Genomic DNA, 144,179 nt, shown 5'->3' on the forward strand with positions numbered 1-144,179 from the left:
GTGTCCCATACCACCAAAAAATATCCCACATAAATCTAGAGATAAGTATGCATCAAGATCTTTCACACAAGATTAATATTTATGTGTAATAAATTCTAGTGTCCCATACCACCAGAAAATATCCCACATAAATCTAGAGATAAGTATGCATCAAGATCTTTCACACAGGATTAATATTTATGTCCCATATCACGAAGACTAATACATAGTGAAAATTCATAAAGTAGAGTTCAAGATGAAAGGGCTAGTTCCTTGAATACAGCATCACTTCAAATCGTAGCTTTATACAATTTTATTTTATTATTTTAAAAGGACAAGATACACATTTATTAACATTAATATTTAAGAGAGAAAAAAACTATTCTTTAAAAGATAACCAAGCTAACCTGGCCACTATTTCCTTGAGGAGCTTGTAATGGGAGGGTTGGGGCTGCATTAGGAGCATCTTCTCTAATCTCATTGTTGCGTGCTCCTCTCGAGGCAATATTCTGGCGTTTCTGGGATGGGGTCATCTTGGATGTCGCCTTTTGTAGGGCTTGCTATCACGGTTGAAATGCTCCAGCCGCCGCCAGATCTCAATTCCAAGATCATTTGCTCACTGTATGAGCAAAAGACTACGATGCATGAACCCTCTCTAAGGCCAAGAAGTTATACTTTGATGCATAAAAACTCTTGAATGAAATTTATTATAAAATTGTTAAAAGAAATGTGTATGTTACATTAGGAGTCGAAATATTCGTCGTAGGTAGTCAGAGTATTCTTCTTTATCGTCATCAATCATATTTATCCCAATTGAAATATTCTTTGACTTTCATGAATAATTCAAGGCAATATGTCCAATCTCGTTGCACCTAGAACACTTCTTTGAATCATCTTTATTAGGTTGTTAAGAATCATCAACCTTGTATCGACACGTCGTATTTTCATTGAGGGGTTTATCAAATGATTTTTGAATTAGGCTTCAGAAACTTTGATATCGAGGTTTGAGGTGTCATTACTTTCTTTGGGATTCTTTCGCAATTTATGGCTAAGGAAATGGCCAAGCTAAGAGAGTACGATCGAAACATGTTCACTTTTGATGAAACTGTGGATTTTAAACCTGCTATAAACTTCCTTCTTTGATCCTTGCCTGCGAACTTTCTCAATTACCTGTATTTATTAACAAGGTCTGCCAAAATCTATCCACATAAGTGGATATATTTTCCTTCTCAAGATATCTGAAGATGACCCATCATTGTCTAGCCCTAGCTTTGCATTATGAGGGTAAGAAATCCTCCTTGATGAGCTTCTATTAACCTATGATGGACATTGAGACGTACTATGTTTTACGTCATTAATTTAAATATTTTGAGTCATGGGCCGGGCTTGTCGGTACCATATGTTAAGGATAAAGGGATTGGGTGATCGCCGATAAGAGGCACACCTTGAATATCAGTAGGGTAAGGGTTAGGATCGGCCGGCCATGTATGGGCGCCCATGTGTGAACGGCCAAGTCACCTATAAGAGTCAAATGTAACCCTGAAACCCTCATTCTCATGTGTTGTGAATACAAGAGTGCTCTTGCCTTATGTCCTTGGTTTCCTTCTCCTGTGTGTGTGTGTGTGTGTGTGAGAGAGAGAGAGAGAGAGAGCACTGTGTAGCGGCACGACGGCGGAGAGGCGATAGAGCGGCGATGGCGGCTCCTTCTTCACTGCGACGCAGGAATCCTTCAAGGCGACGGTTGAGCGGTGAGTGACACACCTTTTGCATTCTGTTTGAGCTTGCTTTCCTAGTTGTATGCTTGCAGCTATTCGTGGCTCGCATATGGTGTTCGGCAAGTCCCCAGCTACGACCTGTGCGGCAACGGTGCACATTTTTGGCGTCGCTGTCGGAGAGTTGCCCTGCACCAAGCTCTAGTTTGCAGCTTGGGCTGCTGCGTGAAGTGAAATTTACACTGTAGGAAAGGCGTCTGTGTGTTTGTTGTTGAGGTGTTTCTGTGTTTTGCAATCTGTTTCTACAATTTGTCTTCTACATTTCTATTTCTTTTGTTATTTTTCCGCTCCGCGTGTGGGCGCACGTTCTGTTATCTGATTTTCTGCGTGCGAGGGGGGATTTTTGAATCCCCAAGCCTGCGCTGTGTGCGAACTGTGCCGCGGCAAATTCTGAACCCTAGAAAGAAACCCTAGAAAACTTATCCCAAGCAAAAAAAAATAAAAATTAATTAATTAATTTTGGAAAAAAAATATAAAAATAAAAGAAAAAACCCCAATTGACCCCGGCGGCCCCGGCCCCGGCCCTTGGTCTCGATCTCGGTCTTTTGATATATATATATATAGGAGAGTGAGCCTCCATAGCTTTCTTTCAAGTGAGAGCTTACGGGAAGTTGTGCCCTATATGTAGCCCACTCCCCAAGGAGTGAAGTGAGTATGTGGGATAAAGCCTTCGCCCTTCACCAACAAGCAAATAGGTCTTCACCCTTTCCCCCCCACAGGGAAACAGACTGTTTTGAGGACCACAGGAGCTCTGGATAGGCGAACAGGGTGCTGTAAAGCACGCTAGGACCCTTTAAACGATACGCTCGTTTCGAGCTATCACGCGCCTTAGTTCAGGTTCTCGACCATAAGTAAGGGGATTAAAAACAGATTAAAAATAATATAAAAACAAGTAAAAACGAGGCGCAAAACACCTAAGAAACCACTTGTGTGGGCTTTAAGGATAGTTACCAACGCACGTAGGGTACCCACGTCACATGCATCTACGTTCTAGTCGGGTGCTAGAGCCTGAGCCACTAGAAAGCGTTTCAGTTTATGTAGGCTCACACCATCCCTCCACGTTAGCATCTTGGCCTTCGGTTGGAACCCAAGGGAGTGCAACCCAAGATCCACGAATAGTGGATAGTGACTCGTCCTCTAACTCAGAAGCCATGGAAGGGCACCCTACCAAGAACCCTGAGGAGACAAGCCAAAACATGCCAGTTTGGGCCCCACAACCCGGATCTAGCATGTTTAGTCGTCTAATAGAGACCTTTAGTAGAGCTACACGCTCTGAACATGCGACAAGCGAAGTAAATGAGGAAGGAGGGGTAGTAGATTCATCATTCACATCTTATGTAGACCCTACCCTCCCAAAGAGTGTCCATGTGGATATTCTACCTACTTCGTTTAATGAGGGCCCTACTGAGCTACCACCACCTTCCTATGCTCTTCCTAAAGTAGAGGTCCCTAGAAGCCAATCCATAAGAAGGGACATTGCGTCCACTTCAAGAGAACCGTTTGGCACACCAAGTCTGGATGGGATATTTCTCAATGAAAATTGGCAATATGATCTACACACAGAGACTCTAACTGACCTATACACGGGTTACACACACATATCATGTAGGTTGGTTAGAAGTCCTACGATCTACATCTAGCGCCACTAATCTAGAGGAACAACAATAAATGATATGTGAGGTTATTCATAGAATTATCCAAATTGAGAGGCAAAATAGGGGAGTGAACTTAGTTTCCACTGGCCCTATGAGATTTTTGGATACGGGCAAGGCCAAACAACCAACCCTATCACAATTGGAGACTCCCTCGGTGAGTCCCATAGACCCTTCGTATGTTGTTTCGCCTGGAGTCTCAATGCAGGTTGAGCCCACGAGCAGTAACTTTAGCTTTCCAACCTTGGCTCAACTTTCCATTAAGGAATCCACAATGCCTACCCCAATGATGAGCATGACAGAAAGCGTACATGTTACCACTGTAGTTAGTACGACACCACTACCTAGTGGAACAGTACCTATAACAGTGCATGCCAGTGCCTATCGACCCTATGTACCTATCGCTACTCATGCTCATGTAGCTCCTACGCCTCTTAGTATGCCAATGGCGTATGCTCCACGACCGCCTTATCACAACCCTTATCCAAGAGGAGCTAGGCCTAGCCACATATCATATCCTACGTCATTTGCCAACATACCTAGACCAACGCCAACTCCTATCAGCCGAGCTATCCCAGAAGTGCCTCCACCAGCTATGCCTGCTCACCTAGGTGATCTCGCAGCGTTTGCTCAGACGATTGGATGATCTATTGTGGAAAACATGCGGGGTATGCCTGAGAGAGAACCTAGAAGCAAGGCAGTACAAGTGGCTAAGCTCACTCAAAACTTCAGTGGTAAACGAGGATGTTAGGAAGCACATTGAAGTCTTTGAACACGTGTGTGATTCCTTGGAAGAGCACAATGAGCTGCATAAGTGTAAAGCCTTAGGCTTAACCTTGAGTGGGAAGGCTGGAGATTGGTATCGAACCTTAAGGGTTGAAGAGCGCACTCACTACCCCACTCTCAAGAGATTGTTTTTGAAAGAATACATACGTGAGGGTGTGCTTTGGGGAGTAGCATCTCAACTCCAAAAAGCTCAACGCGAGGAAGGGGAGTCAGTGAGAGACTTTATAAGTCGATTGAAGCATCTAAATTCTCGCTGCACTCCCGATGAGCGCTTCAATAATAACCAACTGCTCGATAGATTCATCCGAGGATTGCACCACAAGGACATATACAATGGCCTAGTCATTAGACGTCTTACAACGTAGGAAGCAGTCACTGCCAATACAATCCAGTTAGAAGACAACTTGATGATTGCAGGTAAAAAGGTGTCTTCGGAGACAAAATCCGTTAGTTCGCAAGTATCTGGGCACGAGCCAATGACGATAAAACCTATTGCCAAGGAGCCCAAGATATGCGAAATGTCTGTGATGACCGACCTTACTAAGGCTCTCCAAGAATACTTTAGGGGTAATCGAGCTCCTCAAAATAGCCATATGTACCCAAGAAGAGAGCAACAATGGTGTTCGGTTTGCTTAGGACCACATAGCACGAGTGAATGTCCCACATTCAGAGTCAAATTCAATGGGAATTGCAATGCATGTGGTAAGTATGGCCATCAATCTAAAGATTGCCTAGTACTTAAGCGAATGTTGGCAAATCAAGCACCACTAGCCTGGTCAAACACACCTCAAGTACCCGCGCTAATGCCTACACAACCTGTCGAGCAACCGTTCACAGCACATAGTTCCAAGAACAAGCTGAGCTTAAAAAGATACAAGTGAGAGTCAAAGCCAAAGAACGTCAACAGGGTGCTAGGCGACAACGAGAAGCCAACTTGGGAATTAAGCAAGTATTTTTCGAGGAAGCAGAGGAGGATGCACTGGAATTTGACCCACCTCTAAGATACCCAATTGAGTTACAGAGTTCTTACAGGGAGGTGTTGTATAATGCATTATTGGATACAGGAGCTCAACACAATTTGCTATCATATGGCGTGTGGTGTCAACTTGGAAAACCACCTTTATCCAAGAGTGCTATCCAAATTAAAGGTATCAACAAGAAGAAAACCCCTGTCTCAGGAATTCTGCACACTCTGGTGGCCTATGACAAGGGGACCATAATTCAAAGCTTTTTGGTTATGCCTGCTGGTACCATGGAAGGGACTGTAAACTTAGGGCACAAATGGATGATGGCCACCAAGTGCAATATCGATTGGGCAACCAGACGAGTCACAATGCAAGAACTAACACTAGGTCTGACCGCTCAAAATCCCGCACCTAAGTCATCCACTCAAATATTAGATAATGAAAAATCACAAAGTCCAGTGGCAAAACCATCTTTGATTGTTTGCCATCCCTCTAATGCTTCAACGCCAAGAGTGGAAACAGGCAAGGTAGTCTCTAAGGTTCTGCTTTTACTATGCCAAAGAGTATATACAAATGGGTCCCAAAAGCTTCGTTAACAGCTACTTTCCCTGCTCAATCTCGTTCAGACAAGAAGCCTCGTAGGAGGAAAGCAGCTACCCACCCGAGAAAGGGCAATGTAACATCGCGATGGATCCCTAAAAAACTATTAGTAGCCCAAGGGTACTACGAGAGGAATGACCAGATTTGGGTCCCTAAACATAAGCTGAATCTCTCTACATCACCTGTAAAACCTTGCAAACCAATTGTTGCCACCCCAATGACAATTCAAGACCATGGTAAGGGAAAGGTAACAGAGTGCTCCGCACCACTTCTTCCAGAGTTAGTTTGGATTCCCAAACGATATCGATCATTACCACCTAGCTCAGGAAGGGGGGAGCCACATGAAGCTTCTAGCTCCTCATGCCAGGCACACACTCATATAGAAGTTTCTACATGCTCCTCATGCCAGGCACACACTCATATAGAAGTTTCTGCATGCTCTACACCTACTCTTGTCAACACCCAACAAAAAACCGATGAGTCTACGTCTCCCCTTGTAATAGTATCGTCGGAAACTATTTCCTCCATTCGTCAATGGGAGCGTACACTACCATCTCTGCAATTGGATGTGGCCACAAGGGTCATAAAAAGCTATCTGCCCACATCACGACCTATGACCCGCTGGACAAATTGGTTCCAAGAGGCTGCAACATCATTGCAAATAATATGATCTACCCAAGGAAAGGGGGAGCATGTACTCACGCTCGACATTCTAATGCTTCCTCCTTAACCTTCTCCCCTCACCATGTAATTGCCAAATTCAAGGGGATGTATATATATAGCTTCATACATTTAAAAAAAAACAAAGAAAAGAAAAACAAAAAATAGTAAAAAGAGCAAGAGCACAAAAAGAGGATAAATATCCGTATACAATCAAGAACTAGATTGACTTGTCATAAACCTACTGATGCTATATCTGTGTTTGCAGATATGGCAGATGCACGATCATCATACACTTCATCCACTCCCACCTTTGGTGAGAGGTATCATATGTACCTTTCTCAGATATTTCACATGTGCTATCCTGTAATTGAAACTGAATGGGATCGTATAGATGTACTAGCCAGACAGGAAAATGTTGAGGAATTAGAATGGCTAATTCGCCTATTGACCATGACTGACCCCTACTTCGTAGAGGAAATATCCCCGATAGCCCAATGCTTTCCTTTTCCACAAGATGACTATCCTCGCATGGTTACATTCTTGATGAGTTTATGCGGATGGGAAAATGAAAAGGAAATATCTGACAATGATGAATGGACGGATGAAACTCATGGCACTACTGAGGTTGAATTTATTTATTTGGATGATGTGGATAGAGGCTTAGCCTTAGGGCCAGGACTCTACAACATCCTCTTACCGTATCCTCAGTAGTAGTGTGGTGACTGGTAGGTAGGTTAGTGTTTTCAAGTTTTTTCTAGCTTGGATTCCTTAAGCGAGTCTTTAATTTTTCACACTGATGTGCCTCTCGAGGTATAGTGCTTGTTAGTTGATTGTATAGGTTGAAAAGTTTGAGGTGGGTTCGCTTTCAAGTCCTGAGATAGCCGCAACGCTCATACATAAATATCTCATCAAATTGCGGGCATTTCTCTCATCGAATCAAGGAGATCTCCAAAATACAGGTGTAATTCTTCCATACCCACTCTCTTTTGTTTTTTCTGTTCAATTAATTGCATGAACTATAATGCATGACCACATGGAAATTGTCAATGTAATACTTAGTTTTTGAAGTTGCTTGACGTGCTAGTGTAAATCATTAATGAGCTTAACCTTATTGGATATATTCTTGAGAATGCATGACGTCTTTAGTTAACCTTGGAATACGATTGTCTTAGGTCTAGGGTCAAACCATCTTAATGTTTGACACCTGGCCATGTGTGTGTTGACCTCTAGGACATAGCTTTTACCCCTTTGTCGAAAGGATGCAAGACAAATTATAGTTCAGGAGTGAAGATCAAAAGAAATTATTTAAAAAAAAAGAGCCTACAATAAATGGCAACACAAGTCTATGATGTGCTTTAATGTTGGCCTATCGCCTTATTGATACTTGTTGGTAGGCGAGGAGTATTCTACTCCACACCGATGCCTTGGTTGGTAGGGGGTAGCCTTGCCTAAAGTGAGCTAATAGATTCCTGGATAATGCCTTGTGTTAAACATGGTACCAGGATCGATGTTAGTTTTGCCTTAGGAAGGTCGCCATTGTGTATAAAAACTGTCACATGCATAAAAAAATAAAGGCAAAAGGCTCCTGTAACTCTGACTTAAGCCAGTTATAAACCTTGATTAACCTTTGACACCTTGCTAACTCTTAATTTACTTTCAATAATTTTATACTCTTGTTAATTTGCTACACTAGCTCATTCATGTGACCCTTAAACTAAGTTCTCATAGCAACATCCATTGTGGTCTAACATGCTTGAATTTATACACATTATATCTTTTGAATTCCAGCATACTTTAACTCTACTTCCCTGTTTTGTAGACGGTCCACCACAACAACCCTATCGAGCTTACCATACCATAGCTTTTGAGGACGGAATCTACATCAGGAAGGGGGGCATGTTAACCCATGACGGACATTGAGACGTACTATGTTTTACGTCATTAATTTAAATATTCTGAGTCATGGGCCGGGCTTGTCGGCACCATATGTTAAGGATAAAGGGATTGGGTGATCGCCGATGAGAGGCGCACCTTGAATATCAGCAAGGTAAGGGTTAGGATCGGCCGGCCATGTATGGGCACCCATGTGTGAACGGCCAAGTCACCTATAAGAGTCAAATGTAATCCTAAAACCCTCATTCTCATGTGTTGTGAATACAAGAGTGCTCTTGCCTTATCTCCTTGGTTTCCTTATCCCGCGTGAGAGAGAGAGAGAGAGAGAGCAATCGAGCACTGTGTAGCGGCACGGCGATGGAGAGGCGGTAGAGCGGCGACGGCGGCTCCTTCTTCACTGCGACGCGGGAATCCTTCAAGGCCACGGTTGAGCGGTGAGTGACACACCTTTTGCATTCTGGTTGAGCTTGCTTTCCTGGTTGTATGCTTGTAGCCATTCGTGGCTCGCATACGGTGTTCGGCAAGTCCCCAGCTACGACCTGTGCGGCAACAGTGCACAGCTTCTAAAATTCCTTCCAAGATTCAGGTTTACACCTACTAGTTCTAGTCACGTTCCACCATAAAGCTGTATTGTCCCAAGGTAGCACACTTGATTTTATCTTTCTCATAGAATTTTCCCTCGAAAAGTAATCATCAAGTTGACTAAGCCATGCAAGTATTGTGCGAGCATCTTTCTTGCCATCAAAATTTTGAAAGGTAAAAGCTTTACGGCTATTTTTCTTTTCCTTTCTAGACTCCTGAGCTCTAAGAGTAGCTTGCCCGATTCTCTAAATTTGGTCACGATCAAAGTCTAAAGATTCACCATTACTGCCTCTTTTTGTGGAATGACCTCTCCTCTAGATCCCTTCTCAACTCCTCAACTAAAATATGGTTTTGGAGTGCTTGAATTTTCTCTTGAATGGTTGGAGGTAGAGGATTCATGATGAAAAGAGAGATGTAGATAGATAAAATGTGTAAATTTTAAATGTAGAAATAAACAAAAATGAAAATTGTTGAAATAATGATAATACTTAACTTTCACCTGTAATTTGTAAGACGTCGAAAGCTTGTTCAACTCGTGCTGTGAGAAGAAACACCCACAAGTTCCAAGAGACCGTCAAGTAGTATCAAAGTGGGCCTGTACTCGCCGCCGTAGAAAACGCAAAAGACTTTGCCTTTAAATTAGCCTTGCTATTTTTAATCGAGTAAGAATCAACCTTGCCTTAAACCCTTGATGAAATCCCCACAAGTGACCCTTGAAATTGTAATTTTTCTCTTGCGTGTAATGCGTGTAATGCAATTTGCTAGAGTCCTTTCACTTTGGTTGTGAGTTTTGATGATGAAGCCCTTGGTAAAAGAAAAGTGTTGCGAACCTGTGAAGAGTAGAGCTTGGAAAGTAAAAGAGTTTGAATTGAAAGGCTTTTTGGTTTAAGAGTAGCTTTTAATGTTAAGATTTGAAAGCTTAATAATAAAGCTAAAAAGAGCTAAAGGGGTTTATTGTGTGAGCCGCCTTGACTAGAGCTAAGGCCTAGCTTATAAGCTAGCCAACCAATAGTTAAAATAGCTTTAGCTATTAATTATAAATAATAGCTTTAACTATTATTATAAGCTATAAAGCAAAAGCTACCAAGAAAAGGTGACCATGATGAGCACGAAAGGGGGTCTTCCCAGCAGTCGCGTAATTCGTGAAGAGAGAAAAAATAAAAATAAAATAAAATAAAAGTTAGTGGGCCATTAGAAGCCATCGAAGAGAGAGAAGGAAGGAGGCAATTTGAAATAGAAGGACTTAGCACACATTTTAAAAAAAATGGAAGGCAAAGAGGAGTTTTTTTTTAAGTATTAAAAATTAGTGGGAATTTTTCTTCACCCTCCAATATGGATTCCTAGTTCAAAAAATCTGATACTAGGGGATGAAACTGGTGAAGGAATCAAAAGGTTGTTTTCTCGAACGAAGGGTCATTTTCTTGCACAGAGGTGGTTTTGTGGAAAAAGGTTCTGTGAAAAAGGCGACTTAAAACCCTTGCCCCTAATCAAATTCTTCATCCAATCATCCACAAAATTTCCATAAACCATTCAACCTTTGTCCAAAAGTCCTTGATCTTTTGCCTTCTTTATCCTCTGGATTTTTGTGAGCTTCTCCCTTTTCTTCAAGTACAAGTAACCATAGCTCTGATACCTTTTCTTTAAGTACAAGTACCCATAGCTCTGATACCACTCCCACATGATCTCATGTACCTCTTCAAGAATTAATCAAGCTCACATACAAATTGAAAGAATAAAGCATAGACTTGAATCAAATTGACAAGATTAAGGCATAACATAAAAACATAATATAGATTAAACATCACCATCCACACACTATTGGGTGCAATCTCCTCCTTCATGGATGCAGCTCCACTTTCATGACATGAATATTCTGAAAATTATATTCAAAATATAGACCAAGAAGCTAATAATAGTTATACAAAATAGGGCTTTTCTTTTTGACTTTTACAAAAATAACTCAAGCACTAAAGCTTGTTCACACACTAAGTGTAAAATAACCAAAATTCCTCTAGCACACGTGCTAGTAAAATAGCAACGCCACATACAAGCACGTATAAATAGCAACGCCACATACAACGCCACATACAAGCACGTATAAATAGTATGTACAATCATTTGGCACATGTACAAAAAGATAACCCATATGAAATAATAATCCAAAATGATTTCGAAGCTAGTGTGTGATTGGGATGTCTTGGAACAAAGGTAAAATAGTGTCAAGGACTACACACACAAATTTTTGAAGTTCATGCTACATATTGATGGGTTTAGTGAGAACTTCAAGATTGTTAAGTACATCAAAGGGCTGAGAATGTCCATTGGGGCTAATGTGAAAGCACAAAGGCAAACTACTCTCAAAGAAGCCATGTTATTGGTTGGCAAAAATATATGAGAACATGTATGCACACACATGGTCAAACAGAGGTAGTTACGCAATGGATTTTCCCTCTAGCACATATGGAAAGGCTATAAAGGATGCATATTCTACTTCTACTATACCTAGGTTTCCCTCAGTCTATGGTAATGGCGGAAAGACAAATTATAGATTTAGCAATGTTTCTCAAAAACCTTCTTATGGTGATGCGAGTGGTGCTAACAAGAGTAAGTTTGTGAAAGAGGATCGCACAAATGAGTTGCATAGCAAAGGTTTATGCTACAAGTGCAATAAAAAGTGGCATAAAGATCATGCTAAATCTTGTAAACTACAAAATGTAACTCTTACCATGGTGCTTTCTGAGGTCATTGAAGAGGACAATGAGAAGGATGAAGAATTGTTTGATGATCGCCAACACTTTTTGGATGATGATCATGATCATGAGTTGAATGGGGAGTTTTCTTTTGACCCCGACAGTGGTGATTTATATAAGACATAGGTGTGGGTAAGCCATCATCCTAATCACATGATCCATGCATGAAGATCACTTTATGTACTTTATCTCATGATTCATATGCTGGTTGCAAAGGGTGCATATACTTTGAGAATGAAGGCATGTATTAATGGTTTTGGTTTGATAGTGGGAGTACACATAGCTTTGTCAATACGAAGTCCATGTGTAGTCTTAAATTACAGCCCAAACCTACGTGAAGTTCAAGTGCTAAATGGAGCTACAATGGATTACTCAATGGTGCATTGTGATGTGGATTTGGAGCTCTCATAAGGTTACATATGCAAATTCTAGTACTTGACATGGCTCCTATTGACATCATTTTGGGATGTGATTGGCTCTTGAAGCTTGATGCTATTACCATGAATTTGTAGCAAGGTTACATGGATTTTATGTAGAGTAACAAAAGTGTTACATTACGAGGAAATCAAGTGTCCAAGTTAAGCTTGATTAATAGCATTCAACTCAAGAGAGAGCCTAATAAAATGGGGCATATATATGTATTACAACTTTGTAAAGGTGAGAATAATAAACAAACAAATGAATGGATGGTTCAATTATTGAAGGAGTATGAGGATGTATTTCAAATGCCTAAGTGTTTGCCACCTAAGTTTGCCACCTAAGTAGGATATTGATCAAGGGATAGAACTTGAACCTAATGCTAGGCTTGTCAATAAGCCTCCATATAGATTGTCAAAAGTGAAGAAGAATGAAGTGACAAAGCTTGTCCAAGAATTGATGGACATCTCCCATACTCTTGGTAAAGAAGAAAGATGGTACTTTTCATATGTGCATTGATTATAGAGACTTGAATAAGATGTCTAACAAGAATTGTTATCCCATCCCAAGGATAGATGATCTTTTGGATGAGTTGAAAGGTGCAAGATTTTTCACCAAGATTGAATTAAGATTGGGCTAGCACTAAATTAGGATGAAGAGTGGTAATGAGTAGAAGACCACATTTAGGACTGAGAGGGGTCTCTATCACTTTATGGTTATGTCGTTTGGGTTATGTAATGCACCTACATTTTATCAAGCTTTGATGTGAACAAGGTGCTTGGTCTTCTTCGACGATATATTGGTGCATAGCAAGAGTGGAGGAGCACTTGGCTCATGTCTGCATGGTGTGGATGCATTAAGAGCCAACTAATTATATGCTAAGGAGAGTAAATGCACATTCATGGCAAGTGAAGTGGAGTACCTTGGTCATATTGTGGGCAAAGATAGTATAAGGGTGGATCCCAATAAGGTGGAATGTGTGAAGAATTGGCTAACTCCTACCAATATCACACAATTGAGGGGTTTATTATGCTTATCTTTCTATAAGAGGTTTATGGAGACGTATGCTCAGATTGCAGCTCCATTGTTACGGCTCCATTGACAGATAACCTTAAGAGAGAAGCTTTCATAAGAGCTTTGAAGAGCTAAAAAGTATGCTTATCTCACTGTCCCTTTTTTTGTATGCCCGAACTTTTTCAAGCCTTTTACTATAAGGGAGGATGCATGTAAAAGAGACATTGGTGTCATGTTATATCAAGATCATAGTGTGATTGCATTTGAGAGTCGCAAACTTGATGACAAAGAGATAGAGATGCAAGTGTATGTTCAAGAAATGATTTCTATCTTGCATGCAATCAAGATATGGCACCATTGTCTCTATGGAAGCAAGTTTTACATGAGAAGTGATCATAAGCTCCTCAAGTACTTATCTCAACCCAATCTCTCTCCCAAACAAAGAAGATGGTTGGCAGACTTCAAAATTATGACTTTGAGATCACTTACAAGAAAGGACAATGTGGGGCCGATTCACTTTCAAGGATGTGGGCATGTTCATTGGCAACAGCCATCACATGCTATCCAAGAGGAGTACATGCTAGATGAAGAGGCATCACGTATGGTATAGAAATTACATTATGGTATATGTGATGATTTACCTCATTTTCGATTGCATCTTGTACCTCACTTAGCATTCAAGCAAAACATTTTGGTGGAGATGCATTCTTCACCAATGGCAGGACACTTAGACCTCTTTAAGACCTATCATGTAATAAGAAAGAGATTTCATTGAAAAGGCTTATAGAGAGATGTATGTGAGTTTGCCTCCAAGTGTATGTCTTGTCAACTCAACAAGGATCCCACACAAAAACCCGATGGTTTACTTTAGCCCTTACTTATTCTAGAAGGTAAGTGGACTCGTATTGCAATGGACTTCATTACTAGCCTTCCTCTTACTAAGAGGGGATGGAATAGTTTATGTGGTGAGTTGATCACTAAGCTTCCCACTTTGTGCCTACATATGTGAGATATTCAACATTCGTGGTTGCACACCAATTTATGGAGTATGTGTTCAAGTTGCATGGAATGCAGTAACAAATAGTGAGTGATGGAGATGTCAAATTCATGGGCACTTTTTGGCGTATACTATTTGAGAGCATGCGTACTTAATTGACTACTAGTATTGACCGATGATCAAATGGAACGAGTTAACAAGTGACTTGAGACTTGTTTGAAGCGCTATTCCTATGAGATGCACCATGCATGGGATGAGTGGTTGCATTTAGCGAAATTTGCTTACAATAGCAATCAACATGTGAGCATTGGGATGTCGCCTTTTGAGGCTATGTATGGCTGCAAGGAGCATGTACCTATTGTTGTTTTCAAGCAAGAAATGTAAATCCTCATGCTAAGGATCAAGTGGAAAGGAGGATGCAAACCCTCTTGCAAACATGCAAATATAACATCAAAAAGTCTCAAAAGAAGATGAAGCATTATGAAGATACACATAGAAAGCCATTGGAATTTAAAGAGGGGGACTTTATATTCTTTGGGATACCCAAGACAAGTCAAGGGTAACACCAAAATTAAACTTACTCAGCATTACAAGATGTTGAGGCAAGTTGGAGAAGTGGCATATCAATTGTTCCCTTACCACAAGGATACATAATGTCTTTCATATATCTCACTTAAAAGAATATGTAGGGTTGGAAGTGCAAGTTTTGGATGACTTACCTCGTATAAATGAGGATGGTATGGTTGAATATGTTTCAAAGAAAGTGTTGGGCATGAGAGAGGATTCTTCGCAACCATACTTTGCAAGAATACCTTATTAAATGGAAAGGTTGACCTCAAGATGAAGCAATTTGGAAGATTGCTTTCATGTTGGAAGGTTTTGAAGGCCTTTTGTATGCATTCGATAGGATTACATGAGTTGAATAACGAATATACTTGTTATAATTTCCTATGATTTACTATTATGAGGCCTTGTAGATGCCAATTATGGGTGTATTTGGAATACACTTCATGAAAGCCATATGCTATCATGTGATATGATTTGTGGGATTGGATTGAGGGCATTACATGTGGAATTGTGGCTATAAAGTATACTCTCTTGAACGAAAATTCAAGATTTGAGTCCCTACACATGATTCGAGTTGAATCGACCATGAAATGGATCCTTGATGGAGACCTCACTCGTCGAATCGGATTTGACATTTACTTTGGTTTTCACCATAAAACCATTTTGACTGGGGATGGTTTGTAATGGAGCCGATTCACATGCTTTGTAAAGGTAGTCAAGCCTTGTAATTAATGGGCCATGGGCATGGCCAAACATAGGGGTCAAGGAAAAAAGTGAGTGTGAAAAGGGGCAAGAAGTGTAAGCCCTAATCATAATTAACTCAGAATCACTAATCATTTTGATAATCACTTGCTTGCTCAAACAAGCTTCCATGGTGACCTCCCTCATGAGAGGGTGCACATGTGTCCTCCATGCTATAAGTGCAACCTCTCCTTCCTCTCTCTCTAGCATGGACACATATGACACGCAGAGAGAGAGAGAGAGAGAGAGAGAGAGAGAGAGAGAGTTTTGTAATGTCTACTAAAGACCCAATGGGTCTACGAGACCAGAAGTGTTACCATGTGTAAACTAGCCATTAAAAAATAGGCCTATGTGCTTCACGAGTTCTATGAATACAAAGAGTAATGACACTAGTAAAACTAGTGGGACTGATCATGTGTCCTCCTTGATACACCATCATGCAAGAAGTCAATGTCCTACCTAGGATATGGCACTAGACTATATCCCAAATCAAGAGCTAATAAGAGGATGGATTGATCTCGAGGATTGGGCACATTTGGATCTCTAGAGCGATTGTGCACAATCCCTAGTGACTGCATGTAGACAAGGAGCTACCAAGTTTCAATGACAAGATGAAGTATCCCTTCGAGGGACTCTCTGATGTCACGTGGCATGCGTATTTGTCACAATTACCTAGGGATCTCAAAATTTATATAAAGCGGATATCTATATATTGTCCCGCCTCTTGGATTGCTACCTTAGTAGTCTATCATCTCTTGCTTTATGGATGGAGACAATGGTGTAGTCCATGAAGGGAAGGCGACCACACGCAAGGATAGAAGCCAAGATTGTGGATCCATGTAGGAAATGCACCATGCGAAGATCCTCATGCCCATATCTAGGATAAGTCACATGGGAGCTAGTTGAGATTTCATATATAGGACAGACGCAAGTCTCCCAAACAAGGTATGTGATGGGTGTGGTGTCTTCTTTTCTTCTAAGGTGTGCCATGCATTTAAGTTGTTTACACTCCACAAGAGGTGGTACAATTCAAGTTCTCCTTTAGCCAAGAAGGCTTGCTTCTTGTGGATGAGGTGATTGAAGGCTCTTTGCATTTTGTGTGCACACATCCTTCCAACCTCCTTATGTCAAAGGAGGTGAAGCAACACACACACACACTCACACAACAGTAGAGTTTTATGCAAAAAAATAACTCACAGGGATCCTATCAACAAACTTCAAGTCCATACACTAGAAAACATTGAAAGCTAAGTAGGTGTGGATATGGCTTGTTCACAGTTGATTCCAAAAGTTGAAATAACTACCTAAAGGCTTCCATTTATGAACTGAAAATTTGGTCGTCGTCACTCCCCTAAAAAATGTGAGGACAGTATGTATCGTGGAAAAAGCTAGGGATTCCAATAGTATACTTCTATGTAGCTTCTTGGGTTCCAAGCAAACATACCTTGCAAGTGCTCAACATCGCCTCGTCACAAAAAAATGATTAAACAAAAACGATCACAGCCTAGTCCAATTAGCAACCAATGCATGACACTCCATTTGAAATGTGAAGGACACTATACCCATTAGGTTAGTGTTTCTAATGTCCTAAACAACCCACAAAGCACAATCAACAAGTTGTCCATATACTAATAGGAAAATGAAAACTTCAAATACCACTGAATAAGTACTTGTGGATTTGCATTCCAAGTGAACATAACGTGTCGGTGTTGCTTGTCATTGCCTCGTTACAAAGAAATGGTCAGAGCCTACATTTATTTCATCATACCACCCCTGATGGCAGCCATTTCATGGCACTCTTTTATTTAGAATGTAAGGACTCTATAGCCATTAAATTAGTGTTTCTAACGTACTATACAACCCAAGACCCAATCAACAAGAGTAACTCCATAAACTAACAAAAATTTAAAGCTTTAAATACTACTGAATAAGTAAATGTATTCCTGTAGGCACTCAAGTTCTTAAAGGGAACTTATTGATAAGCATTGCTTTGTTTGTTGGAAACAATCTAATGTGTTATAGAAAGGTTGTAAGTGGTTGATTGTGGCAATTATCTTCCTATACAAGGGAAATTTCACCAAGTGTGTTGGCACATTACGTGGCATCTTCCCTGCTGTATAAATCTGTCTGCCATCAAGATTTCAAAATTTTGTTGGAATGTACATCTACCTACTGTTATTCTGTAACTTTTCTTAGCTTGAGAATCCTCATATTATCCCACATCTCCTTAAAGCAAGACACAGGGGTCTTTCCTCTACATCATGTCATGTTGTGTCAACAGAATTTTGAAGTCAGATTAATTCCTGGCAATTATCTGTACTTCACGATGTCAACAAGTCTCTCAAGTCTCCAGCCAGATCTTGATTGGCCTCCATCTATGTGTACAATAACCGTGTGGTACCTAAACATCCACATAAACAATTATTTACAAGGTAGTCACACACAAGATCCTAAAAAAGGAGAATCTTACCTTGAATACCAAGAAGGTATACATGCAGCCATCATACAGTCTTAAGCAGACAAAAGCATAGTCTCAGGCTGTTACTTGAAAACAGCTCTAAATGCATTTATCTTGCATGAGACCTATCTTAATGACTTTACTTGAAAACAACTCGTAACGAGTTTATCTTAACCCCTGAGTCAGCCAGAAAAACTGAATTTCTTCTATAAAAAACTTGTGTAGGTCATTGTCAATTCCTGCACCTTCAGCACACTTGCTATAAGCTTGGCTGTCTGATGGAGCTAAATGTTTAAGAGGTCGATGTCTACCAGGCGCACAGGGATGAGTGGCCATGATATGCAAAGGCGGCTATAAGGGGTGAGCATGGGGCGAGCAGTTGTGCAAAAAGCATGGGGGCGAGCATGGAGACAAGAAAAGCAGGGAGGTACACAAAGCAGGGGGGGCGAGCAGGGAGGCAAGGATGGGCAAGAAAAAGTGTTACGCAAAACAGGCAAGCAGGGAGGCAAGTAGGTAATATGCAAAGAGCATGGAGGCGAGCATGGGCGAGCAAGTGTTATGCAAAAAGCATGGGGCCAAGCATGGAGGAGAGTAAATCAGGGAAGCAAGAAAAGCATGGGGGTGAGCACGTGTTACGACCCTGTGTTAGAAAGCAGGTGGGCACGGGCATGGGATGGACAGTGTGAAAGGCATCAGCTTGGAATCAAGAAAAGAAACCCATGTGTGGCTAGCCCACGTGTGAAGGGGACAAAAGGTTTTAAAGAAAGGGACAAAGGGATTTTGAGTTTAGAAGGTTTTATAACCTTTTGACTTAAAATAATATTATTTTTGGAAGCATGCGTTTTGCTATTTGCTTTTAGTTTTTTTTTGGAGAAAAGCGAATCGCATCCTTGTGATAAGGGAAGGGTGGCAGAATTTGGGGGTCGTGGTGTCGTGTGATATGGCGCATCACCATGGCGATCACAGGCTGACTCTATCTCTCTCTCTCTCGTTCTCAGGCGAACAGGCACTACATGCTGAGCAGGCTTGCGCAGGTCTGCAGGACAGGAGGACAGCAATGAGCTGGCGGCTGCAAGTTTCTCTCTCGGCACTGCCATGTGGGCTGGACTGCGCTTGCTCTCTCTTTGTCTCTCACTTGGGAGGAGGCGTAGGATTACAGCCTGTTGCAGACACGTGGGCTGAGCAGGTGGTGTACAGGTCGGCAGGACAAGAAGCGCGCGTGACGGCTGCGTGTGTGGAAGCAGCCAGGTGGGCGACCCTCTGCAGCGTGGAGCAGTCCACATGCTGGTGGCGGCTGCGTGTGTGGAAGCAGCCAGGCGGGCGACCCTCTGCAGCATGGAGCAGTCCACATGCTGGTGGCAGCTGCGTGTGTGGAAGCAACCAGGCGGGCGACCCTCTGCAGCGTGGAGCAGTCCACATGCTGGTGGCGGCTGCGTGTGTGGAAGCAGCCAGGCGGGCGACCCTCTGCAGAGAGCTATGGTGCAGGTTCTTACCGAGTTTCTGCAGAGAGCTATGGTGCAGAGAGCTCAGTCGAAGGACCGGGGGTGCTCTACAAAGGAACCGGGGTCCATGATCAAGGCCTGGTTGATGGCATGTCTGGAGTTGTGGCCGGTGGCATCTCCAGTACCGTCACCTCACAAGCTGTGGCGAGATTTGGATACAAAAGATCAAGCTAAGATGCAATGTTCATGGAAGAGAGGTGTTCCTCTTCATCTTGAACTCATGTGTGTTCAGGGGATTGCTTGATACGTCTTCTATCTTTCTCTCCGGGTTATGGAAAAGCTCTATCTTTCTCTCCGGGTTATGGAAAAGCGCAAGGTATTGCTATGAAAAACAACCCTGATTTTAGCACCGTTATTGGATGGTGTATCTATGGGTTTCTCAAGGAAACAGAACATTGGTTTTCGAGAGGAAACATGACTTTGGTATGGAGGAAACAGGCCTATGGTTTATGGGATACAGGTCTTTGGTTTATCGGATACAGGTCTTTGGTTGCATGTGGAAAACATGTCTTTGGATTCATGTGAACAGGTTGTAGGTTTTCTCGAGGTTACATGCAAGCTGTGGCTATAGGGAAGGACATATGGTTTGGTACAGCCCTACTGCTGTTTGGGACAGGGTTTGAGGGATCCATGGTAGAGATGGAGAAAGCAGGGAGGTGTTGTACAGGTGTGCCTCCTCTATGGTATGCTGTGCTGTAATAACGAGAGTTCTCTTTTGGAAGTCCTGGGAGAAACTACAAGGGATCCTATTGGTGGAGGATTCTACAAGTTGTACTTTGTACTCAAATTTGATCAAGTAGAGAAATACCGCGAGGGGCACCACTGCATTTTGGGGCCAATTGGTGTCCGTGTAATGTTTGCAGGAGCACTCTAGCTCCCCCTGTATGTTTTCCTTTTTCGTCCTTAAGGGTATTGAAGTGTTTTGTGTGCGAGTGTTTGTCACACCGCCCTTTGGTTCTCTCTGAAGGCTCGAGGCCGGTTTACATGGTTCCATTGCCGGGATATCATCTACTTTCTCAAGGAGGCGAGCCCGTGGTTGTCACATCAAAAGCTTCAACTTATGGAAAGTGAAAAGGAAGTGCAGGAGACAGTGCAGGATTGTGTGTCTTTCCCTATATGAGGTGAAGAGCAAAAGCTAAAGATGAAGCTCAGGAGAAAAGACACCAAGGACAGGTAGTCAGCCACGAACAAGAAGCAATTGAAGTGTTATGGTGCAAGAGATGGGTTGAAGGCTATGGCTTTCGACACTTTGTCACCACTGGTATCTTCACGAAGACTTCATGGGTTCGGAAGGCAGCTTCTTTCTATGTTTAGCAGTGGTGATCTACTATGCTTCATTGGGGACTTGTGCTAACCACTTGGGTGGAGTGCAAGAAGGTTTTTAGTGCATGTGGATGTATCAGATGAGGCTCAGATGGAAGCGGAGGAACTTGATGAGGTTCTTATTCCCGAGCACATACTGGCACACAAGGAAAGAAAGGTACGAGGTAAAGTTTCCCGTCGCTATCTTGTGAAGTTCAAGAACTATTCACCGATGGATGCGAAGTGGATGGAGGAGGGTGACTTCGCAGATTCACCTAAGGTATTGCAGCTTTATCTTGATGCCTTTGGGTTGGAGCCGACTCTTGCGACGCCTCATTCAGGTTCAGCAGAACTGGGGTTTGGAGCATTGCCTGATGCTCAAGAGGGGGGGTAGCACCTCCACTCCCTTGTTACAGACAGGCTCAGTTTTCATCTAGGAGTCGCTTGGTGACATCTTTGTATTCACCCGAAGGTACTGGAGGCTGACAGTACATCTGCTTATGGGACTTCTATGATATTGTGTACTAGTCACATGAGATGGTAAAGTTGGGTATGGTTCATAGTCGGCCACACCATGAACTATAACTACAACTATGGATGGTTTTTGTCTTTGGAACTAATGTATGACTGCGAAAGATTGGGATGTTGATCTTTGTCATATAATTCTGGCTGTTCTTGACCCCAGTGTTGGTCAATTGGATATTGAGATGATGCTATTTGTGGAGTTGGTCTCCTTTGGAATGGCATGGTTTGGTTGAGCTCAAAGTCTGCGGCAACTTGAGCTAACACTTCGAGACTCTATGAAGGGCATAAGTCTTGCGAGCAGTCCTAGAGTTGGTTTGGTTCATGGATATATGGATCGAGCTTTATTTGTGCATGTATGCATATACTTTCTGAGGTATTATTGTATTTTGGTGCCATTGGATCTTGGTACCCTTGAGAATACATTGGGAATACTCCGGATTGTGTTATGTGATGCATGTATGTTGGTATGATACATCAAGTACTTTATTATGTTCATGGATGCACAACTGAGTGTGACCCCTGCGGGATGGCCATAAACAGAGTGGGTAAAGCATCAAGAGGGACATATGTGGAAAGTACTTAGTGGATGTATAGTTTAGATGCATTGAGTGCTTTCATATGCTCATGTTGTACCATCAGTCGTGGGTCCTACGGGATGCCCATGGGTGTAAGGCTTGTGAGTAGCCTTGAGACTGCATCTTGAGGAGCATATTGTTTGCGAATGCATATATGTGTCATGCATATGTGTGTCATATATGTGTCATGCATATGTGTGTCATATGTAGAATGATGCATGGTTTTGTTTTTGGCTAACACAGGTTACATGTTTGCACTTGGTTTTAGACTTTTGCTGCAAGTTCTGAAGGAACAAGCAAGAGTTGTTTCACTCTGATGTGATAGTGTGGCTATTTTGTCCAGGATGATTGTTTCATCACCCAGATGCACTAGAGGGGCATTGCTTTTGTCATATGGGAAATCTTTGCTTACTGTGTTATTGAGTGCAGTCAAGGACGCTTGCTATTTCTCAAGAGGGGGGTATGTTACGACCCTGTGTTTTTCTCTGAATAGAAAGCAGGTGGGCATGGGCATGGGATGGACAGTGTGAAAGGCATCAGCTTGGAATCAAGAAAAGAAACCCATGTGTGGCTAGACCAAGTGTAAAGGGGACAAAAGGTTTTAAAGAAAGGAACAAAATGATTTTGAGTTCATAAGGTTTTATAACCTTTTGTGACTTGAAATAATATTATTTTTGGAAGCATGCATTTTGCTATTTGCTTTTAGTTTTTTTTTTGGAGAAAAGCGAATCACATCCTTGTTATAAGGGAAGGGTGGCAGAATTCAGGGGTCGTGGTGTCGTGCGATATGGCGCATCACCATGGCGATCACAGGCTGACTCTCTCGCTCTCTCTCTCGTTCTTAGGCGAATAGGCGCTACATGCTGAGCAGGCTTGCGAAGGTCTATAGGATAGGAGGACAGCAACGAGCTGGCGGTTGCAAGTTTCTCTCTCGGCACTGCCACGTGGGCTGGACTGCGCTTGCTCTCTCTTTATCTCTCACTTGGGAGGAGGCGTAGGATTACAGCCTGTTGCAGACACGTGGGCGGAGCAGGTGGTGTACAGGTCAGCAGAACAAGAAGCGCACGTGGCGGCTGCGTGTGTGGAGGCAGCCAGGCGGGCGACCCTCTACAGCGTGGAGCAGTCCACATGTTGGTGGCGTTTGCGTGTGTGGACGCAGCTAGGCGGGCGACCCTTTGCAGAGAGCTGTGGTGCAGGTTATTACCGAGTTTCTGCAGAGAGCTCAGTCGAAGGACCAGGGGGTGCTCTACAAAGAAATCGGGGTCCATGATCAGGGCCTGGTTGATGGCATGTTTGGAGCTGTGGCCAGTGGCATCTCCAACACCGTCACCTCACAAGCTGTGGCGGGACTTGGATATAGAAGATCAAGCTAAGATGCACTGGAGAATGTTCATGGAAGAGATGTGTTGTTCCTCTTCATCTTGAACTTATGTGTGTTCAGGAGATTGCTTGACACGTCTTCTATCTTTCTCCCTGGGTTATGGAAAAGCGCAAGGTATTTGCTTTGTTGAGAGGTCGGATATCCACGCTACAACACTAGAGCGGATAGCAGCTTAGAACAGAGTCTCATACAATCATCTAGAGACGTTGGCTGTAAAGCTCATAAAGAAGATGCATCACTGTTTCCTTTATGCAACGACAAGAAGGGCATTTCGCAACAGCTATGTGTCTTTTTTCAAGAAATTCTCCAACTGGGAGAACTTCCAACAAGCATCGCCATAAAAATAATCTAGATTTGAGCGGCAATTTACTACGCCAGATTTTCTTGAGGTTCTTTTTCCACCAATGAGCTGTCTTTGTAAGGAGCCAAATCTTATTAATCGATTGACAAACCAAGGTGCAGGAATAATCAAACTGTAGATCGAAACCTAAGAGAGAGAAACTAGGATAAGGTCCGGGATCTTCCCTATGGAAAATCCAATCCTCTGTCCTTTCACCATCCAGAACAACCGTAAGAGGAGTAAAAGGCTGCAATTGTTCCTGTAACATGCACCATAAAGGTCTGTAGTGCATACCCAAATGCCAACAGCTTTGAGCTCGAGGAAAGAGGACAACATTTACTTCAGCATCAACATCTCAACAAACCTGAATGCCTTTTGTAGAAAGTGAAACCGGCCTCTGGTAGAAACCAAAGTGCGGTGGACTAGCAGTCACCCTTCCACTTGTAGTCTAGATATGAAAACAAAAATGAATTGGAGCTAGAGTGCCCCAAATCTGAAAATAAAGCAACACCTGTTGGCCCCAAATCTTGGCGCCCCTTGCGGTATTTCTTTATTCAATTTCAAAAATATGTAAGGCTGAGTACACCAAAATCAGCCAAGAGAATACACCTGTATGTCCAATCTAACAGCCCACAATACCTCTTAGCACAGAGGATTCACGCACACAGATCTGTGTCTCAAAGCAACACACTGTGCCTCCTTCTGATCAGCCAAGACCATTTAGCAGGGCAGCCATGAGCATACATCTGGCATATCTCATGCACATGATTCAACATCTCAGCACAAACATACATTCACTGTTCAATCTCTGTCTCCACCCTTTTCAATCTGCCATACCCCTCCTCTCACAAGGGGCCAGATAGCTCAAATCTGCAACAGACATAAGGCAATAGAAAGAGAGATAGATGAACAAATTCAGAGCTTACCAAAATCAGCTCGTGGATCTGCATCGGAGGAAATAGTGGTACCAGTCTGTACTTGCACACTTGTTTCAACAACTCTGCTTCACACGTGTGGGTGTACCTATCTGTACCTTCCTCTCTGCATCCACCTCAGTGTTGTATCTGACTGTATAGACCTGAAAAACTGCACTGTACCAGTCCGTACTTGCCATGTGTCACTGTACTTGCATGCGCCGCCTGCAGCCAGTCCCTGTACCCGATGGTACCTGCTCAGCCAGTTCAGTGCCGCCTGTACCAGATCTGTCCAGCGCCGCCAGCACTTGTACTGTCCAGCGCCGCCAGCTTCTATTCTGTCCGTACAGCTGTACCTGCAACACAACTTGCAGCAGCAATTCTGTACCTGTGCGCAGCCTGTACCAGCAGATGTACCCGCAGCAACACCTGTGCGCAGTCTGTATTAGAAGGTGTACATGCAGCAGCCTGTCCGTACAGAGCTGTACGGCTGGTTTGCACAGAAAATCAGCAGCCCAATATTCTGCAGCAGCCGACTAGTTCCCTCCTGCTTTTCCACGCTTCCCACCAGCACGTATGCTACACGCTTTTCCAAAAAGAAGAGAGAATGAAGAGAGAGAGGCATGCACTCCAAAAGTGGAGTTGCCCCCTCCCCATATTAATCCTAGGGCCCCAACTTTAATAGTTATTAAAGTTCCCTACGGGCCACTAAGGCCTAGGGGCAACCTTCAATAAAACATTAAAATATTAATGTTCTAGTTCCCCCCTTCACACCTAGGGATGTCCACACATCTCTGTCGGGGCACCCCACATGTGAATCATTCAATATTTTGACTCAGCAACCACCATGCCCACACTTGTGCTGTTCCATTTTCACAGGGCCGTGACATACCCCCCTCTTGAAAAATGGCAAGCGACCTCGATTGCATTCTGGTGATACAGCAAAATATCCAAAGTGAAATATACAGTATGGCAAGATCAGCGTCCCAATCTCTCTAAGCCATGCACATGTAACATCATTCACTGCAAACCAATGGCGTAGTAGTAGTCCAAGTTGTATACCACTGTGAACCATACACAACCACAAAATCCCATGTGACTAGTACACATATATCATAGAAGTCCCATAAACAGATGTACTGTCAGCCATCAGTACCTTCGGGTGAGACAAAACTGCACCTAGCGACCTCTAGATGTCATCTGAGCCTATCTGTAACAAGGGAGTGGAGGTGCTACCCCCCTCTTGAGCATCAGGTAATGCTCCAGACCCATGCTCTGCTGAACCTGAATGAGCCACAACAAGAGTCGGCTCTAACTCAAAGGCATCGAGATAAAGCTGCAAAACCTGAGGTGAATCTGTTAAGTCACCTTCCTCCATCCACTTCGCATCCATCGGTGAATAGTTCTTGAACTTCACAAGATAGCGACGGGAAACTTTACCTCGTACCTTTCTTTCCTTATGTGCCAGTATCTGCTCTGGAATCAGAACCTCATCAAGTTCCTCAACTTCCGGCTGAGCCTCATCTGATACATCCTCAGGCACATCCCCACGGAAAGGTCTAAGGAGACTCACGTGAAAAGCATTGTGAATCCTCCAGTGATCTGGTAGCTTCAAGCGATAGGCTACCTCACCAATCTTTTCCAATATCTGAAAAGGCCCATAATAACGCATGCTCAACTTAGGGAATAAGCGCTCTTTACCCTTCATCTTCTTGAGTCTAGCCTTTTCAAAGCGCAAAAGAACCCAATCACCCAATGCAAACTCTAAAGCACATCTGTGACGGTCTGCGGCTTTCTTTTGCTTCTGCTGAGTTTTCTGGAGTGCCAACTTAACTCTCCGATAAGCTTCATCCATGCTCTCCACATACTGATCAGCCTCAAAGATCTTATCCTTTGTGTGCAAAATGGGTGGTACCTTCTTCCCTCCTTCCACAATCTCAAAAGACGCCTTGCCTGTCGAGGTATGAACAGTGTTGTTATATGCAAACTCCACCAAAGGAAGATATTTTTCCCATTGTTGCTTGTGCTCTACTTAAGAAGATCCAACACTGTAGAGTTAGCCTCTTCTGACTGACCATCTGTTTGTGGATGAAATGACGATGAAAACTTGAGAGTTATACCCATGTTGTCAAACAACCCTCTCCAGAACAAACTCGTCATCCGTGGATCACGGTCACTAATGATAGACGTAGGCAATCCATGATACTTGAAGATGTTCGCCATGAACAACTTTGATCGTCCTACGCACGGGAATAAAATGAGCCTGCTTACTGAACCTGCATATGATAGTCCAAATGCCATCGTTGCCCGTTTGTGTCCGTAGAAGATCAAATATAAAATCCATGGCAATGCTCTCCCAAGGTCTATCTGGAATAGGTAAAGGCTGTAATAACCCTGGTGTCTTCTGACGGTCAAACTTTACCTTCTGACATACGATGCATTGCCTCACAAAGACATCAACATCTCTTCTCAAGGTTGGCCAATAAAAGAAAGTCTCCACTGCTTTTACCGTGGCGTCAATACCTCTATGACCTGCATACGGTGGAGCATGACTTTCAATCATAACCTTGAGTCGCAATGGCCTGGTAACACACAGTCTGCCATGCATCAATAAAAATCCATCTCTGAGAGTGTAGTGCTCATGCCGCTGACCCTCAGACATCTGATCATACAACTTTTCAAAGTCCTCATCATGGGCATACTGCTCTTTCATTTCATCAAGCTCATGATGATAAGCAAGTGAAACTGCAGAGACCTGTGGCTTGCATGACAAAGCATCTGCCACAACATTCTTTTTGCCTTCCACATGCACAATCTGGAAGTGAAACATAGACAAAAAGTTTGCCCATCGCATATGCTTCTCTGAAAGCTTAGTCTGCGTGAGGAAATATCGCAAGGTCTGATGATCTGTCTGCACAGTGAAATCAGCCCCAAGCAAGTAGTGTTTCCATGTAGAAAGAGCGTGAATTACAGCCAACATCTCTTTCTCATAAACCTGTAAATGCTTCTCGGCATCTTGCAATATTCTACTCTCATAAGCTATCACATGTCCCTCTTGCATGAGAACTGCACCAATGCTACTTCCGCATGCATCACACTGGACAACAAAAGCCTTTCGGAGGTCCGGTAACACCAATACTGGATCCGAAGTAAGCTTTTCTTTGAGCTTTTTGAATACTGTAATTTCCCGATCAGCCCATCTAAACGGAGTTGCCTTCTTTGTCAAGGCATGAAGAGGCGAAGCAATTTCAGCAAAGTACCGTACGTACGGACTCCATGCTTAGACACAATATGCCCCAAGAAATGTATCTCTTGCAAGAAAAACTCACTCTTCTTGCCATTAACAACCAGCCTATGGTTTCTGAGTTCTGCAAACACAATGGCCAAATGCCTTCTATCATTCTGTTAAATGTGGCAGGTGCATTTGTCAAACCAAAGAGCATAAGCAAGAACTCATACAATCCAAACGTGGTTCGGAATGCTGTCTTATGCACATCCTTGGGTCTAATTCGTATCTGATGATACCCGCTTTTCAAGTCAATACGACTAAAGACTGTGGAGCCCTGTAAGCGATCCAAAATGTCATCGATCCTCGGTATGGAGAATCGATTCTTGATGGTATTCTTATTCAACGCCCTGTAATCAATACACATGCGCCAAGAACCATCCTTCTTTTGCACTAAGAGTACAGGTGAGCAAAAGGGTGATGAGCTAGGCTGTATCAACCCTTTATTCAAAAGCTCCTGCACCTGACTCATAATCTCTTCATGTTGGGCTGCACTAACACGGTACGGCGGTCTATTCGGTGGAGTACTACCAGGAATTAGATCAATGGCATGATCTTCTGGCCTCTCAGGAGGAAGTTCTCCTGGCAATGACTCGGAAAAACAATCTTGAAACCCACATAAGAAATCAGTCTTGTCCTTATCTAACATAGACAAATTAAACTTAGACTCATCATCTTGTGCATCCTTTACATAAATCAAGTACGCGAAAAGATGCTTTTTCATTATTGATGAAATCGCCGAAGCGGATATAATAGGAACAGATTCCCCTTTGAGTTTTACATCCAGTACATGTTCTTTCCCTCTATGAGTCAGAGTGATTTTCCTATTGTATGTATCCACCACCGCATGTACTCTGTGGCACCATGGCATACCCAACAAAACATCACAGCCATCAAGTGGCATGATGAAGAACTCTTCGCTGTCCACATAACCCTGCAAATGAAGCCTGAGCTTCCCAATGATAGGAGTAACGGGTTCTGCATACCCTAGACAAGCCAGATTAGCCTCATGTAACGGCCCCATCTCCTCTGCATGAATCCCCAATCGGCCAGCCAAATCTGGTGAAATGAAGTTGGCTCTAGCACCTGTGTCAAAGAATATCAAGGCATTCTGATCTCTCACTTTGCCCCATGCCCTGCACAACTCTATCTCTTCACCACCTGGCTGTTCCACCACAAGATCAAGAACTAACCCTGCAGAAGGCTTTGGTTTCTTTGACTTGGGCTCTCCTTTATTGTCAGAGTCCTTTTGGAACTTTCTCTTGGGACAATTAAATGACATATGTCCCTCTTCTGTACAGTAAAAACATTTCCGAGCATCTCTCAAAGCCTGTCTTTCCTCAGAAGTCCTCTTGGGCATTGGCAACTTTTTATACTTTGTCTCTGAAGACCCTTTAGCATCACGAGAAGCATGCCCAGATTTTTCAGCCTTCTTGCTCGAGTTCTTACTTCCTTTAAACCCAGATGATCCTCCAGTGAGTAACGCATTAGCTGTCATAGCATTTTCAATCATCTGAGACATGTTCGTTACTCGAGTCTTGATACAATAATCACGCACCTCTTTGGGCAGCCCACAACAATACTTCTCTACCTGCTCAGACAATGGCACTGCACGGTAAGAAGTCACTGGGAGTAAAGCTTCCCAAAACTTCTTGTTATAATCTTCCAAATTTTCACATTTTGAAGCATCTAACTTGTGCCATGCGGTCATAACATCCACCTCAAATGTAGATGTGAGCCATACGGAAGAGAAAACCTGTTTAAATTGTACCCAAGTAGTGGGTGCTATTCCCTGCAAAAGAAGAGTAGACCACCACTGCAAAGCATTGCCCTTGAGAAAAGTGGCAGCTTTCCTCACCTTAGAGGACTCTGTGTAATTCCCACCAAAAAAAGCAGCATCAAACTGCTGTAAAAAGGTGAGTGCTTTAAGTTTATCTTTGGCCCCACTGAATGTATCAAACTTCACTGCAGCTCCCCCTTGTAATCCTTCGCCTTTCCCATAGGCGTTAGATTATCATATGGAAGTGGCTTTGCAAGATTGCTACCCCCAACATTCATGCCCATCATTGGGTCAACATTACCCATTCCCACACCTGGCATACCATACATTCCAGCCATGTTTCCAAACATTCCATTATGCATACCTGGCTGCATGCCACCATACATATTGCCTTGCATTCCAGGTTGCATGCCTCCAAACATATTTCCTTGCATACCGGACTGCATACCACCATACATATTCCCCTCCATACCATACCAGGCTGAAAATTAGCTCCAAAAGGCCCCTGCATACCCATGCCTCCCTGAGGATAACCCCCAGTCATAGATTGGAACACCGAGCCACCACCAAAATAACCTGGATGCATATTCTGCAGAGGAATTGATGGCTGTCCAAAGAAGGAACTCTGTGAGTTTGCTCCATAAGCATGCTGCATGTTCGGAAACTGGCCAAAAGATGGATCCTGTGGGATGGCACCACTATGACCCTGAGGAAGGTTCTTAGAATGAACCTTCTTCTTCTTCTTCTCGGGCTCTGTACGGGATCTCATAAATTCAGCAAACCTCTCACTCTGAGTGAGTTGCATAAATTCATCCATAACACTAGCCAAACGATCTTTAAACCGAGCATCATCATCCTCTTTACCAAGTACATCTTCTGGCTGTGTTACATCCTCATATTGCTCAACATCTGCAGCCTGTTCTCCTACATGAATATCCTCAGATACATCTCTCTTAGGAGAGGTCTCTAGCTCTTCCTCTTCATGATAGAAGTACTCATCCTCTGTATCAGACATGTTTGCTGAATTTTTCAGAGATGACTTTTCTCGAGGCAACCACGAGCTCACCCCCTTCAGAAAGTTGATGATTGGTCCCGGCAACGGAACCTTGAAACCGACCTCTGGTAGAAACCAAAGTGCGGTGGACTAGCAGTCACCCTTCCACTTGTAGTCTAGATATGAAAACAAAAATGAATTGGAGCTAGAGTGCCCCAAATCTGAAAATAAAGCGACACATGTTGGCCCCAAATCTTGGCGCCCCTTTATTCAATTTCTTTATATGTAAGGCTGAGTACACCAAAATCAGCCAAAAGAATACACCTGTATGTCCAATCTGACAGCCCACAATACCTCTTAGCACAGAGGATTCACGCACACAGATCTGTGTCTCAAAGCAACACACTGTGCCTCCTTCTGATCAGCCAAGACCATTTAGCAGGGCAGCCATGAGCATACATCTGGCATATCTCATGCACATGATTCAACATCTCAGCACAAACATACATTCACTGTTCAATCTCTGTCTCCACCCTTTTCAATCTGCCATACCCCTCCTCTCACAAGGGGCCAGATAGCTCAAATCTGCAACAGACATAAGGCAATAGAAAGACAGATAGATCAACAAATTCAGAGCTTACCAAAATCAGCTCGTGGATCTGCACCGGAGGAAATAGTGGTACCAGTCTGTACTTGCACACTTGTTTCAACTCTGCTTCACACGTGTGGGTGTACCTGTCTGTACCTTCCTCTCTGCATCCACCTCAGTTTTGTATCTGACTGTACAGACCTGAAAAACTGCATTGTACCAGTCCGTACTTGCCACGTGTCACTGTACTTGCATGCACCGCCTGCAGCAAGTCCCTGTACCCGATTGTACCTGCTCAGCAAGTTCAATGCCGCCTGTACCAGATCTGTCCAGCGCCGCCAACACCTGTACTGTCCAGCGCCGCCAGCTTCTATTCTGTCCATACAGCTGTACCTGCAACAGAACCTGCAGCAACAGTTATGTACCTGTGCGCAGCCTGTACCAGCAGATGTACCCGTAGCAACACCTGTGCGCAACCTGTACCAGAAGGTGTACATGCAGCAGCCTGTCCGTACAGAGCTATACGGCTGGTTTGCACAGAAAATCAGCAGCCCAATATTCTGCAGCAGCCGACTAGTTCCCTCCTGCTTTTCCACGCTTCCCACCAGCACGTATACTACACGCTTTTCCAAAAAGAAGAGAGAGAATGAAGAGAGAGGCATGCACTCCAAAAGTGGAGTTGCCCCCTCCCCATATTAATCCTAGGGCCCCAACTTTAATAGTTATTAAAGTTCCCTAGGGGCCACTAAGGCCTAGGAGCAACCTTCAATAAAACATTAAAATATTAATGTTCTAGTTCCCCCCTTCACACCTAGGGATGTCCACACATCATTATCTCTGTCCGGGCACCCCACATGTGAATCATTCAATATTTTGACTCAGCAACCACCATGCCCACACTTGTGCTGTTCCATTTTCACAGGGCCATGACAGAAAGAAAGTAAGCTCATTGTGGGGAACGGAGTGCCAAAGGAGTAGGGAATGCACGGCTCCAAAAGACACTTTCTTATTTCAAGGTATTGCCAGTCTTAGGAGGTCTACCCGACCACTAAATATATTGCAGAACAAGCTTCCAGTCTACGAGGAGACGAGAGACATAAGGGCATCCAAAAATCTTACCCTCCACATATCCAAATAAAAGTTCCCAAAGAGTTAGCTGCCATTTGCCAAATGCATTTATGTTCACATTAAAGCAGAGAGCTGCAATCATAAGTGTCTAGGGTTGTTCCTGTGCAAGAAAAGTCGGAAGCAGAGTGGCTTTCGTGCCAAAACATGATAATGCATTGGCACCCAAAGCCAGAGTATTATTATTTGTTAATCCTTCATCAAGTACAATGCTTTTATAGGCATGTAGCCTTATCTTTTGACCCATAGGAATCACACATACACACTAGATAAGTGAAACATGGCACACTTATCCTATCCACTCATAAGAGAGTGTGCACACACTACTAGCACACTAACCCTTTTAGGGGTTATTCACACACACGAGACTTCTAATCCCAACAAAGCCCCCTTCCATAGTTGCAAACAAACACGTATGCAGGCTGAAGCAAACACGTTTGTTATACACGTTTCATACTTGCCTTTTTTTTGGTTTAAAAATTTGGGTTTTTTTGTTGCAAAAACCTGACGAAAATGGATGTGCGTAGGGTTTGAAGTACATTGGCTCCATTTTCTATTTACATGTGCTACGTGGTTGGAGATTTGTGTTTGATGATAAGGAGTACTTGCAAGTTGCTTCTACACGTCCGCCCCTTCACGCTCCAGGTACATACTACCGTCTACGTACTACCGTCTACATATTGCGCAAGGCTCTACTTTCAAACCTCAACCACGCTGTTTTTTGTGCTAATTGGTAGCCTGCACATTGTTCACTGTTAGGTTTTAACAGCACACTTCAAAGTTCACACCTTGGCATCATGTGCAATGTGCATTGTGAGCATTGGGCACTTAGAAGAACTTGGGGCTAAAATCTAGCCTGAAATCTGTCCATAATTGAACAGTTTTTTCCAATTTCATAAAAAAACTCCAAATTTTTGATACATTTGTATCCAATTTAGAGCGTTTAGCTCAAAAATTGTTAGCAAAATAAAAAGGCCCAAATTTGACAACTCATCTCGGCCCAATTTGGGGCTTCTTTTAAAAGAATCATAAAAATTGTTAGTGCACACTATTACATTAAGGCATCTAACCAGAAATTGATAGCCAAAAAAAAGGCCCAAATTTGACAAAGCTTTGTCAAATTTGGGGCTTTTATTGCTATCAATTTCTGAGGTAAAAGCTCTAAATTTGATACAAATGTATCAAGAATTTGGGGATTTTCATAAAAATGAAACAAATTTGTTCAATTATAGCTTTATTTTATTAGTATTAATTGATAGCCAAAAAAGCCCCAAATTTGACAAAGTGAGCTTTGTCAAATTTGGGGCTTTTTTTTTGCTATCAATTTTTGAGGTAAAGGCTCTAAATTTGATACAAATGTATCAAGAATTTGGGGGTTTTCATGAAATTGAAACAAATTTGTTCAATTATAGCCTTAATTTAAGGCTATACACTATCAATTTTAAATCTATTAATTTGTTTATGACTATTTTAAGAAAAAACCTAAATTTGACCTCTATCAAATCTGGGGCTTTTTCCAAATCATAAACAAAATTGATGTGTCAACTTTCAAATTGAAAGATTAGAAGAAGCCCCAAATTTTGTTAGTTTATTAATGACATGAATTGATATTTTTCTTATCCAGATTGAAATGGGAAGACCCAAAGGACTTGAATGGGAGCATGTCACCATTATGCGCGAATTAAGAAGGGGGATGTTTACTGTCAAATGCAAATATTGCGGAATATTGTGGCCATCAATGGAATGGGAGGCCTCTACGCATTCGAGCTCATATCTTATGCATTGCAGGTCATGGAGTTGGCAAATGTACAAATGCTCCAAAGAATGCAAAAGATGTATGTAGAAGATTGCACGTGGGTGCAGTCCCAATGGATGCAGGTGAAGACATTGATGCTCATGTGAATGATTTGGGAGAAGCAGTGGCTTCCTCCAATGCAAGAAATGTTGCAGGTCCATTGTAACCGGCCTTCAGAGAAAACCAAAGGGCAGTGTGAAACAAACACTCGCACACAAAACACTTCAACACTTTTGAGGACCTGGAAAAGGAAAACAAACAGGGGGAGCTAGAGTCTCCCGCAAATAGTACACGGACATCGATTGGCCCTAAAACGCAGTGGCCCAACAGGATCCCTTATAGTTTCACCCACGTCTTCCACATGAGTGCTTAGCAAGCCTTACCCCATGTCTTCTTGAAAAAAGAGCCATTCGCAAAGCCTTAACCCTTGATCTTTGTCTTCAAAAAGCCTTCAAGCTAAGTGTTCGAGGACCTCGTACACACTCAAGGCTCAAGACTCGCTAGCCGGCACCTCTCATGGCGCCCTTGCTCTCTTGTAAGTCTACCTTAGATGTGTCCCATGATCCAAGTCCTTCCACTTGCTAGCCAAGGCACTTTTCATAGCACCCTTGCTCTCTTCGTTAGGAGAGCCTGACAGCTTTCACTTCGCATAAGCCATACTCAATAGAGACCATGACTTTGGAGGGATTGGCGATCTCACGGCTCGTGCCGGGTGCCTTCAGTTGAGGCACAGCAAGCGGTAGTGTCCTCAGAGGCGGTCTGCACGCATCCGAGGACAAACGAGCAGACAACACGTATGATGTTCCAACCCTTCCACCTCAGCCTCTGCCCAACGTCGCGCACCCTCCACTTGCCCAGCTCCGTGAGCGGGGGATTCCACGGGCGTGGTGACGTGAGCACCCATATACAATCCGCAATGTCCATGCGGTCTGATGTCCCTTAACAAAAAGGTGCTGCATGCGAGGGGGCACCCGGTGAGCTTGTCCATAGGCCCGCTCCCATCCTGTTGGTCCAAGGGCCCAAGCCTGTCCGGTCTGGCCTGGGAGATGCCCCAACGATGCGGTCTGCTCCATGCTGCAGAAAGCCGCCCGCCTCGCTGCTTCCACACACACAGCCGCCACCAGCATGTGGCCTGCTCCACGTCCACCAGCACCCGTTGGCTCGATGCCGTGTGCCAATGACCACTGTTCCAAGGAGATGCGCCACACCCACGTCGACTCTACCACCTTCTTTAATAAAGAGGCACTTCAGCTCGCTTTTCTCCAAAAAGCCAAAAACTAAAAGCAATAGCCCAAAAACGCAGCCTCCCAAAAATATTATTTTTAAAATCATCTAAGGTTATAAAACCTTATAAACTTAAAATCCTTTTGTCCCCTTCACACTTGGGCTGGCCACACATGGGTTTCCAAAACGATGCCATTCACACTGTCCACCATGTCCCCGTGCCCTTCTACATACTGTCCAGAGAAAAACACAGGGTCGTAACATCCATCCAACACTGAGAAGTTGGTGTACATACACACCAATCTTCGACTCATATCGAAGATCAAGGCTACAGGATATGACAAGATGGAGGTGACTTTGGAGATGGTCAACAAGGAGAAAGATGATGAGAGGTTGATTGCCTTACAAGAAACACAAGAGATTGTGGAAGATATGGGTATAGAGAATAACCATGTAGGATGCTCTGTTCACAAAGGTCAGGGTGGTAATGAGCATGATTGCGAGGTAAATGAGCATTAAGACTATCAACTTTGTGTTTGCACTTCTATCATATGCATTATTAATGTCTCTTTTTAATCATCTATGCAAGTCTCACTATTGCAAGCTGTGATATGTAACTCTTTGGTCTCTACAGTGTACCCAGTTTGAATTTTTGAAGTGAAGGTCTAGGGATTGATTCATACTTTTTGCGACGTATCATACTCAGTGATGATGAATGGCGTATACTCCGTATGTTTGCAACTATGCCCCCTTCCGAGAGCAAAGGTGGAGATGTTTGAGAAACCTTCAACAGTCATAGTGGTTTGGAATCTAGACTGCACCGCATGCTCAAATGAGACGCAATGGCACCAACACCTAAACTCGCATGTCAGGCCTAGTATAAGAGTTTGACCACTTATGACAGCCTACATCAGTCTACTCAAAACTACACCCCCCCCCCCTTGCTGTAAGCAAGGGAATGATGGAGACTTTTATAACAAGGCATTACAAAATGAAAAACACACACATGGATTATTTAATTCACTTTTTAGGAGACGTCCCGGGCAGAGAACCCTTGGCTCACACACATAGGCAAGCTAGAAGGCCCAGTCAAAATCTTCTGCTTCAAGAGAAAGATCTGTCATCAATATGAGGGCCTCGTCTTTTGTTGACATAGATGTTTCTGCTGCTGCTTCATTTTCACCTCCTCCTACCAGATTTGCATGTATATGTGCTTCATCTCTGGCCAAATTTTTTGAAGCACCGTTCTTCCTTATGTCTCAAGATTTTTGCAAAATCACTACACTGGATACTCTGGCTTTCTTTCTTCCCCTTCCAGTTCCTCGCCCTACAGTATGTCAGGATGCAGTTAGCCCGCAGAATTGGCGAGTGGTCGGGATCTTTCAGAGAGCAGGTGACGGAGGCTCTTACCCCTGATTGTTTTGTTCTTGTTGCTTGGAGATGGTCTGCCAAACGCTTCTTTCTACTGCTAGTGAGTGAGGACACTCTCCTCATTTTGGGACTTTTGGTCCAGCTTCAGACTTCCAACCCCTCTTCAGCTGGGCCATTGGATCATCTGTAGTGGTGGTAAAGTGTATGGAGCTTCCGTCGCTCTCGAACATGTGACGTGCGTTTTCGAGTTGGGATACCAGCTCCTAGAACTCCAGCAAGGTGGTGGTCAGCTCTCCCGGATCCTTTGCTGAGTGGTGGACCGGGGCAAGGCCTGCATCACCCATTGGCAAACCATGAAATCAATGGGGTAGGCAGTAAGAGGGCCACAAACACCGGTCCCTGTATCAACAGCTCCGGAACCACTAGGGTAGGAGGCATTGTTGGGCACCCTGTGTGGGCGTATCACACTGCTTTCAAGGCCACCACACAACACAGCCCCTTCCACATGGCGTATGGCCTGGAGGTAGTCATGACCTTTGAGTTTAACATTGGCTCCTTCCAAGTGGGTACCCACCATCCACATGATGCAGCTTCACACAATGCCTCAGTACTCCGCTTGACCATCCTGGATGAAACCAACCAGGGCCTAGAAGCTGAGCAAGAAAGATGCAAAGCTTGGCATGACCGTCTTTGGGATTGCCCAAAGGCCCAACTGGTCTGGCAGAGGATCATACGCATTTTCACTATGGATCGGGCTCTTGCCCATATTGTTATGTGGGGCACTATTGCTTGGGTCAATGAGGCCACAATCAGCATGCCGTATGAGGAGGAAGGTGGGGGACTAGCCCTCCAGGTCTCTCACCTTCGTATTTCCACGCTATGAGTTCCAACTCTGCCCAACTGGTCATTGGAGCCCAAGTTCCTCCCAAAGATGGGAGATTTGCAGTAGCATAGCCGCGTGGCATATTTAGAGAGCTCGATGCAGCGAAGCCATCGAAGGGAACCTCACCCCGCCAATGCAGTATATCCTCCGTGGTCACTGGGGCCGCTTCAGGGCGGCTCATACCGGATGAGGAAGAGCCCTCCAGGTCTCTCACCTTCGTATTTCCACGCCCTAGTTCCAAATTTGCCCACTAGTCGTTGGACCCCAAGTTCCTGCTAGAGATGGGAGATTTGCAGTAGCATAGCCATGTGGCATATTTGGAGAGCTCGATGCAGCAAAGCCATCAAAGGCACCCTCACCCCCCCAACGGAGTCTACCTAGAGCATCTAGCTCGATATCATTCATACCCTCCATGGTTAGTGGGGGCACCTTCATGGCGGCTCAAATCACATGAGGAAGCGTCGGGAGGCCTTCCTTAGGATCTGGCGGCACAGTCCCTTTCTTACAGATAGTGGTGGCGAGCCCACTTGGCATTACAGACCACCTGTGTGGTTATTTTCCCCTCCCTCCATTGTATTGTTGGAATCAAGGTATTGCCTATGTGCATGTATATGTGCCCCAACTCACAATTGAGGGGGGTGTTGGAATATGTGCATTGTGTGTTTGTGTATCCATATGTGTGTGTGTGAACATCCATAAAAAGGGTGTACACACTCATTTATATGGTTGTGTTTATGTGTGTGTGAACCACCTCTTATGGGTGGATAAGTGTGCATTTAATAAGGGTCAAAGGGTTTGGTATACAGACAAAGGCTTACTTCATATTATGCATCAATCAAACAATCCATTTTAGTCGTGTACTTCTTCTTAGCCTTGCGTTTCCTCTCTCCTCTCTCTATCTCATTGTCAAATCCAACACCATAGCCATGTTTCTCTTCCAACCTCCTTAGGCTATGTGAACCCTAACCCTAAAATACCAACATGTATGAGATAGCCTTCTCTTCCTAGAGAGGAGAACTACATCCTCCCCTTTGTTCATCTTGACTAGCGTTTCCTTTTGGAGATGGATTTGTACTTAGCCATTTTATAAACCTAGATGAATTCAAGAACATGCCCAAATTCACCTTATAAGAAAGTGCAACTTATAACTTCATGGTAGTCACCCACAAGACAATAAACCATCAACTCCATCATGCATAGTATGGACTAGATACTACGACATCCCCATTAACGTCATCAATGCCCAAAAGTGGGTGTAGAACTTGGTATCAATATATGCTCCCACACACCCCCCCCACGCACACACACTCACAGGTTTTCCCATGCTGGAACTAGTTCTTTTCCCATTTCAAGTAACAGGCGTTGATACACCAAGACCAAATCACCAATGTGATACTGGGATTTGTGCAGGTGGCAGTTATGCCGAACCTTTTTTTTTTCCTAGGAGAAAGATCCTTATATTACTTATCAAGAAAAACAACCAAAACAGCTTAGTGGTGCATATGCCCTATCAACTACCTTTTTGTTGTAATAATTCTTTCTATTTGTTATGATCCTTAGTGCTAGGCTTCATTATGGTTGAGTCTGCCCTGTATCTCCGGAGCTCTGACAGAAACTCAGTACACAGACCTTTGTATGAATGTATGCTCTTATGTGTAGTAGGTTGGGCTGCCTGGCACACTAACAATGGATGGTTCTCCGGACAATATGTCCAGGAGTAACAAGGGGATCACACAGATTAACACACATTGAATCTCTCTCACATTGAACAATAAAAACAAGAGTTGACAAGATAGTGGAGTGCACAATACTCGAAACTCATTCCATTTCTAGCTATTGTTTATGCACTAAAGATTTCAAGACACTAGTTATATGGTGCCGCATTTGCGGTATGGACGGATGGGATCACCATTCGCTGAAGTATGTTTATGATCAGCCTCACGTGTGGGGGCCAGAAGGCCAAATGAGTTGAACTCATGGAGGAGTTGTATTTGGAGATCCGTTACCGAAAGGGAGTAACCAATCAGGTTGTCGATGCCCTTAGTAGGATTCTCTATGTCAATGATGTCACCTTTATGGGGATATCGACCGACTTTTATCTGTCTCTCAAAGGACATTGCCAAGATGGTTTGTACTTCCATAGAATCTAATGGCAATTGGTCCAAGTTGGCAGCAGCCCACAAGATCTAAATGTTCTGGATGGTCAGATGAGTGCTACACAGAGAAAGATATTGACGAAGTAGTCCATTCGAGGTGGATTATTGTTTAACAATGGTGATGTTTGTGTGCCCAATGATATGGACGTGCAAACTGAAATATTGTATGAGTGCCATGATGCACCTAGTGTGGGGCACCCGCGCATATAGAGAACCTTGGCATTGGTTGGTCAACAATTCTAATGGTCACATATGAAATCTTGTGTAGAGGATTATGTGCGGAAGTGTCCCCAGTGCCACCTGCTAGGGATATGTTGCATCTGCTCTGAATTCCTTCGAACAAATGGAAAAGTATCTCGATAGATTTTTTAGTAGGCTTTACATGAAATTGGAAGGGGCTCAATCTAGGTCATTGTAGACCGATTGATAAAGATGGCTAGCTTTATCATTGGCATCTAAATGGGGAGGTCATCAGTATTTACGAGGCATGGACTATTTATGGCTCCTGGTTTATAGGAGTCCTATATAAGTGACTTGGACTCAGCTTGAGAGGGAGCTCCTCAGAGCTAGACTTGAGGCGCATGAGACTACTCTGTGCATACACCAGAGGGGTGTGTCCTACTGGTAACCTTCATGCTTGAGGGTGAACTTGATTGGCTCTATGGTTGGGCCATGAGCTAGATGCCAATGTCTTTATATTTCCTCTACTACAGGTGTATACTAGACAAGGGTATTATAGGGGGTCTTCTCCTCAAGGCGTTGAAGAGAGGCAAGGTTGCGGCGGCAGAGACCTTTCTCCTACTCACGAAAGGCCTGGAGTGGTGACAACCTGGAGAATCTGGCTAACCCTTGTCCAAGTCAAGGGAAGCAACCCTAGGGCCAAAAGAATAAGCATCCCATGCCTCATCAATGCTCTGACAAATCTCTAGGTCTTGGATGAGGTAATCCGGGATGCAAGCGGTCTATTGGTGGTTCTAACTCCACGGTTTGCCCATGTGGAGGATGACAGGGGCCTGGAGAGAGAAGGTGGTGCCTATTAAATTGTCACTTGTGCCGCCGCAATTGCAGGCCCACTAATCAACATAAAATCAGTCCAACTTGGTCAAGCTGGGCCTAGGGCCCTGGCAATCCGATCTAGAAAGAAAGAAAGATATATTAACGTCTGCGAAAGGCCAAAGTGGCCTATGAGACCAAAACATAGTACACAGCTGATGGTGTCTCATCAAAAGGAAGACAAAAAGGACTAAAAAAGTCCTAAAATAGTCCTAAACAGCTATGTAAGGAAAATACTTCTACTAAGGTACAACAAAAGTGTATAATATCTACAACTAGCATAAGACTAGTGTAATCTGCTCATCTTAGTATCTCTCTCATGGGGTGTTGTAAGATAGAGAAACTAAAGTGGCGGGGCAGTCGTCTCTGCAGCAGGTGATGATGGCTCTAATCCACCGGTGATGAAGTGGCCATGGACGAGGTCCTGGTAAGCGTGGACGTCTTGCTCGACAAAGTGCTATGGCTCTATCAAGGGTGACTCCTCCTGAAGGACATCTGGCTCGTCGAGGAGATAGTGGAAGTCCTGGTTGTATTTGCCGGGGCGGTCCTGGCCCTGAAAAAAAATGTCATGGCTGGCTAGCGGGGTGGATCCTGGTGTGCTGCCCTGGCTCGTAGGAGAGCCTCTCGATGGCGTTTGAGCTCCAATAAGGAAATCCCTAAACACCTCTGATCCTCAAACTCCATCACATGTCGTAATGGTCCAAAACCCTCTCGGAAGAGACACCAGTATCTCCCTCGTATCTCATAGTACACAATACATCGGCATATGTAGTGCTCCTCTGACTCCGCTTCCTGGTAACATAGCTGACAAATGCGGTCTTCTGGCTTCATCCCCTCGTATCTTTTTTTTTTTTTCCGAGAAAAGATCCTTTCATTAGTTATGTAAAAAAAACGCCCGTAGGGCTACAAAAGAGATCTCTCCTGCTCCTAACAGAGAGAAGAGCAGTGAATACATCATGGCAGCCCGGGAGACTCTCCCTAGGTGCTGCAAAATACAAACATCAGTCTAAAGGACTGAACGGCTAAATCATACAATGGGGGGGGGGAAGAGCCAAACAGGTGGCCTGTAGTGCCAACGGGGGGATCCCGTGTGTAGGGTGTAGAACGGGCCGCAGCGCCAAGTGGTATGAAAGGCCTGGCGCCGTAAGATCGCCTCATCCGAGTCTCCCCGGATGCGGTCGTACTGTCCTCGCAGGGTGTGGATCAACTCCTGCCAAATCCCTCGAACAGTCTCTGCTGGTGGCTCCAATCTCCCCTCAAAGGCCGTGAAGCACCGGGCCCTCCAGGTGAACCAGATGGTGAGGCTGCTTAGGAGCTCCCATCGTAAATCCCTCTCCTGTGTCCAGCTGGCGGACGAGTAATCCGGTGCCGGAACCAGGCGAGGCTGGCCCCTAATAAAGCTGATGGCCTGACTGCCCTGCTCCATCTCATAGCCCATAGCAGGCCCTGACGAAGTCGACCAAGCAGCGGCACCCCACGTAAACATACCCTCTGGAGAGAGGGGGGCCAGAATACGCAGCATCCGCAGCCAAATCTGCTGAGCCTGAGGGCAGTCCCAAAGGCAATGTCTCTGTGTCTCCATAGGGTGGCCGCATCGGACGCAGGCCGCCGGAAGACCGCTGTAAACAAGCCAAGTGCCAACTGCTGAGCCCCTGTGGGCGACCAGCCACTGAAAAGCCGAGATCCTGCGGGCCTGTCGACTAGCCCAGAGCCGAGCCCAGAAATCCTCCAGGAACTCCTGTGATAGTCCCTGCAATCGCCAATGCCCCGATGCCGCTGGAGAAACCGTCCTCCTCGCCGTCAAGATATGCCGTCCCAGCCGAACAGTATACTGGAAAAATGTGATCTCTGTGGCCTCAAGGGATGCATAAGGATCATGCCACTCGTACTCTCCGGGGTCCCACTGCAGCCGGGCCAAGGGGCGCGCTGCATATGCCCATATGCGCCAATCCGGGAGCACGTCAGCAGGGTCGGGGTCAATATGCCACTTCCGAGAAGCGGCAGCCACTACCCGAATCCTCTGAAAGGTGCACTCTGCAACCAAAGGCGACTCCACCTCCACTCTCTGGAGTCGGCCCTCATCCTGAATCTCATAATAGAGGCATCTGCCATCCTCAGTGCTAGCTCTGACAGCAATCAGGATCTCCAACTGTGTGAAGGCACCCATCCACCGTGGGGCCACTGGCTCGAGAGGTGTGAACCACTCCTCTGTAAGTGCCTCCCGAATATCATCCCTCATAATCAACCCCCCTCTGAAGTGACTCAGCCTCTCCACCTGGGTCTCCTCTGGTAGACTGCAGAAAGCCTGCCAGTCTCCAAAACTACGAGCTGGGCCTGCCGCTAAAGGTCCCCAGGCTAGACGAGGCCGAGAACCCAGCATATGACCCTGCTCTGTACGAACCGCTGGGCTCCAGATGAGCGGCTGCCTGGCCCGCTCCTCAACACAAGACGGAGGCCGCTGAGAGAGCCCCGGTCTCAGTAGCTCCCAAGCTCGCAGGATACTCAAAGCAAATCTGTCCTCCCATCCTCTACTGAGGCCTGTCCTCCTCATCTCTATGAATATCCAGCGAATCTCTGGTGCCCAAGTACCCCCTGCAGGAGGCGCCCGGGCCTGCAGTCGCTGCAAGAGGAGCTCTTTCCAAGGCTCAGCGCCTGGAAGCAACCCCCGAACAATAAGCTTCCCCAATAAGGCTCTACTCTGATCGACTGGATCTATAATGCCCAAACCGCCCTGAGCCAGCGGAAGTGTAATAACTGCCCATGCAACCTTTGCCCGGGCTGGCTGACCGTCCCGCCCAGACCACAGAAAGTTCCTGATCAGCCTCTGTACCTGGCTGATGCAAGAGCTCGAGAAAATCCAGCAAGACGTAATGTACCACATAGTCGCTAACAGCACCTGATTTGCCACCACCACCCTCCCAGCCAAGGATAGTCGAGCTGTACTCCAATACAATAGCTTCTTCCGAATGCTCAGAAGAAGCGGGGCAATCTGCTGCTCAGGTGACAAATCGAGGCCAATCTGGCATCCCAAATACCGCACTGCTGTGCCGGAGGGAATCCATCTAAAACCGGGGTCCGGACTCCATGCCGGAGTGGGAGCACTACTGATCCAAAAGGCCACTGTCTTGCGCCAATTGATCAATGCTCCCGAAGCTGCACTAAAAACCTGGAGCGACTGCTCTGCCCGAATAAGATTGGCCTCTTGGCCATGCAAAAATAAGCCCGTGTCGTCTGCAAACTCTGCATCAAGCAAATCCTCCCCCCGGACTGGGAGCTGAAGTCCTCTCAAACCAACCTCCTCTGCCGTCAAATACATACTCATAGCCTCCGCAAAGAAGAGAAAAAGGAAAGGGGCGAGAGGACACCCCTGACGGACTGATCTGGTCAGCTCAAAACTCGGCCCCCGACCTCCTGCAATCAGCACCTGGCTGCGAGCTGTGGAATACAAAGCTGCCACCCCTCTGATCCATCCTGGCTCAAAGCCCAGGCGCAGCATAGTGCCCTCTAAGAATCCCCAATCAACTCTATCGTATGCCTTCTCAAAATCGAGAAGCATCACGACCAAGTCCTCGCCAAGAAACCTAGCTCGGGCCGTCGCCTCCCAAAAAGTAAAGATGTTGTCAAGGATACTGCGCTCCTTGACAAATCCTGTCTGAGTAGCATGAATCAACTCCCCCAGGAAGGGCTGGATCCTCAAACTCAAGGCCTTTGCCAAGACCTTGTATACAGTATTGAGGATCGTAATAGGCCTCCAATGCCGAATGTCATCCGATACTCCCTCCCCCTTGGGGATAAGATAGATCAAGCCCTCTGAAAAGCTCTGCGGCATCACCCCAGTGTCCAAAACATGCTGAAAGCCCCTGCGGAGGCCTGGCCCCAAAAGGTCCCAATAGCGCATAAAAAAGGCCGGCGTCAGTCCGTCCTCCCCTGGGCAACTATGTCGCGGCAGGACCCTCAAGGCCTCGGCAAGCTCAATCTCTGACAGAGGCGCACCTAGAACTGTGCGCATATGGTCTGTGACCCTCCTCTGCACATGGGCCCACACTGTCTGTCTGCATACATCTCGATCCTCAGTGGCTGGCTCTGCTGAAAGCAAGTCACGATAAAAAGCAGTGGCAATGGCTCTGATCTCCCCGAGCTCAGTAGCTATCGATCCATCCGGTCTACCAAGCTGGCGAACCCCTGCTCGCGCATGACGGGGTCCAGTGATCTCAAAAAACTCCCCAGTCACTCTATCACCAAGTTGTGTCCACTGAGAGGCCTGTCGACGATAGTAAAACTCATGTCTCTGCTCCTCTGCCTCTCTAACCTCCTGGCGTGCCTGGCTCAGCTGGGACGCCACCCACTCACATGCAGGCTGCTGCTCCTGAAGGCGCTGTAGCGAAGCAAGGCTGCGTCTCAGCCGTTGCTCCCGCTCGCGAATCTCTCCCAGTCGTGTCAAAGCTGCAGCGTGTAGAAAAGAGCTAAGATCAATGAGTCCCTGGGCACACTGGCCCGCTGCATCCTGGTCAGAACACTGACTATCATGCCAGATCCTCTCAATGTCCTCAGCGAGACTGGGGTCTGCAAGTACCCTCTCTGGGATCCTCAACTGCAAGCTGGGCTCCCGTGTCCCCTCCTCCAAAGTCAGTATAACTGGCGCATGATCTGAAAATGAGGTGCCAGCAAGAATGCCGACGGAGCCCCCTCGCTCCCCCAACCAATCGCCCACATAAAAGCGATCAATCCGAGATAGATTAGTCCCTCCCTGCCGGCGATCCGACCGAGAGAAACTAAGACTGTCCTGAGACCGGGAGAAAGCCCCATGCTGCCATGCATCCGTGATCCTCAATGTCATACAAAACCGGTCCCAAGCTGCAAGCTCCGTGCCGTGCACTGTTACATGACTGCCTCCCACCCTATCTGCCGGGTCCTCAAGCATGTTGAAGTCTCCCCCAACACACCAATGTGCGGCCTCTGGCAATGCATCTGTAACCTGAGTCCAGAACTCTGCTCTGGCACTAGCATGATTGGGCGCATAGATGTTGAGCACACCCAATAGCTCATCATGCATCCTCAGAATGACATACTGTGCTCTACCAGGCACAATGATCCCTCGATCCACAATGGCCTGCCGCCATGCATCTGCAATAACCATGCATACTCCTCCCTGTCCTCCCAAAGGACCAAACCCTGCAGACCAGAAAGTATCCCATCTACCAGGCATCACCGAACCATATCTCCGGATCCTGCTCTCACCCAAGTGATGCTCCTGCATCATCAGAATGTCAATGCTGCCACCAACCAGGCATCTCTGTAGCTCCTGCCTCAAGCAGCCTCGATAGCGTATAAAGTGTGCTCCGCCAAGGCCCTGTACATTCCATGAGATGATCCTCATGGATGTCCTACTGAGGTGGAGGCTGTCTCAGCCGTGCGGCGGGCCTTCGCAAGCGGCTTGGATGGAGAGTAGTCCCCATCCGAACGGCTGCGAGTCTGCCCACCCGGTGTACTGCAAGTATCCCGGATCAGGCGCCAGTGGCTGTGACCCATGACGACTGCCTCCTGCTCGGACATAGTAACCTCGTGAATACTCACATATCCTGGGTCGCGTGCCAAATCTGCAACAATGCGCACGACCAAATGCCGAACCCCGGATGTATCCACTCCCTCGGGATCCAAGACAAAATGAGCCAACTCCCAAAGTCGGCCTAGCACATCTGTAACCTCCAAGTCGCTCATGTGATGAGAAAACTCAACTGCCTGAGTCTTCAACGTGCTGAGAGCGAGCTCTAGAGTCCACTCCCGATCACAAGGTCCACATAGAGGGAACGAGAAGGCCACCGCTGAGTCTAGTGCCTCCTCCCCGCGGGCCGGGGGTATCACTACATGCACTCGGATGGGTGCTGGCTCATGGGGGCCCTCTGCTCCAAAAAGCCGTGTGAAGGTATAATCAAACGCCGCCGAGCGCTGTCGAATGCCGAGACGACTCAGCCGACTGCGGATAGATGAAATCCGTGAAGCCCTAATCGGCATAGGTCTCCTCTGTGATGCTCGAGCGAGGTCAGTGCTCAGCGCCCTCCGGACTGCAGGTGAGCGCCAGGGAGCTGCCAGAACCTCCCGGGAAGGCGAGGCGGGCGGAGGGGGAGGAGGGGGAGGCGAGGGAGGAGGAGCGGGAGCCGCTGCCGAGGCCGGAGCGGGGACGGGAGGAGGCGAAGGTGGAAGCGAGGCGGAGGGAGGGGATGGGTGTGGGGGAGGTGAAGGAGGGGGAGCTGGCATCTCCTGGTCCTCGGTCGCTGCAGGGGTCTCCTCCTGAAGGGGAGCAAATCTGTTCCTCACGGGAACCCAGTGAGGCTGAGACTGTTGCTGCTGCTGCAGCGGTACCTGGGCGTGCTGCTGTGGCTGTCTCCCTCGACGGCGCCCCTGTCCAGGCTGCCACTCCGAGGTCTCTGTGGCCTGAGCAGGTGTCCCTGAGGCAGCCTGCCGAGCCGAATCTGTGGGCGGGCCATCCGTGGCCTGCTGCTGTGGTGAGGGCCGAGGTCTCCTGCGGGGGCAGGCCTTGGCCAAATGACCGACCTGCCTGCAAATGAAGCACTGGTTCGGGAGCCCCGAGAACTCCACTCTCTGATCTATCCACCCCCCCCCTATCCTAGGTAGCTGAATGACCTTAGGAAGGGAGGAGATGTCAGATACCAACACTCTGACCGAAGGTAGCCCAGCTGCTCTGGCCACCACTGAAGCTGCTGAGGGGCCCGTCTCAAGAACCGAGCCCACCAATGCTCCGAGCCTGGAGAGGAGCGGAAGATACTCCCGGCGGAGACCAGGGAAACAAACTGTAATATGGAAGAGGCGCTCTCCCTGCTCCGCCGCAGCTGGGTCAAATCCATGCTGCCAAGGCCTGAAGAAAGCCCGAGCACCCCTGATATCCAGAGGACTCATGGCAAGGACCTTGGCAACGCTCTGGGCGGCCTCGAACTCGATCTGATAATGTCCCCGGCCCAAGAGCTGTACATCAAGGATCTTGCCCACATCTGCAAGAAGGCGAGCCTGAAGTAGATCCCTGATCTCCCCTCTGCTGGGGCGAGTGCCGACTATACGGCAGATGGTGGAGTGAGCCTGAAGGCGTTCCACCTCTGCGGTGAGGCTCGCTTCCTCTTCCGGCGAAAGAGAAAGCCTGATGGGGATGACCTCGGGGGCGGGCGAGGGGGCTGCGGAAGAGTCCCTCTGAGGCGAGGCGGGAGGAGTCTCCATCAGAGTCTGAAGCTCAAGCGAAGGCGAGGCGAAAGCGAAAAACCCCAGCAAGAAGCGGGCTGCACACCAAGAGGCGGAAGACGGAAAACCCCCAAGGGGGGGAAGGCAGCGCGACAGAGGAGGGAAGGGGGGGGGCGGCGAACGCGAGAAGGAGAGGGGGGGGGGCGCTGCTGAATGGAGGCGGCGAGATGAGAGCGAGGCGGCGGGGGGGCCAGCAGGCGGAAGCGGGGGGGGGATGGCGAGCAGGTGGAAGCGGGGGTGAAGGCGAAAAGGCGGCAGCGGGGGGGGGAACAGGCGGAAGCGGGGGGGGGATGGCGAGCAGGCAGCAGCGGGGGGGGCAGGCGCAATGGCGCAGAGGGGAGGGGGCGAAACAGGCGAAAAGGGGGGGGCGGCGCAGCAGCGAGGCAGGAGAGGGGGGGCGCAGCGGCAAAAAGGGGGGGGGAGCGAAGGTGCGCAGAGCTGGGGGGGGGGGCGGGAGCTTCAGCGAGCGGGTAACCGTGACATCCCCTCGTATCTGACAATCTCTAACCTCAGCTGATGTGATGAAGTGCGGATCTGTCCAATGGCACTGCGAATGCCATGTGAGAGATGGGTGTCCATGTATGTAGACTGTGTCACAAAGCCATTTGAGGAAAGATGTAGAAAATGGTCCCGATACTGAGCCATCTTCGTGCCTAGTGGTAAAGGGGGAGCTGGACCATGTCCTTTGTGCATCTAGCCTCACGATGTCCATCCTGATCACCCTATTCTGCTCAGAGTAACTAAGGTCCAAGAAGGGGCAGTCCAGGCTGTAATCAAATGGAGGGAGTGCATCAATCGTCATGCCATGTAATCTCAGCCAGGTACACATCTGGGTGTACCAACATCGTGTATCGCCGTCTGCTGCTAACTGCCTGGAAGAGATAAGTGCTAGGTGTGGGTATCTCTGTCGGGGGAGCTCCCATACCCTCTGCAAAAATGTCACTGACTGGAACAGGGCTTCGGTATGGACAGCAGCGGATATGGCCCACTATGAGATGACGCTCCTGAATGAATAAAATGTCAATGACGCCACCAACCAAGGCACGCTAGAGCTCCTCGTGAATAATCATCTTCTGCCTGCAGCAGCACTGGGTGGCCCCAAGGCCACACGAATGTTATATGATGCTATCCACATGACTGTGAGGTGAGGCTGTGGACTCAGCTCATGAGGCTTTCGAAAGGGCGAGTAATCACAGTCCCAAGACGCTCCATGTCAGCACTGAGCACAGATCCATCCATCAAGAAAGCCCCACTCCACCTGGGTGTGGCCAAGAGCGGATTGGTGGCGAACCTCCTCGCAGTGTAGGTACATGTAATCCTTGGTGACGTGACATGAAGGAAGACGAAGAGGTGTGCCTCAATGCCATCCACCTCAAAGGATTTCTCCTCCCTCCTACAACCAAAGCTGTCAGCTACATTCTCGCCATGGCTAGCACTGGCTAATGGTGTCAATTAGGCAAGGGTCACCAAAATGCTCTGCATCAGGATCCTAAGATAAATGCAAATACCGGTTCTCCCTGGGAAGAACCGTACTTTGAGGCCCACATCGAAGCCTGAGTGGGTGCCGCTAGCACCGCTGTCTGTGTGGCTGGCGAGCAGGCTGCTGCCACTGCTGCCCAGAGGACGGCTGCTGCTGCAAACCTGCTCACGAGAAGGTCTCTCATCCGCAGTTGGAGAGAGCACCATCCTCAAGACCCAAGGGGCGGGCCGAGGACCTGGGCGCAGCGGCCCTCACTGGGGTGCTGGTGTGAACAGGTCCGCGCAAGCTGTTTCATAACAAAATACTGTCGGGGGAGTCCAGTGTACTCAACTCGCCGCTGAAAATGAGTGTCCTCGAGGCGACGAATCGAGAGGAACTCGAGAAGGTTCTTCGACGAGGTTAAGAGCATCCTGATGGACGAGAGACCCGCTGCAACCGTCGAAGCTGTCATCTTGGGGGTTCAATGACCTGCCCGAGGGTATTACCCGACCGCATGGAGAAGGTTGTGATACTCTTTGGGGGTCCCCAAGACGCAAACTATAACTAGGAACCTAACAGGGATGCCAGGGGATCAGAGTCGGGTGAGAAGCCGTGGTGCCTTCGAGCAAAGTACACATGAGCACTGTGTAACACCATGGGGCTCTGGAGCAGCAGGACCCAGTCTGCCATGGCAGCAGAGTCGAACTCCACCTGGATGTAACCATTCCCTAGGAACAGGATATCACAGATCCATCCCTGCTTGCCGATCAAAGCAGCTTGCAGAAGGTCCCGAATCAAGCCCCTGGCCGGACGGTTACCAAACGAGTTTGCATATCAATGTAGAGGCTTTCAAAGAGACCACAGCAGTTACCAAAAGCTGAACATCTGCTTCAGATAGTTGGCAATGCAGGATGGTCTCGGTAGGGGAAGGTGGAGTGGATGGAGTCCTCCAAGGGGATAGAACCAAAGACCAACAAACAAAACCGTACCCTGTATGCTGAACCAAGCCGAAGAAGAAGAGGCGGGCAGAATTTTTCTTGATTTTGTTGATTACTTTGAAGAGGTCGGCTCTATATAGACTGGCAAAGACCATGGTTTCCATCCTTCCTATGAAGATGATACAGTACTGCTAACACACTCTCAAATATGCCAATTAGATGCCTTCCAAAAATTTCTAGAGACCCAAATACAGTTGATCAAAACATGAAATATTCCTGCTGCGACAAGAAGTTACTTCTTTAAAGCTGGTCGGTGTGCGATAGACAGCATTGTGATACCACTCATGTGCAGCTGTTTGTAGAGACTTTCCTCCCCGTCTGCACTAACAGCTGATGTGCACTCATCTAGTACAGCAAACCTTCAGAGGAAAAACGGAGTCATGAGCATATAGAAGGCAGCAAGTTCAACATCCTTTCCATCGATTAGAAGGGTAAGCATGAATAGCATACTTTGGATTGTTGTATAGCAAACGGGACACAGCAAGGCGCTGCTTCTCCCCTCCTGACAGAGTTTCTTCCCAGTTCTGCATTACATAGTGCATTCCAAAATCAGCATATAGTGGATTAAAATAGTCCTTTTATGTGTGGCTTTTACTAGATCAGGTTCATGATTTAATGAAGGCTGTGTTCTAAAGAAGCAGCAACCTGAAATTGATCAAGACCATCACCGCGCTGTAGCAAGTATCCCAGCTCTGTTGCATGGAGAGATTCCATAATGCGAGCATCATCACAAGCCTCAATTTGAATGACAGAATCTGAAGATCGTTGGCTTTCCCTCCTGCATTTGGACAAGTTTGCAGGTATCGCTGGATAACGAACCTGATCTCTCAAAGTGCCTTGTACAACATAAGGTCTCTGCAAACATGAAAGCGTAAGGCTGGAGCAAATCTTGCTCCTAATAATAGTGCTGTGAAAACATATCACAAACCTGGGAAAGATAAAACATGTCTTGCCGTGGTGGTGTTTTGATGATTCCACTTTGTAAAGGCCATAGTTCAGCTAGAACTCGGAACAGGGAGGACTTACCACTGCCAAAATCAGAAACATGTAACATTCGTAATGACCTAATAGGGGTAGCAGTATGCAATTGAACAGAAGTTCTTATGCACCTCTAATTTAAATTGATATCATAAAGTTAAAACACGAGGTGGCAAGGCACACCTTTTGCAACCAGCAGAAATGCAGACTCCTCCCAGCAAAGATTGATACAAATGCATATACATCTACATGTATGCCAACAGATTTATATCTAGGCATGCGTGCACGGATATATGTGTGATGTGCAATGCATACCCATGTGTTTTACGCATGTAGCTTGCCAAGATCATGAGATGGAAAAGCGCAGATGATGATGATGATATGCAGCGTTAACCACTAGGCAAGCACTCCAGACATGCAGAGACATGTATGAACACATAATAATCCATAGGAGTGTGTGGCTATTCAGTGTATGAGTAAGTGCACAATTACTAATGCATGGGTTTTCAAAAAGGTAATAGATAAAAAAAGGCCTTTAATTGCCACAAATCTATGTCCTCGAGACTCCGTTTATCTTCTTTTTTTTTGAGAGAGATGGTTGTTTCCATATATTCATAAAGAAACCGGTTACGACTTAGGGCCTTGCAGCTAAAAACATGTGATGTTAGCAGAGATGAGAAATGCATCCACAAATATGGGTTTGAAAATGGCTGTCAATTGTCACAAATCTGCGTACATGATACTCCGTTTATCATTTTCAGGTTGTTTCCATATATTCATAAAGGAACGGGTTACAAATTAGGGCTTTGCGTCTAAAAACACGTGATGTTAGCAGAGATGAGAAATGCATCCACCAAAAGATGAAAAAAAAACTAATGGGCCGAAAGAGTTGCAGAAGGCAATAGGAAAAAATTAGTAGCTCCAATCACCTTCCATTGGGACCCATGATGATGACCGACTGACCTGGTACAACCTCAAAACTGAGTTCTCGTACTAACAACATTCCATCTGGCGTATGTAGCGTTACGCTTTGAAACCTGTGGATCCAATGGGAGTGAATCGAGCAGCACAATTTCTCAACATTTGTATGGACCACGTGCATTTTAGGACCAAGAACACCTACTCTATTGTGTCGCCAAGGATAATCTTTGGTGGTGTATATACAAAATCAGTCTTGTCAGAAGCTACAAGCTGAGGCTTTTCAAAAGAGCTTGCTTTGTTCCAGCTGTATCCTGTGCTGAGTTGCTTCACCTGATGAGTGACACAAAATTTGTTGGAATACCCCACTTTTTTTACCATACGTAACATATCTTGGCACCACTGCATAGTCTGGGTTTGTGTGTGTGCTTGTGCGTGCAGTGTCAGTGATTATCAAAGTCTATAAAACATGACAGAATGTAGCCGTGAAGCATAATCAAACAAAGTTCATTGACAGAAGTGTAAAAAGAACTCACGGATTCCAGTAATTCCGATACCCGGGATGTAAAAGCAGCTAGTGAAGTTACTCTTTTGTAGATCAAGACAAGCTGACCGATTGCTTTGGAGGCGTTCTGGAGCCAAAAATCCTGTCCATTGTTAAGACAAGATTTGTAACAAAGACAATAATCCCTACTTTGTATTAGCCTCACCCAAATAATCAACCTTACCATCATCAAACGCATAGCACGGATGTACTCGCCGGTGGATAACAAACTGTCTCTCTGTACATTTCGGAAACAATGTAGAACAAGCTGAGTACTTACAACCTATCAATGCTTAGTATTGAAACCCACACACACATCCCACCCCCCCCCCCAAAAAAAAAAAAAAACACACACACACACACACAAACACACATACAGAAATGCCTATATATAAGGCAAGCAGTCAAAAGTCTAGGAGATTTAATATTTTAGTTTGAATAATAAAGTTTTGAGCTTGATTTTTACAATTGCATAACCAAATCCATAGGTGGTATCGTGAAAACAAAAACAAAACAAACAAACAAAGAAAATGCAATCAGCCTTAATTGTCTCCCAAATGATTTCTGTGATTGTAGGTGGATACGATCCTCGTACCTTCCTACTGAAGTAAAATGGAGCTGCAAACACACAAAGTCCCACTATAGAAGCTGTATATTTCACAAGGTATCCATCCGCAACCTGCAAGGAGAGAAATAGGGGTTTTTTTTTTTTTGGGGGGGGGGGGGGGGGCGGCGTTGTGTATTTAAAATATTTATCACATTATTTTTTGCACCATAAGTTTGCCTCTACCTTTTTTTTTAAAAAAAAACACTTTCATTTAGAAAGGAGGGGGAAACACGAGGGAGAAATGAAATGAAATGAAATGATATATTAACGTCTTCAAAAGGCCAAAATGACCTATAAGACCAAAAAGGTTACAACAAGTGGTGGATCTGATACAATGTCTGTGTAAGGAAAGCTAAAAACAACTAAACAACTAACTGAAACTGAAACAACTATGAGGAAAAGTACGGTACCAGGAGCTCCTAATGGATAACATCTGGGAGGAAAACTCCAGCAACAAAGGTAAGCATCATACACATCACTATCCAAAGATGTCTCTCATCGGTCGATGGCGGATATCCTCAATGTCCTCCATGGTGAGTACTCTGACTGGAGAGAGAGAGAGAGAGAGAGAGAGAGAGAGAGAGAGAGAGAGAGAGAAACTTTTATTAACATCTTCAAAAGACCACTAGGGTCTATGAGACAAAAAAGGTGTTGCAAAGTATCCAAGTGTTACATTGATCCTGGTAAAACAGAAAAATAACACACTAGAAAAAGACTACTAGCTACAAATACAAGTAGCATCCTCAGGAATACAATAGCACAATGACCCAAGGTCCAAGGAACATCAAGCTAGGGTGGCTAATGGAGAGGTCTCATCATCATCCTCAGGAACTGTGAAAGGGCATCAATGTCCACATGTCCTGTGTTGGCATCTCTGTATCGCTGAAGCATCTCCTGGACTTGGAGCTGATGCGAGCGGAGCACCTATGCGGCCCAGTAGGTCTTGGGTGCCTCAGTTGCTGCATCTGAACCGCCTGGTCTACGATAACCCCAGGGAAACGGAGAGGCTCTTGTGTGCACTGTCTCACTCATCTGAGAGGTGGGGAGTCCTGGGTGGGTTCCTCTCTCAAGCAACGGGCGAGTAGCTTCCTGGATGTGGGAGAAAAAGCTCATGATCCGAGGCTGTAAGGTATCTATGCCCAAACACTGACGGTGTGATCCAAGCAACTGGTCCCTGTGTCTACGCAACTCCAAAAGGTAGAGCCCAAGACAACGTTGATCCAGATAGTCGATGACTCTGGATAGTGGCCCAGAGTGGAATCTCGCACGTATCTCATAATACATCAGGCATCTTCAAACATAGTGCTCCTCAATCTCCACCTCCAGGGAACAAAGTGTGCATATGCTGTCCACTCTATCAATACCCTTGGCTCTCCACTCTAAAGAGACTCGGATCTGCCCAATAGCTATCCTCATGGCATGTGACATATGTAGGAATAGGTACCCACGCTTCTGAATGAAGTCATCAGTTGTGAGCCATAGGAAAACCTCTCTCTAGAGTTGCATCTTGGTCCCAAGATGCTCGGGTGCCTGCCATGTGATATGGGTCTCCAGTCATGAGAGGTCAACTTGTATGAGGTGGTTAGTCTCCTAACACGTGTGTGTGTGTGTGTGTGTGTGTGTGTGTGAGAGAGAGAGAGAGAGAGAGAGAGAGAGAGAGATGAAATGAAATGAAATGTTATATTAACGTCTTCAAAAGGCCAAAGTGACCTATGAGACCAAAGTTACAACCATGTGACATTTGATACACTGTCTGAAAAAGAAAAGAAAGAACTGAAGGTAAGCCCTACAATACATCAGTATAGGGAGAGAGAGAGAGAGAGAAATGAAATGAAATGAAATGTTATATTAACGTCTTCAAAAGGCCAAAGTGACCTATGAGACCAAAGTTACAACCATGTGTCATCTGATACACTGTCTGGAAAAGAAAAGAAAGAACTGAAGGTAAGTATCTAGCCCTACAATACATTAGTAGGGAGAGAGAGAGAGAGAGAGAGAGAGAGAGAGAGAGAGAGAGTTACATTAACGTCTTCAAAAGACCTAAAGGGTCTGTCACCGTCTATGAGACCAAAATGATGTATACATAGTGTCCATGATATCTCGTCATGGATGCAAAAAGAAAAAGCAACCATAAACTAAAACTGAAGAGAGAAAGAAAGAAAGAAAAGAAAAGAAAACTATATTAACGTCCTTTAGAGGCCACATCTGACCTATCGGACTAATCAGATACATCCATGTGATTACATTCCACTTCGGGGGCAACAAAATGAAAATAGAGATAAAACTAAAATTAGTTCAAATTCCCTACATGACCGTAGGAGAATCCTAGATAACATGAAGGATTTCTCTAGCAGCAAAATCCAAAGACAGGTGCTGATTTAGGGTTTGCAGCTACTGATTTAGGGTTTGCAGGTGCTGAATTAGGGTTTTCAGGTGCTGAATTAGGGTTTGAGAGAACGGGTTTTCTTTGCTTTTGTACATGGATTTGGATGACCCGGCTGCTGCTGTGTTGGTGGCATGGCTGCCAATAGCCTTAACATGGATCTTATTGAGGAGATGATCGAGAAGGATGTGGGTTATGCATGATCATAAGCTCGTGCTCGCGCTGAAGCTCCCGCCCCTCCCTGCTCGCGCTACCTGCACACCTGCGCCCCCCCGCCTACCTGCCTGCTGCGCCCACCTCATCCTTCGCGCCTCCCCTTGCCCCCCCCGCCTGCCTTCGCTATTGCGCCGCCCGCCCCCCTCCCTCGCTGCACTGCCCGCCGCCCCTCCTCGCCTTTGCGCTCCCCCCCCCCTTCTCGCGCACCTCCCCTCTGCAACGCCCCGCCCCCTCTTCTCGCACACCTCCCCTCTGCAGCGCCCCGCCCGCCCCCCCCCCCCTCCGCCAGCTCTTTCTCCCCCCCACCCCTCTTGCGCGCAGCCCCCCCCCCCCCCAAGGGCTACTCCTTCGCCGTTTCGCCCCCCACCCCCCCCCCTTTCTTGTCGATTTCCGCCCCCGGGGGGTTTTTTCCTTTTTTCTCCGGCTTTCGTCTTTTGCCTCTCTATGTGCAGCTCGGTTCTTGCAGGATCTCCGCTTTCGCCTCGCCTTCGCCATAGCTTCAGACTCTGATGGAGGCTCCTCCCGCCCTGCCTCAGAGGGACTCCCCCACAACCCCCTCGCCCGCCCCCGAGGACCACCCCATCAGGCTCTCTCTTTCACCGGAAGAGGAAGCGACCCTCACCGCAGAGGTGGAACGCCTCCAGGCTCATTCCACCATCTGCCGTATAGTCGGCACTCGCCCCAGCAGAGGGGAGATCCGGAATCTTCTCCAACCCGCCTTCTTGCAGATGTGGGCAAGATCCTGGACGTACAGCTACTGGGCCGTGGACATTTCTCTTCCTCACTCTTGCCTGATCAATCATACATCTCAAAGTGAATACATGGTCAGTGGTAGAGAAAGCTCTCCTGAAGCCTCCCTGCCTGCCCTGATGAGCGTAAACCTGCTCGCTCAGCATATAAGCTAAGCTCTTGCTCCAACACTGCACCATAGTGTTTGGCCAGCACATGGCCAACCATAACCGTCCTGTAGTTGCTCGGATCGAGCATATCCCCTGTTTTGTGAATCGGCACAATGGTGTGCATCGTCCACTCCGCAGGCAAACCCTCTGCTAGTGCCCTGTTAAACATGTCTGCAAGAAAAGGAGCCAAAGAATCTACTGCATATATGAGATGCTCACCCTGTAGGCCCATATGGTCGGCGGCCCATCCATGTTGTAGGCGGCGGATAGCTTCCTGTACCATCGAGTGGGTAAAGAAGCTAGCTGTGGTAGGTCAAGGCTCCTGTGGCTGAGGTATACCGTATAGGTGGCTGCTGTGGGGCGTGGTATAGGCCCTCTGCATATGTGTGCCATGTCTGTGGGTCTGCAATAGGTGTCGGTGTCCGGGGCTCTCTGAAGTGCCGCCATGAGACAGGGCTATCTCTACTCATGAAGAAATGAAAGATCTCTAGCTCCTGTATCTCTGCGAAGGCCCACCTTTTGCGGCGAGTAAGTCTCATCTCACTCCTCGACTCCTGCTCTGTGATGGCTCCCAAGGCTCTCTATATGCAGAGCCATGAGTATAGGGCTCTGCACTAGTCATCATACCATCTGTTCTGGGGCATAGTCCCAGATCTCGCAGGCTCTCCTGAGTGCACGATGTGGGAAGCTCTGTAATGCAACCGTGTGTAGGAGTGATGCCAACTGGGCTGTAATGGTATCCATAGGTGCCAGGGGATCCATGAGTAGGAGCCCATCCTCTACTCTGCCAGTGTATGTCTGCCATGTCATGTGTGAAGTAGATGGTAGTGTGTGGTGTCGGTATGTGGGGGGCTGGTGATACTGGTGATCCGGCTAGTGAAAATGCCAAGTATGTATGATCTGCCCCAATAGGACGAGGTGGAATGGAGAATGAGGTGACAAGCTGTGATGCCTCCAAAGACCCCATAATGTAGTCTACCACCGTGCCTCCGGTCCGTGTATGACCCCCATGTGGGAAGCATGTCAGCCCTCCTGATCCCGGCCACTGTAGCATCCCGTTATAAATAACGAGACGATGCCTGGCTCCCAACTCTAGTAAGTGGTCTCCATATTGTCCTCTATCTGGTCCAGTGTCCTCTAATGCCCGACTAGCCCCTATCTCCTCTGGATCCACAGGGTGGAGGATCTCCATGTCATCATAGTCACACCTCACACTGTCTGCTCTGTGTGTGGGCATTGAAGTCACCCGTAAGAAATACTTCCCCTAGTGTAGAATAATGCATAATCTCCTCTGACAGACAAGTGTACGGCGAGACTCCTGTCTCCTCCTCCTGTGGCATGTCCTCTGTAATGACATAGGAGGATCCTGATGGAGAAAAGTAACATAGGGCTATGTATATAACCCTGTCTTGTGAGAGCTGTAAGCTGATCCACATATATCTGGCCTCTGAATCCTGTGCTACCACTCTCAGTCTCCCCTGTAGCTCCCGTCTGAATAGAACTGCTACTCCCCCCGACCCTCTCGAGGTACCCTGGCGTGTGGTCCTCCTGTATGCTAACTCCCACTCGAATCCCTCTACTCGACGTAGCCCTCTCTCCAGGCTCTGATGTGTCTATCAGAAGTATGATGTCTCTCCCCACCATAACATGCTCCAGTCGTCCAGGCTGCACCCATAGTGAACCATTACAGTTCCATACTGCCATGTGTATCTCTGTCAGTGGCCTGGTCTGTGTCCCATAGGCCCCAAACCGCTAATCCATGGGCCGGCCATCAATGATGACCCGACCATCTCGATAGAAGGCCTTCTTGCCTTCTATCCTCGCGTGTAAGACTCGTGGCATGCAAGTTCTCCTATGCTCAAGCTGCATCCTCGTGAGATCATCATCCAAGAAAATAGGAGCTCCCTCTAAACCCCGTAGTATGACCCTCTTCCTCACGAAGGTGACCCTCTCCGTCTCTCCTGCAAACTGTAGGATGAGGGCTCGCTTGCGTGTTGAGTCTTTCCCAGCTCTCCATGCTTTGGTGAAGGGGAGAGGGTGCTTTTCCTTGTAGCCAAGCTTCATGCATAGAAGCTGTCCATCTTTCTCGGGAGTGGAGTCGGGTTTCTCGGCTATACCTGTGACTCGAATGTTGAGGCGGCGGACATGCCTCATCTTCTCCTCAATGGTGGTGTGAATGATTTGGTGTTCTTCCCTTTGAGTCTCCTCCCTCACTTCTTTACGGATGTTCTTCTTCACCACCTCAACCCATCCGGACTGCTTGGCTTCGAGCTTTCCCTCCATGTCCTTTGTGATCTCCTTGGAGATCTCTTCTTTGATGGCCATGAGAGTGTTGTCATTGATCTCCCCTTCTTCCTTCTCAGTATTCTTGATGGCTACCATTTCCACTTTCAATGCACTCACCTCCTCCTTGAGTGCCGTGTTCTCTTGTTCGAGGTTCGTGACCTGTGCTTCGAGAGCCATGATGTGCCGGTGTAGTTTGTTCTCCACCTCATTGAGGTTGGAATCGGATGTCTTCTTGTTCTCCTTGATTAGTGCCTTCATTGCCGTCTCGAGAGCCTCGAGTTTCTCTTGGAGACTCGTGGCCATTCCTCCAGATCACTCTGCAGTCCTTCCCACAAGCAAGGAGGAGAGAGAGTGTGTGTGAGTCTTGAGAGCTTAGAGGGGCCCTTATAGCCCCCGTCTAGAGACTCAAACGGACGAAAACGCGCAGAAACGAGCAAATCCCAAACGGTAAGAAACGGGCAGAATCCAGAAACGGTCAAAAAAAAAAATCAACTATGCCTAGATGCCTCAAACGAAGTCTAGAACGCCTCGAAAGGCTCATACGCCTCGAACGCCTCTAACGGTTAGAGGCGCGCCTCATAACAACTATGGTGCCAGTATAGGGCACAATAAGTGATGGGATATGGATAATGGGAGAGCTAAATAAAACAATCAATCAACAACGTATGTTGGAGGGCCCACCAAGATGTCCATCATGGATGATACAAGAAGGCTAGAGATGTCGATAGTCTGCTGTGAGGATGAGGCTACTCGATGGCAAGCCAGGATCTCCTGAATTTGGCTAATGAGCTAGGGGTGGCCTAGGTCTGACGGGAGAAGGGCGTCTAGCTCTCTGCAGCGATCTGATGTTACTCCCATGGGCTTGCTACGAGGGGGCATTGTGGTATAGGCTTCCGTATCCACTGTGATGGGCTCTCGTGCCTCCCTAATCACCCCTCTACGCTAGAAAAAACTAGTGATGGTAAGCTGAGAGGAGGGCTGTTGGAGGCAAGGATCTCTAAGTACTCTCTCCATGTCGGCTGAGCTCCAGTAGTAGGAAGAGTCCAACGCACCTATGATATAGGTACTCCGTGATCTGGGATAAGGGCCAAAGCCCTTTCTCACTAGACAGTGAAATTTCCCTCTGATCTCATACTAGATTGGGCACTAGCAAACATAGTGCTTCTCCGACTCAACCCCCATCTAACAAAGTCTACACGTCCTGTCCTCGCTATGTATCTGCTCCACTCTACCAGTCTCTATCCTCAGTCTATGGGATGATACCCTAAGTTGGACAATGGCTATCCTCATAGCATGGGACATGAAGGCATCGAGATAACTTGTTGGTCTCTATATGAAACCACCTGCTGTGAATCTCAAGAAATGATCTCTGTAGTACTGCATCTTGGTAGGCAACGGGCCTACCGGTGTGATCCATGTGTTACATGTGTATAGCCCCACTAGATCGTATCGGATCACCCGGTTTCTATCCTCATGTAAGCCTACTATATAGGGAATCTCAACCACGGAATCTGTACTGAAATGGTGGGATCTGCGGCATTGGCACACCTCCTCCCCGACTTCTCCGTCCCGCCACCCCGCTTTAAAGTTGACCATGCCTACCTCTCTTTCACTCTTACTTGCACACCACCCATCCCCATGCCACCACCCCCCATCCCACATTACACCCATGTCCATTTTGATCACAAGCTTGACCCTATTTACTCCGACCACATCTACCGCCAACTCCACGATGTGGATGTGAGGGCAAAAGAGACCAAAGGACCGAATATACGAGAGATCAGAGCAAATCACACAGCATGCAATGGGTGTATGTATATATATGATATAATCTAGTATAGGAGCTCTATGTGAGACTCTGAAGGAGCAGAGAGGGCTGTTGTCCCAAAAACGCAGATAACAGTGATGAAGTAAGCCTGACGTAAGCGTCGATATACGCCTGATGTAAGGCTGATGTGAGCTCAGATGATAAACGCTGAGGTAAACCTGATGGTGTGCTGAAGTAAACGCTGATGTGTACACCTGATGATGAAACACTGAGGTCAGCCCTGATGTAGGCGATGGAAACTGCTGAAGACAGCCCTGGTGTAGGCGGCCAATCCAGCAGGAGAAAAACGCTGAAGGTACACCTGATGTAGGCGCCCAGTCCAGTAGTAGAGAACACAGAGTTTGCACTTGACATAGGCGACCTGCACCAGCAGCAGCAACCCGAGATGTAAACGCTGATGGAAGCCCTGATGTAGGCGACCAGCAGAAGAGGTTCTTGTAATTGTGTGTGAGCTGAATAATGATGGGCTTCATATATATATAGGTAGAGTGGGTGCTGGTTTGTCAAGAGAGGCTGTCGGCCAGCAAATAAAGTTGAAATAAGATGTCAAAATAGCCTTTTGGGCTGGATAAAATACCCTTTTGGGTATATTTTCACACACCCCCTCTAAGACCAAAAGGGGATCATCAGAGAAGATGAGGGGGAAAAAAACTTTGGTTGTCGAAGATGATGATCATGTGCTTTGAGACCAGAGTAGAGGCGTTTGAGTTTGGGAGGTACTGGAACTATGCCACAATGCAAGAGGTTTTCACATGCATGAACTCCCATTTTTGGGTTTTCATTCACACAAGCGCCCCAAACACAAAAAACAGAATGCTAAGCATAGGGAATGCAAGATGGAAAAAATGCAATGCAGTGGGTTTTCACATGAGCCGTGCCCTCATGGGATTTTCACTGACTCATGTGCCTCGATACAAAAATGATTTAAAAAATGTGAAAGGAAAGGAAGATCCCCCTCTCAATATGCCGAGGGTGATGGTGGAGGACCAATGCTGATCCGGTTGCAAAGATGCTCGAGGATGGGCCGGTTGACGGACTTTGTAAGGAAAATGAGGCACGAGGAGCAAGCCCGGTGGACTGACGAGGACCATCCAAAGGGGTATCATGGGGAAGCATGCCGGAATGGTCTGTTAATACTAGCGAGGTAAAGGGTCCCTAAGTGGCTGTCGGGAGGAGGAAGCCTCCTCAAGAGGCGAAGTTGTAGGTGATTGGTGGCACAATATGAGATTCTTGTTCGATTGGTATGGGCAGCGGAAGGCGAAGTAAATCTTGCTCATCAAAGACAATGTCTCGATGAACGAAGACTTTGTTTGATCTTGGATCAAAAACTTTGTAAGCCTTTGATTCACAAGAATAGCCCACAAAAATGAGCAACTCACTCCTTGGCTCAAGCTTGCCCCTTGTGTCATTTGGAGTGTGAGTGTATGCACGACACCCAAAGACACGAAAATGGAAAACGGTTGTTTTTTCACCAAAAAATGCCTCAAACGGGGGAACAAGACCATGGGGCAACGGTTCAAAAGGTACATGCAATGCTGACCGATTCTGACCAAAGGCGTTCAGGCAGCTCAGCTGCAAAAAGCATGGAGCATGCCATATCCATCACAGTTCGGTTCTTACACTCGACCACTCCATTTTGTGAGGGAGAGTTGGTGGAGGTGAGTTGGCGTTGAATGCCTTGGACTTGCAAGAACTCAATAAATTGATGGGAGATAAACTCACCACCATTGTCATTGCGAGCAATCCCAATTGCCCATTTGATTAGTGACTAACCAAACCCACGTGGAAAAGTATTGGAAGGCGTCGGATTTATGCTTTAGGAAATATACCCACATGTACCTTGAATAATTATCAACAATTAGCATGTAGTAGAGAGATCCATTCAAGGAAGGGGTTGGGGATTGGCCACTCAAGTCCAAATGAATCAACTTGAGGATTCCCTGAGCACAATGAGTAGCGTGTTGTGGGAATGGTGAGCGATGCTGCTTACCCATTTGACATGGCTGGCAAACATCTTTTGTCAGTTTGAGGCTGGGTATGCCTTCAACTAACTGGTCTCGAGATAACTCGTAGAGTGTGTCATAGGGTAGATGACCATAGCAAAAGTGCCATAGTCGTTTAATGTCGGATGGCATCGGAAGATGGCTCAGATAAAAAAAAGTAGACATCCGATACAAGCCATCCTTCTAAGCTTGACCTCTGGCAACAACAAGATTGGTAGTCTCATCAATTACCTCGACAACTCATTTGTTGAAGTAACCTCCACGATCGAGTTGGGTCAGCTAGGATACAAAAAGTAAGTTGAGGCCTAAATCAGGGACAAGATAGACATTGTCCAAGGTAGCCTGGTTGGGGCCTGTGTTAGTGTCAAATAAGACGCTGCCAACAGATTTGATGGGCATCATTGTGTTGTTGCCACATCGAAATTCTCCCTTAGCGGGACGCTGAGAGATGAAAATGTCAGCATTGCGTGCCATATGGTGCGTAGCTCCACTGTCAACTACCAAAGTGACCCGATGACCACAGGGAAGAGTTGGGTGGGCCTCAATGATGGGCACAGGAGGATTGTCAGGTAACTGACAGATCTGAATAAAAGCAAAGGCTTTCACACGCGGATGGCCTTGTCTAGGCCGTTGTTTCTTCTTCCTTCTGGAGGAGTGGCCAGAGTCAACCTTAAATGTGACCTGAGCGATATTGGCCGTGGGGCCGGGACGAGGTGTAAGGGAAGACCAATCAGACATCTCTTCCGAGGTGGTGAAAGAAACTAACTGGGAGGGGGGGGCTTGAGCAACCTGACCAGTGGATTGCCACTGAGAGGATCTCGGCCAAGTCATACCATTGCCTTGTTGCTGGGTCCTTGGTGGGGAGCCCTGCAGAGTAGGTGCTGGATTATTACCCCCTCTTGATCTCCAATTTGGGACATTGCTACCACCTTGGTTGTTTTGGCGGTTCGAGTTAGTGGTGTTGCAGGTGTTGCCTCTATTTTCCTTGGCTTTAAAAACACACTCATCATCAATATGTCCAGGCATTTGGCAATGAGTACAAAATCTATTCTTTTTGGGAATGCCAGTGGGGAATGGGTGTTGAGGCAAGGTTTTTGGGATCGGTATTTTGTCACCGGGAGGTTTGTCTCAATTACCTGAGTTGTTGTTCCCCTCCCTTGCTGTCCTTTTTGAGTAGAGGTGGTATTGGACACAAGGGCCCCCTCTTGAGTAGAGGAGGAAGAGGATGACTTCTTGGGATGAAATTGGTCGTGCAACCAAGCGAAGAGCAAGCGTTGGCACTCACACTCATATAGGTTAGGCATAGGTTCTAAACTAATGGTCTGTGTGACAAAAGTAAAGAAACTAGGCAGCAACTTGTTCATTAAAGTGATAACTTGGTCTTCCTGTGACTTGGTGGAGCCAGTGGTGGCATACTCACCGTTAAGGCGCCGGTATTCAGCAACTTTGACGATCAGGTCATCCCCTTCTTTGATAGAGAAAATTTGAATTTGATGCTCGAGATCAATAACACACGTGCGATCTCGTGGAGCATATCTCTCTACAAGGTGTGCCCATCGGTTAGAGACATAGGGGAACTGCTGGAGTTGAGAATGAAACTCCAGCAGAAGGCCTTGCATGAGCACCACTATGGCAGTGGCATTTGTCGCTTCCCAATGGCTGATGACTTCAGGAGGTGCTAGGGAGGGGTGGGGTTTTGGTTCAAATCCCTTTACTAGGTTCCAGGAACCTTGGGAAGTAAAAACTTGTTCCATAAGATCAGCCCAGGTGGTATAATTAGACCCGTTAAAACGAGTCTTTTCTGTGAAAGCATTTTTGGACATAGAAACATGAAAGGAAGATGGTGGAGGAGTCCAGAATGGCTCGTACCCATATCCGAAGTGTAAGGTTTGAGGAGGAAAACCAAAAAATCCACCAAGACCAGGCATAGGTGTAGGTCCTGGCGAGGGTACTCCATAAGACGGAATATAAGTTTGGGCACTCGGCATAGGTGGAATACCTAGCTCAGGCACAAATCCTTGAGAGGGCACATAATTAGGAAAAACATTAGTGCCAGAGATGGGTCGGTAAACCACCTGATATCCCGGAATGCTGGGTGGCACCGCAGTGCTAGAGGGCATAGTGCTAAAAGATACCTGTGATGGGTAAAACCTAAACGCAAGACCCAAATGAGGTGCCGTCAGTGATGACTGCACGCCAACACTAGCAGGAAGAAAAGACATGGGTTGGGTGGGTTGGGTGGGAGGGTTTTGTGCTTGAAGTTGAGCAGTATTCCAAAACACATTAGGAGCAGGAACAAAAAGTGAACCAGAGGAGAAAACAGTGTTACCTCCTTGAACACCAGAAGTTTAAGAGTGAATTATACTCCTAGACCCTCCTTTGTTTGGGTTCACAAAATGCCAGGGATCAAAGGTAGTTGATGGTACCATATGTTGAACCTTCCTCACTCGACAGATGCATAGGATCCCTACTCTCGGGCCTCATTGGGAGAGCTATGATATTTCTCCACTGATACAGCACAGATATTGGCATAGGCTTTGGCAATTCATACAGAAGGAGCCAAATCTCTCATTTCTTTTGGTTATGCTCACATGGTGGTCTCCCCACCAATCAGTGGAGATCGGTTTTTGGTGTAGCACCTACCTTCCCTAGGTGTGCGGCAAATTCTGAGACTGTACAACATTGTTTATGGAGATGCAACACTGCACAACAGTTTTGGGGTTCTGTAGCCCAACTTATGGGCAAATTGAGTGGCCGCGCCATGCATGTGGCTTAGAGGGCAGTTGCTTGGCTCTCCCAATCCGGTCCGCAGCTCTTTTATGAGGACAGTGGTACAGACTCTGCTATTTTCATTCATAGAGGTATATTACCCAATATGGTTTATTGCAGGATGTCCCTCACTCTGATTATACACCCCCCGGACAGAGGATTGACACCAATTGGGAGATTGTTGCCAGTATTACAACATGGCAGATCTGGAGAGCTAGATGCACGGAGGCTATTGAGGGTGTCCATATTTTTGGGTCTCAGTGCATTAGTACTATATGGGGTGATATCATCCATAATCTTATGGCTACTTGGGCTCCTATTCAGGGGTGTCCTCTCGTTTTGCACAAGCAAAGCGCGTTATATTTATGCGGGAGTGGGACCATGGCATTTTCTTTTCCTCTAGTCCCACAGGTCTTTCATGGCATCATGATGATCCTTAGTGGTTGAAATCACCTTACATATTGGGGTGATTCTATTCCTTTCCGGCTTATAGTTGTGATTCTTGTATGTCTTTTTCAGACTTAATAGAAGTCTCTTTCTTGAAAAAAAAAAAAAAGGCTGCCTTTTATCACCCACTCTTTATGGCCTTTACATTGATGAGATCTCGAGCTTCATTGACGGATTAGGCGAGGCTGGTCCCACACTGGCAAGCATATTGATCCCCCTACTACTTTATGCAGATGACATCGTCCTCCTTTCAAATCCTGCCAAGGGGCTTCAAAGAAATTTGGATGCCTTACAGCCTACAGGACTTAAGCACTTAGCTGGACCTCACTATTGACCTTGGTAAAACCAAGGAAATGCTCTTCAATACCTCCCGCCCCTTCACATCCAAATTGAGCTTCACATAAAGGGGATCCTATGGAGATTGTCGCATCCTGTCTACCTTGGTGTCACTTTCAGTGGCCCACGCTTCACCATGCTTCCCACAACACATGCCAAATGACACCGGGATATGCAGCCTCAAGCTTGCTTGAGCGACGATGCTTCCAAGCACATTTCTAAGAGCCTAGAACACAGGGTTGGATTTTTGACGCCCTCATCACACCAACCTTGATCTATGGAGCAGCCTTTTGGGGGCCACATTTATCCGATGAGGATTGGCAACAAGTTGAGTGGCCCCCGGTCATGATGCTCTCGCCAATGATCCGCAACAAACCATCAGTTCCACACTAGATAATCCAAGTAGAGTTTGTTGCAGCCCCAATGGTACTGGATGCACTCTTCTAGATAGTCACATCATGGTACCCGAGGCTTTCCCTCGAGTCCTCTAGACAGCTAGCACTTGAGGACCACCTTGGAGTATGATCCTTTTCTCTAGCTCTCTCATGAGGACACCAACCAGATTATCCGGTTACATCTTCTCAACCTCTACACCCACTCCACATGGATCACACCTTCGGAGCTCACACAAAAGATGCACTTGTATTGAGATCACTTCCTCACGGTCGCTGAGGATGAATTCATCCAGCAACCAGGCTACCTGAGTGTTTACATGTCCCATGCCATGCGGATTGCGATTGGCCAAATACACGTTTCATCCCATCGCCTCAGAGTGGAGACAAGAAGAGCTCAGCGCGTCTTCAATGCTGGGGAGCTCATACGGAGACCCAGGGAGGAGACGATCTATAGATTACGCCACACACAACCATTACATATGTCACTGCCCAGAATACTATGAGATCCGCGGGAGGTTTCATCGTCTGTTATATGAAGGATTTGGCCCACTCTCAAGGATCACTGACTTCTCAAACAAGCATTGCCTAGGGCTCTTCCTGCTCGAGCTCCACAAACATAGAGACACTTTCTTGAGAGAGCTTCAGCCCCAACCACCCTAACCCTTCCCTCGCCAGCTTCTTCCGGACACACCTCGGGCTGCTTCGGACCCACCTTGCCCAAGAGGAGTTACCTTGGACCAAGCCTCAGCATTCCAGCGTGCCCAACACCCCCAGCCCCATGGACGTCGGCCACAATCCCCTCATCAGCTCCAGATCCAGGACATGCTCCATCGCCATCGAACATCACGTAGTTGAGGGAGACCTCTTGGCCATACTCATTAGCCCCATGCTTGATATTTTGGGGAGTGGTATACCATCTACATCTAATGGGGGCTGATGCTCCTCTCATGTTTCATGTTCTTGGTATCCCATGATGAGATTCCATAGACAGTTTTGTATCACTCCAGTGAGATAGTTTTGTTTTGTTTCTATTTTATTTTCCGTTCCATGATGAGATATGCCATGGACATTATTGTATTACTTTGGTCTCATAGGCCCATTAGGTCTTTAGTAGACGTTTAATATATCTTTCTTTCTCACTCTCCTAATGTAACTCTAGTGCCAGCCTCGGAAGGTGATCTCCATCAAGAGTGTGTACATGATGGATGTAGGTGATGGTTTGAAATAGGGCATCTATGGCAAGGGGGGCCACGCTGAATTCTCCTAGCACAACCTTATGTGGCACCGACATTTTACTTCTGATCATGCATGACAGCATTGTAACCTGTAGCCTCTCTATGCTCTTCGAGGTGCCTCCCCTAGCCCTAGTCTCCCCATAAAGCTACACCATACACATGGCACTAGGAATTGTTTGCGCATTAAGTGTTTGGCAACAACTAATGCAGGATGCCATTTGGTATGACAATTGAGTTGTGTTGTGGGTTTGCGCTAGGGTTATTTATGGTAGTGCTTGTTGCACTTTTAAGACTCCATGTCCTATTGGTATTCAACTCTTGGATCAGAGTTGGATTGACAGTAAGCAATTGGATCTTTGCATCAATATATGGAGAGATAGGGATACAAAATAATTTGATATTTTTCACATGTGAGAAACTTTTGAGAAAGACAATACGATCTTAATTTTATAAAACTACCTGCTGAAGGAACCTTTGAATTGCAGAAAGTCGAGAATGCCGCATCAATTTACGTAAGTGGTCATTTAAGATCGCACGCTCTGTATCACCACCAAGAGGATCATTGAAGGCAATTTCTTCCGCGTGTGAAACTATGCTGCATTAAGAATAACAAGTTTTTCTGTTAAAAATTTTGTAAAGCACTACCACGAAACTCATAAGGCAAAAAAAATGGAAAGCAAGCCAGTATTACTTTCTCAGCAGAATGATTTCATCTACTGCAACTAAAAAATTGGGAGTGCTAAAAACTACAAGTTGTGTTTGTTGCCACGGTTGAACATTAAAGAAAAACGATAAGCGCAACAACCACTAAATATGAGATAGTAGGGACGCCTCCACCTGTAAATGGCATTAAGTATAATTGTTTTTTCGTGAGCCGCATGTATGAGTCATGTACAAAAAGTGAACAAACAATCCCAATGTTTGTCGATGTGTAGAAAAATGTTCAATCAAGCCTATGGCTGGGTTGGTAAGTCCATCATTTGCTTTCCTTGTGTTCTCTATGTGCATGTATATGCGTTGGTGAGATGGGTTGGTGAGTCCATCACTTGCTTTCCTTGTGTACATTGTGTGTATGTGTATGGGTATGTGTGCCTATGCCGTGTTTGAAGCTCTGGATGCAGGTTGGCTTGGTTGTCTATAAGGTGTTAAAAGTACCATGTTTGCTCATTTCAGGTAATACGCTCCACTCTGAATTTTAATTAGACAAGTAAATTTGTGGGTGTGCCATGGAAGATGATGCAAGCTTTCAAAAGGATAACCAAAGTCTCTCAAAATGTTAAGGAATCTACAATCATTTTAAAGAGGTATAGCAAGCCTACATTGCATTGAGTCTCCGGCTAGGATGCAGCTAACAATCGTATTGCAAGAACACAAACACTCCAGCCCACCATTACCAGGAGTATGGAGACTCCTTGACATTGCCTCTCATTTAATTTCATAAGTAGGAGACACTACAGCCTAATCTAGCAAGTTACAGTGGATTTGATTTCTCATCTGGCAAGCCTAGATGGGAACGCACGTGTGGATGACAACGCATGAAAATGGGCAATCGATTACAATGCTTTGTAAGATGGGAGATCTATGTTTGTGCATGTGCAAAGAGCTCCAGGTCATGCATGATATGTGAATGCATGAATTTTTCTATGCATGGACATGGCATGGATTTATGAAATGTGAATTATTTATAATTCTAGAAGTTGGAAGGGACTGGCCATCTCAGGCAGCCTAAATTTAATGACAATGTGTGCAAAAGCTAAGAAGTAAATCAATTTTCAGGATAAGGTACATAAGTTCTCAACTATTAGTTCAACTTTTTGGCTAAGTTTTTCAAGTTTAAAAGAGCAGCCAGCCCTCCCACAATTATCACACTTGTCCCTTGCATAAAAGCACACTTCAACGACCAGCCCTCCTTTCAGCAATCTGCTCACCATTGGTGTGATAAGGTTTAGTGCAAAGCTTGAGGGGTTGTAAAAGGGTTAGATCTTAGGTGATAGGATAAGGATAAAGCATATCCAAAATAGATATTCGTCCAAAGTTGGAAACATGCAAAACATGCAAGCGTCTTCCATACAAAGAAGAGAAAACTGTGGAGAAAAAGGCTTTTATCAAAGGCCTATATGTATGTAAGCTTTCTTGAATAAAATATAGAGTACAATTTTACCTTTTTTGTTAATCTGTAACATCTTCCAAATGTAGCTATTAAGCTGCTTGTGTGCAATTAGGAGCAGGATTAGTAGATCTTACAATAATCCCTCCAATTTCCAACAATTGGTCTCAAAGTACATAATGTAAGTCTAGGTTCTTGATTAGAAAAAGTTTGAGCTCGGGTAGGACTGATTATTATCTTAATACAAGCTTACGCATTGAGCAAATCACGAAGTGCCTGAGTGCAATGGCTCAGCACCTCACTCAACGCAAGAAACGAGAGTTCTAGCTCAGAAAGAGGATGAATTAAACCAACTCTTCTTAGGGCCGTGACTGCAAAACAGTTGCCATGCGACCTTTGCTTTGTATTACATTTTTGTAATCTAATCTACCAACCATTACAAAAAGAGAGAGAGAGAGAGAGAGAGAGAGAGAGAGAGAGAGAGAGAGAAAGAAAGAAAGATATATTAACGTCTACGAGAGGCCAAAGTCAGCCTATGAGACAAAATAATACAACTGTGTTCTTCCGATCATCGGAAGAAAAGAAAGAAAAGAAAAAGTGTGCATGTGTCTGGATACAACTGTGAATCATCATGGATCGGTGGAGCCCATATACAAACAATATAAGGGGGGGTGGGGATGTGGATCGAGTGCTTCTATATGCTGAAGGGAGATATTAAGCGTCTACTAAAGACCCAATGGGCCTATGAGTCTACTAAAGTCCCACGGGGTGCCCACTGCTGGGCTGTCGGCTGTGTGTCCTCCCGGGTAGTCCCTCTAAAGAAGTCAGTAATCTATCTCTGTGTGGACTCCCTGCCAGTTGGGCATCTGCTCCTGATAATGGACTCTCTGAGCCTGCGGATCTCCAGGAGATAAAAACCCAAGCATCGCTGATCACAATAGTACATGACTCTAGCCAGTGGTCCAAATCCCTCTCTGAAAAGGCAATGGTAGCGCCCTCGAATCTCAAAATATGCTGTGCAGCGACAGATGTAGTGCTCCTCCGTCTCCGGCTCTATCCAACAAATCTGACAAATCCTGTCCCCTAGAGGTATGCCTCTAAATCTGCCTGTCTCAATCTCTAACTGATGTGAAGAGGTGCGGATCTGCCCAATGGCGCACCTCAATCCATGAGACAGATGGGTATCCATGTAGCTCGGTCTAAGTATAAAGCCATCCTCGGTGGTGCGGAGAAGATGGTCTCTATAGAAAGCCATCTTCGTCCCCAACTCCTGTGAGGGCTCTAGCCATGGCTACGGATGGGGATGGTTTGGAGGGTCACAACCTGCCCACAGCCGAAGGCGCGCTAGGTGATTCCTGATCCGGCCCTTCCATGAAGAACCCACTCTGCTCTTACCCTATTGTATGCATACTCGAGGCTCCACCCATCACAATAGAGGTAGTGATAAGCTGGCGTAAGAGATACCGCCACTGAACATGCAGAAAGACAAATAAGACCACCTCTAGACTCCAGGAGGCAAGAGACCCATTCCACTTTCAGTGCCCTGACCCTCCTAGCTCCACGAGCTAGGGGCTAGCAATGGGTGACTATATCACTAAGTCGCCGTCTCCTACATGGAGGGAGAGAACAACCACATGAAAGTGGACAGTGGAGGACGCCGACTCACAGTCCCACTCACTGCCGGCAGCGGCCCTGAGGGGGAAAGAGAAGACTGTTGTGCCATTGTCAGGGTGACAGATCGAGAGTGGTAGAAAATCACATAGACTTGGCGAGGAGCCAGAGTCTCCGAAAACTCACGCAAATCCACATGTACGCATCGGAAGAGGCTGTAATCCACTAGCTCCCCCCATGATACAGGGTGGGGCCGCCGGGGGACTCAGGTGGCAAAGCAGCCACCGGGGAAGCTGCGATCATCTCCATTAGGTCGGAGAAACTAGTGAATCAGGCAGCACACAGTGCCAGGCTATCTTCACTGGGAAGGATCAGGCACACGAGGACGATGGGAGTGAAGAGGAGAGGGAGGGAAGGAGAAGAAAGAAGAGGACAGGGGCAGGGGCCGCATGGAAGGGGGGGCGGGGGGGGGGGGTCCTCTATGTGATGCTGGGCCTGTCGTTTTGGGAAGGCTGGTGGTGGGCTGCCTGTCCACCATCTGGCTAAGAAGAGAAGACAGGGCGGGCTTCTGGGCTCCTCTGCTCCTTGGTCAGGGGGGACTCTGTGTAGGTCTAGGTGCGGGTCTTAATGGTGACCTTTGCGAGCCTGATGTCGAGGACAAGCTCTGGCTAGGTGTCCCATCTGTCTGCAAATGAAGCACTACCGGGGGAGACCTGAATACTCTACGCACTGCAGAATTGGCCCCTCTACGCACTGCATACTCTGATGGCCTTGGCCACCATGGAGGCCGCAATCTGGGGGGATTCCAAAACCTTGTCCGATCAATCAACCAATGGACTCAGGAGGGGGATATACTGTTTTCAAAGGCTTGGGAACCAAACTCTTATGGGGAAGAAAGACAGTCTTGCAAGGTGGTCGGATGGAGGGTCAAACCCGTGGTCACATTGAGCGAAGGATGCCTGAGCTCTGCATGTGCCGATGGGACGCCACTGAAGCACCCTGTCCACTGTTGTGGGTGAGTAAACGGTGATTTTGCCGAGCTCACCAATGAGGCTGCATGGAGCAAGTCCCAAACCTGACCACGTGCTCGGCAGCTCCCAAGTCCCCACCAGCTTGCAAACCAATGGAGAGGCCACAAGGGAGGAGACTATTGATGCCAAGAGCTGGAGGTCCGCTTTGGAGAATAAGCAAGTGGCAGCGGGCCTCGGCCGAGGATGACAGAGCGGCTGCCATGGAGTCCTCCCAAAGGGGTGAAGACCAAAGGGAGCTGACACTCGCCAAGATAGCTGGGAACGCTGAAACCTGGCGAAAAGGGGAGGGAGAGGAAGGGTGCGGAAAAAGAGGGGGGAAGGCAAAAAAGGGGTGGCACGAAATGGAGGCGGAATAGAGGGTGGCGAAGGACTGAGGTGGGATGGCAGGAAGGAGAGGAGGAGAGGAGGCAGAACAGCAATCGAAAAGCTGAGGCGGATGGGGGGGGGGGGGGTGCGAGGAGAATGGTGGCGAAGGCCCGAAGGAGAAGAGAGGCAGGGTACAAAGATGGAGACAGTGAGGAGGAGGGCAGGGTGTGAAGGGGGGATGGAGGTGAGGGCGCACAGGTGGATGGAGGGGGCAGTGCGAAGGAGGGGACCGGCAGGCAGCGCGCAGGTGGAGGCAGGGGTGCACCGGAAGGAAGCGGCATGGGCGCACCGGAAGGAAGCGGCATGGGCGCACCGTAAGACGGAGACAGGGGAAGGGGCAGCACACAGGAGAAGGGAAGAGCTGCGAAGGGGCGAGATGGCAGGAGAGGGCAGGTGAAAGGGGGGAGCTCCAGCTCGCTGAAAAAAATAATTTACTCAATGAACTTCAAATTGAAGACATCTTAAACAAGAGAGGAGAAGAAAAGTTTGCCTCCGAGTTGATTACAAAGCTGGCGCTCTCCTTGGGCAATGCATTCCTAAGATGAGAATGTCTATGGCGTACAGAAGAATATGACGGGGGCTTCATATTACTTTAGAAAAGAAGTGATAACTGAATGACTTGTATGAGGAGATAATGGCCTTTATATAGACCCTAGAGTCTAGAGCCCCAACTGGTCGAATCGATATGACTTCCAACCTCCAAACTGAGGAGTCAGACCATAGAACTAGATACGATACAACACCATCCAAGATCATCCGGCCCCCAAACGGCTCACCTGATGTTGCAGTTCTAGTCTTGAACATATCACAGGTGTGTAACACCAGCCCAACAATGTATGCAGTGGTGCATACAAAGCTGTAGCCTGTCACTACATCCTGGTCGCACATGACCTCGTCCGGATGTCCAAACACAGTGTCCAACGTCTCTGATTTTCCTGCTCCAATTAGTAGGTCATGTAATATTGCCCGTATAAACCCTCCTGTACCATGCTTGAGCACGTTCCAGGCCAACAACACAGTGATAGGAGCCAGTGAGCAACGGCCACACTCTTGCCTGTATAGATACCTTGTATTGCATGTTTGAGCACTAGATGTCAGTGAGCGCAGGCCACACATACAAAAAGCAACATTCTAGCAGCTGCTCAAGAAACCCATGACCAAGAACTCTGGAGCAGACTCTTTACAGAGACAGAAATCTGTGCCCATTTTGCACAAGCTAATCCTTTTCTGCTGCACTTATAGAAATTAACCCTTAAGCAGGAATACGTTTACTTTCGGCAGAAACAAACAGCATTAGTAACATCGTAGTAAACCAAACATAGGACTTGCATATGGGAAGCCTACCGTTGATGGGCATTCCTGAAATTCCCAGACAAAGCTGCCTCTTGTGTTGCCATGAGTGAAAGAGGTGGACTGATTGCACGTAAAAATATGGAGCAAAGTACAAAGTATCCATAAAGTAAAAACTGTCCTTTGTAACTGCCATCAGGCCAAGATAATGTCAACCATGAATGGCTTTTCACAACCTCACAACCTTAGGAAACACAAAATAAGACATCAATAAATAATTATACTTGCCCGATTGTGTTAGCCAGAGAGCGAGTGAAAAAGAATGTGTCGAGAATTGGTTTAAATGTGTACGAATACAGTTCACTGATTGCAGAAGAAAATTTTGCCACGTCTTCTGTAATGCGCTGCCAAGAGACAAGCCTTCCCATCACTATGTTGACTTAAATTGATAAGATATGAGCAAGCAATGCTTCAATGAGGGAAAATTTGAGTTATTAGTGATATGTATGTATTTAGATGCGTAGGTAGAGGTAGTTAACATGCGTGCGTGCATGTGTATCTCTTCATACATACAAATATATATGTGTACATAGAAGTGCTTCCACAAATGTGACCCCGCACCTGATCGGGATTAGAGAGGCCTCCCAGTATGGAAGCTGCATAGTAGACACGATTGCTGAGGTAACACTGGTGTAAATGCTCTGTAAGCCTTTGCTGAAACGACAGGCTTATAACAATCTGTGACAAAGAATCATAAGATTACTAAAAGATAGGCTTATGATAGTCTATAACAAAATGACCAAGGGAGGGTACTTCATGCCTCTCTCACCCATGATAGACATCCTGGATGGGCTCTTGCCTGGCATACAGGGTTGATTGACTGTTTATTCACCTCTCCCATATGCCATCACTTATTGTACCCTATACATGGCATAGTAGGATCTAGATTTTTCATCTTGTATAATCTCGAAGTCTTAGATCTTAGCTTTCAGCTTTCAGTTTTAGTTTCTTGTTGCTTTCTCTTTTTTCATCCATGATGAGATTTCATATACCCTTACCTTGGACCGAGCCTCTGCACTCCAGCGTGCCCGACGCCCTCGGCCCGCCCCCCCCCCCCCCCCCATCAGCCACGATCACCTCACCAGCTCCAGATCCAGGACATGCCATCGAGCTACCTTTCCGCGTGACATAGCTGAGGGAGACCTCTCGGCCATACTCGTCAGCCCCATGCTTGACATTTTGGAGAGTGGTATACCATCTACTCGGAGCTGAGGTTGCTCCCATGTTTTTATGTTCTCAGTATTCCATGACGAGTTTCCATGGACAGTTTTGTATCACCCCAGTGAGATAGCTATATTTATGTTTTCATTCTGTTTTATTTTCCATTCCATGATGAGATATGCCATGGACATTATTGTATCACTTTGGTCTCATAGGCCCATTGGGTCTTTAGTAGACACTTAATATATCTTTCTTTCTTTCTTTCTTTCTTTCTTTCTTTCTTTCTGAGCACCTTCACGCCCGCCTCCTCTGTTCGCACTGTGCACTAGTGGCTGCCCTGCTGCGTACGCTGCTCACGCCCCTCCGCCCTGTTTGCACTGCGCCGTTCGCTGTGCTGCCTGTTGCACCTGTTTGTGCTGTCATGCATGCCCTGTTTGTACTGTGCTGCCTGTTGTGCCAGTTCGGTGCACTGCTGTGCGCACCCCTCCACGCCCTGTTTGTGATACCATACACGCCCTGTTTGCACTGTGCTGCCTGCTGCACCTGTTCGGTGCCCTACTGTGTGCACCCCTCCGCACCTAAGCGCTGCGCTGTTTGCTGTGCTGCCTAATGTGCCTGTTTGCGCTGTCCTGGGCCCCTGTTTGCACTGTGCTGCCTGCTCACTGCGCTTCTTTGATGCACCATGCGCACTCTATTTGCACTGCGCTGCCTGCTGCGGCTGTTTTCTACGCTGTGCACACCACCCACCCTGCTCAAGAGAGCAACTAGGGGAGAATAGCCAGAATGAACGTACAGCATACATCAAGACTGTGGAGGACAACACCAAGAAGGCGCTTGCCGAGCAAAAGAAGGTGCTGGACAGGGTCTTAAACCAGCATGAAAAACAGTTGGAAGGCCTCCGCAAGGAGTTACAGGCAACAATGACAAGATTGAACAACTAGAGGCAAAGGTGAACCACCAGGAGGAGGAGATTCAGTCCCTGAAAGAGTCCCAGATGCAAAAACAGGCAATGTCAAAGGCCGCCCCAGTGATAGGGGAACTCTGGGCAGAAATGGAAGCCCTAAAGGCTTCTGTCAAGGAGAGGAAGGGGAACGGAATATACAGGAGGATCTAAGGACAGGCTTGGAGTTGCTGAAGGCTGCAGTGATAAGTTGCAAGAAGAGCTGCAGACCACCAAGAAAGATTGTGTGGAGGTGATGAAGAAGCACAAACCCCCACAAAGCATCATACATGAGACTCTCGAGGAGGAGAAACGCAGGAAGGATAGAGCCCTCCATGTGCGAGTGCCAAGGCTACAAGTGGGGGATGACGCTTTGCCAAATGAAAGGAGTGGACGGGACCCCCCCCCCTTCATCCCCCCTTGCAAATACATGGAGGGCACAGAAGGTTATGACACGAGAGCGGCCTCTCATCATCAGATTCCCTGACGCCACCAGTAGACAGCCCTTCTTAGACAAACGGGCTGCCCTCAAGGGCACACAGGTCTACATGGGAGATGATCTTGTCAGAATATGCAGTGGAGATGAAGACAAGATCTGAAAACACCTAGAGCAAGTGCACAGCAGAAAAACGCAGAAATGGAGAGAGAGAGAGAGAGAGAGAGAGAGAGAGAGAGAGAGAGAGAGAAGCATATAACTCTGCTATATACACAAGAGAAATCCCGGATACAATGATGAGAAGTGTGGGGGGGCAAGGGGCCATTTTATATGGCCCCAGATGACCAGTCGGACTGCTGAAAAGCAGCCGACAGCCACCAGAAATGCTCACGACCTGCTCTCCTCCAGTCAGCCAGCAAAAACACCTGTCAGCCAGCATACAGGGGACAACCTGGGGGCAGCAAGAGTCCATTCGGCCAGCATCTGGAACAGCCAACAAGCACAGGACAGCCTCCCACACCAAGGAAAAATAGGGAAAAATGGGGAAAAAATATGGAGTGGGGAAAAATGAGAAAACACCTAAATCGGGCGGGCACACCCACAACAGAGGCCCTAGTGTACATATACAGACAAGAGATGACTATTAACACCCCCTCTCAGCTCCTGGATGTGGAACCAACCCCAGTGAGCTAGAGTGCTGTCGGAGCATAGCCTGAGGTAGAGACTTCGTGAAGAGGTCCGTCGTCTTGTCCCCCGTCGAACAATAAAGAAGCAAGATGTCACCAACCAAGATCTTCTCACGAACAAAGTGATATTGTATCTCTATGCGCTTGGTCCGGGCATGGAAGACCAGGTTCCGAGCAATAGCGATACAGCTCTGGTTATCGCATTGGATGACTATGGGCCGTTCTGTGGAAACCCAATCTCGCCAAGCAACCTCCGCAACCATACAACCTCGCAAGCAGCACCACAAGCAACTCCTAAGCCAAGGGAAAAATTGTAGCGTGATGTCAAGTTCCTCGTGTCGGGCTCTCCTCCCCAAATTGAGTCACTCCATCCTTGGAGTCTGACTCCATCCATCAATTCCCCTCCTGTGTAAAAGAGTCCAAGATCCTTCGTACCCTGCAGATACCGCAAGATCTGCAATCCTACGTCCCAAAGAGTCCTCTGCAAACATGAGCCCAACAGCCTCATCAGGAAGCTCCCGTCTAATCTGGTATGCATCAACCAAGACAATGAACCATTCTGCTTCCGAGTCAAGGAGGTATCAAACTGCTCACAAGGATCAACAACTCTAACGGTGGGATGCCAAGTCCTGGAAACCTGCTGAAGACCACTCAAGGCCTTCGAAAATCTGTAAACCACCCCCCTGAATCCGGAACCACAAAGCCTAGAGAATGTGCAACATCCACCTGCCTAGCCTTCCAATAGGTCCCCGTGGAAAGAGCTTCCTCAACTACAGGAGTTTCTCTGACCCGAATGCTACAAGACATCAGAGCATAGGTTACCTGTAAAGTTTCCTCTGACTGACGAACACAAGAAATACCAACATATGTACTAGCGTATCCACACTTAAGTGGCCATTACGAGACTGCCACTCTTCACAAAACTGAGGACCTGGAAGAGAGAGTGCTGAAAGTTGGTAAACTCCATTCTCCACTCCGCCTTCCCAAATTACCTGGCTTGTTGCTTTGTTCCGGGGAGCAACAAAATGCTCATCAAACTCCACCTGTATGCCAGTCTTGCAAACCTCATGCACACTGACAACAGATGAAAACCAAGTGATGGAACATACAACACTTGGGAGGAATGCTTCCCCCCTCTGCCATCGGGAACTATATCTCCAACCTGCCCTCACTATGAACTGGGATAGTGGATGTATCCCCAATAAGGATGTGACCAGAATACATGCAAAGATCTTGTAAAGCCGTGCAGGAGGAGTCATGTGCCTAGAAGCACCACTGTCTAGAATCCACTCCCAAGTATCCATAGCGGAGAGTCCTCCAACCTCCTCCCTGCACGAAGAAGATGAAACACCAATGTCCATAACCTCCAGATGCACAAAAGCTGGAGTCTTCACGGTTGCTGCTGAGGATTCTGCACCCTTCTCGGTGCTCCACTTAGGACACTTCCTCCAATAGTGGCCAACACCCAACGCAAGAAACATAGTTCTATACTCGAAACGTGGATGAATTATACCAACTCTTCTTAGGGCCAAACTGCTAAGAGGCTGTCACCAGCCTGGACATTTCCCTCGGCCCCAACCACCCCGATCCCTCCCTCACCATCCAACCACCACCAGCTTGTTCCGGACCCAGGAGGAGGACACCTATATAGTGGATCCCATGTGGCATTGACCCACCTCGAGCTGTTACGAACCCACCTCGCCCGAGAGGAGTTACCTCAGACCGGGCCTCCACATTCGAGCATGCCCAACGCCCTCAACCCCCTCATCAGCTCCAGATCAAAGATATGCTCCATCACCATCGAGCTACCTTTCCACGTGACGTAGCTGAGGGAGACCTCTCGGCCATACTCATTAGCCCAATGCTTGATATTTTGGAGAGTGGTCCACTCTCCAAGATCATTGACTTCCCGGACCAGCATTGCCTAGGGCTCTTCACTCTTCTTGCTTGAGCTTTGTAGACACAAGGACCCTTGTTTGAGAAACCTTCGCCCGACCCCTCCCTTGCCAACCAACCCTCACCAGCTTCTTCCAACCCAGGAGGTGGACACCCATACAGTGAATCCTATGGACCCACCTCGAGTTGGCTCCGGACCCCCCTCGCCCAAGAGGAGTTACCTCAGACCAAGCCTCCGAATTCTAGCGTGCCCGACGTCCCCATCCCCCCTGGATGTCAATCACGATCCCCTCATCAGCTCTAGATCCAAATCACGCTCCATTGCCATTGAGCTACCTTTCCACATGACGTAGCTGAGGGAGACCTCTTCGCCATACTCATTAGTCCCACGCTTGATATTTTGGAAATTGGTATACCATCTATTGGGGGTTGATGCTCCTCTCATGTTTCATGTTCCTTGTATTCCATGATGAGATTTCCATGGACAGTTTTGTATCACTCCAGTGAGATAGTTTTGTTTTGTTTCTATTTTCCATTCCATGATGAGATATGCCATGGACATTATTCATAGTCACAAGAAACGTTTCGAGGTTTTTTGGGTTTTGTTTCGAAAGGTTTCATCTCTCAGCTAAGAAACCACAAAAATCAATAATTTCATAACGTATAAATACTTAAAGAACTTATAGTAACCATCTAAAAACATAGTGTAATGATGAAAAATGACATCTCGGGGAACCATCCTTATTTTGGTGAGACATTACAGCAATTCTGCTTGATTAGATTCACAAGTGGTTCAATCAAGGACTCTTTAAGAAATTGAAGAAGAGAAGGTAGAAATTAGGAAAGATTTAAGACATTCAAGGATGGTGTATGAAGAAGAAAGAAGAGAGGAGACGAAGAGAAAAGGAGTAGAAGAGAAAAGGAGAAGAAGAAGAGAGAAGAAGCCAAAGGAAGGTGATGAGGAGGATATGGAAGAAAAACAAAAATTTTAAGAGGTTTTTAAAAATCGCTTCGAAGTTTAGATGCTTAATATATCTTAATATCAGCTGAGAGTGGAGATAGCCAAATATGGGTCGGGGGCAGCTGCACCAGAGGACAGGATATGCCAGCTTTGTCAAACAGAGGCTGAGACAGAGGCCCACTATATATGCCGATGCCCAGTATACTATGAGATCAGGGGGAGGTTCCATGCCTCTTCTGAGACAGATTTTGACCACTTTCTAGGATCATGGATTTCCCAAACCAGAGATACCTGGGGCTCTTCCTTCTGAAGCTTTGCAGACACAGGGAGTCCTTGTTGCGGCCCAGACCAGCTACACTCACCCGAGGACCACTACAGAGGGCTCTCATTGACTTCTTCCAGACTAGAGCTCTGAGAGCAAATCCACCCACTACACTCGACCTCCAAGTTGATGCAAGAGTCCGACCGAGAGGAGTGACACTAGACAGAACCATCGAGCTATGCAAAGCCCACCGCCCCTAACCCCGTGGCCCCCACCCACAATCGCATCACGCACAGGACGATCAGAGCCATCATTTCCCAACACAACAGAACTTTCTCCCACCAGCTCAACTTTACTACATGGGGTACCATGATGCAATGCCCTATGCGGGATATTTTAGGGTGATGTGAGAGCTCGAGGCTCTTTGTATTGGGATCAGCTTTGGCATTTCAACACTTGTTCCTTTCTTTTATTTTTAGTACCCATGATGATGTATTCCGTGGACATGATGTAATCTTTTGATCTCATAGGTCATTTTGGCCTTTTGTAGACATTAATATAACTTTCTTTCTTTTTTTCTCTCTTTCACACACACACACACACAATTTTAGACACACACTAAAATCTATGACCATATCAAATGCACATAACAGATGTTGCAGTGTTCTTACATATTACGATGTCAAATCCTGCATAAGTACCTTCATAAGCATGCTGCATAAACATGAAACATATATATGCAAATGTGCAAGGCTCAAGCAGCTACACAAAAAAAATTATGATTTACCAATCAAGCTATAATAGTAATATCCAAGATAATGGAAGCTGAAAATATAATAAGGATGTACCTGCATATACTTCAAGCCACTGTTCACTATGGCGGCTGGTATGGCAGCATAAGCAAAATTAACCAGATTGGAGGTGAATTCTGACCAATCCTGGAACAGCATTACAAAGGGGATTGGATTAACCATACCTAGCATGGGTGGTCTTAATCACCAGGTTGTGCCCGCAACCATGGGGGTTGTGTGTTTGATGCCTGCCTATGACTATAGGGGCTAGTCCAGTGGCTAAAGGTTGAAAGGAAGAAGAGAGAGGGGCAGTGAGGGAGGCAACGCAGGGGGGGGGGCGGGGGGCGGGGGGCTTATCTAGGTGATATGTGGCATCTTCACATATCAAATTCAAGTTGAAGCTGATCTCACCTTTGAAACCACTGCCTGTCCAGTTTTTCCTTCTACAAAAGCAATCCGCTCTGTGCCATGCACGCACAACCACCATGAAAACTGCCTCTTTTGTAGCTTCTTCAATCAAAGGCCACAGACTTAAGAGCAACCATTCATTATTACTTTGAATTCATCTAAGTTCCATATGCATCAAAGGGTTTTAAGGTGATGAATGGAATGTTAAAGGCAGCATTTTTATCACACTACCAATGGGTTGACACAGGATGAAGCAAATTACAGAATGTTGATATGGATCTGATTGCACTGATGAACCTGTGAGTAAGGTACGGCTGTACAAAAGGCACGTTTGTAGAATAATTTGAAATGTCTCTTTTGATGAAATTGATGGTACACAAATCTTCAAAATTTCCACAAGCCTTCTCGCAAAGAGAGCATCCACAGCGATCTGTGATTTCTGAATAAGTTAGTCTACCACATTGTTCACATGAAAAAAGACTCTCAAGTCTCTCTCTCTCTCTCTCTCCGATTTGTCTCATAGGCCGAGTTCGGTCTTTTGGAAGACGTTAATAAAATCTTTCTTTCTTTCGTTCTTTCTCTCTCTCTCTCTCTCTCTCTCTCTCTCTCTCTCTCTCTTCGCTGCCCCCTCTTCCCTTCTCTCTCTTCACTGCCCCACCTTCGCCTCTTTCTCTCTCTTCGAACCTGCGCCTCCTCCTCTCTCTTCGCTGCCCCCTCTTCCCTTCTCTCTCTTCGCTGTCCAACCTGCGCCTCCTCTCTCCTCTTGTTGCCTCCCCACTTGCAGCTGGCCACCTATGGGGGCCACCAGCTGAGGACCAGAATCAGTACTAGAAAGGGGACCCACTTCAGTCCAACATGGACAACTCACCGGAAACAAGGACTAGAGGTGAGAAGGAGAGGAAATACAGCTCGATTTGGGCGAGCACGATGAAGATCAGCAACCCCCATATCAAAACATGCTTGACCACCATGAGAGAAGCATGCAAAATGTAGGATATAGACTTTGAGCACCTACAAAAGAAGCTCGGGGAGAACAAGGATAGTGATGACCTTATGCGTGGGTTGCGTGCCTCCATGCAAGAGGAGATGGATAGGTGGAAGGCAGACATGCAGGTACACATGGCAACTCAGCTCAGCAAGATGCAGGAGGAAATGGTCCAAATGTTGGCCGCAAAAACCAGCCACCATGCCTCACTAATCACGGAGCTGGAGGCCCAAGTCGCCACCCTTAGTGTGGCAAATGAGACCTTGAGGGCACCTACTCAATTCGAAGGAGGAGAAATTCAGCCATACCTCAATGATGAGCTGAATACACTTAGACAGCAAATGAAGACCCTCCAGGAACAAGAGGAGAAGAAGGCAAACGAGGCAACCACATGGGCTGAGATGATTAAGAAGAGACAGAAATAAGTGGAAGAAGAGGACAGCTGGATTGAGGTTGCCAAGAAGCGATGGGACCCACCATCATCACCAAACATCATCAATGACACACTCGAAGAGGGGAAAAGAAGGAAGATTAGGGCATTGAATGTGAGAGTGGTGGGATGGAAGGAAGGAGCCTCGCCAAAAGAGGACGCCATAGCACTATGCAAAAAGATGGAAATCTCTGATACCACCTTCGTCGAGGCATGGAGTGTGTGTGTGTGTGTGTGTGTGTGTGTGTGTGTGTGTGTGTGTGTAGAGAGAGAATCGTGGTTGAGCTCTCGAACGTCGCGACCTGCTCGCTTGGCTCGCCTGCTCCCTCGACCTGCTCGCATGCTGGTCTGCTCGACCTGCTCGCCCCTTGTGTGTGAGCACGTCTGGTAAGGCGCGCCTGCTTCCTGGTCTGTGTCGGGCCTGCAGCCCACTTCGCCACAATCGGAGAGTCTCTTCTTAGCGCACAGAAATACTGTATTCTCTTCGTCAATCTGCCCTATCTTCCTCTCTTCTGTGACCTGTCTGCGTGTGTAGGAGTGTCTGTGTGTGTGCGGGTGTGTGTGTGTGCGTGTGTGTGCGCCTCGCTACAGGTCCCTATTTTCCCTTCTGTGTAAGATAGTATTCCAATAGCGCTGTCCCCCTTTTTTTTTGATCTGTGTCTTCCTGCTGAATCGAATAGTCTCCATGGCAGAAACAAGCAAGTATTATGTCAAGAGAGCTCTTTCTCCTGAACCTAAAAGACAATCAAGGGAAACTCTGCCCCCCATAGCTCCTTCATCTGAAGATGCTTCCTATGTGTTTGATATGTTGAATGAGGATTTTCAACAAAGTAGAAGAGAATGGATACTACCTGCTCCGGAACTCACTTACAAGATGAAGTTGCCTTCTCTTGTGCATCCTCTGAAGAAGCTTTCTCAAACTGCAGTCATCATCTTTTTTCCAGGTAAAATACCCTCGGCTAATGATGTGGGACAATGGGTGAATTCTCTCCTAGGTGGATGCTATGTAGGAGTCTATTTTGCCTCTAGAGGATTTTATGAGGTTCATCTCTTGGATGCATTGACAAAACTCTAATAAAGGAGGTCAAAAGACTTATGTGGAAAAGACTGAAGCTAAAGGAGCAAAGCCTTCAGTTCGTACAGGGAACCAAGCCAATTCAGCTCAAAACAAGGATAAAGGAAAAAGCAAGCTAGTGGAAAATAATTCATCTTCTCACGAGGGTTGGCAGAATGCAGAGAAGACGGTGCCTCTCAAACAAAGACCTCTCCAATCTCGTAATTGGGATGCTTCTGCTTCATCTCCTGGTCAACCTTCTACCTCTTCGGACAGCCCCATCTCAAAGGCATGGGTCAATGCAGTTAAGAAGGGTATTCCACTTTGTGAAGAAGATGATCTAGTCAGGGAATTGGAGTTGAGGGTCAGCAAGACCCTGTGGCAATGGCAGAGGCCTGATGCCTCCCTTTCTCTTTGAGGACTGCTCATCTCTTGTACATATTTTCATGCGTGCTTCTCTTAAATGTTTTTCTTATAACATACAGGGCCTCTGCAATCAGCATAAATGGAGGCTCCTATGGCATTATATAAATAATACTCATCCAGATGTTGTGTCTGCAAGAGCATAATCAGCATTCTTTTGCTGGCCAGCATGGGTTCTTTTCAGGATATGATATATTTTATGCAGGATCTGGACAATTCTCTGGGTTGTGTATTTTAGCCAGGCATGATCTGCAGCCCTGTGTAGCATATAATGATCTTTGTGGCCGATGGATGATTATCCAATGTATGATCAATGGAGAGATTTTTGAAATAGGCTCCTTGTATGCCTCTCAAATTTCCGCTTCCAGAGCTCAAATGTGGGACTCCATAAACCAATATCCTTGGTCCTCAAATGCTCTTCTTTGTGGTGACTTTAATAATTCTCCTCACTGGAAGGACAATACCACACATAAATCCCATATGCTTCCCTCTGAAATTCAGCAATGGGAACATATGACTTCATCACTTCATAATGCAGATTTATGGACAGCAACTCACCCTTCGGTTTTGGGATTCACATATCATCATAATGCTTTTACAGAATATTGGGCCAGGCTTGATAGATGGTATCTTATTCATGCTCAGCAATATGATGATTATACATGTCAAATGTGGACTGATTATTCTCAACAACTATCTGATCACACTACACTTTGGCTCAACCTTTCATTTGGTATGCCTCTGGATGATATTCAGCTCTCTTTAGTCAGACATTTGCAGGTTAATCAATTATATCTTTCTCATGAAAAATTCCAGCAAATGATCAGATTGGCTTGTAAGCCATTGTTATCCCATGCTCAGGAGGATCTGGATTTTGCTTGGAACTCTTTTGTACATCGTATTCAAAATGTCATTAAGGAATATGGAAGATGGTACATGGCAGAAATCAGACAGCATATCCAGTGGGCAAAATCATAGTGCTTGGTACAGATTAGCCATCAAAGGTCTCTTTCTGCTTCTGAACAGAATTCATTGTCTTGTGCTTCTTCCATAATTGATGCTAATGATAAACGCAAGCTTTCCAAATGGCAGACAAGGGCTAGAGTTAAACCTATGCTAGATAAGGGTTGCTCCTCGAAATCTTTCTTTCGAAATTTACACACGTACAGACAAAGTCAATCTATCATGAGAGTCACGAAACCCGATGGTCTTTGTGTCACAAACCCCTATATTCTAGGGACATGCGGATGCGTGTCAGGCCTAGAAACATGCGGATGCATGTATGTATTATACCTGGGCATGTGTATGGATCATATGAGTGGATGCATATGAGTCCAAGGACATGGCAGGACATTTGTGGACTTTCGGGCGGTGTCCGTGTGGATTCCGGCCATGCACACATGGTGTGTTATGATGGACCCCTATATTCTAGGGACATGCGGATGCGTGTCAGGCCTAGAAACATGCAGATGCATGTATGTATTATACCTGGGCATGTGTATGGATCATATGAGTGGATGCATATGAGTCCAAGGACATGGCAGGACATTTGTGGACTTTCGGGCGGTGCCCGTGTGGATTCCGGCCATGCACACATGGTGTGTTATGATGGCAGGCGAAATATTTTCAAGTTTATGGATTATTCTTTATGGCTCCCTTTATTTGGGATACATTGGACTTATGGAACTCATGGTTCACATACCTTGTGTAGTGTTCTCTTGTCCTACTTGCTCTCTTGAAGATTGTTTCTACCATGTGTGGGTGGAACAATAGAGAGCAGATGGAAGGGAACATGGGCACTTGAGAGGGTAGTGTGAGTTGGTGGCCGAAATGCCTATAAACTATGTGTAGCAGAAATGCTTATGGAACACCAGGTTATCTATGCCTGCGAGTGATTGTTTTATCTTGTTACTTGAGCCCACCTCTCATCCGAGTACCAACACGGAGTGCAAGTGGTAAAGTGGACATGACGGGACTTATGTCTATGCCAAGGGTCATGTGGACCGATGTCTTGTTGACAGGAGACTTATTTTGTCTCGCCCATTTACTTGGGACATGGATTATGATATCTGGACTTATGGGACTGTTTTGTCTCGCCCATTTACTTGGGACATGGATTATGATATCTGGACTTACGGGACTGATTTGTCTCGCCCATTTACTTGGGACATGGATAATGATATCTGGACTTATGGGAGTGATTTATCTCACCGCCTCTATGCGGTGTCACACGTGCAAGCTCCATTTTCAGCATTTGTGGATGTTTTGTCCAGTTTTATGTTTTATGCAAAGTGATGATGGATATGTGTTAAGGCTGTGGCCATGTTTAAGTGTTTTAATATGCATTGATGGTATCAACAAGTGTGTCCCACGGGCGAGTTACATTGGTATCAGAGCATAGGCTTTCTTGGAAGCGGAGGCTTCCTTCTATCAATAAGGAAGAGAAAAGATCTCCATTGCTGTTAAGCATGGCCAGCCGCTTCATAGCTTATGAAGCAAGAGCATGAGCAGTAGACAGCTTGTTGATCTAAGGATTTATGAATTCACAGAATTTTATCGTGGAAGTGTGAAGTTGGCTTTATGTGGACACGTTTAGCACTCTTTCCATATGGATATTGTGGATTATATTATCAAGCTTACAGGCAAGCTATATGGAGATATATCTCAGGATATCTTAAGGATATGGTGAGGAGATATTTCTTTTGGCTTCATGACCAACCTGGCAAAGAACAGCTAAGTATACTTTGAGTTTGCAAAGTTAGTACTTTTGCTATGAAGTGTTTTTTGATGTTCACTAACCCTTGTATAGCTATGCAAGGAGAAAGGTGGTGTTGTTAGCCTTGAGATGGTTTCAGGGAAACATTGTTTATGGCTCCCTTTAATGGGATGAATTCTTTTCATGGCTCTCTTTATTGGGATGGATTATATCTATGGAGATTCAGCTTTGGATGCGAAATGGATGGATGAGGCCTACTTCGAGGATTACCCAGATCTTTTGAAGGCCTATCTGGAGGCTTTTCAGTTGCGGTCAACTGATTAGAAGCCGGGGGGAATGTCACAAACCCCTATATTCTAGGGACATGCGGATGCATGTCAGGCCTAGAAACATGCGGATGCATGTATGTATTATACCTGGGCATGTGTATGGATCATATGAGTGGATGCATATGAGTCCAAGGACATGGCAAGACATTTGTGGACTTTCAGGCGGTGCCCGTGTGGATTCCGGCCATGTACACATGGTGTGTTATGATGGCAGGCGGAATATTTTCAAGTTTATGGATTATTCTTTATGGCTCCCTTTATTTGGGATACATTGGACTTATGGAACTCATGGTTCACATACCTTGTGTAGTGTTCTCTTGTCCTACTTGCTCTCTTGAAGATTGTTTCTACCATGTGTGGGTGGAACAATAGAGAGCAGATGGAAGGGAACATGGGCACTTGAGAGGGTAGTGTGAGTTGGTGGCCGAAATGCCTATAAACTATGTGTAGCAGAAATGCTTATGGAACACCAGGTTATCTATGCCTGCGAAAAGAGTGATTGTTTTATCTTGTTACTTGAGCCCACCTCTCATCCGAGTACCAACACGGAGTGCAAGTGGTAAAGTGGTTGGGACGTGGATTATGATATCTGGACTTACGGGACTGATTTGTCTCGCCCATTTACTTGGGACATGGATAATGATATCTGGACTTATGGGAGTGATTTATCTCGCCGCCTCTATGCGGTGTCACACGTGCAAGCTCCATTTTCAGCATTTGTGGATGTTTTGTCCAGTTTTATGTTTTATGCAAAGTGATGATGGATATGTGTTAAGGCTGTGGCCATGTTTAAGTGTTTTAATATGCATTGATGGTATCAACAAGTGTGTCCCACGGGCGAGTTACACTTTGGACCCAGACTTTATCGCAGCTAGAAAAACAATGTCTAGATCATTTTCAGCTTCTTTTTTCTCTACCATCTTCTTCTACACCTCAGGCTGCATTGGCTCGGAGCAGATTTATTGAGCTTGTTTCTCCTATTGTTTCTTTGCAAAAAGCTTCAATGCTGGAAATGTCCTTTTCGGATACTGAATTGGATGAAGCCCTCAAGCATTTGGGTAAACATAAATCCCCAGGCTGGGATGGTTTGACGGTTGAATTTTTTGTAGCCTTTTGGGCTGAATTGAAGGGTCCAATCTTGAAGCTCATTAATGTAGCCTGGCAGCATCAACATCTTCCCTCAGCTTGGAAGCATGGTCTGGTTAAGCTTCTGCCCAAAAAACCTCTGTGTGAGACAATGGATGACTGGAGGCCTATCACTTTGATGCCTGTTATATATAAACTTATTGCTAAAATGTTGGTACATCGGATAAAGGATATCCTTCATGATGGACTTCATCCCAGGCAATATGGTTTTGTTCCAAGAAGGCATATACATGATAATATCTCCAATACTCTCATTGCAATGGAATATGCAAAATACTCTGCTCAGGATGTCCTGGTCATGCAGGTGGATGTGGCAAAGGCATTTGATACAGTGCAGTGGGATTATGTTTCTCAAATCATGTCTAAACTTGGTTTTGGGCCAAAGCTAGTTAATGTCATATATTGGCTTTACTCAAATTCCACTGCTCAATGCTTTATAGGGAAACATTTGTCTGAGTCTTGGACTCTAGAACGATCAGTTCATCGACAAGGATGCCCTCTCAGTGCTTTGTTCTATGCTATTGCTTCACATCCTTTGCTTCTTTATATGGATCATCTGGTTGATACTAGACAGTTAGAGGGGCTTCAGATTGCTGGTTCACGGCCTTCCATTGCACAGGCTTATGCAGATGATTCATTCTTCATGCCAAAGAACAGTCCTCTCGAGCTTCGCCTATTGATGGATACTCTTTCAGATTTCGGGTTGGCAGCTGGTCTAAAAATTAATTTTCAGAAATCAAAACTCTTACCTCTCAAGCATTGTGACTGGCATGCTATCCTGTGGCCCGGCCAGATTATTTATCCGGAAAGCATAGTAAGACATTTGGGTTATCCCATTGGCTGGAAAATCAGAAATAAGCAACAAATATCTTGGGTGCTAAACAAAATTCAGGACAAATTAGAATATTGGAAGATCTCCACTTGGTCATTGCACGTACGGCTTCGAATTGTTCACTCCATTGTTCTGGCTTATGTCCAGTTCTACCTTCCTCTCTTACATTGGTCATCTCGAGATCTTTCTTCTTTTATGTCTCAAGCCATGGAGATTTTTTGGAAAACTAAGCTTCATAAAAAAGCTTTAAGGTTGCTCAAAATGGACCTGCTTTGCTCACCAAGAATGCATGGTGGTTTGAATATTATAAACATCAAATTTCATGTGCTGGCAAGAAAGATCACTATGCTCAAAACCTTTTTTCAACAAGAGCAGCCTTGGTCTATCATGTTGGCAATTTTGTGTGGCCAGATGCGCACAAATGCTTATGGTCGTTGGTTAGTTGATCCATCGGAAGTAGTACTTGGCAAATTTCAAGGTAAAATCCCTGGTTGTCCATTCTCTACTTCCTTGATTCAGGATTGGAAGAAAGTGCTCTCTCACATCAAATGGTCTCCCCATCCTGCCTCTATAGCTTCCTCGCTTCGAATGGAAAGCATACATTGGAGTGCTGTTTTTTACTCTCCCCTTGCTGTACAACAACCAATCAGAGCTTACAATCTTATGAAGTTCGGCATCCGGTTCATTGACGACGTGGTAGATACTCGAGGGCAAATTCTTCCTTTTCCGGCAGCACGCCAACAATACAATCTTGGGATGCATCATAGATCTATATGGAAAGCTATTGCAGATCTCTTACACCCTTTCATTCCGATTCCAACATTGGATCTAAGAGACAGGCTTCAAGATTGGCATCTTCAGTCTTTAAGTTCAAGATTATCCTCTCAGCCTTTGCATCTATTGACTTCTATACAGGCTTATCGATTGATATTACCTCCTCCATGGATTGCTCATCATGCTAATTCTCTTTGGCATCTGGATAAGTCTTTAGCTTGGTGGAAAGGAAAACTGACATTGATATGGAAGTTGAAAATGCCATTGAAGCAGAGACTCTTTCTTTGGAGATGCATTGTCGGTATTTTTCCAGTGGGAGTGAAATTGACTCAAAGAAGGATTGCCTCTCCTTTTTGTCCAAGATGTCATCATACTACTGAGAGTATTCCGCATTTATTGTGGTCTTGTTCATATTCCAGAGACCTTCTGGACAAGATCTCCTATTTTTTATCTCTCAGATTTCCTGCACACAGGTTCTACGGGTTTTTCTGGATGTTTGGCACGTTATCGCTTCTTTGTCACAGTATTCTCTTTTCTTCCATTGGATCAGATACTGGGCCTTATGGACCCTCTGGCTACAGCGAAATCATGCATATCTGAATTCACCCCTTCAGCACCCTTATGAGTTCTTCCGAGCCTCTTTGCGGTAGTCCTTATATGATGCCGTACATGAGGAAGATTTGGATATTTCTTGTGTTCAGCTTTTCTTTTACTGTTTCTGATGGATAGGCCATAGGCTCTTTTCTTGAGCACTGCCCTGTTCTTGCATAGAACTTTTTTACTACTATTTTTAAGTTCTAGGGTTTAGACATCCTCTTGATGTCAAACCCTCTTGTACATTTATGATATAATGCAATTCCAATGGTTTAACCCAAAAAAAAAAATGTGTGTGTGTGTGTGTGTGTGTGTGTGTGTGTGTGTGTGTGTATATATACATATATATGTATATATGTATATATATATGTGTGTGTGGAGTGCGTGTGTGAGCATATCTTGATACAGAGTTCTACACCCACTATTGGGTACTGATGACGTTAGTGGGGATTTCGTAGTATCTAGTCCATACTACGCATAATGGAGTTGATAGTTATATAGTCTTGTGGATTGACTACCATGAGTATATAACATGCACATTTCTAAAAGGTGAATTTGGGCATGTTCCTAGATTCATCTAGGTATGTAATTCAGCCGTATTAGCGAACATGCAGATTTCCCATTGTAAAGTTTTCGTCCAAGTTGCGGCCAGTTAATATTGTGCTAATTCTTTCTATCTTTAGCGGTGCATTTGCCCTATCAACTACTTATTTGTTGTACTAATTCTTTCTATTTGCTACTTTCCTTAGTGCTAGGCTTCATTATGGCTGAGTATGCCCTGCATCTCCAAAGGTCTGACAGAAACTCAGTACGAAGGGCTTTGTGTGAATATATGCTCGTGTGTGTGTGTGTGTGTGTGTGTGTGTGTGTGTGTGTGTGTGTGAGCATATCTTGATAGAGAGTTCTACACCCACTATTGGGCATTGATGACGTTAGTGACATATATATACCTAGATGAATCCAAGAACATGCCCAAATTCACCTTTTAGGAACGTGCATGTTATATACTCATAGTAGTCCACCCACAAGACTATATAACTATCAACTCCATTATGCATAGTATGGACTAGATACTACGACTGTCAGAATATGAAGCGGAAATGATAACCAAACTTGGGTAGACAAGAGCAAGTAGACTGCAGAAAATAAACAGCACAAGAAACACAGAGAGATAGGTGTAAACTCTTCTCTATACACAGAGAGATAGGTGTGTAAACTCTTCTCTAGACAAGAGCAAGTAGACTGCAGAAAATAAACAGCACAAGAAACACAGAGAGAGAGGTGTGTAAACTCTTCTCTATACACAAGATCCCGGAAAAACTGAATGAGAAAGTGGTAGGGGTTGAGGGGCTATATATACATCCCAGATAGGACAGTCGACCAGCAGCAGAGAGTGCCCACGACTGGAGAAAAATCCCACGACTGCATAAATGCAGTCGGCCAGCATACTGATGCCCACGACTGATAAAAAGCAGTTGGCCAGCCGCCCCGAAGCCCACGACTGATGAAGATCCAGTCAGCCAGCACTGGGGTGCTCCTGGCATCATCTGGCAGCCCTCCCACCACTAGGAAAAATGGGAAAAAATAGGAACTGTGGGCTCCCTCTGTGGAAACCCAATCTCGCCTAGCAACCTCCGCAGCCATACAACCTCACAAGCAGCACCACAAGCAGCCCGATACTCTGCCTCTGTCGAAGAAAGGGCAATAGTAGGCTGCCTCTTGCTGCTCCAAGAAACTGCTCCTGAGCCGAGGGTAAAAGTGTATCCTGAAGTAGATCTCCTCGTGTCTGGATCTCCTCCCCAATCTGAGTCACTCCAACCTTGGAGCTTGACTCCATTCCCTCCTGTGTAAAAGAGTCCCAGATCCTTTGTACTCTGCAGATATCGCAAGATCCGCAATCCTGCGTCCCAATGAGTCTTCAATGGCGTCTGCATAAAAGAGCTCAACAGCCCCACGGAGAAGCTCAAGTCCAATCTGGTGTTCAGCAACCAGATCAATGAACCAACCAACTTCCGGTACTACAAGGCATCAACTGGCTCACAAGGATCTGTAACGGTTAACTTTGTGTTCGGGTCCATCGGCGAAGTAATAGGCTTGCAGTTCTCCATCCCAAAGGCCTCAAGCAACTCATGAACATACCGCTGCTAAGAGACGAAAAACCCCCTCTGGGTCTGCCAGATCTCCAATCCCAAGAAGAAGTGGAGTTGATGGGGAGAAACCTGAATTAGGGTTTAGAGTTCATTCATGGGAGACATACACAGAGAAGCAAGGGAGAGAGAGAGAGAGAGTTGTGGGGATAAGTCAACTCATGAGGCATGAGTGTGTGACTCCCCTATCACACATGTATATTGCACTAGTACACATAGTGCACTTAGTACATTAAAAGTACTAAGTGTACTATGTACTATAACTTATGGGCTTGTACACACTATAAGGGTGGGCATAACGCCTTTACCCCAACAACCTCCCACTTAAAGGCAAAGTGCCCTTAAGGAAAGGAAAAGAAAAAATCAGCATGTACATGATAATATACAAGGCCATATCAAGGCTGAAAATGGCCTCATCCAATGCCCATCAAGTGTCTGCAATGAGCAAACCGCTCCGGAGGCAAACTCTTCGTCAACAGATCAGCCGGGTTGTCATCCGTGTGAATCTTAACAAGCTGAATTTGCTTGTTCTCTATCACCTCTCTGATGAAGTGATACTTCACATCCACATGCTTCGTCTTTGCATGAAAGACAGGGTTCTTTGCCAACTGGATGGCACTCTGACTATCACAATGCAACAATGGAATATCCCCTGTATAGCCCAAATCAACCACTAACCGAGATAGCCATAATGCCTCCTTGCAAGCCTCTGTGGCTGCAATATACTCGGCCTCTGTAGTAGATAAGGCAGTGCACTTCTGCATCCTGGATATCCATGACACAGCACCTCCTGTGAATGTAAATACATAACCGGTAGTAGACTTCCAGTTATCTGGATGACCGGCATAATCCGAATCCGTGTAACCATGCACTAATGCATCCTGTTTGCCAAAGCAAATGCACAAATCCTGTGTGCCCTTCAGGTATCTCATGACACCTTTCACTGCTTCCCAATGCTTCTTGCCAGGGTTGGCCATGTATCTAGAAACCACTCCCACTGCAAATGCAATGTCCGGCCTAGTAGCAACCATGGCATACATGAGACTGCCACAAGCTGAAGCATACGGAATCTTGGCCATATCAGCCCTGTCACTATCCGACTGTGGGCTGTCCATAGCACTGAGTTTCACATATGGAGGCAAAGGAGTACTAGCTTTCTTCCCCCCGTCCATATTGAACCTCTGCAAGACTTTGCCAATGTATTCCTTCTGAGACAAATACAACACATGCTGATTTCTGTCCCGAAGTATCCGCATACCCAAGATGTGATTTGCATCACCCAAATCCTTCATATCAAAGGTTTCATGCAGCCTCTTCTTCAAAGCATCCATCTCTTTACGAGATTTCCCGGCAATCAACATATCATCAACATACAAAATGAGAATCAATAGACTGCCATCCAAAGCTTTCTTGGTGTACAAGCAGTGATCTATGTCACTTCTCCTGAATTTCTGTGATTTCATGAATGTATCAAATTTATGATACCATTCTCTTGGTGCCTGTTTGAGCCCATAAAGACTCTTTTTCAGCTTGCATGCAAGCTTCTCCTTTCCACTCACTGCATAACCCTCTGGCTGCTGCATATATATCTCCTCATGGAGATCACCGTGAAGAAAAGCAGTCTTCACATCCATCTGAATCAAGTCCAGATCATCATGTGCAACCAAAGCTAATACAGCTCTAAGTGTGGTCATTTTGACCACTGGAGAGAAGATCTCATCAAAGTCCACACCATATTCCTGCTTGAAGCCCTTAGCCACTAACCTGGCTTTGTATCTTGGCTTTGCATCTGGTGCAACTTTGAGCCTGTATACCCACTTGCATGGCAAAACTTTCTTGCCTGCAGGCAAAGGCACCAACTTCCATGTTCCATTTTTGTGCAGAGAATCCATCTCTGACTTCATGGCACGCTCCCAAAGAGCCTTGTCTGCCCTCTGTAAAGCCTCTTTATAACATGAGGGCTCCCCACAGTCAGTAAGCATCAAGTAGTCAACCCCTGGAACAAACTTGTCAGGGGCTCTGGAGGGTCTAGTGGACCTCCGTACCCAATGACCATCATTTGCAGGTTGCTGTCCAGCCTGCATATCACCCATTGGTGGCTCCTGTTCCATGCCATAAGGCTGAAATATCATGCCCGGTATCTCCTCCAACTGTGGTATATCCATAGGGATATCTTCTGCCATATCTGGCTGTCCATTTGGACCATTTTCAGCACCATTTAAGGGCTGGTTTTCCTGCTGTAATGGCTGATTTACAGCCCTTTGTTGTTGTCCATGATGTCCATCATCATCAAAGATGACTCTGCCAGGCTCCTGTTGCCTTGCAGGCTCCTTATACATGCATGTTTCATCAAAAATGACATCATTGCTGCGTATGATCTTTCTATTCATGGGATCCCAAAGTCTATACCCCATTTCACCTCTGTCACCATATCCTAGGAATATGCATTTGTGAGACTTAGGATCAAGTTTGGTGCGCATTCCCCTGCGTATGTGCACGTACGCAACGCAACCAAACACTCTCAAGTGCTTGTATGACGGAGGCTTCCCTGTCCATACTTCTTCTGGCACTTTCCCACCAAGCCTCGTGTTAGGTGACCTGTTTATAAGGTGAACGGCTGTCATAACAGCTTCAGCCCAAAAACCATGAGGTAATGCAGCATGTGACAACATAGAACGGACCTTCTCCTGAATGGTCCTGTTCATCCTCTCTGCTGTCCCGTTTTGTGGAGGATCATAAGGAGTAGAGAGCTCCCTCTTGATGCCTTTAGCATCACAAAAGTCCTGAAACTGTTTGGACGTATACTCTCCACCATTGTCGGAACGCAAAGCCTTCAGTGTTTTACCAGTTTGATTCTCAACAAGAGCAACAAACTTCTGAAACACTGAGAATGTATCACTCTTCAAGCGAAGAGGATAGACCCACACCTTGCGTGTGGCATCATCAATAAAAGACACAAAATATTTTGCCCCTCCCAAAGAAAGCTGAGGCATCTCACATACATCTGTATGCACAAGCTCTAACTGAGCATCTTTCTGTCCAAGAGCTTTCTTGTGGGGGCACTGTAGTTGCCTACCATATATACAATGCTCACAAAACTGAAAACTTGAAAACTTTAGAGAAGGCAAGTAACCCAAACGAGACAATTGCTCCATTCCTTTGACACTCATGTGTCCCAACCGGCTATGCCACATAGAAATTTCCGGCAGCTCGGTTGCATTTACATTAGCATGGTGACAAACACCTGCATGCATAAAGTAAAGAGTGTCCACCTTAGAGCCTCTGGCAACAACCAATGAACCCTTACTAATCTTCCACTTTCCACTACCAAATGTGGTAACATAATCAGCATCATCAAGCTGTCCAGTAGAAAGCAGATTCTTCTTGATCTCAGGCACATGCCTGACATCATGGAGCATAAGCTGTGAGCCATCTGAAAACACAAGTCTCACATCACCTCTGCCAAGTATCTTGCATGCATGGTTATCACCCAAATAAACCACTCCTTCATTGCCAGCAGTGTACCTGACAAACAAGTTTCTGCAACCTGTGACATGAAAGGAGGCACCTGAATCAATGATCCATGAGTGCATACCATGACCACCTGTAAGAAGTGAATGGGCATCAAGTGAAGAAGTAAATAGGACCTCATCCTCACTGCCACCTGCATGTGACACATTGATTTCTTCGATCTTGACTCCACTTTTGCCCTTTGGCTTTACATCTTTGGCTTCATCCTTGTCTTTGTCTTTGCCTTTTCCTTTTTCCTTTTGATCATTTTTCCATTTGTAGCATTGCTTTTTGATGTGTCCCTTCTTGCCACAATAATGGCATTCCAAATCCTTTTTGGAGCGAGACTTGCTCCTTCCCCTTTCTTGGCTTTTCCCCCTTTGCTGGGATCTCCCACGTGCATTCATTGCATTGGACTTTCCAACAGAGTTGTTTTTCCTGTTCATCTCTTCTTGAAGAAGAGCACCCTCAACATCTGCATATGACAGCATAGCATTCGAATTGCTAGTGGCTGTCCTGAATGTGTCCCAACTCTCTGGCAAAGTGCATAACAAAAAAGTGGCTTTGAACTCATCGTCCATTGCCAGCTTTTGATTGATAACTTGGCTGACAATACCATTAAACTCATTGAGATGGGCTGTCATAGACGCCCCTTCCTTCATCTGAAGGCCTATGAGTTTCTTCAACCAATACACTTTGCTTGAGGCACTTTGTTGGGCATACAAGTCCTGCAATCTCTGCCACATTCCCCAAGCTGTCTTCTCTTCACGAATGCTGAAAAGTAATGAGTCTGACACAGACAACATGATAGTAGATCTTGCCAGCTCATCCATATCTTCCCACTCTTCAGCAGTAAGAGAAGCGGGCATCACACCCCTTTCTTTGATAGGCTTGTGCTGCTTTTTCTGGAGCAACACATTGTAGCACTGGGTTTGCCAAATGTCATAATTCTGCGAGCCTTCAAGCTTCTTGATGTGAAGCAATGAAGAGCTCTCACCTGTGGTTGCCATAGCAAAATGCAACTTGTCAATGCCTGACTCCCTGCAAATGTGCAAAAACACTGCACCCAAGATGTGCAAACACTGCACCCTAAGCACACAAAGTGCTCACAAATGTTCTCCCAAGCTTTATCTCCCACTGCGGAAGCAAGAATGCAACTTTTCTCCCACTTTATGTGATGAAAACACCAAAATCTGGTTGCTGCAGATTTTGGACAGCACCTTAAATGTGCTCTTTTGCCCTTCCAAAGTACTGTACGGCAGTACCAAGTGCTCACCAATGATGTACCAAACCTGTCCCGGCAAATACAGCAGCTGAAATTGAACCTTTTGGTCACTCAAAACAATGTACAGCCATGCCAAAACATGCACAAAGCTGTGCCAAATCTGTACCAGCAGGTACAATAGCAATAAATGCTCTCCTGGCTGTCCAAATGAGTGAAAATCAAACTTTTACAGTCCTGTACACTGCATGCAACAGTCTCGAACAGAAATTGGGCAAAAGCCCCTTGACTGCAAGCTGATTTTTGAGGATTCAAGGCATAAAAGTCTTGCCTGCTGCTTTGCCAAGCTCAACAAGCATACAAACTTGAAAAACCCCTTGATTTGAGATCAATTTCTGATCATGCATGGTACATTGACGCACATGAAGGCATCCAGAGTGTTCACGATGCTTCCCCCTGGCCACATATACATCAAATACATGAAAGCCCCTTGATTTACAGGCACATTGAGTGCTTGTAAGGCATCAGCACATTATCCACAGCATTAAATGCGATCGCCTGCATGCAAATCAACTCAATCGGCACAAAAGCCCCTTGATTTGCACTGCGATTTGCTGCAATTTTGCCCAAATGTGCGATTTTTCACATCATACAGCATGTATGAGTGCTTAATTGCACAATTACATCAAAAGCCCCAAATTTCAGCATCCAATTTCCTGCAAATTGATCCTGATTGTGACCAATTTCCTGCAAATTTATCCTGATTGTGACCAATGTCACCCAATTTTGCCAATTTTGCTCAAAATTGAGCAATTGGGCACTTGTACCTGCTCAACTGCTTGAATTGATAAGAAATTCGCAAAATTGAAGCAAAAATACCTCTGAAATTTCTGATTTTTTCTGATTTGCAGGTTGATTTCTGTTGATTGCAGATGCTGTTGCAGGAGATTTGATGCTGTTGTTGCAGAAAAGGGAGGGAGGCTTCTTGCTGATGTTGCTGCTGTGCAGGTGGGCAATAGCTGAGGAGCTCTGGTTGACCAAGATGCTGCTTTGCTGAAGGCGACTAGTTGTTGACGTGCAGGATTGAAGGGCAGCAAACGTGCAGTCGTACCAAGCTGCAAGTGGGCGTGAAAGCACCGGATACTTGAATTTTGGCAACAAACACCTGGTGCTCGCCCACGACCTGCGCTTCAACGCCACCTAGTCGCTCGAGCTCGCCTTCACGGGGACATATTCACTACTTCGCGCAGGCCTCCTTTACGCTCAGCAGCAAGCCGTCTAACGTCTAACACGTTGCTGCCTGCAACGCCCTCTTGTGGCAAGGCGCTGACGCGTGGCGTATGGGTTACTTGTCGGAGATGAGTGTGCACGGCGCCCGACTCCAAGTAGCTGTGCGCGCTGATGAAGCGCCACTGCTCTTCTTCTTCGCTCGCCTGGCTATGCGCCTTCGCTTCACTCGCCTAGCGCCTATACGCCCAGCGCTAATGCGCTTTGCAGCCACTGCTGGGAGTTCAGTGGTCTGCGCTATTTGTTGCACAGAACCCGCCTCTGTGTGATCCTTTCGCACACGCACCCGCTTATGCTGCCTTGGCTCACGCCTAAAGTTGACGGTTCTGCCAGGTGCTCGTTTATCACGCTGAAGGAAGGGCCAGCGCTTCAGCTCCAACTCTGATACCAGTTGATGGGGAGAAACCTGAATTAGGGTTTAGAGTTCATTCATGGGAGACATACACAGAGAAGCAAGGGAGAGAGAGAGAGAGAGAGTTGTGGGGATGAGTCAACTCATGAGGCATGAGTGTGTGACTCCCCTATCACACATGTATATTGCACTAGTACACATAGTGCACTTAGTACATTAAAAGTACTAAGTGTACTATGTACTATAACTTATGGGCTTGTACACACTATAAGGGTGGGCATAACGCCTTTACCCCAACAGGAGTAAGCCTAAGTCGGTCATCTCAAACTCCTTTGACAAGGCAGCCTTCGTCACTCCAATGTGCTCCACATGACCGCCGGTGAGAATGAGATCATCCACATAAAGGATGATAAGTGTGACCATGCCGCGTTCCTGAAAGAGATACAGGTTCGGATCTGCAACCGATCTCTGAAATCCAGTCCGAATAAAGAAGGAATCAATCTTCTGATTCCAAGCCCTGGGAGCTTGCTTAAGACCATACAAGGCCCTACGTAACCTGTAAACCATCCCTTCCGATCCTGGAACAATAAAGCCTGGAGGCTGCTCAACGTACACCTCCTCCTGCAGGTCACCATTAAGGAACGCAGATTTTACATCCATCTGGTACACGGGCCACCTCTGAGAAGAAGCAAGGGCAAGAACCGTCCGAATCGTGGTCATCCGCGTTGTCGGTGCAAAGGTATCCTCGTAGTCGATGCCTGGCCGCTGAGCATAACCTTTAGCCACAAGCCTGGCTTTGTGTTTGTCCACCGACCCATCAGACGCATACTTGGTCTTAAAGACCCATTTGACACCAATGACTGACCGCTTCGACGGCCTCGGTACCAACTCCCAAGTGTTGTTCTTCTCGATGGCATCAAGTTCCACCTGCATGGCTTTCCTCCAAGTATCCTGTGAAAGGGCTTCCTTTACGGAAGTGGGCTCTTTGTCCCGCACGATACGAGACATCAAAGTATAGTTCACCTGAAGAAGCTCCGCCATGTTGCTTTTATCTCGGACTCGATGTGATCTTCGAGGGCCGTCCTCTGTGGTCCACTCGGAGGGTAGCTCCGTGACACCTGACTCCCGAAGGGTGTCTAACAACCACCTAGGTACTCGAACGGATCGTGGACCTCCTGTGGTCGCGGGGGCTCAACTCCAGCTGCGGGCTCAACCTCCTGTGATGACTGAGGTGGATCAACTTGAGTAGTAGAATGGGAATCATCATCAGACTCCTCTAGATCTCCAAGAAGTGGCGGCTCCTCGACAGTGGATGCTGGAACATGCTCGTCAAAGACCACATCCCGGCTGACAACAATCTCGTTCCTCTCTGGATCATACAACCTGTATCCCTTGGAAAGAGAGTTATACCCCACAAATACCAGCTTGCGGGACTTGGAGTCAAGCTTCCCCCTCTGCTTCTTCGGAATATGTACATACGCGTCACTCCCAAAGACACGGAAGTGCGAGACATCGGGTTTCTTGCCAAAATATGCCTCAAATGGAGTCATATGGGGTACAGAAGTCGTCGGAGAGCAGTTAATGGTATGGACAGCCGTTGCCACAGCCTCACCCCAAAGTGGACGAGGAAGATCACGATGCTCCAGCATGGTCCTCGCCATCTCTACCACAGTCCTGTTCTTACGTTCAACAACTCCATCCTCGGAAGGCGATCCGGTATTGGCCAATTCCCTCTTGATGCCATGATCTGCACAAAACCGAAAAAATACAGTCGAGGAGAATTCACCTCCTTTGTCAGCCCTGAGAGTCTTGACCTGAAATCCAGACTCTTTCTCCACCATCACATGCCAATCCTTGAACCGAGCAAAAGCCTGGTCCTTCTGGGAAAGAAAGTAGACCCACATGAATCTGGTACAATCATCAACAAGCAGCATGAAGTAGAGAGATCCTCCCAAGGATGGTATCTGCTGTGGTCCACACAAGTCAGTGTGAATCAACTCCAATGGTTTCGAAGCCCGCCTGGAAACCTGCTTCGGAAAGGATTCCCTGTGCTGCTTACCACGTATGCAAGAACTGCAGCGTCCTTGCCTATTACCAACATCTGGCAAGCCAACCACCATCTGGTCCCGGAAGGCGCGCCACAACGCATCCACATTTAAGTGGCCAAAACGAAAGTGCCACAAATCTCCGACCTGAGAGCCTGTCAATGAGGAGAGTGCAGAGAGCTTGTAGATGCCATTCTCCACACCGCCTTCCCAAACAACTTTGCCTGTCTCACGGTCCCTTAGAGCAACTGAATGCTCCTCAAATTCCACCCGAAAGCCAGTCTTGCATACCTCATGCACTGACAGAAGATGAAAACCCAGAGCACGGACATAAAGAACACGGGAAGCATGCTTGCCCCCCTTGCCGTCGGGAATAATCTCCATCCGGCCCTCACTATGTATCGGAATAGTGGAGTTATCGCCAATAAAGATACGACCTGACTGCCATTTCAGGTCCAGAAAGAAGTCACGGGATGGAGTCGTGTGCCTGGAAGCACCACTGTCGAGAATCCATTCCCGGGTATCCTTCGCGGTGAAGCCAACTGCCTCCTCGCTCGAAGATGATGAAGCATCGGAGTCCACCATCTCTAATTGCACAAATGCCGGAGTCTTCGCAGCTGAGGCTGAGGAATCAGCACTCTTCCCTGTCCGCTTAGGGCACTTCCTCCAATAGTCGCCTTTCTCGCCACAATCATTACAAGATCTTTCGGTCTTCAGCTTCTCTCGTTCTGGATCAGGCTTCTTCTCAGAAGACTTCTCCGGTGAAGCCTTCCCTTTGCCCTTGTTGGTATTACGGCCTTTCGACCGTTGGCCAGTTAAGGCCTCCGAACCTCCGCCGTGAGGAGGGTTCGTGAAACGTTCCTCCTAGTCCAAGACCACTGGCACAAGCTCCTCCCAAGTAATGGTGCTGAGCCTGCCACTCGTGATCAACGAGGAATAGAAAGCAGAATACTGACCAGGCAAGTGGGAAAGTAACATGATGGCCATATCTTCGGATGATATCTCTTTTCCAGCTTGAAGGACTTCCTGCTGTGCTGAAGGGCCTGCAGCTTGTTAATGTGTTCCCGCATCGTCGAAGACTTTGCAGGGTTCATAACCCGCATCTGCACTTCCAAGGATATCCGCTTCATGGGTGACACCCTGTTATACAAAGAAGCCAAGTGCTCCCATATGCCTCTCGCCAGCGTCATATGCTTCACATGGTTGATCACCTGTGGTGTGCAATTGAGGAAAATAAACGACCGGACCCTGGCATTGACACGATCCCACATGTGTGCCTGTGCCTCTCGGTCCTTCCTCGTCGATAATAACTCCCCTTCCTCAACTTCCGGCCGTGGCACCCCTATGATAATAAAATCAGCAAGGTCATATGACTCCAGAACTGACTCCATCATGACCTTCCAGATGCCGTAATTGGACCCGTCCAACTGACGATCCACTGGGAACGTGGGGAGAGTCGGAATCTTCACGTGCTTCTCAGCCATCTCTAATAAACCTGTCATCGCGGAGAGTGACCTGAACGGGTGGGTGGGTGGGGAAAAAAAATCTGAAAATCTGCAAGTGGCTGTCCAGCACCTTTGCCCGCCTTCCTCTTGCACCTTCTCTTCCCGTTCAGCCCGAAACAGTCCACCAATCAGCAACCTGTTGCTCCCCCTCTTGCTCAGAAAAACGCCCAAGATCTCCTAGAGCCTAGGGCTCTGATACCATGTTAGAATATGCAGCGGAAATGATAACCAAACTTGGGTAGACAAGAGCAAGTAGACTGCAGAAAATAAACAGCACAAGAAACACAGAGAGAGAGGTGTGTAAACTCTTCTCTATACACAAGATCCCGAAAAACTGAATGAGAAATGAAATGAAATGAAATGATATATTAACGTCTTCAAAAGGCCAAAATGACCTATGAGACCAAAAAGGTTACAACAATTGGTGGATCTGATACAATGTCTGTGTAAGGAAAGCTAAAAACAACTAAACAACTAACTGAAACTGAAACAACTATGAGGAAAAGTACGGTACCAGGAACGCCTAATGGATAACATCTAGGAGGAAAACTCCAGCAACAAAGGTAAGCATCATACACATCACTATCCAAAGATGTCTCTCATCGGTCGATGGCGGATATCCTCAATGTCCTCCATGGTGAGTACTCTGACTGGACGTCTCCCATGCCGTGCTAGTATGATCCTGATTCTCTGTTGTAGTCTCCGCCGGTGTCGAGATGGGCCTCTCATCTTGGGGCGCCTGGACCGCCCCAGCTCTATAGCCCGATCAATCAGTGTACCTCTGGTGCGGCTGTACTCTGGGGCTAGCTGCAATGCCTGCTGACCTGACTGCTCAATCTCTGGTCGAAAGAAGTCTGTAATCTGCCTCTGTAGGTGTCTCTCCCTCTCTGATCCCCTCCCTCTCAGGAGACCCTCTCTATGTCTACGCAGCTCCAGCAAGTACAATCCGAGGCATCTCTGATCCTGGTATCTCATGACTCTAGAAAGTGGTCCAAAGCCCTCTCTGAACAGGCAGTGAAAACGGCCTCGTATCTCATAATATACTGGACAGTGACATATGTACTGAGAAAGTGGTAGGGGCTGAGGGGCTATATATACATCCCAAATAGGACAGTCGGCCAGCAGCAGAGAGTGCCCACGACTGGAGAAAAATCCCACGACTGCATAAATGCAGTCGGCCAGCATACTGATGCCCACGACTGATAAAAAGCAGTCGGCCAGCAGCCCTGAAGCCCACGACTAATGAAGATCCAGTCGGCCAGCACTGGGGTGCTCCTAGCATCATTTGGCAACCCTCCCACCACTAGGAAAAATGGAAAAAAATAGGGAAAAATACGGGGAGTGTGGAAAAATGGTAAAACACCTCATAAGGGCGGGCACACCCACAACAAAGGCCCTGGTGTATACAAATAGACGGGAGATGACTTCTAACAACGACATCCCCACTAACGTCATCAGTGCCCAATAGTGGGTGTAGAACTCTGTATCAAGATATGCTCACACGCACTCCACACACACGCACACACATATAAGAGCATATATTCACACAAAGCCCTTCGTACTGAGTTTCTATATGTATATATACACGTACATAAATATGTATACGTATATACATATATATACGTATATACATATATATATATATGTATGTATATATGTATGTATATGTATATGTATACACTCTCTCTCTCTCTCTCTATATATATATATACATGTGTGTGTGTGTGTGTGTGTGTGCACTGTGTATGTATATATATGTATATGTATGTATATATACGTGTATATATATATATATATATATATAGAGAGAGAGAGAGAGAAAGAGAGAGAGAGTATGCACACACATATATATATATATATATATGAATATGTATACTCTCTCTCTCTCTCTCTCTCTCTCTCTCTCTCTCTCTCTCTCTTCCATGATGAGTTCCCATGGACAGTTTTGTATCACCCCAGTGAGATAGCTATGTTTATGTTCTGTTTCTGTTTTATTTTCCATTCCATGATGCGATATGCCATGGACATTATTGTCACTTTAGATTCATAGGCCCATTGGGTCTTTAGTAGACACTCTCTCTCACAGGAGTTGGGGACGAAGATGGCTTTCTATAGAGACCATCTTCTCCGTACCACTGAGGATGGCTTTATACTTAGACCGAGCTACATGGATACCCATCTGTCTCATGGATTGAGGTGCGCCATTGGGCAGATCCGCACCTCTTTACATCAATTAGAGATAGAGACAGGCAGATTTAGAGGCATACCTCCAAGGGACAGGATTTGTCAGATTTGTTGGATAGAGCAAGAGACGGAGGAGCACTACATCTGTCGATGCACAGCATATTATGAGATTCGAGGGTGCTACCATTGCCTTTTCAGAGAGGGATTTGGACCACTGGCTAGAGTCATGGACTATTGTGATCAGCGATGCTTGGGTTTTTATCTCCTGGAGATCCGGAGGCTCAGAGAGTCCATTATCAGGAGCAAACGCCCGACTGGCAGGGAGTCCACACAGAGACAGATTACTGACTTCTTTAGAGGGACTACCCGGGAGGAGACACAGCCGACAGCCCAGCAGTGGGCACCCCGTGGGACTCTAGTTGAGAGAGCTATCCAGTTGGGCAGATCTAGATGCCCGAGGGTTCGCGGATCCTCACATTGGAGACGATGCCTACACCAGAGGATTCAGAGCATCATTGCGAGGCATCGGGCTCGTCCGACCAGGCATCTCACTATGGCAGATATCCAAGCCATCCGACAGAGACCCATGCTAGAGCTCCTAGGATGATTACCACTCCAGCCATATACTGTTGTACTCACTGTCACTTTTGTACTCCCCCATATTCATGTATTCATGTATTCATCATCAACAGTGCAGCAGTTGTATAGTATTAGAACCCAGTAGGATGATAATTGCCGTACACCGTGACCCCATTGTACATTCTCAGTCCAGGATAAGTCGGGCACGAGCTACGTAGGTCATTCCTCAGCCTTAGCGGGTCAGCCAGTCAGTCAAGTCCCTTAACCCACTTGGAGAGAATCATTCATGCATGTAGAGTCAGTAGAAGCCTTAGGGTTTGCATCAGAAAGCACTCTGCATTCTGCATAATATGCATTCATATGCCTGTGTATCATTTACAACATCCCAGAAGTCTTAAGGAATTTACTAGGATTTATGTGCTGTGATTTTCTGCACTGCGTTTTGCTCTTGTGTTCCCAGATCTAGTCATCATCTCCGCTGCGTATTCTGACACTCCTACCCAGTATCCCACAGTTAGCAAAACCTCCTAGCAAGTTTCCCTCTTGTCTTTCCAAGACTTTCGAGGGCAAGCTAGAACAGCAATCAGTTCTCAAACATTTGAAACATGTTCCTTATGGACACATTTTCACAGTCACCACAGACCACCAAGCACTTAAGTGGCTCCCGACGATGCCAAGTGCCCAGTGGAGTGCTCTCCACACAATAGACAGGGTCAGCTCTTCCACCAGGTTGGAGGAATGATTAAGTACATCCCTGGTCAGCATAACCCAGTAGCAAATGTTCTTAGTAGAAAGACCACCCATTCTCAACATCTCTGGAAAAGACTTAGAAGATCACTATGTCGATTCCGCAGAGTTCGGTACTCAACCCACTTTGGCCCTCAATTTTGAGCCTGGCCATTATTCAGTTCACAGACAAGCCAGTAAGTTTAGACGAGATATCCACTTCAAGAAACGGGATAGGGTCTATCAGTGCATCATGAAACATAGATTGAAACAAGTGGGCAAATATTATCCCAAGCTTTCATTCCGTAGTTTTGGCCCTTTTCCAATAGTTAAGAAGTTAAGTGATGTCTCCATGAAATTAAAGTTGCCTACCAGTTGGACAATGCATGATGTTTTCCATGTTTCTTGGCTAAAACCATATGTTGGTCCAGAAATGTTTGATGTTTCAAATGAGCAGCAGCCAGACGTGGTAGACGAAGCAGAAGTTATTGAGCCTGAGCAGATCCTTCTTCATCGATGGAAGCATGGTTCCGGTCGACAGATACGCCAGTTCTATACGAAATTCTGAGATCGAGGCACCCACGAAGCCGTATGGCTCGACAAGGAGTTCTTCCAGGAGTACCCCCAGTTGGCGGACTACTTGGACGAGGAGTTCTTGTCACTCTGCACTCAGTGCATGGTGACAAGATGGCTCATCATCAGTAGTGCAGCAGTTGTACAGTATTAGAACCCAGTAGGATGATAATTGTCGTACGCCGTGACCCCATTGTACATCCTCAGATCCAGGATAAGTCAGGCACGAGCTACGTAGGTCATTCCTCAGTCTTAGCCGGTCAGTCAATCAGTCAAGTCCCTTAACCCACTTGGAGAGAATCATTCATGCATGTAGAGTCAGTGGAAGCCTTAGGGTTTGCATCAGAAAGTACTCTGCATTCTGCATAATATGCATTCATATGCCTGTGCATCATTTAGAACATCCCAGAAGCCTTAGGGAATTTACTAGGATTTATATGGTATTTTTTCCATATTTTATAGTATTTATTTAGCATTTATTGTCATTTATAAATATAAACTTTATTAAATGACCAACCAACTTGACCAACCTCTAGTTAGTATAAATAGGCTTGCATAGGGCTTAGTTTCTCATTCAGTCTTCAGTGTGCTAAGAGCTTTCCTCCTCAGCCCTAGGAGTTCCCTTGCCTTCAGCACTAGACTAGTCTTATCCGGTCCTTGGAGAGCTTGAGTTTGCTTCAGCCTACCTTGGTTCTCCAACGCATGCATCTTCAGCAGCCCTACAGCCATAGGCGCATCAGATCAGCCCCTGAATCAGCAAGAAGACCTGCGTTTTCTGCATGTGAATCAGCCGCCTACAGTCAGCCTGCGTTTACAGATCTGCAGCACCTCCAGTTCTGCGTTTTCTGTCCAGCATCAGAATTCAGCAAGCGTTTCAATCCAGCCTCAGTTCCACGCCAAAATTCAGCTATTCAGTCTTGCGTTTGCCGATTTCCAGCAGCCCCTTTCATGCGTTTTCAGTCCTACACCAGTTTACATCAGTATTCAGCCTTCCGTGCATCATCCAGTCATACACCAGCCCTCTAGTGAAGGTAACACAGCATTCATAAGCATTTACAGCATTCTAACATAGCTTAGAACAATCCACCATCTCCTTTTCTCAGCCTCAGATGTGCAGCCCTTCCTCATGCTCTTGGGAAGAGTGCATAGGCTCGAGATCAGTTCATCGAGGTGTTTCTACAGCTGTGTACAATTCAGCCAAGCTCCGATCCTCCGAGATCTTGCGTTTGGCTTATCTACAGTCCACAGTCATTCTCTCTAAAGAAATAAAGCAAATACTATCTCGTTATCGAGTCCACAGTCATTCTCTCTAAAGAAATAAAGCAAATACTATCTCGTTATCGAGATAGGGGGCCCTTCAGTGGGTAATTCGGGACCCAATCTGGTGTACAGTTCTCATATCTCTCTCTCATATCTCTTTAAAGTTTGAAGTATTAAAGTGGATTGCTAAACTCAAGAAACTCAGGATACAGAAGACGGTGTGAGCATTTGTGTGATAGGATCTTCCAATACAAAGACTTCCGCTGCATATCACACCTCCCGACTTGCAATTGGGGTTAAGTAGTGCCACATGGCCCCGGGGTAGCCCTCCCCACCTTGCCAACGGGAGTGCCGATGCGGAAACAAGATCAATGGAAGGAAATGATGAAATGGTGAAGCCATGGGCCGGGAGCCATGGGCCGGCGGGCCAAGACAAGGCCAAGTCAGCGGGATTATGGAATCGTTACGGATGGAATGCCCCGAGCCTACCAAGGCCATGGAGCAAGGCTGGGGGGACATGAGATGGATGTGACCAAACAAGGTGAAATGCGGGATGACGCGCTCAACAGGCGATGGAACCAAGATATGTGGTGACATGGTTGGATGGGTCGCCTCGCGCCCTATGTCCGAGAAAGAGAGAGGGAGAGAGAGTATATATAGAGAGAGAGAGAGACAGACACACACACACATAACAAACTCTTTGGGTGGTTATACACACACATAGAGAGAGAGAGACACACATAACAAACTCTTTGGGTTGTCACACCGAAAGCCCATCAATAACAGTTTCGAGGTTTTCTTTTAAGGACCAGAAAAAATGCCTACAATAAATATTTTGTGTTCGTATGATGAAAGCCCAATTCCCACACCAATAACCCTTTTCTATTTAATTTTATGCAAAAATAAGTGTGTGTACCTTGGGCTTGAGAGACTTCAGGAGAGGTGGGCAGCTTGTGTGTGAGGTGTCGCAGAGCGCTCTCTGTTCTGATTGAAGAGCCTTGACCTGCTTGCGCAGCAGCTTAGCCCCTGCAACCAAAATGCCTCCCCCTACCACGACAAGACACAAAACCCTTCTCTTTTGCTTCATATAAACACATAATTCTACCATAGCTAAAGTAGATGATGTCGAAATGGCCTCAGATATAAATGCCCTCCCTTATATAGCTTGTCTGATTTGTCTTCACCTTTATACACAATATTCCCCTAGGACCTAGGGCATAATGTACATCACACTTCCACTGTTCATTGAGAATTATTTTTTACTCAAATCGAAAAACAGTTGCAATTTTTAAATTTACAAGTTTTTCTTCAACATTTACAAGTTTTTTTATTAAAATATAACTAAAATGCTTAAAATTTTATCAACTTTTAAAATTGCAAAATTATTTTTTACATGTGAGATCGTGAATTTTGATGGTGCATTGTAAGGGTTTGCAAGTTTTCTGTGAACATTACACTAGGCTAGAGCCTATGCAATAGCAAGAATTCAAATGGACAGCTTTATGATAGTAACAAATTCCTCGTGGCTTGAGCCATGGTAGTATTTAGGAAAATATCCTTAGTTATTTCTTGAAAGTTGGATTGTATCTTCTAATTTGATGCCTTTTACGTCATTGTAAATATATATCAAGCTATTGCGATGTTATTGCAAACTTCCCAATTGTTATTGTTTTTATTCTTTCTAAGCCTAGGTAGGTAATTGAACCTTCATTGGATAATAATATTCGAATGTAAGCAGGTCCCTTTTCAAATTCTGAGTGGACACTTTGTGGCCAAACTTACACTTGTAGGCTTCTTTCCCACTCAATAATGCTTGCATCGTTTTGGCATCAATTAAACCCAATTTAGGCATATTTCCACTTATCTCGACACCTCAAGGCTGAACCCGCAATGTGTAGAGTCTAGACATCCATCAAGTTCATTTTACGCCTAGCCACCAATGAGGTGCTATCTAATCTAGGCATTTGCAGGTCGATGGAATACCCATAGGAGGTGCTCAAGAGCCTGTCTCTCACCCAGTCCTCGAGTAAAGAATAAAGAATGAAAGAATGTGCTAATCTGTGTTTTGTAGTCTAGATGAATGGATAATGAATAAGCTAATCTAAGGGAAATGAGAAGAGAGAGGAAGAGGGTAACATGAAGGAGTGAACCTAACTAAAAGGAAAAAAGAAAGCAACTCAACACATCACACCATCTCACCAAGAATAAGCTCAAGAGCTTGTCTCTCACCCAACCCTTGAGCAAAGAATAGAGAATGAAAGAATGTGCTAATCTCTGTTTTGTAGTTTAGATGAATGAATAATGAATAAGCTAATCTCAAGGAAATGAGAAGAGAGAGGGAGAGGGTAAGAAGGAATGAACCTAACTAAAACGAAAAAAGAAAGTAACTCAACACATCACACCATCTCATCACGCACTCTCACTCCACACTCCTCACTCACAAGCCTAAGCTCAAGAAAATGACAAGCACATGGCAATGAGAAGATGGCAACCCACACACAAGCACTCAACCAACAAGCCTCTCACACATGGGGAGTGCCCAAGAGTAAGCAAGCCATGCCCAAAACAACACACCCTAAGCTCAATTACTAAGAGAACAAGGAGGAGATAAACTCACTCAACTCACTAATCTAAGAAGGAACACAAGGATGGAATCCATAACTCGGGCTAGAGGGATCTTCCTCACCCATGCTCTCTATAAATAGTAAAATGTAGGGCCATCCCATATGCATAAGTAACTCAACACATCACACCATCTCATCACGCACTCTCACTCCACACTCCTCACTCACAAGCCTAAGCTCAAGAAAATGGCAAGCACATGGCAATGAGAAGATGGCAACCCACACATAAGCACTCAACCACAAGCCTCTCACACATGGGGAGTGCCCAAGAGTAAGCAAGCCATGCCCAAAACAACACACCCTAAGCTCAATTACTAAGAGAACAAGGAGGAGATAAACTCACTCAACTCACTAATCTAAGAAGGAACACAAGGATGGAATCCATAACTCGGGCTAGAGGGATCTTCCTCACCCATGCTCTCTATAAATAGTAAAATGTGGGGCCATCCCATATGCATAAAGTACCACATGGCAAGCATAGGTGAGTCCACACAAAAGATACACATGAAGCTCAATGTTACCCGAATATCTAATGTTAAAATATACGATATGTACACCAAGTGATATGCATATACATGTGCATGTGCACCATCGTATGGAGAAGGTAGGTAGTACTAAGCTATGGTGTACCAAAGGGATTAGCATTCCCTCACCTCTAATACACATTGACATGGAATGGAAGGGATGAGAAGAGGCTCTCCCTCTCGAAAGATACAATGAGGGTGAAGGTGGGAACCCCTCAAAGTCGATGGTAAGGAAAAACTATCCACACCTGATGAGAAGAGGAAGGGATGAGAAGAGGCTCTCCCTCTCGAAAGATACAATGAGGGTGAAGGTGGGAACCCCTCAAAGTCGATGGTAAGGAAAAACTATCCACACCCGATGATCCGGGATTACCAAATGTAGGTGCTAAGAGCCAGTGCTCTCAGAAATGCAAGTGATGAGTGGGAACCATGAAACATGAGGGCGATGGATGATGATGGAAGTGGTGTGTGCACCTTGAATGTCAACAGGTAATCACATGGGTGCGGGGGTGTCCTCAAAGAAGATGTATCAATGGTAGGGGAAAGATTCTCCTTAATAAGAGAAAGAGAGTGCTTGGATACAAGGCTCGATGGGGCGAGGATATGTGAGGTATGCGGTGTTGGTCCAAATGCTCAATATGTGGTAATACAAAGCTTGATGGCGCCTACAGAGCTCCTCATGATGCACCATGATGTGGTCTAAGTGATGCGGGTAATGCACGTGTAACATTGATAAGATCTATGTGACCTCAAGCAATGGAGCAATGGACGGGTCAAAATAAAGTATATCAATATAAAGATGTGCATGAAAAAAATCCACATGACCACAGTTTGCCTAAGATGACATCGGCTAAACCCTCTCAAGCATCTTGAAGGAACAAAAATACACCCCACCAATCCTCGTACCACACCTAAGAATGCATGGGAACACTCGCATGGTAAGATGGTGTAAAGAAAACGTGCTAAAGGATGCGCCATGATCTAAAAGATGCGCATAAAGTGAATAATGTGCTCAGCACGTAAAAATGGAACGCATGTGCGTGAAAAAAGTTAACCCTCCTTTGTTTCTTTTTTAAGGCTGAATCTTTTAGGACTTTTTTAAGGCTGAATCTTTTAGGACTTTTTTATTTTTTTCTTTCTTTTTTTCTCTCTCTTGGGGAAATAAAATAGAACAAAAATATGTGAGGGGGTTAGTAATAAGGAGGAGAATAAACAAAAAATGTTAATGAGAATAAAATATAGCAAAAAAGATGCGAGGGGGTGAGTAATATAAGCAGGAGAATACACAAAAAATGTCAGTGAGATAGGGAATAAGAAAGGAGAAAGTTAGTTTGGAAAGTTAAGAGGGGAAAGGGGGAATGGAGGCTAGATGAAATAAATAATGAAAATGGTTTTTTAAATTATATATTTGTTAATGTATTTTTTTAAATTATATATTTGTTAATCACATTTACAATAAAAAGATATGCAAGGGGGGGAGTTTAGTAAGAAATGGGGGGATTAATTTTGATTAAAAAGGCTATATATTGGTTTTGGTATTTTTTAAAAAGTAAAAAGGAAAGAGAGGTTATAAAAATAGAAGGGGAAGCTTGAATTAGTTGAGGGGGTTACTTTAGTTAAGAGATATATATTTTTGAAAGGATATTTAATGATCATGAGAAGGGGGTAGTTTTTGAAAAGAGGAGACTTTATTACCCTTCTTTTTTTGGTACTCTTGAAGTTAGGAGAGAGACTATAATCATATTAAAAAAGAACACCACGTCTCTACTATGCATAGCTATGGCACTTTGTTAACCTCCCCTCATCCTCCTTCTACATGGCTCCTTCTCCATAGCTCCCTTCGCCTCTACTATGCATAGCTATGGCACTTTGTTAACCTCCCCTCATCCTCCTTCAACACGGCTCCTTCTCCATAGCTCCCTTCGCCTCCCCGCCTCTGCTTAGTTACAGCGTCAACTAGCAACGTAGCTCTTCCTTACAGCACAATCTTTTACAATAAGCCTTGCCTTCTAGCAATCAATGCTCCTATCAACTTTACGCTTAAGCGTAGAAATCCAATTCGTACCAATGGACTTTTACCAACAATTAGACAAATCAGCTAAATACCAAGTGTCATTTTTAAGGATTGAGTTGTACTCATCTTGAATGGCCTACATCTAATGATCATTTTCATGTGCTTCCTTAAAGGAAATAGGTTTCACTTTAGTACATATATTGGCAATGAGAGCATGATCCATTAAAGAATAAGATGCATGATGAGAATGTGCATGTGTCCTACTAGGTAAAGTAGTAGCTAATTTGTCATCCTGCAATGTCTGCACGAGCTCTTTTGGCATACCCTTGGATGCATGTATGGCTACCATTTCCTCATCCACAATTGCCTCATTAATAGGCTGATTTGTGGGCTAAATTTTAAGCTGGTTTTTAGCCAATATGTGGTGATTTACAACACCTTATGAAGCATTGATTTGCTCCACATATGGCTACATGACATTACACAAAGAAAACTTCTCTACTCACACTAATGTCTGCTTTTGTGGCTGGATGGTAAGAGTCTGCTTTCTAAGCTATATTCCACACAAACATCTCTACTCACCAATATTTACTTTGTGGTTAGATGGTAGAGTCTATACCCTTTGCTTTCTAAGCTATATCCCACAAAAATGCATTTTATCACCTTATCATCTAGCTTATTGCATTGTTGCTCAGGCACAAGAGCATAAGCAAGATAACTAAAAACACACAAATGAGCCACAAAGGGCTTCCTGACATTCCAAGTTTCATAAGGGGTAATTATACAAGGCTTTGGTGGGGCATAAGTTTAGCACATAAGTGGTATACATAATTGCCTCCAACCAAAAAACATGAGGCAAATCCTAGCCTTTAACCATGCAACATAAGTGGTATACATAATTGCCTCCAACCAAAAAACATGAGGCAAATCCTAACCTTTAACCATGCAACATGCCATCTCCATGAGGGATTTATTCTTCCTTATTCACACCATTTTGTTGAGGTGTGTAAGGCACTATGCATTAATGTTTCATGCCATATATGCATGAAACTCCTCTGACGATATAAACCACCACCCCCCTTTATATGTACAAAGGATACTAACTTTACACAGGAACACATTTTTAGCCATAGAAACAAAGTGTCTAAAGCATGTGAAAACCTCTAACTTTGCCTTCAATGGATACACCTAAGTGCATCTAGAGTGGTCATTAATAAAGGTCACAAAGTAGAGATATCCCTTGATAGGATGGTGTCCTCATAGGACCATATACATTACTGTGTAAGCTATAATTTTTGGACAGCCCTCCTTTTAGCGGGAATGATACTCGTTGCATCTTGCCCAACACACATCCCCTCATATACATGTTTGATGGGAGCCTCAAGCTTTGCCAACTCTGACACCATCTCTTGTCCTTTAAGGCACAATAAACTATCAAAATTCAAGTGACTAAAGTGGTCATGCCATGGCTCCCACATCAAATCTCTCATACCATTCCAACCTATAAAACCCATGGCTTAGAGTACCAGATACGTCTCCATCACTCCAGTCTATAAACTATACACGTCATCAAACGAGTCTGACTAGGCCTACCCTAATAAAGGAGACTATGACATCAAGTTCTTTTTAATGCCTGGCGCAAACAAGACTTCTAAGAGAGTGATTATCCCACAATTTACAATAGCGAGCACAACCTTACCAACTCTTTGTTGCCATATATATATATATATAGGCAGTGATGTGTGTGAACACACTTAGGACCGCCGGGGCACTTTTTCCCTCTTTAGGAGGTTTTTTCTCCCGGCTTGTATATACGCCCATCCTTCTAGGGCTAACTTATCTTTTGTACATTGACACAATCTAATACACTTTGTGTTGTGTGCATTCTTGCTTCTTCTTCTCCAAGCTTTGTGTGCTTTCCTGCAACCCTAATTCCAACAACAATTGGTATCAGAGCAGGCATCGGCTCTCAGGGCTACGCCACCAGCACCCTCCGACTCACGTTCTCCGATTGAGGTGAGCTTTCATGAGCGCTTGCAGGTCCCTATACTCTGCAAATAGGCCCATAGGGCTTTGCGTTCTCAGAAATCGCATCTGAGGTCGTTTCGGGTTCCGTTTTTGCATTTCAAGTTTTGCACAGGTGTTTTCGTCATTTTTTGCAAAAATTTTGACAGTGAAGCTTTCTGCAAAACAGGAATACGTACTCTATTGTGGACCGTGCTACATAGCACGAGTTGTTTTCTGTTCAGTCTTTGCTTCATTTTACAGGTAGCTTTTGCATCAGTTTCAGTCAGTGGCCATGGCTGATAACATCAATGATGTATTTTGCATGTTATCTGCTGATGACAAATTGGATCGAGACAGCAACTACCCACTTTAGGCATACATGATGCAGCATGTTTTGGTTGCAAAAGGAGTGTGGAACATTGTGCAGGGTATGGATGTACGTCCAGGTTCTGTGGATGTAGGATCTGTTGAGGATGTTGCAGGTTCTAGCAGCTCTACTGTTGCTGCTGTTTTACCCACTGCTGAACAAGCTCGTTTTGGGATGGTAAAGATGCGCAGGCTCATGCCTTGATTGCACTTTCTATCAAACGTAACATCACCCCACATATTCGTTCAGCTAAAACAGCAAAACAGGCTTGGGATATTCTAGCTGGTTTGTATGCAGGTCGTAACGAGGCAAAAATCGCTTACCTGCGTAAAGAGCTAGAATTGAAGATTATGCAAGAAGATGATGACATGAATGTTTTTCTTGCTGAGATTAAAGATCTCAAAGAACAGTTGATTTCTGCAGGTGAGATTATTCCTGATCATTCTCTTGTGCAAACTGTTCTTGATGCTTTACCTGAGACATATCAGACTTTTACTTCCACGTGGAGACTTCTTACTGAGGACAGACCTGATGCTGTCAAGTATGATACTTTAGTCAACAAGCTCTTGCAAGAAGCGCAGTCCAGGCAAAACAGGGCCAGGCAGCGTGCAGTTGATCAAGCAGTTATTGCTGCCCACAAGCAGCAAAAAAGAAGTGGTAAGGCAGACCCTTCCACTGTTTCTTCTCCTATTAGTAGGTCTGCAACTTCTTCTCCTTCCACCACAGGTAGCAACAATAAGTCTGAGAAGGCTCTTGATAAAGGCAAGAAAAAGACCAGGTGCAACTATTGTAAGGAAAATGATCATGTCATTAAGAATTGCCCTAAGCTAAAGGCTAAAGAGGCAAAGAAGAAAGAGTCAAATGAAGCCACAATAGTGGATGCTTCTACAAATGCAGATTTTGTAAATGTTGTGCAGGATACAGAATGGGCGTTTAGCGTGTATTGCCAGTATGACCCATCTGTACATGATGCATGTTTGGCAGTTTCTGTTGACTCTAATGTATGGTATTTTGACAGTGGTGCTACAAAGCACATTACCTCGCATCGTGATATGTTCACTTGTCTTGAGGATGTCTCTAATGGGAATACTGTCACATGTGCCAATAATGCTTCTTACCCAGTGAAGGGCGTTGGTAAAATTATGCTTACTGCTGCAAATGGCAGCGCTTTCACACTTTCAGATGCTTTGTATATGCCAGGGATAAAGAAGAATCTATTGTCTATCTCTGCGCTTGCTAGACTTGGATTTGTAGTCAAATTTGTGGATGACAGATGTACTATTCATGATTTGACTTCTGGTGATACAATTATTGCATCTGGCACCTTGTTTCTTGGGCTGTATAGGCTCAATTCTTATGACAAGTGTGTGGAAGATTCAGCAAATGCAGTTTCTGATGAAAAGGCAGTTTCAGATGCAAAACTATGGCATGCTCGTTTTGGTCATCTAAACTTTGCTAGTTTGCTGCGTTTGTAGAAATTTGATATGGTTGCTTCATTGCCCCCTCTTGAGGCACCATTGAAACATGTTTGTGAAGGCTGTATTTTGGGCAAAATGCAGCATTCTGCGTTTCCAAAGGATGGTTCTGTGCGGGCCACTCGCAAATTGCAACTTGTACATAGTGATGTATGTGGGCCTATGCAAACTCCGTCATTTGGTAAACACTTGTACTTCGTGACTTTCATTGATGATTACTCAAGGCATGCATGGGTATATCCACTGAAGGCAAAGTCCGAAGTGTTTTCGTACTTCAAACAGTTTTTTCTTATGGTTGAAAATGTATCCAATTGTAATGTGGGCACCCTCCGTTCTAATCGAGGGGGGGAGTACATGTCTAAAGAGTTTGATGCATTTCTGGCTAGTCGTGGGATAAAACACCAATGTACAGTGCCGTATACCCCTCAGCAAAATGGTATTGCTGAGAGAAAAAACAGGTCACTTATGGAGATGGCACGATGTATGGTCAAGAGCCAAGCTTTGCCACATGCATTTTGGCTAGAGGCTGTCATGTGTGCTGCATATGTACTCAATAGGTGTCCCACTAAGGCCTTGCAGTCTATTACTCCATATGAAGCTTGGCATGGCAGGAAACCTTCTATTGGTCACTTACGTGTCTTTGGGTTGCTTGGCCTATGCTTTAGTGCCTGTGCAACAACGCAGAAAATTGGATGATAAGGCTGTCAAATGCATTTTGTTGGCTATAATGCTGAGAGCAAGGGTTATAGATTGTATCATCCACAATCAAAGCGTATCTTGATTAGTCGAGATGTTTTTCTGGAAGATGTTGTGTAGCCTTTGTTATCATGTACCAAAGAGACAGGTGTGAGCTCACGGGATGTATTTGATACATTGTTGTTTTTGTGGAAGATGTTGTGTAGCCTTTGTTATCATGTACCAAAGAGACAGGTGTGAGCTCATGGGATGTATTTGATACATTGTTGCCTCTATTTACAGGTGGGAATTCAAATGTAAGTCCTAATGAGGCAAATATTCAGCCTATGCAGATTTCAAACGACATCATAGATCAGCCTATTTCTGATGCAGATTTACAGGATATAATTCATGAGGATAGGGCTGGAAATGAGTAGGCTAGAGGTATGCCTAAATGGCTGGTGCAAACCTTGCGTGATAGTAAAATTGATGCACCTATATCTAGTCATACTCGTTCAGGTTTTCAGCATGCCTCTTATGCATCAGATTGTTATGCTTTGGCTGTGTCTAGTATGTGTGAAGAGGAAGAACCTCTTTCATTTGATGAGGCACAAAAATCAGAAAATTGGTTGGCTGCAATGCAAAGTGAATATGATGCTATAATGAAGAATGGTACATGGTCTTTGTGTGATTTGCCTATTGGTAAAAAGGCCATTGGATGTAAGTGGGTTTTTAAGTTGAAACGAAAGCCAGATGGCAGTGACAACCTCGCCAATCTTTTCACAAAGGCGCTTCCTCGTGAGAAGTTCGAAGCTTCCCGCAAAGCTTTGGGCTTGCTCCCCTTCGTGGACTGATCTACTTCGGGCATGGCACTCCCCTATACATGAGTGCCAGCTCTCGTTCACACCATCACTCCCAGGGGGGATTTGTTGCCATATATATATATATATATATATAGGCAGTGATGTGTGTGAACACACTTAGGACCGCCGGGGCACTTTTTCCCTCTTTAGGAGGTTTTTTCCCCCGGCTTGTATATATGCCCATCCTTCTAGGGCTAACTTATTTTTTGTACATTGACACAATCTAATACACTTTGTGTTGTGTGCATTCTTGCTTCTTCTTCTCCAAGCTTTGTGTGCTTTCCTGCAACCCTAATTCCAACACTCTTTTCACTGGATGTGAGGAGATATTTGCGCATGTGACTATGCCTTCTCGAGGAGCTGACTCAAGGGAGAAAAATAAATCATGCTAAAAAGTATTGTGCTTGCTTGCACCACTATCAAAGTACCAGACATGTTGATCTGCCACACTAACATGCATAGATCATGGTCAAAAGGATCATAACCGTAGTTTCACAATGAATTCCCAACCATCATGTACATAGTTTATTGACACTTGGTGATGATGCATCAGCCACAACCATGCCTAGGTCTCTCTTCTTATCCTTCTCTAGCATGTTTTTGTATTCATTAATATAATAGCTTGGCTTCCGCACAAAAGTAACATTTGCCTTTCTTCTTAGGCTTATAACCCCCCTTCTTGGCATCCTTTCTAGGAGATTGGGCTCCTATCTTTGGCTTATAGTAGCCACCCTAAGGACAGGCTTATAGCCACCCTAAGGAAAGGCTTTTTCTTACCTTTTTGACTGGCATGCAGATGCCTGATCTCCCACGTGCATACTAGTTTAGTTTTGTCGAAATTTCTCTTCTTGCAAGAGCAATGTAACCAACTTATCACAAAAGTAAGGGAATTGGGGTTACCCTTCATCACACGAGCCAAAGTGTATATATAAAACCCTGGCATGAATCCAATAAAGCTATGAAAATAGTAGATACCAAAGAACTATCCGAATAGGCCTTATCAATACATGCAAGTTGCTCCCTGATATCTTTAATTCTTGTTATCCCTCATTCATATGCTCATACTCTAACTGCTTGCACAAGTAAGCCACTCGTGCCTCGTCGCACACCTGATAAAGAAAAACAAGTGTATCCCACGCATGTTGCTTCACAGTTTTACATTAGCAAATATGAGAAGAATGCTCCTTTTCACTAAAAGTGCATGTGTCTGTGTATCCTTGCCATCCCATTTGGCTTGTTTTGTTGTGGGACATTCAGAGGACTGCTGATGTCACAATTACATCAAAACTCGTATTGCCATCAAATGTACATGTACTATGTTGTTGTGCTAGCAAGATAGGGTATGCCTCAATGCCAATAACAACATTTCAAAGCCCTTTGGTAAGACCAATATATGGCACATTATATAGGACCATAATGCGTAGTTGGTCCCGTCAAGCTTATCCTCAATGAAAAGCATTCCAAGTACATCATTACTTGCCATTTCAGCCTACAAATAACTAATCTTTAGCATAAAATATAAATATTCTAACTTTCTGTAGGTAACGTCAATGCCCAATGAGTGCAACCGATATGGCTCTACCAATAGGTCATTGATGTTGACGAAGTGTATAAAAAATTGTAAGGTGGAGAGTGTGGAAATAATACGTAGTAGGAATGCAAAAATTGATGATAATGTTAACGATGATGTTGAAGATGAGCTGATGTGTCAAAGATGGGGACGGCTCTGTCTACACACTAAATGCTACTACTGCTGTTGTGTAGAAAACCCAAAATCAAAGATGGGGATGGCTCTGTCTAAATGCTACTACTACTGTGTAGAAAACCCAAAATCAAAGAAAAATAATTCAAACTGACACCCCCCGAGATGCTTGCAAAAAACTTACAGCCTGTGAATGAGTCCCAAAATGTGACCGAAACACTCCGAAATGTGTAAAAACTTTGTTAACATAATAAATGTAGTTAACATCATACCGTAGGGTATATCTTCTACACCTAAGAGGATAGCTCAATCTAAGATAATCGAAAGAGCAGCTCAAGGAGAAGATGACAAGGGGGTGAGAGCCAAGAGAACTTGCATTGATACCAATTGTTAGAGTGGTGGAGATCAATCTAGCACCACACTCATAGGTGCATCAAGCAAGGAGAGATAGATGGAAGCACAATAATCAAAGTAGATTGATGAGAATAAGTGAAGTGAGATGATAAGGTTACTAACACACACTCACAAGAGTGTGTATATATGCATAAGGTAAAAAAGCTTTCAAAGAGGGAAAAGTGCCCCAACACATTATCAACCTACATCCATATATCACTACCATATAAATGGCTACAGACCACCTCCAAATATCAACCTCAATAACCCTTCAGGGAGGTCACGAAGAAGGAGTGGGTAAGAGTACCCTAGCTAGCCAAGGAAAGTATGATGCCCAAGCAAAGACCTAGCACTATTTGGCTAGAAGCCTGTCCATAAGCGGAGGTCTATCAAGTAGGAGCCCCATGCAACACAATTTTACCCAAACTTCAAGCCCCATTAGATCCTCGCCAAGATATTAGAAGCTCAAGGCTTCTATGGAAACCCTTTTGTTTAGGTCCCAAAAACCTTGTGGATCGCTCCCCAATGTCCAAAGCTAAAGAGAGTTAGGTATTGGCCTTGAATGTTAGTTAGAAGTTAACATTCTGTTGGCTCCTCCCAACCAAGTTGCTAGAAGTGGAAGGCTTCTATGAAGGGAACCCCTACATTTGGGTTTTGAAGTCAAGAAAACTTCCACCGCAAGCTTCTGCAACCATGCCATCAACATGAGACCAAAGATGGACTGGACACTAAAAGCCATGCCTTTGATGCCAAACCCAAAGCTTAAGTAGGAATGGAGGCAATGGGTTCCACCTCAACTCATGTGTGCCAACACCACCTTCAGATAAGTCGGATGAGTCCGTGGATGCTAAGAATAAGAGGCAATATCTTGCCCATGTGTAATAGCCTTAGCCATCCTTGTTCCACCAAAGAAGACCCATCCATGGTGCCACAAAACTTGAGACTTTGGTGTCATGCACACACTTTTGTGGCACCATTGAGCAACCCCAAGGCTCAGAGAAAGATCACTATGACCACAACACCCATATGTGGCATACTATAACACTAACACCCATATGTGGCATGCTATAACACTAACTTGTTAGCTCAAACTAGAAAGATAAATCTTAATCAAGTGTGCCAGCAAAGCCGATGGCATCAAGGCTTTTGTCATGGTGGATGGGACACTATGCCTTCACTTAGTGAGGCTATACAATAAGTTAAAACCTTAAAACCCTATTGTATATATGTAATGTAGCATTTTCTATTAATAATACATGCACATATACCTAAAAATGATTTTAAAAAAACTTAAAATCTAAAACAAAACTAAAAATAATAAAATTAAAAAACACACACACATACACCTATGAGCACAGAACACCATATGCACTAACGAGTACATCACATACACACCCACACTCACCCTGCATGTGCACCCACACATACACACATGTATACTTAGCCCCCCTTTAAAAACTACCTCCCCTTATGCCCTTTTATTTTTTCTTCCCCTTAGACCCTTTAAATTTCTTCACCTAAATTTTGGAAACAACCCCTCCCCTTGAAGAAAATTTCCACACACACACACACACAAAAAAAAAAAAAAAACTTGAGACAAAAACAAAAAAACAAAAAACCTTGAAAAAAAGTATCACGGCATCACATAGTCTCATGTTATCCACATCATCAAAAGAAACCTTAATAAAAAATTTACCACATCATCATGTAGGCTCACATGTGGCACATCATCACAAAAAAGCATCATATCATTATATTTGCCACATCATTATCACAAAAAAAACATTTTTAAAACAAAAGTGCCACATCATTACGTAAGCTCACATGTGCCACATCATCTCACACACACACACACACACACACACACATAAATTTGGAAAAAAAAGTACCATATGGCTATGCAAGCTCACATGTGCCACATCATCACATAAAAAGGTACCACATCATCATGGAGGCTCACATGTGCCATAAAACCATAGCTTACATGTGCCACACCATCACACACACAAAAATATTTTTTAAAACTTATATTATTATTATTTCTAAAAAGTTATTGGAAAGAGGAGAGAGAGAGAGAGAGAGAGAGAGAGAGAGAGAGAGAGAGAGGGGGGGGGGCTATACCTTTCATGTCACCTCAACAAGGTACCTGCCACCAGGCTACCCAAAGATTTTCACCAATATGCCTTGCATTGGGCTATGGGTCCCGAATCATACCACTTAACCTCGCATGCCAACTTTATGGCATATCCTGGACCATTTACACCTTCCACCGTGGCAGCAGCTTCATCACCAACTTGGTGACGTGACGTGGTCACACCATTAGAAAGGGCTATATGTTAAGCTCCATAGGTTAACTTCGTTTCCCTCAGCCTTCTTACCTGCCCAAACGGGCACTTATATTTTCTAAGATAGCATTGGAACATATAAATTGGCCTTACATAAGGCACTTATCTTTTCTAAGATAGCATTGGAACATATAAATTGGCCTTACCTTGTGCTTAATGTCAAATTGGGAAAGTCTAAAGATTTCACTTGCTTAAGACTAGTAATAGAGACTAAACCATTTTTAAGTTTGGTCTGATCTAGTGTGAAGACTAGTCACTTGTATATGTGTCATTATTGATAATAAGCAATGGACAATCATACCCTTATAGGCATGTAGAATACTTATGAGCTCTCCTCTTCCCTCTTCTTGATTACATGTATGTTACTAAATCTTGCATGTTTAATGGATGCTTGCCAAATAGGGTTGCTTGCTATATAGGATTAGTTATAGGTTTTCTGTTTGCATTAGCTTCCCTTTCATCCCCCGCCTTTTGTGGGAGAAAACCATTGCAAACCGCGACCATCTCTTGTTGCCTGAATATAGGCATAGAGACATCTCCCTTCACCCCTTTGGCAAAAGAGTATTCCGGTGGTGTGACAACAACAGAGAGAATGCAAGACGGATGAGCTAGTGCACCTACATCAAGAAGTTACAAACAATTGGCAAGACCCGATGACACATGCTTTGGCAAGGTGCGAAACTGACGAGGTAGTGCACCTACATCAGGAAGCTAAGGCAAGCTTTTGACTTGAACATGTTTGGCACCATTGTTTCTCTCCATCCATACATTCCAAACTATTGGGATCGGATCACCCAATATTTCTTGATGAAGATAATAAGAAGCATATATTATAGGCGTGCAAAGCATGTGATGCCTTGTGAGATAAAGATCACACGTGAAGTAGTGCTTATAAAGGGGAGGTGGAAAGTGAGAAGGTATCGAGAAGGTCAAGTGGAGGAAACTATTTATAGCTAGATAAAGTGCCAAAATGCTACATGACAATTGGTTTGATCATAGCATTACTTAACCAACTTGAGCCACTCATTTTTTTTCCTATGGTGGTAGAGGTCTTCGCGTTAAGCACAATATGGCAACCCATAATTGAAATACACAGTCATTTGACTAGCTAGCCATATATAAATTTTTTTGGGAACAAAAGATAATTATATTTGTAAGATAAAAGCAACCATTTTGCAACAGATCTCTTTTTACATCTGCCACAACCATCCTACTCCTAATCTCTATTAAGTGGATTAAAAATTTGGTCCCACCTCTCCTCCTCCCAAACAAAAGATGAATATTCCCAAGATATATGATAACCTAATTATATACATGCCACAAAGCAAAGAGTCAGTGGTGTATCCCTTGGGAGTCTGCTCTTCCATATAGTCTTCCTTTGTCTAAATTTTCACATCTAGTCTTATGCCTGAAGGGCTCTACCTCAACATAAGCATACTTCTTACACTAAGTATCTTTGAAGGTTTGAAACACCTATTTGAATTTCATACACATGTTTTTCTTTAAGTTCTACTCATAAATAGACATTGGCATGTCTGCATTCTTGAAAGTGCATAGGGTAGTATATCCTCCTTTCTCTTCTTGTACTAATGTCTTAACCACAAGAATGTGCAAAATCTAATCTCAAAAGACTAGGTTTAAGATTGGAAGTGCCTCAATGCTTCACTTTGATGTTGAAAAGGGCACAAGTTAATTGCATGTATGGTTGTTGGCATGTCTTTTTCATGAGAAATCTTCTACTTTTCAAAGATCGATGATTCTCTTGCACTTGCATTAGCCTTATAAGTGTCTTTTCTTATCTCCTTCAATGAAATCCAATGGACCACGGTGCCAATCTTGTATATTGTATCCCTTATATTATTGGGGTGAGGCAACCTTTTATGGCCAGAGGCAAGACAAATTGCAAGAACTTGTGCCAATCATGTGATTTTAAGCCGGAGAGCTCATTATCCTTTGTAAACTCCCCCTTTAGGCCCCCTTTAGGCAATGCATACATCCAGTTAGAGTACAAAACTCCGAAATGAACTTCTTAACTTGAGCTTTATCTTCATTCCAGACACTATTTTCTCATTATGTCCACCTAAACAAGACATGCCAATTATTAGGAGAAATGTGTGTGAGCGACAAATCTAATTATGTTATTTCTCATTGTGCTCTTGATTTAATGTCCATTCCATTGTGCAAGAAGGTAGTTAAGGCATATCTACCTAGCAAGTCAGCACTAAGGTTATCTTTGGGATGAGAACTAACTAATTTGGTTATCTTTTATATCTGAGAATGTTTTGTATACATTTCTATTATTCATAATCTATGTTATACTTATGTTGTTGTGTCTATTGGCTTGTTATCTTTGTTTAACTACTTGCACAAGTATTAATATAGCACACCCTGTTGGCTTGCCATGGATAGTCAACTTAGTTGTGAGGATCTTCCTCACAATCATGATTGCTATCTTATTTAAGACTATCTTTAGGGATCTAGGCTCCTAAATGTAAGGATTTTTGGCTATAAAGGATCAAAATTTATTTTCAAAGATATAAACTCTTAGTAATTATATCTATTTTTATAGTGAAGTTATATAAACTTTTGTCTTGTATATAATTTCAAACTTTCTTGAGTGTTCTTAGGCCAATAAGGATTGATGCGAGGCCTTATCTCCAAGGTTATAATGTGTTCGGGCCAATAAAAGAAAAAGAGGGCCCATGGCTGAAAGGATTGGTGCGAGGTCTCATCTCCAAGGTTATGAGGTGTTCGGGCCAATAAAAGAAAAAGAGGGCCCATGGCTCAAAGAAAACTATGCCTAGACTAGCCTAAGATTAACCTAGCTTAGGATGATTAGCCTATTATTAGCTTGGATTAGAAAGAAAGCTAAAGGTTCCTAAAGGTATCCAAAGATCATAAAGGTTTCAAAGGGTTCAAAAGGGTACAATAGTCCTAGGGCTAGTGCTTTTTATAGTCCCAAGGTCCTCATACCCTAACATCACATATATAATGGCCCTAAGCCCCATGTGCCTAGGCCCATCCCCATGTGTATGAGTAAGCCTAAAATCCCTTTGTTACAAACCATCCCCTCCTACAATGATTTCGTCTTTAAAATCAAAGAGTAGTTGTTCACAAAAGACACATACGAAGGCTATATACAAAAGCCAAAGATCGAACATACATTCCAAATACACTCAAATGCAAAAATGAAGATGACGTCTGTGAGTCAAATGATGTAAGAGCCTCCTAGATCAAATGGGAAGCCAAATAGTTGTATAATCAATTCCATAGACCTAGTGCCACTTGGATTGAAAGGGTAAGTTGTATGAAATTGGTGGTTGTCCCCTCGTCGGACCCCTCTTTTGACCACACGGCTATCCCCCTCTTTTGACCACACGGCTATCCCCTTTGTCGATCTTTGTGGCCTTTTTCTTACTCGAGCGCCTAGTTGCGCATGCTTGTTCTTCAGGGACTTCTTTAGGGGATAAGATCCTTGCATGTTCGGTTTTCTTGATTTTGCGATGTAGACGCTTCGGTGACAGCATGAGCAGCGGCTCTTCTTCTGCTTTGCATTCTAGTGCATGAGCGGCAGCTCTTCTTATGCTTTGCATTCTGGTCATCGTCGCATTTAGAGGCACCGTGTGAATGAAGCCATCTCATACACTCAGTGAGTTAAGGCTAGTGCTAGGTTTAGCTTCATTTCCTTTCCTAGGTGTACCCATTCTCAATGGACAATCCTTGTATATATGATGTATCCCCCACATCTTGTGCATAAAGGAGTTAAGGCAGAAGTACTCACCTGTCCCTTTCTTGACAGGTTGCTCAGCTATTTGGTGAGGTCCGCACAATGATAGGTGGTTGTTTAACCATATTATTCAAGTCTCATCCACGCGGGGTTGCTAGGTACACTGAGTACATGTGTTCACCCTCCATCACATAGTGACTTAGGATTTGCAAGGGTGTACTGCCTGACTCAATGGATTCAAAGGTGGTATTGTTAATGGCTTCTCCCTCCTTACCTTTTTCAAAGATCTTTGTCAAGGTTAACTAGTGAACATGGGTAGTTTGAGGTAATGGAGGCTGTCATGGTAGGACTAGGGGTGGTAAGGGTACCTTTGGCACCCATAGGATTCCTCTCAAGGCCACTCCATGGTCTGGTTGAGGTGTATTGTGTTGTGTTGGGGCTGGCAAACCCAAGTGTTTTTCTAGGATTTGGAGGTAAGGCTTGGGGTTGGAGCGGCCCTTTGGTGGTAACAATTAGAGGTCTCATGATTACCCCACCTTTGGCAATAAGCATAGTAGAGAGTAGGTCAGGGTCTATAATGTGGACACTTCGTATTGGTGTGGTTAGCTTGACAAATCGAGCACCATACCAATTCTCTATTTGGGTAAAGATGGGGTTGCCCAAGTTGGTATGGTCTTGGCCTATTCTCTAGTGTTGGGTCATTTGCTACATTAGTGTATCAACTAATTGCTCTACTTGTTGTCTTGAAGAGGATTCTCTTCCTTTTCCTTCATATTTCATGCTAGTAGTTTTGAAGGATGCTTCAGATGTGCCCTCATGCAATTCTTGGGAACGAATTCCCTTGAAATCCATGGCACTCCTACAATAACACTAAAAGGAAGCTTGGGCTAGAGCATATAGGGAGTTGTGCAAGGCTACATCTTCAAGGCTCTCTATGAATTGCCCAATCAACCTTTTGCTAGAGAATTGGTCTCTATCATTATAACAAGAATGGAGATATCTCACCTGGTTGATATAATCCTGGTGGATGGATCCTCCATCCTTCTCTCTCACATTGTGTAACTGCTTGATTGGAATCCATTGAGTTCCTTGTCGCGTGAATATCCCACTTTGAAATCCTCTTTCAAGGTGTTAAAGAAGGTAGCCTTGTCTTCTACCTTTAGTGATCAAAACCACTGTCTTGCTTTTCCATCTAGGGTGAGACCAAAGGCACTCACCTTAACTTGATTGTCTGCATGGCCGAATGCCTCACAAATCTGGTTGAACATTTTTAGATGGGGTATGGGATCTCTATTACCATCAAACTTAGTAAGTAGTTTAGAAATGTGAGTAGGTTTATTTCTCTCTTGTCTTGGCCCTTGCACCGAACTGAGCTAGTACCGGTGTTGCAATTCTTACAGCTACCCCCTCCCTACTTCCATGGCTATCCTCAACATTTCTAGGGTCATTTTTGCCATGGCTGGTAGTGGTACAGGTTGGGGAATGATGGGCAGGGAAGCTAGGCCAGGAGGCTAGTATCCTATCTATGGTCCTGGCCTCAGTGGTGGGCCAATATGTGCTTCGTAGGGATCCACATGTGCTTCGTAGGGATCCACATGGTATCCGGGATACATTCTGTGAGGCAGATAGTTGTTATACATAGGTGCTTTATACTGCTTGAAATATTCTGGGTATGCTCTTTCCCTTTGACAAGAGGTCTCTAGGCCTAGGTGAGCTGGCTCTTGTGATCTAGGTTTGGTGCTAGCCTATGGTCTTGGTATGATTATGTCATTACAATAGTTGGCATGGTTTCCCAGACTGCTAGATTAGTCTAGATTGGGTTACTGGGGCTTTGCCCCATCTTTGGTGTCTAATGGTGGTGTGGTCACTCTCTCTGGTTGGCGTTCCATGCTTGTGTCCCCTGGCCTTCTTTGAGCAGCAACTAGAGTAGTTGGAACATGCCAGCCATGGCCCTCACTTGAGTACTCATCAATTATCCACATCATTTGTTTTGGAGCTTCAAGAGCAGATTTTGAAAGTGGGTTGTGTAGGGTAGAAACACCACCCTTTTGACATGATAAAGCTCGTGGAGTAGCAGAGACTTCCTCTACATGCAATGCTGTTGTGGATGCATTCCTATAGTACAAATCATCTAGAAGGTCACGTGGTTGTACCATTCGTATAGGAATAATATCATATCCATCTGAGTCACAAAATTGAATTGGCTTCGGTAAAGCACATGTCGATAATGTTGCAAGGACATGACTCCATTCTAGTGGATCAATTAAATGCTCAGGGAAGGGTTGTGGAATGTATGCCTCGTCTGATACACTTCGATTACCCTTAAGTCTCTCAGTGTTGAAATCCCTACATGAGGCTCCACACATCCACAGATCTTCTCGCCCATCTAACAATGTAACTCTTGAGCCCTCAGATGAAGCAGAATCAAACTCATCTATTGGAGACCTTGTTACATCACGATATGAGTGATTCCTTAGGTTGACCCTTGTGATGACAGAATCATGTCGGAGGTACAAATAATTGTATCCCCAATCTTGAATCATTTGAAATTGTCGCATGAATGGTCTACCCAATATCACTTTGTAGTTTGGATGTTTTCCAAAATCCACTACTGCAAAGGTGTGCTCATATTCAATCCCACATGTGGTGACCAATATGTTCTCAAGTAGCCCAAGGGGATGTTCTAAGCTTCCATCTGCTAGCTGCAAACGCATCCTGGTACTCCTAATAGTAGCTGGTTTGCCCCACTTTTCCCAAATGGACCTTGTCACAATGCCCACTCCTGCGCCACTATCAAGTATTGTAGTTGAAGATACTTTTCGCACTTCTAATGGGAGGGTAGCATTTCCCTGATCGTCCTCACAAAAGTTTCCTACTTTGTTGATAGGAACTGGCATAACATGCTTTGTCTCAGGGTGTATAGTACACTCATGGTGACCCTTTTGTAGCAATACCTGCTCTGACAAACATGTGGCAATATCATTCCACAACTCAGGTCGAATTTTTATCAAATCAAGCAAAGGTAAGGTACAAGCCACTGGTGTGCTGACAAAATAGCTTGCACCATACTCATATCCTTCTCCTTTGTCAACCTTTTATGCATGGAGGGTATCCTCAAGGTTTGAGAACAGTTCTCATATTCTCCCAGATATGATGGTAAGGTTTTCATTGTATGCTTACTTCTAGGAGAAACAATTGTTTGAACTTCCTCCTGGATGCTTGGGCGTCCAAAGTTGTTTTCCGTGCCTCTAGTAAAATCCACCTCAGAGAATGGAGGCGAACTAATAGAAGACATGTTCTCATTAACTTTCTCATGAACTGCAGCCCACATCTCATTTACCATGTCCTCATTAGCATCAATAACTTTATCATTGCATGGGAAGGCAAGGCTAGGTGGTGGCAGATTACCTCCTTTTAATTGGGTGTCAATTGGTGCAGACCTTTCGCTATGAGCTTGTGAAATGAGCTCACTTTTCATTTCCCGACTTGATGACACTTCTGGTATGGTTTCTAATGTTGGCTTAAGAGAGGTTGGGCCCCGAGGAATAGGTGGTGGTGGTCCCTCAAGTATTGACTGAGCTTCCCTAATGAGTTGCTGATGTACAGCTAGATTGATCTTCTCCTCACGAGGGTTGGGGTATTCTTGAAGCTTCTTGGGTAGCTCAGATAAAGCTGCAATGCGACTTCTATGAGCATCAATGATGGCCTCTAGAGTCTCATTCACTTTATCCACAAAAACAGAACCCGCAGAACTATCCTCAGTCGTACTAGCCTTATCTTGTTTAGCACTAGGCCCAGGTTGAGGTTGATGTTCCTCATGCACTTCTTGGGATGTAAAAGTTTTATCCCTCATGTTTTGTTTAGAGGCATCTTGAGAACCAGTGGATGCACCTTTAGTTTGCTTGTTTCGGTTCTTCTTCCTCCTAGTGGTTTTTTTTCTATTGGACTGTAGGGTCTTATCCACTAGATTTGTCTTTGCATCCCTAGTTCGAGGTGTCTCATCAGTCTGTATTTCAGCATTTCGTGTCTGTGATCTAGTCATGACTCTAAGTGGCACGACATCCTCATTCTCAGATGAAGGTGGTGATGGAACTGCGCCTACAAGGTTGAGTGAGACCTTTGGTTGAGAGGTGCCTTCCTCATGTGGTTTCAGCAGACAATCTTTTGGGAAGTGTTCTACACAACACCCTAGACAATATCTTTCAATTGGTGGAAACTGTTGTACTGTTGTATTGGATCAAGATGCTTGCCTTGAGTGATGTGGACAATCACGAGCCCAATGGGGTTCTCCGCACTCATAACAGGGGCCCATTGGTTTGGCCTCTACTTTCCTGGGTTGCCATTGATCTGAGGGGCCTGGAGTCCTAGGTTGGTAGCCACCTAGCAACATTAAAGAGTTTTGTTTCCCTGGTTGAGTGTCCACCAGTGCTGGGCTTGGGTATGCGGGACTTTCAAAGATATTTTCTTTGGACGAATATGATGCATATTCCTCCTCCACATAGCCTGGGTTTACCAAGTCTCTATACATATTTGAATTGTCATAGTCAACAACCCTCATAGGAGCAGTCCCAGGAGCAGGAGGTTGAGCACCAAGAACAGGTCGTGCTTGCTCTTGTGCCATCGGTGGCTTACGTTCAAAATTAGTATACTGTTGATACATTTGTGGAGCCACTCCACCCCTTGGCTGCTCACGTTCCTGTCTCATTCTCGCAATGCGAGTACATTCCTGTGTGGTGTGGGTAAAGTTCCAAGCACAGGCTTGGCACCACTTTTTTGTGGGTTGGTTTGTGACTAGAGGAGAAAAGGTATTACATTCCTCTGTTTTATGGTTATCGCCACATGCTCCACAAAGATGAGGACCTGTAGGAAGTACACTCCTCATTCTCTGCTGCTGTTGTTGTGGCTGCAAGGGTGGACGATAGGTCTGTCCCAATCTCCTTAGTACTAGGTTAGCTATCTGGTCTGGATTTACTAGCGCACTAGACCCTGAACTTTGGTCATCACCCCACTGACTCTAGGTTTCACCTTTGGGCCACAACCATCTTGGAATTTGAAGTTATCGGTGAAATCCATAGCATCATGGCAACACTCATTGAAATTTGTATGCTTCTTCGCATAGAGATGTGTATGCAGTGTCGAATTTTTGAGTCCTTTTAAGAAGAGAGAAATTAATCGACTTTGGGCGGGCTTCTCATCTTCTGGGCAACGATTAATGTACTGCTTCATTCTATTTACACAGTCTCTAACACTCTCATTCTCGCCTTGCTTGAAAGAGTAGATGTGTGCTACCGTGTCATGTTGCATTCCCATCAAGAAAAAAGCAGCAATGAATCTCTCTTCCAAAACTCGTAAAGAAGATTTGGCTGAAACCTCTAATGCCTGAAACCAAGCAAGGGCTTTTCCCTCAAGAGTGAGTCCAAATCCTTCAATTTGAGTATGCTTATCAGCCACTTGCTCAGCTCGAACTGCTTGCCTAAATGCTGCTACATGGTCGTATGGATCTCCCGACCCTTCATACTTCTTTATCAGTTTCTGAAGAGTTGATGGCCTTACTTGTCTTGAATACTCATCATAGGGCCTACGGCCTCTCACTCTCAGTGGGAATTGTTCCTCTCTTTGGAAAGATGGTCCACATGCATCAAAAATTGGTGTGGGTACCCTATTACCAGCCTCACCAAACCCCTCCAAAGATCTTGTCACCCGCATTTCAGGAGGTGCATTAATGGGAGGCCGAGTTGGCTCCCCTCTCCTCCGATTGTCATAGTGAGAAAGATGTTGTTGTGGTGTGACCGGTGGTTGCACATTTGGTGTAGGACGATATCTTGGTGCTAGAGTTGGGCTACTAGTAGTGGTCCACTTGGATGTTGAAGGTCCCTCTCTAGTGAACTCTCGTAGGGGAGGAGCAACAGTTTCTCCAAGAAAGGCTGTCTCTCCTGGTTTGGCTGTATTTGTCGAGAACACTTCCATGAATAATGGTTGTCCTTTTCACGTGAGTTCCCGAATCTCTTTCCAATCTAAGGTTCGGTATTCATTGGCCCATTTATCAATTATTCTGTTCATGTGTCCTACAAGCTTCTCAACTACCACTACCAGTGCTAGAGGAAGATCTAGCTGTGGCAATCTAGTTGTGGCATAATATCCCTCTAAAGAGTCCTTATAGACCTCTTGAAGTGGGTCATCCTGTAAGACCTTTCACTGGAATTTGTCGTACAAGCTCCCATTGGTTCTCAGCCCCCTGATCCATTTTGCTCTTGCCTTTCCTATCCCTTTCCAAATTTAGATCTACAAGAAGTAAATCATCTATGGATGGCTTTGAGGACTGGGCATTGGAGGGTCCAGGCATGTCCGGCTCAATGAGCCAGTCATCTCTAGACTCCCTTGCTCTGGAAAGTTTTGATAAGTCTAAGAACTCGGTTTTAGTGAGCTCCCCTAATTTGTCTACATTTTCTGGATGGTAGGTGACTTCGTAGCGAACACCATCTCCACCCATGTACATGTTACCCTGGTCATTGACTAGAGGTGCTCTATCAAGTTCTGAGAAAATGTCTGCGATCTTAACAAGATACCGTTGTTGTGGATCCCTAAAGATCTCAGCTCCTTGAGCATTTGTGTAGACATATTGGAGTCCTACATTAAGTGTTAACCCCATGGTGTCGGCTTCAAATGGATTAAAGGATCTTGCGGGTGTCCTATTTGGGACTACGGAATGACTATTTGTCGGCCCTAGATTGTCCATGGACAATGAACTAGTTGTTCTGGAGGAAAGGGTATCGGATTGGGATTCAGAAAGAAAGGGTTTCAGCAATGTCTGCTAAATTTCCTACCGATTGGGTCCCACTTTCTTGCGTAGGTACTCTAGAAGGTGCCCTAGGCCCTATGGCAGAATCTATAAGACGTCCCGACCGCAAGTGCATAAGGTCAAATTTTTTTGGTTTTTTATGTGTTTTTGTTTTGTTTTGTTTTTGTTTTTGTTTTTGTTTTTGTTTTTTTATAAATATATATATATATATGTATATATATATATATATTTTTAACCTACCTAATCACTAAATGCAACTAAAATGAGTATGTGTGGCGTAACTATCTATCCTATTTTTTTTAAAATGATTTTTTAATAATTTTATGATTTTATGATTTTACTTTTTTTTAAATTTACACAAAAATTATGAATCACACTAAAAAATACTAATTATGCACAAAGTTACAAAAATTAAAAAAAATGCAAGTTACACTAATTATGCAAAAAATTAAAAAAAATAAAGAATTATAAAATATGCAAAAAAATAGACTCCTAAAAAATACTTAATTTATAGATTTTTTTAAAAAATTTTCTTTTGTTTTCTTCTCCTTTTGTTGTTTTTTTTGTTTGTTTGTTTGTTTTTTTTAATTTTAAAACTAATAAATTTCGTGCCAATTACAAAAAATATAAATCTACTAATTATGCACGCAATTACAAAAATTCTAAAAAAATAAAAATAAAAAATGCAAGCTACTTTAATTATGCAAAAATTTAAATAATGAACAATGGACTCAAATATAAAAATAAAAATTATTTTTTTCTTTTTTTCTCCTTTTTTTAAAAAATAGAAAATAAAAATAAAATAAATTTATGGTTTTTTTTCTTTCTTCTTTTTTCTTTCTTTTTTTTCTATCTCTTTTTCTCTCTTTTTTTAAAAAAATATTTTTTTTGTTGTTTTTTATATTTATTATTATTATTATTTATTTAAAAATATAAAAAAACATGAAAAATTAATAAAAATAAAAAAAAATAGAAAATGCACTTACCTTATCCGCCGCCTCGCCGACTCCCGGATTCGTCACCGCACCCACTCTGATTCTTCAATGCTGCGCCTTCTTTGCTGCTGCTGCTTAACCACCTGATTCAACCGGCCAACTACTGCAACACCTCCGCCTCCGCCCACAGTTGCACGTACAGCTTCGCCACCAACACCTTCGCTTGTTTGCTTGCACCTTGCTTTCAGCCGGCCACACAGCTGCAACACCTCCGCCTCCACACGCTTTCCGCCGCTTTCCGCCGCCGCGGCGATCTTTCTACCAGCTGCCTTGATGCAGCCAACGCCAGCCTTTGCTTTGCAGGCTGCGCCCACTGCAGACGCAGCGCCTTCACCACCTCCAGCCGCCTTCCTTTCTCCTTCGGCCAGCGCTTCTACCAGCGCTTCACGCCAGCGCTTCGATGCAGCGCTTTACGCCAGCGCTTCAGTTGCAGATGACGCCTTCGCTTCAGTTGTGCAGACGACGCCTTCCCCCGCTGATGTATAATATATATATATATATATATATATATATATATATATATATATATATATATATATATATATATATATATATATATATATATATATATATATATATATTAAAGCCGCCTTGGTCTCCTTTCAATCGACCGCCCACTCTGCATGTATATATATACACACACACACACACACACACACACACACACACACACACACACATATATATATATATATATATATATATGTCTATTTTTCTCTTTGCTGCATTTATGGAGACGCCTCCCCACACAATAACAAATCAAAACAATAAAAGAAAGAAGGCCGCTTCCACTACTTCCTACCTACCTCTCGCCAACCCCGTCAAAAATACAAAAACAGAAAGTACTTAAATCTGATTAGTGGCGGGATTTCTCTAACGCAATGAGGTTTTAATTAATTTTGTTTTTTTTGCTTCTAATCAAAAAATCGAAAACACACAAGGCGCCCTTGAGATCACACACTCAATGCGCTTGCAAACTCTACTCTAATCTACCCTAATCCACGATTTTGCAATCAATGGAGCACTTAGTAAGAAGTAATGGTTAACACCCTTCACTAACTAAGGTGTGCGTTCCCCGGCAGCAGCGGTGCCATTGTTTGGGACATCATAGCATAGCGGAGGCTATACTCCAACCCACACACTTTGTCAATCCGTGAATGCAACCCGATTAGCGCATAGAGGCTATCCCGAATGGGAGAAGATGAGTTAACCACACACTAATGACTTCTAGTCCTACTCAATCCTTCTTCAACACTCAAGCAATCAATCTAACATAATCAAGCATCAAGATTAGGCTACACTTAAGCACAAAAATACAACTTATGCAAAGAACCTAACGTGCAAAGAGCTATCACACAAGCCTTAACTACACATCATTTCATGCACAAGCTTCATCACATGCACTCTACAAATCAGATTTTAGCATCAAAACATCATTAAGAAATCTAGATTAGCAAGTGTGTAGACCATAACCTCATATCATTGAAAATGTAAAGAATAGAGAGTACAAGATTGAAGCATGAATGGAGATGGAGAGCCTTGGGAGAGCACATGAGAAGGAGCTATGGAGTAAGCTCTCTCTATGAGCCTCTCAACCAAATGACCAAAGAGTCTTCTCTAGCTCTCAAATGGGCCACCTTTTATACAAAAACTCTAGAACTCCCAAAAGTTCCCATGTGGGATTATTGTCAAACCCTCTCCCACATTCATCTACAACTTGGAACTCTTTTCAAGAGCCCTAAGTGTCTTTTTTGTTGCATCCTTGTATTGATCTTCATTCGTCATGCAACAGCATCATTAGCTAACAATACTGGAAAGTGGCCAAACCTCGGGATCTGGAAGAGCTAGAGCTAAGTGAAATCTGTAGAGATGCTTGCATGAACACCTTCAAAGATAGAGCCACGTAGTGGGTATCAAGATACCAAGACAACCATTTCTAGACTTATGAAGAGGTCATGTAACTGCTTTTGTGGGAAGATTGCGCAAGATAAAGTTTGCAACTTAACTCTGTGATGATCAAATGAGAGAACTTCGACAAGAAGACATGGATGTAGAAGCCTATGCGACAAAACTGCTAAAAGCTTGAGGTAGAGAGTGGCAGAAAAACCCCAACCCTCATGCAAACAGTTGCAAATTGGTTTGTTCAAGGGCTTAAGCCGAACATCCATGCAGCAGGGTCAGCACAAAGCAAGTCGAAACTGACGAGGAGTTTGAGGAACTGATCGAGCTGGCTAAAATGGTAGAAAAAAGAAGCCAAGAAAGAAGACAAAAGTGGAAGACAAGAAAGAAGACAAAAGCGGAAACCCAAGAAAAGTGTCACAACCGAGGAGGATGATTCAAGAAGCACCTCATAGGACACTCTAGTGGCAGTGAAGAAAAGGAAGGACAAAAAGAAGAAAACTATGAAGGTAAAAATGAGTCTTGGAGAACTTATACTGCAGGTGAAGCAGCTGATATGCAAGAGATGAAAAAGAAAAAAAGCTTAGAATTCCACAAAAATGTGTTCTACTCTCAATGCTATGCAAGAGATCAAAAAGAAAAAACGCTCAGAATTCCACAAAAATGTGTTCTACTCTAAATGCAAACAGGAAGGCCACCTCAATGAGGAATGCATAGTGCCACTAATCTGTACCATTTGTAATATGTATAATCATAGTATGTGGAATTGGAGGTACAATATGAAAAATAGAGCTCCCATGGTGAATAGCATGGAAGGAGCGAAAAGAAGGGCCCCCAGGAATGGGAAGGTATGGGAGCAGAGACCGCAAAAATTACTCAGGAAGAAGAAGCCAAGGACATGCCGGTGGATCTACCACCTTCACATGCTACTATATTGCCAACACCTTGGGCACACCAAGGGCAGAATGTGCCATGAAGAAAAATCATGATGAAGAAAGACAGACGGAATTGATGCAACTCAAAGAAAATCCACCAACATGATGCAGCCAGATGACATACAGATGGAGGTTCAAGACACCTTGGCAGTCTCACAATGGCTAAAACTAATGAATCTCGCATAGTAATAACTACGGGAGATAATCTCGACTTCCCAGTCCAAAGCTTGCAAGAAGGCAGCTTTGGACTGGGATCATCAAGAGAAGGTGAGGATTCAAGCCACAAAGGAAATAGAAAGAAGGCAAGGCAAGCAGAAGGAGGATAGCTCATGTGAAGTCATCGTAGATATTCTGAAAGCAAGTGGAAATTTGCACAAGGTGCACGTAGAGCTCAACAATGAAAGATGATTGGAAGAAAGCAAGAAGGATGTTGATTGGTTGCAAACCAATGTAGTATCAATGCTGCTAGATAGACAGGTCCTATTGAGACAAATTCTGGATTTATGCCCAAGATTCAAGGCTAAAACCTTGATGGTAGGCATTGAAGGACTGAGCAAAGAATTGAAACACTCTAAAGAAGAAGAAACTCTGGAATACAGCAGAATGCAAGCTGAGGAACCCCTAGCGTCCAGAGATGATGAAGTGGCAAAAGTCACAATCCAACTCAACAATGTGGCAAGAAGAAGAAATGCAAGAGATCCATGATTGGGTGCAAAAGCAAAAAAAGAACTAGAATGGAAATGCTGCAAAAGTAATCCTGGACAGACTACAAGAGGTGAATCTGGGAAATGAAAAAGAAGAAAAGCCTATGAAGATTAGTCTGGAACTCGAAGAAGAATTCAAGCAAGAGTTGGTGTCCTTACTGAAAGAATACCAAGATGTCTTTGCTGGGTCATATGAGGACATGGAGGGCATTGACCCTAAATTCTTCCAGCATAGCATCAATTTGAGAGAAGGAGCCATACCGGTGTCAGACAACATAGGTACAGAATGAACCCTAACTACACCAAACAAGTCAAAGAAGAAATTGAGAGGCTACTAAGAGTAGGTTTCATTGTGCCAGTAGAGAAAGCTACTTGGATATCCCTAATTGTGGTAGTCCCAAAAAAAAACATGAAGATTAGAATCTGTGTGGACTACCGCAAGTTGAATGTCACAACTACCTTGGATCTCTTTCCACTTCCATTCATGGACTCCTCACTGAATGAGGTGGTAGTAGGGAAGGAAATGTACTCATTTTTGGATGGATTCAATGGGTACAACCAGGTAAAAAATGGTGCCAGAAAGCAGGGAGAAAATAACCTTCATCATTGAATGGGGTGTCTTCATGTGGCGACTGACATGATGTTCATCCAAAAAAATGAATCGACTACTTTTCCAAGAATGGTGCAAGAGATTTTCTATGATTACCTGACAGACTTCATGAAAGCCTTTGTGGATGATTTCAATGTATCTGGGGATAAGGCAAAGCACATCTATCTTTTGAGGCTGTGTCTATAGAGAGATGCAGAGATACAAGGCTCAAGCTAAATCTAGCCAAGTGTGCATTTGCAGTAAAATCAAGAACACTGTTAGGACTTATAGTGTCAGTGGCCAAAGATCCTGCTAAAACGGAGGCCATATCCAGAATGTCTGCTCCAGAGAACATCAAGCAACTAGAGAGGTTCCTTTGGTAGGGTTAAGTGGCATGCCAGATTTTTAAAATATTTAGCACATGTGGCCAACCCATTGTATGCACTTACCGCAAAGTATGAATGGAATCCGGAGTGTCAAAAAGAATTCCAATGGCTAAATTGAATGGTGTCAACTGCACCAGTGGTGACCACCCCAGAATGGAATGAAATATTCCATGTATATGTAGATGCTTCAGAAGCAGTGTGGGCAGTGCACTAATGCAAGAGAAGAAAGAGGGGTACATGCAATCTATTTACTATGCAAACAAAGCCCTCACAAGGGCGGAAAGGAACTACAACACAATGGAGCGGGAAGCTCTCTCAATGATATAAGTTGTGAAAAAGTTCCAACACTATCTCTTGGGAAACAAATTTGTTTTCCATGTGGATCATCAAGCCTTGATTTATCTGGTGAACAAAGCTTTTTGGTAGGGAAGATGGCAAGGTGGATGCTCCGCCATCCAACACACACCCGGAAAAGAAAATACAGTGGTGGACTTTTTGTCCAGACTAAATTCCGGAGAACTGGCTCTAGATGGAGTGGATGACCAACTCTTGGGATACCAACCTATTCACAGTGCAGCTGTAGAAGCGAGAGAGTATTGGTATTATGATATGATGCAATTTCTAGAGGATGGAACATTCCCAGAAGGTTACACTGCTAGTAGAAAGAAAAGGATTGCCTTGACGAGCAAAAGCTTCACAAATGATTTTTGGGAAGCTCTACAAAAGAGGCATAGACCAAATTCTACGAAGGTGTGTCCCAGACCATGAGCAACAAGCGGTATTGAGGAAAGCACACTGTGGCATAACCGAAGAACACATGGGCAGAGAAATCACAGCCCTAAAAATTTTGCAAGCAAGCCTCTGGTGGCCAACAATCATGAAGGATGCCCAAACACCTGCAACTCTGTACCAGCCTCATAAAAGAGAACATAGTCTACTGTAGACTTCACATAGCGCAATGTGTGCCTCACACCATCCAAATGTGGCTTCCAAGGAACCTGCATAAATTGACTCTGCAATCCAACTGCATAGTTCAAATCTGGCCCAGTGATCATCATGTAAATCAAGCTACTCACTATCTTCCTGTACATAGTGGGGTTCTCCAAAATCTCACCCACAACTGCACTCAACTTGCCATGTGAATCAAATGGCATAGAAATTGGCTTACAATCAGCCATTAGATTTGGATAGAAATTGGCTTACAATTAGCCATATCATATTTGGATAGCATGTCCAATGCATACTATCTATGTAATAGTCATATGCCCCTGGCCGTCCTAATAACCTTAATGCCAAGGAAGTACCTCAGCTCACCCAAATCCTTCATCTCAAATTTTTTCTTGAGGAGACATTTCACACTCTCAACTTCCTCTCCACTATCACCCCAAACAATCAAGTCATCCACATAGATTGTGATGACCACAAGACCCTTATCACTCTTCCGCACATAGAGTGAATAATCAGCATCTGCCACATGAAAGCCAATGGTGATAAGATATTGTGCTATCTTATCATGACATGCTCTCCGTGCATGTTTCAAGTCATATAAGGCTTTATGCAACTTGTATACAAAATCAAGGTGACCCACATCTTCATAACCTGGTAGCTGATCCATATACACTTCTTCTTGCAAATCACCATGCAAGAACACATTCTTAACATCCATTTGCTATAAAACCCATCCTTTTGATGTAGCCACCACAATAATAGCTCTCATGGTTGCCATCTTGGCAAAACGAGGCTGAACGTCTCCTCATAATCAATGCCATAGATTTGAGCATAACCTTTGGCAACCAATCTTGCTTTATACCTGCTGATACTTCCATCTGAGTTGTGCTTTATTTTGTACACCCACTAGCATCCAATAGCCTTCTTGGGCCTCAGGCACAATGGCACCAATTCCCAATTCTCCTTTGCATCCAATGCAAACATTTCTTCATCCATGGCTTTCTCCCAATCTAAATTCCCAACAGCTTCTTCAAAACATGTGGGTTCAACATCTTGCACAACTTTAACCATATATGCTTAATTTGATGAGCGACATAACCATCATATGTCAACCTATTAATAGGTTTTTTGAATCTCCCTGACCTGCATTGTCCATGATCACTACTTGGTATTTTTGCAGCTTGTCTTGCCTTTCTTACACCAGGTGTTCTAATAGCCAGAATCCCAAGCTCATCATTAAGGCTCTGCTCCGAGCCACTAGACTCTTCATCAACATAAGAATGCCTTGCACAAATGTCGGGCATACCAAGAGACTCATTAACCTTCTCTTTCCCTTTCCATGATGTACCAACTACATTCTTAGGATTGGTATTTTGATGCAGCCTGCCACTCCATGGTCTATCAATAGACCCAACACAAGAGGACTCTCAAAGTTCACTTAATGCCTCAGATTGCTGACTTACATTATGTGCAATCATATTTCCAATTACATCAACCCCAACAACATCTTTTTCAGCAGCATACCAGCTACTCATTTCATCAAACACAACATCTTTGCTTACCCCCTCAACTCACATGTAGTAGGGTTATAGCATATATATCCATATTTGCTTACCCCCTCAACTCACATGTAGTAGGGTTATAGCATGTAGTAGGGTTATAGCATATATATCCATTTTGCTCAAGGGAATATCTAATAAACATATATTTTTTTTGCCTTTGGATCCATCTTCGTATGCAACTCATCTTGCACATGCACATAAGCTATGCATCCAAAAACTTTCAAGTGAGACAAATTAGGTTTCTTGCCACTAAACTTCTCCTTTGGCGTCATATCATGTATGGTTGCAATAAGAGTCTTGTTCATGATATAAACTGCTTAAGAAACAGCTTCGGCCCAATAGCTATGTGGCATATTCTTCTCTGTCACATCAATGCTTGTGCTATCTCTACAATGTGCCTGTTTTTTGCTTGTGCTATCTCTACAATGTGGCATATTCTTCTCTGTCATCAATGCTTGTGCTATCTCTACAATGTGCCTGTCATCAATGCTTGTGCTATCTCTACAATGTACTTGTTTTTTTGCTCATCACAGCAACTCCATTTTGATGCAGAGTGTATCTACATGTAAATTGTCTCTGAATGCCATTCTTCCACAAAAATTCAGAGAACTCATTGGAGAAGTACTCTCCCCCTCCATCTGACCTTAGGTACTTCACATGCTTCCCTGTCTACTTTTCAGCCATCACTTTGAAATTCTAAAAATGAGTGAAAACTTCACTCTTCTCCCTCATGGAATACACCCACACTTTCCTCGTGTGATCATCAATGAATGTTACATAATACGTGCAAGCCACCCATAGACACAGGGACCCCATACATATGAATGCACCACATCTAGTACATTCCTGCTCACATTTTTATCATGTGGAAACTCATGCTTTGTTTGATTGACATGCTTCACATACTTTTTGCATACCATCAAATTTAAACTTAGGTAGCCCTGTCATGATTTCTTTACTCTGCATAGACTTCATTCTCTTATACTCCTGAACCCTATGCAAACATTGTAGCTTTACATCCATGATTTCTTTACTCTACATAGACTTCATTCTCTTATACTCCTGAACCCAATGTAAACATTCTGCCCACTCTATTGCCTTTTGCAACCAACAGGCACTTGTCTTTATAGTCTTTAACATAACAACCATCAAGGTTAAGGCACACCTGCAAACCCTACTCAACAGAAACCAGATTCTTTGTAATATTTGGAATGTGAAGTGCATCTATAAGGTACTTCACCTTACCATTCTGCATAGACAATGGCACATTTTCAACATGGGCAATTGGATAAGTAGTATCATCCCCTGTTGTTTCAACACAACTTGGCTTTTCAGGATTTTTCATATCCTTGAACTACTCGCCACCATGACTGGTCATGTGGTTTGAAGCACTTGAATCTACATACCATACATCATTATTTCATGCAACAAATACATCATTTTTTGACACATCATTAAGCACATGTTGCATAACAACAAGCAACCTTTCATTGTCCTCATTACTTTGACTAGAGGATGCATAATTATTTTGCTGCGCTTTTCATCTTCTCGTCATTTTGCTTCTTATAACAATTTGCCTGCACATGCCCAAATATGCCACAGTATAAACAACCTCGTGTATCATTTTGCTGCCTTTGCCAATTTCCACGACCTCTTGACTCCCCCTGCCTCTAAATTGGCCTCTTCCACATGTGTGTTGTTGTTGTGATTTATGGGATTGTTGTTGCTGACCATACTTTTGATTACCTGTTCGGCCACCACCTTGGCCACGTCCTCTACCTGCACTT

The 144,179-nt window shown here is 45.0% G+C and overlaps 1 protein-coding gene across 8 annotated transcripts; it reads right to left on the reverse strand.

Annotated features, from left to right (window-relative positions):
* Positions 1-17,336: 17,336 nt before the first annotated feature.
* LOC147636256 (uncharacterized) lies at positions 17,337-110,039 on the reverse strand. Of its 8 annotated transcripts, none has more exons than XM_086801698.1 (18): positions 109,776-110,039; positions 82,449-82,625; positions 82,190-82,288; positions 81,836-81,925; positions 75,207-75,323; positions 74,874-74,989; positions 74,640-74,774; positions 68,640-68,775; positions 53,372-53,455; positions 52,961-53,014; positions 52,769-52,879; positions 52,438-52,565; positions 52,244-52,351; positions 51,265-51,364; positions 50,982-51,191; positions 50,787-50,860; positions 50,616-50,695; positions 17,337-17,779 (listed from the first exon to the last, which is right to left on the reverse strand). In XM_086801698.1, exons 1-18 carry the CDS (start codon positions 109,965-109,967, stop codon positions 17,754-17,756), a joined length of 2,037 nt encoding a protein of 678 aa, XP_086657824.1. In that variant the 5' UTR covers positions 109,968-110,039; the 3' UTR covers positions 17,337-17,753. The 8 variants fall into 8 exon arrangements, with proteins under 8 accessions (XP_086657824.1, XP_086657818.1, XP_086657819.1 ...); XM_086801692.1 differs by having other exon boundaries at positions 50,573-50,695; positions 109,776-110,036; XM_086801693.1 differs by having other exon boundaries at positions 50,573-50,695; positions 82,449-82,616; positions 109,776-110,035.
* Between the last annotated feature and the right edge of the window lie 34,140 nt (positions 110,040-144,179).

This window comes from Cibotium barometz, chromosome 8 (genome assembly GCF_041138505.1).
Source record: "Cibotium barometz isolate CiBa-2024 chromosome 8, ASM4113850v1, whole genome shotgun sequence".
In the NCBI taxonomy this organism is placed as follows: Eukaryota; Viridiplantae; Streptophyta; class Polypodiopsida; order Cyatheales; family Cibotiaceae; genus Cibotium; species Cibotium barometz.

Coding starts and splice junctions, on each gene's coding strand:
- LOC147636256 (XM_086801692.1), bottom strand. CDS start 109,967: ATGGTAGAATTATGTGTTTATATGAAGCAAAAGAGAAGGGTTTTGTGT. Junction 74,775..74,873: donor TCTCTGGCTAACACAATCGG/GCAAGTATAATT, acceptor GCCTGATGGCAG/TTACAAAGGACAGTTTTTAC. Junction 68,776..74,639: donor TTCAGGAATGCCCATCAACG/GTAGGCTTCCCA, acceptor TTCTTAATGCAG/CATAGTTTCACACGCGGAAG.